Below are 134316 nucleotides of genomic sequence, written 5' to 3'. Positions count from 1 at the left end.
TGCTTGTATTCTTGATAATCGCCATTCTAATTGGGGTGAGATGAAATCTTAGGGTAGTTTTGATTTGCATTTCCCTTATTACTAGGGATGTTGAACATTTTTTCATATATCTGTTGATTACTTGTACATCTTCTTCTGTGAAGTGTCTGTTTTGAATAGTATTTTTTAAGATACATTGTTATTTGCATATATCCAGAAAGATTATAAGAATAATGAAAAATAAATATCTCTGAGAGCAAGAAGTATCCTCCCATGCTTTTAATCAATTTGAGGTTTTAAATTAAAATCATAGCACAAGGAACTTGTAGTTATACCCAGTCAGAGAGTGTCCCACATCCATTAAAAATTGGATTGGTTGACTTTGAGAAAAGCAGATTTCTCAGGAATTAACTGAGACTTGTACAACTCACCTTTTATATATACTCCTTGAGTAGCCTTCTTCCTTGAGTGGTTCCAATGGGCAGACTGGAGTTTTTTATTAGTATTATACCTCAAAACAAAATATGTTAGTAATCTTCATATTATCTAAGTAATGGTAATGTAACTGTTGTAAATTGACTAGAAGTAGCTACTAGATGAGAATTAAAATTCCAAAACAGAATGTGAACATAAAATGCTTTTGTAAAGAAAAACAAGCAAAGATTTCAGAATTAAGGCCAAACATAAATTTTATCAAAGTAGAAGTGTGAAAGAACTTATTTTTAAATTTTCATTTATTTATTCTGTGATACTGGAGATGGAACTCAAGTTCAATTATTGAGCTACATCACTAACCTTTTTTTGTTTTTTAGTTTGAAGATAGAATCTTACTAAGTTGCCTAGGCTGATCACAAGTTGCCAACTTGTGACCCTCCTGCCTCAGCCTCCCAAGTAGCTGGGATTACAGGTGTGTTACTGTGCCTGGCTGAACCTATTTTTTTAAGTCTCAGATTATATTTTTAAAATACTAGAAACAAATACCAATAGAATACTTCAGTAGATTTTTATATTAATCAGAATATATAACAACCCAAATGATGGAATTACATGTGTGCAGAAATTTATGTATACTTATGGAAAACACTGGAAGCTCTTAATACTGTTTTCTGTGCAAGAGACAACCTTGTCTACCGTATGCCAACCTCCTCTTTTAGCTTCTAGTTCCCCTACGTACAGAAAGGAGAATACTAAAAATATTAGTATCCTAGGGATACATGTTTACATGTACATACATTTGAGGGATTTTAAGTAGAAAAGTAATGTATATGTTGTTCTGCTCTTTGATTACTTTTTTAATGTTTCCCATATTTGTCATTTTCTCTCTTGCTCATGATATGTATTTCTCCCATTGGAGAGTATGCTGCAGACATCATGCCCTTTACCTTTTAATATGTACTTCGTAAGAAGCAGTCTGTGTTCATTGGTTTTTATTTTTTTGTTTTGGTGGGGGGGGGGTGTTGTTGTTTGGTCCCATGGACAACTTCTTTTTAGCTATAAAACTTAGTCCAGGATTGTATGTTGTATTGTCATGACTCTTTAGAACAGTTCCTGAGCCTTTCTCTGTCATGTAATATTGATATTTTTGAAAAATACTGAATACCTAAAGGGAAGAATATTCCTCAGTTGGGGCTTTTCTGATGTTTTCTTATGGTTAGAGTGTTTTGTAGTGTGACTGGGAATATTGTAAGTGATATCTCCCCCCATGTTTCCAATCCAGAGGCACAGAAGGTCCCTTGGCCCCTTATCTGTAATAAGTAATTTTGATCACTTGAGTAAGATGTTGTCCAGTTTCTCCACTGTATAGGTTTTCCTTTTGCAACTAAAAGGTAATTTGTGAAAAAGAACTTGAGACTGTGTTGATAATTCTATTCTTCATCATATCTATCCCTCTTAGATTTACCATACTTTGATAATTTTTACTAAAATGTTTGCAAAATTTGATTTTCCTAACTTCTCTTTCTGTACTTATTAGTAGTCATTTTGAAAAGATGTTTCCCTTTATCTGTCATCAGTTTAGAATAAGTATTTTTTTCTGAAACATTTTAATGTTTATTACAGACATAATGTCTCCTTCCCCCTAATACTTTAGAGCAAGGATGTTCTCTTTTATAATCATAGTAAAATTACAAAATTGCAGTATTAACATTAATGTAATACTTTTATCTATTCCTTATTTCACTATTGTTTCAGTAATGTCCTTTGTAAGAAAAAAACATCTGACCTGGGATCCAGTCTAGGATTATACATTACATTTAGTTGTCATGTCTCTAATTTCCTTTAATCTGGAACAGTTATTAACCAGTCTTAAAAATGGCAAGGTTAAGAAACACGTAGGCCAGTTATTTTATAGAATGTTCCTTAATCTGGGCTTTTCTGACGGTTCTTCAAAATTAGACTGAGCTTATACATTTTGGGCAGAAGTGACACTATCCTTTTTACTGCATCTTATGGTATTAGTTGTCCTGTTAAAAGGATGTTAATTTTTTAATACCTTTATTTTATTCATTTTTATTTTGACTAAAAATCAAACCCAGTGCCTTACACATGCTAGGCAAGTGCTCTACCATTGAGCCACATCCCTAGCCCAAGGATGTTAATTTTAATACTTGTTTTAGATGGAATCTACTAGATTTTTCTGTTCTAAGTTTCTGGGTTTTCTATTATATTAATAAATGTGGGGATATACTTTTAGATTATAAGTATTCTATTTCTCAACAATTTCACACAATAATTCCAGTGACATTTCTTGACTGAATTGTTATTCTAATGTTTATCAAATGATTTTCCAAATCTATCATTTTTTTCTACATTTATTAGGTGACATTCTACTGTAAGGAAAATCCTTCTATTTCTCTCACTCATTTATATTAGTATAAACTTATAGATTCCTGTGTTCAGTCTGTTATTATGATTTGTTTTGATGTCAGATTATTCCAAATTTGGCCAGTGGGAAACCTTTCAAGCAGCTCTTAGGTCTTTTTGACATGTCCTTGTTATTTTTAGAGCAACTCCTTATTTTCCAACACAGGATATTACAAGTTCATCTTGGTTTTCATTTGTTATTTTTTTCCCTCCCACCCCTGCCCCAGAATTAGTTATTTTTCCCAATATCCTTAGTTTCCTTTAACAGAGAATGGTGTTTAGAAACTAAGATCTGGGCCTCCTTGGTTGTCATTGCTTTTAGGCCCCTTAATAGAAAGAGCCAGGAAACCTACATATTAGAAATCACAAGTTTTACTGATACCTCTATTTTCATTCCAACCCCACAGGGTTCTTCCTTGCCTTTCCCTATTCCATAGTGAAAACTCTAGTTCTCAGCGTCACTAATATGATTCATTTGTAGAACTCTTAATTTTTTTATATTGGATATATATATATATATATATATATACAATTTATAATTTTATAATTAAAATTTGTAAGTTTTAAAAAGTATTTGGGCAAGCCACAGTAGGTTTCCACATGGTAATATCATTTATCAGTCTGTCACAGAAAAAAAAGCTTGGGAATTTGTGTACATATACTATTTCCCAGATAAATTTAGCAAATTGTGCTAAGTATTACTTTTTTTTTCAGTTGAGCCAACATTTATTGGACTTATTTATTCTTATCCTTAGTCAGACTGTGGTTATTGATTCCAAATTTTTTTATCATATGCAAGTACTTGATAGTCAATGCATCAAATTAATATAAAATTGTAAAAGTAATGTCTGTCAATAGGAACAAGGAAAATATTTTGAAAGAACACTAACTAAAAGGAGAGACCAATTACAAAGCAATGATAATACTTAAAAAAGAGAAATGAACAAAGTTACTTCTGGGAGAACACAAAGGGAGAGATTTGAAAGAAATTCAAAAGATTTGAAAGGACTCAAGATTAACTGGGGGAAAATGAGACCCCTGTGAGTGTCAGTCGGCCTTATTTAAATGTAGCAATACTATGTCTCTCCACCAGATGGCAATGATGCTCTGCGTTTTTAATTTGCCACCATGCTAAAAGATTTGTGGTTATAGCAATTTAAAGATTAAAATGAACTTAAGTTCTCAATAATACTGTGAATAAGATTGCCAGAGAATTTTACAATAAAAGTCCAAGAAATACATTTGAGCATATACACATAGGAAAGAAATACACATATGTACTTCAAAATATGACATTAAATGAGCAAAAGTTAGGGGTATGAAAAATGTGGAATGAGACAGACATCATTACCCTATGTACATGTATGATTACACGAATGGTATGAAAATTTAATAAATAAATGAGCAAAAGTAAAATGGTGACCCTTGGAGGCCAGAAACAGAAAGTACAAGTTTAAAGGGTAAAGTAGCAACAAATCCAGTGCTCATATTAGGAATGTCCACTAATACTTGAGGATCTAAACCTGTATTTGATTTGATTTTTATAGTACTGGAAATTAAACCCATGAGCATTCTATCACTAAGACACAACCCCAGTCCTTTTTATTTTTTTATTTTTAGACAGTACTCACTAAGTTGCCAAGGCTAGCCTTGAACTTACGATCCTCCTGCCTCAGCCTCCTGAGTAGCTAGAATTACAAGCATGGGTCTCTGCACCTGGATAAACATACATCTTAAAGGGCATCACAGATACTAACCAAAAGAAAGTAAAAAGTCCTAAGATCCTAAGGTATAAAGTGTTACTGGAGGTAAAGATCATTACATGATACAAGGTTCAAGTTTCTAAGAAAACAAAATCCTGATGATAATATAGCTTCAAAATATACAAACAAAATCATAGTGGAAGATATTCCACATTTCTTACAGTGATTGATAGAACAAGCAGTCAAAAGATAATTTAGAAAGATTTGAACAATACAAGTAACAAGTTTGATCGAATGGACACATACAAAGTATTGCCCCAATAAGTATAAGCACATTCTTCTTAAGCATACAGGGAACATATACAAAAAGTAATCATGCACCAAGCCATCAGGTCGAAATTTGATTTTAGAAAAACTAGTTTTTAACCACAAGTATTTAGGTTAGAAGTGGATAGCAGAAAGACAACTTTTAAATATTTGGAAATTTAGAACACTTTCAATAACCAATGAGTCAAAGAATCAGGAAATTGAGAGATACTTAGGATCAAATAACAATGGAAATATTTTGTCAAAATTGATAGAATTTAGAGGGAAATGTTTAGCTTTAAATACTTACATAGGAAGAATTACTGAGCTAGAAAGTAGAATTTGATAAAAATAAGAGCATATAAGAATCCCATGTAAAAATTCATTAGAGTTCAGCGAAGCAAAAATTTGGTTCTTTGACTAATACAATTCTCAAACTTTTAGCAAGACTGGTAATGTCAGGAAGGGTTAGTTTTATGAATAAATGGAACATAATTATAGGTGCAGCAAAGGTGATATGAGCTATTTTGTGTCAATATATTTGAAAATTAATCCAATGTAAAAATATACCAATTGAAACTGATGAGAATAAATTAAAATTTTGGAAATTCTGTTATCACTAAAGAACTTTTATCAGGTATTAAAGACATACCAGAATAGAGTAGTTTTGCAGGCAAATTGTACCAAAATTCAAGTAGCAGCTAATTCCCATTACACAACTTTTTCAAACAATGAAAAAAATGGGAATATTTTTCTATTCACTTATGAGCCTAATATAACCTTGTTACACAAATCAGGTAAGTACTTTAAAGAAAAGAAAATCAAAGGTGCTTATCACTCATGAGCAAAGTTGGGAAATACTAGAAAATTAATCCAGCAATGCATAATAGTTAATAATACATTTTGATATATACGTGGTTTATTTTAGGAATGCAAGCTTGGCCCACATTTTTATTTTTTATTGGTTCTTTTTATTAATACATTACAGTAGAATACAGTTTTATATAATTATACAATATGAATATATCTTATTCTAATTAGAACTCCATCCTTGTGGATGTACATAATGGTGAGATTCACTGTGGTATATTCATATATGTACATAAGAAAATTATGTTGGATTCATTCCATTGCCTTTCCTTTTCCTATCCTTCCTCCCTTCCCTTCATTCCCCTTTGTCTAATCTACTGGACTTCTGTTCTTCTCCTCCTCCCCCTTTATTGTGGGTTAGCTTCCACATATCAAAGAAAACATTCGACCTTTGGGTTTTTGGGATTGGCTTGTTTCAGTTAGCATGATAGTCTCCAGATCTATCCATTTACTAGCAAATGTCATAAAGTCATCTTAGTAGCTGAGTAATACTCTATTGTGTATATATACCACATTTTCTTTATCCATTCATCATTTGAAGGGCACCTGTGTTGGCTCCATAGCTTAGTTATTGTGAAGTGTACTGCTATAAACGTTGATGTGGCTGCATCACTGTAGTATTCTTATTTTAGATCCTTTGGATATATACCAAGGAGTGGGATAACTGGGTCAAATGATGATTCTATTCCTAGTTTTTTGAGGAACCTCCATACTGCTTTCCAGAGTGGTTGCACAATTTGCAGTCCCACCAACAATGTTTGAGTATACCTTTTCACCCTATCCTCGCCAACATTTATTGTTACTTGTATTCTTGATAATTGCCATTCTGACTAGAGTGAGAGGAAATCTCATTGTAGTTTTAATTTGCATTTCTCTAATTGCTAGAGATGTTAAACATTTTTTCTTGTCTTTTTTGACCATTTGTACTTGTACTTTTGAGAAGTCTCTGTTAAGTTCCTTTGGTCATTTATTGATTATTTATTGATTGGGTTATTTGCCTTTTTTTTTTTTTTTTTTTTTTTTTTTTTTTTGGTGTTGTTTCAAGTTCTTTGTTTATCCTGGAAATTAACGCCCTATCTGAGGTGCAGGTAGCAAAGATTTTTCTTCCATTCTGTAGGTTCCCTTTTCACACTCTTGATTATTTCCTTTGCTGTGAAGAAGCTTTTTAGTTTGATGCCATCTCATTTATTGATTTTTAAAATCTTACCTCTTGAACTTTAGAATTCTTACTAAGGAAGTCAATTCCTGAGCCAATATGTTGAAGTGTTTTGACCCACACTTTAAAAATCTGTTAAATCAACCACATTAACAAATTATAGGAAAACTATGTGACCATCCCAATAAAAGTAAAAATATTTGATAAAATTCAACCACCATAAGGAAAATTATTAGAAAACTATAATAGAAAGACATTCTTTAACCTAAAAAGGGTAATGTGAAAAAGCCTACAGCAAATACATCAAGTGCTAAATGTATTTCTTGAGGGAAAAATGTGTTGGACTTTGATCTTATGGGGAATATGTTCGGTTAAGTTTGTTCTTTTGAGGGATGTTTTACTCTAAGCATAGGTTAGTCCCATTCTGAAGGTGTGACCCTTCTAGGATCCCTACTAAATGCCCTGATAGATCAATGAGGATTCTTTTCCACTCTGTATGTTAGAATTTTAAACAGTTTTCTGTCTCATGTGAGATCTGGGCACTGTTCTGCTCCCAGTTCACCTTTTGTTCTTCCTCAGCCTTGTGGACTCATGTTACACATGCATAGCCTAGTATTCAGCAAAGATACAACAGTATTTCTTTGAAAGGTTTCTGGAACTTTTTTCTGTGTAGTTGTACCCTCTGCAAAACTCTGCCCTACATCTTCTGTCTCACACTGCCTGAAATCATCTTTTTCTTGACTTAGTAAGATTAATAGGATCTGCTTGGATATAAAATGTGCCTCTAGGACACACCCTCTTAGGAATCAGTCCTGTGCTGCCTTTTGTCTAATATCAGAAAACAGTTTTCTAAATTTTGTCCAGTTTTCCAGTTGTTTAGAGCAGGAAAGTAAATCTGATCCCTGGTATCATGGTCACAAGTGGAAGTCTATTACAAATGGACTAAGACTTATGATGGAGTACTCATCTCAATAAACCCATTATAAGTTGGATAGATTGAAAATAAAAAATGCATTTAATACACCTACCCTCCAAACATCACAGCCTGGCAACACAGTAAACTGAAATGTTGGTTGTTCATTCTTGTGATCTCATGATTGACTGGGAGCTCCAGCTTGAACTGCTGCCCCCCATCTCCAGAGAGCATCGTACTACATACCACTAACTAGCCTGGGAAAAGGTCAACATTCAAATTCAAAGTGCAGTTCTTATTGAATGTGTATGACTTTTGCACCATTTTAATAGCTGGATAAATCATAAACCATCCTAAGTCAAGAACCATCTGTATAGTTTTTTCAACTTTTCCTCCAGAGTCTTTGTCTTCCTGTTGCTTTTCTATCTGTTCAGATCTCTGTCTTGTTAAAGATTTTCCTCAGCTGTCTGATCTTTTTGTTTGTTTGTTTGTTTTGTTTTGTTTTTTGTCTGCTTACTCTTAGTAGAGTAGGGACACTGTTGGATTGTTTGGCAGCTCTACTCATACTGGTGGGCCGTTGACCATGGAATAATTTAAGGCAGAGTTTCTTTACCGTGTCACTAATGACAGTTTTGACTGGATAACTCTTTGTTGTGGGAGGCTTTCATTGTGCACTGTAGGATGTTCAGCAGCATCCTTGCCATCTATGCACTAAATGTCAGTGGCACATCCCATACCATTGGTATCCCCAGCCCCTGGGCTCGTGGCAATTCAACATGTCTCTAAAGATTGCCATAAGCCGTCAGCTGAGAATCACTGATGTAGGATGACCTGTCTGGGATGTTCTTGAGTGGATTCTTAAAGTCAGTATCTCGGTATTCCCCATTGGGTAGTCCTCTAATTTCTCTTGCCTGAAGGATAAAGTGGAAGAAGAGAGGAGGGAGTCTTGGTGTCCAAGGTAGACATTCACTGAATAATCCTGTTTTAAATACCCATGCCCAGCCTAACCTGTGCCTGGTGCTCCTTCATCTGGAAACTATCTAGTTTCCCTTCTCAGTAGCCTATACCTCTAGACTTTAGCCAGAGTGTGGGAGGGACAACCCACGGTAAGGAGTGGGACGAAAGCAGAAATCCAGGAATTTACGTGACTCTCACATATCCTTCATTTAATCAGTCTTCCTTAAGTCAACGTTCCCAATTCACTGCTCTTCCAGAGGTGCCATCAGTTCCTGAGCCTATTGAAGATTCTGGGGTGCATGTTGAATTTTTTTCCTATATTAAGGTCACTTTATGACTTGACTCTTCATGTCTGTCAACTACTACCACTTGTCTCTCTGCTTTCCACACTTCAAACTTTGGCTCTTTTTTTTTTTTAATAAAAAAATTTTAATTTAAAATAAAGGCTTTAAAAAAATTGCCTTCTCTTGTCACCTTTTAGCCTTCTTATTTACAAAGCCAGCTCCCCCTTTTGGTAATCTCAAACTATTTAATTATGCTTCTCCCCAGCACTGCTTCTGGATTAATCAGGAATCAGGCAGGGGAAATTTGGCTCTTTTGACACCGTCTTTAACTCTCTTTATCCTTAGGGTTCATGACACTTCCCTCAAAATACCTTTGATGTAGTTGTAGAAGGAAAAGTTGAAAAGGATCAAAAGTAGACATGTTTCATTCTGTTATCTTTTTCCAGAAGCTTCCGTTTCATACACATTCCTAATTTCATCACATTCCTAATGGTCACCAGTTATTTGGGAAGTTGGTTGTTCAGAGTAAAGGGACACATCTAACTCATTTTCTTCCTACCCTTTCTTGTGCCTTGCTGGAGCTAGAGCTCCATGGTAGAACACGGGTTCCCCAAGTCCTAAGGTCAATCCCCAGCATAAAAAAAGAGTTAGTTGTAGTCACCAACCAACCAAGTCATGTGGAAAAGTAAGCTATTAATATTGAGAAAAGACCCACTCAAGACAGCTCTTGAATGAGAGAAGAAACTGGGTGCAGTGGCATATGCCTATAATCCAAGCTACTCCAGAGACTGACACAGGAGGATGACAAGTTCAAGGCCAGCCTAGCCAACATAGAGGACACCATCTCAAAAACAAAATTATGAAAGAATGGGGGGGAAAGCTTTTATAAATCCAGAGTGATGACATTGGAATGTAATGATTTTTTGAAGAGCAACCAGTCCTCTTGGATTATAGAATGGGAGAGAAACTGAAATGATTTCTCTATTTTACTGTTATTTTTTCAGTAAACTTTTTTTTTTTTTTTTAGCACCCAGAATTGAACCCAGGTTTCCTTTACCACCGAGCTACATCCCCAACCCTTTTTGAGAGTGGGTCTTGCAAAGTTGCTTAGGGCCTCCTGAAGTTGCTGAGGCTGGCCTTGAACTTGCAGTCTTCCTGCCTCAGCCTCCCAAGTCACTGGGATTTCAGGTGTGCACCACTGCACCTGGCTCAGTGAACATGTCTTATACAAGGGCCATCCATAGAGCTATTCTGGCCCCTGAGTCCACATGACCCTCCTGGCTGCACTCTGCCACCAACAGTATCTTTCCTTTTCTTTCAGTTCAAATTACTGAGAAAGAATTATAGCCTAGCTCCATATTTCTAGACAGGGTGTAAATTAAACATAACCAAGTGACCAGCCCCTATAGGGGGAAGTGGTGAGGGTGGGGATGGTGCTTCCCAGCCATATACACTCAGCAGGGACTCTGAATATGACAGGAAAATGTACCTACCCAGGCTTAAATGAAACATTTGTTTTAATGAATCTGAACTAGAACAGAAGCTAGAACTTTTGGGTGTACAACCTTAACTTTTGAAGTTGGTACCGAGTGCAGATTCCCCTTGTACCTCACAAAGCCAATGTCAAGGTGAAAGTGTAAAGAGTATGGGATTGGCTTAGTGTGGTGATTCCTTTCATCTAAGTAGTTTGCACCTCAAATTAACAACTCTCCACGATTCTAGCATCAAGTGTGCTACCTGCTGAGGCATCTGGTCTCTGACAGCCCTAGTCCTCAATCTGTAATTTTTACCTAGTGTTTACAAATCTCAAAGCACATGGTCTACAAACCAGTGGTGGAGTAATGCCCCTTCACCCTCACAGAAACTAGTCTGCTATGGAGTTCTAAGGAATTCACTATTTTTCCAGAATAACATATAATGTTTCTACATCTATGTGATTGTTCAAAATTAAGGGTCAAAAAACTACAGCCTGTAGGCAAATTGCCTATTTTTTCAGATGAAGTTATATGGGAGTATAGCCACGACCAGTCATTAACATGTTGAATGAGGCTGCTTTTGTGGCAAAGCCTAAAATATTTACCACTTACCCTTTAAGAAAAATTTTGCAGACCCCCCTTCTTGTTAGTTCTAGAAATGATCATCATGTTTGGGAAAACTTTGGGTTGATGTAAAAGGTTAATAGCTGCAAAGTAGTGGTACAATGTTTTCCCAGGCTATTTTTATTGTTTCTTAATTTCTTAATCACTTTATGGATTAAATTTAGAGCCAGAAGTCACTCAGCCATCTCTAAAGATTATCTTACTGGCATAAGCTAAAGCACATATTATCGTACATTCATGGACTGAAATATTAGGTAATTTGATCTAGATGATTGTTTACAGTTTAACTCAAATGTACTTAGTCTGTTCTCGTTATTTATTCAAGCATTATATTTTCTTGCCACATTCACTCAAGAATAATAGTATGTGATCATTTCCTGTGTGATCTGGAATGTGGGGACCTCTCTCCAAATGCAGCCCTCTGATTTGTTTCCATGACATGGAGTTGGCCTTTAGGTGATGTGATTGAGGTTTCCCAAACAGGATGTTAATTTTCACTCTTCACAGCTGGTGAAATAAAATCCTTTGTATGATTTTTGTAGGCTCAAGAGCCTCTTATCCTCTTACACTCTTTAATTTATAAAGTAAATGTTAATTTAGTTTCTTTGTGCATCATTTGCAACAAACTTGTATTTTTTTAAGGAGCTCTCCCCAACTCAGGCAAGCATACTCAGTTAAGGCAGCCTATTTGGAACAAGTGAGTTTTAGCCAAGAGTTTAATGATAAAAATACATTGCTTGCAAAAGTTCTAAGCAGCGCTCTGGTGCCTCCTACACAGTTTTGCCAACAAACTCTTCTTTGCCTGAAATACAGAATCTTTAAGGCAGGGTCCACTCTCTCTCCAAGAGGGAAAAGGAAAGAAACGTTGTAGCTTTTGCAATGCAAAGGACTGACCACTGCACTGTCCTCCCCCAGGTTCCTGATTCCCACAGTACAAGTTGAAAATGGGAAAAGAATCTTCGTGCCAAGGCATGCAGCAGTTAACTCTTTTGAATGAGAAAAATGTGTGTTCATGACCACCAAACTGAGACATAGCCATCACCGCTACTGGAAATTGAGAACTGGGTCTGAGCCAGAGCAGCTGCTCTCTGTGCCTTTCCTGCTTAAGAGGAGACTAGCCTGCAGCCTGGCCTGTCATAGCTTGCCCTGCCCCAGGACCCTGGACTCCCTCTCTGAGGTTTCCACTTGTTCCTTCTTGTACCCAGGAGACCATCTCTGGCACCTCATCTTTGCTAGGTATCCTTCCTTGGTGTACCCTACAACCTGAATTTTCTCCAACATAACATTGGAATTTCTCCTTTATCTATCTTTCCCTGGCCTCTTCCCTCCCCCACCAAAATTGTAAGATAGATCCCTAAATCCAAAGACCATTTATGTTTTGTTCAACAACAAGACTCTTAAATAAGATTGCCAAAATTAAAAATCGGGGTTACTTATTCCCCAATATGTGACCCTACCAAAGGAATTTGATAGTTTTGAACGAAAGAATAAATGACCGAATGAAGGGACTTTAGACCTGAATAGGGCAAGAACAGCAGAGTTACAGGCAGCTGCATTTTCAACAGCCCCTGAAGCAGGAATTTGCAGAGTTTGAATGGAAAGAAAGCCCAGGAGGGTGACCATGACAGTGAGCCTCTGCTTCCCCTTGCTCTCTTCCCACCAAGACTCCCTCAGGCTAAGCGCTACAATGCATGACTGATGGAGATTTTGTTATTCACCCAGTTCTTAGGAAAGATCCCTTTATTTCAGCTCTGTGCCAAGAGTCCAGGCACTTAATTGCAGATGCCACTGTGTAGAACATGTTGGGAGCCTATAGAAAAATTGTACCCGTGCAGGGGACTTATTTTGATTATCCTCTAAAAGTTCATGTTTCGCTCTGTGTCTGATTTCTAGACCCTGGATTCACGAAGTCTATACTATTTCATGTATGTGGGAGAATAGTATTAGCCTATCTTTGCCGTGTTGACCCTTCTTATTCCTTCCTTCACCCAGACAGCTGGCCTAGTTTGTGCTCCTTACCTCAGGGAAGACATGCGAGAGTAAGAGGCAGAGAAAAAGTAGCTGCCCTTGAGGGAGGAAAATCAAAAAGTGAATGACATAGACAAAATACGGAAGAAAAGATAATGAGAGTAGAAAAGAGGGGAAAAATTACTGGAAAGAGGAAGTGAATCCATAGGAAAATAAAAGAGGGAAGAGATACTGTGGAGTCCTGTGCCCTGCTCCCCAGGCTCACTCAGGAAAGTCACAGTTCCAAATGTCTTTGAGGGACTTGTTCCTTAGTCCTCAGTAGAATCCCAGGAAGGTGGCAAGACCCCAGAGAAGAAATGAGTGCATGGTTCGTCCCTGCTAAAGGGAACTGAGGCAGACAGATGTGCTGTTTTCTAGCCCCTAGTAAGACCAAAGAATGCTTTCTTGTGACCAAGAGGATGACAGAAATGGAGGTACTCCTGGGCCCGAAGGGGGTCATCCAACTATGAAGGATGTCTCAGTAAAGGCCAGTGTGGAACAGTGATCTTGAGGCCCATGCTCAGTCCCTCCCCTCCTCCTCGCCGGCTGCACACCTTGCATCTCATAAGCTCATTCCAGAAAGGCTTTCTCTAGACACGACCCCAGGGAAAGGAAAGGTTGAAAGCCTCGAGTTCACTGAGGGTCGGTTTCTACCAATTGAAAGAAAATGGAGACTTGAAGTCAGAAGTAGTTATAGTTCTCACATCAGCTTGTGGAACTGCATCCCCTGCTTGCAGCTTACTTGTATTCAGGGTTGACAATTCTCATGAAAGAGTGGTGCTCAACTAGCCACTTAAATGTCTTCTCAACAGGTAGTCAGGTTCTAGAAACCAAATGATGGGTATACTATCCAACATATGCCATGAAAACAGAGCGAATGAACAGGGGAAATGTTCCCTCCTAATAGCAAGGGGTCTCGGTTCTCTGCCCCAAGAATCAAGACAAACCATTTGCCAAGTGTGGAAACTGCATTTCAACATTAAAAAATAAATAAATAAATAACCTCAAGCATGATCCTAACTTCACTTTTAGTATCAGTTGATTAAGAAAATATAACAGGAAGCTAAGAGGTATTCAGTAACATTGAGAATTTTATTTTATTCATCATAATGACATTTATGCATATTCAGAAAGTAACCAACATAGATGAGCACATTTTGCACTCAATCTACAGAGAAAACATGCACTTGGGTTTGCAGATCCCTCGCAGTAACTCTATAGCACCTAGGTGTCTGAGATCCACAAATTGGAAACTACTGGGCCAAATTATTTTAAATTGGTCTTGTGTAGAAAAGGCAGAATGTAGGATGACAATGTCTTTGCAGAAATCTCTCTTCGTATTCCAGTCTGAGGACTCTGGCAGAAGTAATAGCCTGCTGCAAAACGGATCACCCTTTTTTGTTTGCACAGTCTTCATACCAGCTGAATCACAGCTTGCTTTGCACTTCTCGTAACACCTTGCAACATCGCAAAATATTTGCTGGAGTTTGGGGAGGGCGGCTGCAGAATTAGTAAACTGAAAGGAGGCCTTCCTTCACTCCCACCCCTGTCAGCACCTTCTGTTCCAGCAGACCGAAAGGCAGCTTGAAAACCCTGATTGCTTCTCCAGAGTATGACGATTCTTGGCACTGAAGCCTGGGGCAAGGATGGAAGCAAAGGAAACATTATGGAGTTTCGCAGGTGCCAGTACAGAATATTGTCACTTTACAATTGAATGTATAAATGACTTCACAAAGGTGAGTTGCTATGGCAACTAGCATTCTCAACTTTTATATCTGGAAGTAAGGATGGTGTGGGCCATTTCTATTTAGACTACATATTCTGAGTTTAATGAGTAACTACCCATGCTCCAACTCCTAGGTAACCAGGCTCCTGCAATGCTAGACCAGGAAGGGACCTTAGCAACCATCTAGTTCCACCTTTTAGGTTTGTAGACAGAGAACTGAGATTCAGAGAAGCGACACTGCATCAGTAACATGTGTTGGCCCTGAGCCCATGTTTCCCCACTTAGTTCTGGTGCTCTGTTCTTTATACTGCACTGCCTTTCTGAATGAACTCACCCAACGTTCATGAGTAGATAAAGAGAAACGGGACCACAGGTGAATAGAAGGTCGCTGTCATTTCTCAATGGTATGTTAAATCAAGTCCTATTCAGGTCCTGGTGTCTCGAGGATCTATCTTCATTAGAGGAATCCCAAATTCCACATTCCAGGAACTTTTCCATATCCAGCATGATGGACAGCTTTGAGGAAGTAGGAGTGACTTGAGGGGACTTGATCTAGTTTTATGGTTCCAAGATCTACACAGATTAGCAGTCTGCAAAGAATTAGAATATAACCTACTTACAGTGAATTTAAGGTTAACTTTCTTTAGTGATTAAAAATATATATCCTTTAGGTTTTTTCAAGACCTACTTTCTTGAGTAATTCTCACATAAACACATGCAAAAATACTTTGTACGAAAATGTATCCAGGGCTGGGGTTGTGGCTCAGTGGCAGAGCATTTGCCTAGCATCTGTGAGGCACTGGGTTCGATCCTCAGCACCACGTGAAAATAAATAAATAAAATAAAGGTATTGTGTTCGTCTACCATTTTAAAAAAAAGTATCCAGTTAATAAATCACCAGTCCACAGAAAATTTAACTGTTAGAAGTTTCCACAGGTTCTTGTAGAGAAGAAAGGCAGACGTTTAGAGTATTTACTACCATTCTTTCAAAAGCAAATCAGAATCCAAAGTTGAAACTAAAAAAATGAAATTAAAGTGTTAATTCATTTTAAAGATACACATGAATATAAACATTTCATCCTCAAAAGTCTTTAAACATGTGAAAATCACCTGGAGATCTTACTGACCTGCAGATTCTGGTTCAGGAGGTCTGGGATAAGAGTTTGCATTTCTAATAAGCTCTTGGGTAGTGTCAGTGCCTCTGGTCCTTGGTTTATACTTTGAGTAGAAAGGGGCTAGTTTACTTGAGGTCTCCCTGGATTTGTTTTCTTTTAATGTTAACTCTGACTTTCAGATCTGTGACTACCCCAGTCACAAGAACTTTTCTGGTTATGATATACGTTATCCACATGGCACTTAGGTGCTGCTGTGTATCAACATGTCCCATAGGTGTATATCATATCCCCAATCAGATCATAACCCATCTGCGTTTGCTCAGCCCCATATATGCACATAGTTGCTGAACGAAGAACTATTGATGATTGATTGATCCACCAAAGATGATTTCCTCCTTTCTCAGAATGCTCATCCATGAACTCAACTTCAAATACAAAGAAACATTGAGTCTATTCTTGCTCTCATTTCCCTCCTTTATAAGTTGACTTTTTAGAAACCAATGACTGTGCAGAGACTACTCATTGATTCTGTAATAAAATAATGAGTTTCGAGGATTTTTAGAAGAATATATCACAACAGGAAGCACAGTTACTGGTTGTAGTAGGCCATCAGAGTGGAAGCACTAGAATACATGGGAAGCACACAGCTTGGAGGTCAACAGACCTGGATTCACAGTCTTAGTCTCTGGCCTACAAGTTGTGTACCTTAAGAATAGTTACTTAGGGCTGGGGATATGGCTCAGTTGGTAGAGTGCCTGCCTCGCATGCACAAGGCCCTGGGTTCAATCCCCAGCACCGCCAAAAAAAAAAAAAAAAAAAAAAAGAATAGTTACTTAAAATTCCTTAACTATAGGAATGAATTGTAAATTGCCTAACCTTGTGCCTCATAAAAGACAGATGTTATAATCTCAGCAGAATCTCTCCCCAGCAGATCTGAAAATTGAGTCTTCACCACCTTCCCTCTGCCTTGAGAGCCCTGGGATAGTTTACATGCAGGGCATTAGCGCCATCTTGTGGTGTATCACTGCCTTATATATGTCTTAGTACCTTTGAAAGGTCATAATTCATTCATTTCTTGCAACAGGCATTTATGAATGCTTACCATGTGCCATGCACTGATTTGACTGCTGAAGGTACAACGGTGAAAAGATAAACAATCTTTCAGGGAGTCATCAGGTGGAGAAGTTAGAAATTAAATAATTACCCAAATAAAATTTGGATTCATCTTGTGAAAAGTACTACTAAGGAGTATAGGATCCTGTGGATGTGTAATAAGGTTGCCCCAGGGAATTGAAATTGAAGGATAAAATAGAACTCGGCCAAGAGGTCACATTGGGCATGTGCCAGCAAACACCCAGTAGCATCTCAGCACAGCAACCCCCATTTAGGCTGCCAGTCCACAGGGAGCTTCAGTCTTGGTTGTGCCTTTTTCATTAGTCACTTAGTGTCTATGGCATCCCACTCTATGCAAGTCACTTTACATACATCATCACTGATTTTTTTCCATAATATTATCCTTTTGCATGGAAAGGTTAAGAAAGTTGCACAAAGACATAAAATGACATATCAGAAAGGATTCACACTCCATTGCTCTGCCTGTAAAGTCTATGCTCTTCCCTCTACTTGTGCTGTCTCCCTAATGCCAAGCCCAGCTCTCTTTTATGCTGCATGATGCTGCAGAAAGGAAACCATTAGAAGTGCTCAGGGAAAAAAGAAAATGCAGAGAAGGAGGGAAAATATGACAATATCTCAATGGGTCATGTGTGAAGGACAGAGAGCAAACTGCTGACATACCTAGTTATGCTCCTGGTGTTAGAAGAGCAAATCCAAGAGGTCTGCTCTACCAGGAAAGCAAATATCCCTAATAATGCTCCTATGCTCTTGTGCTTTGAAATGGGCTATAGCTGCTACTAAATTAAATGATGTGAGATCATTTGGAGGAAAGTAGTGATTCTCTTTAAATCTATAGGAAGATGCAAAGATTACTAAGCACCAAGAACCAAAGCGTCATTAGGTCAGAAAATACTCACAGAACTGAGAGGTTTCTTGCTACACAGGAGTTTCAACTTTAAGGTTGGGACATTCCCAGGCAAATCATGACAGTTGGTCATCCTACCAGTGGGCCAGACTGGGAGGCTCTGATGTACTTAGGGAGTTAGGCCAAGGCAGATATGAAATATGGGGTTCAGTACAAGGCTTGGTCACAGGCCATGGCAGCAAAGCTGAGACAAGGGAGGTCCAGGTCCCTCAGTAAGCACCTTGATGCTCTGTGTTTAGATTATCAGCCCAGAGCTCCAGCTCTGGGCCTTGTGGGCAGAAATGATTGACTCCAGGCTCAGGTAGAGGACAAATAGGGCAGTAGAGTCAGGCCAGTCTGTATCTCAGCTTCCTCATCTGTAAAAAAGGATGAATGGCAGCACCTAACACTAAAATAATCTGTGAATTCTATTACAACAAGCTCATATGAATATGTCTAAAGTGCTTAGCGTGGTGCCTGGTCCCTCAGAATACAGGAAATGTCACCATAGAACCCTCGGAAAGAGAAAACTAGTGGATGGCCCTGGATGGATCCCATCCTCTAAAGTTATTTTCTCCACCCACAAAAGGAAAATCAAAATCCCTGACAAAGCTTTCAGAAGAGACAAAACAGGACACAACCATCAACAAGGAGAGAAATCATGGAGAATAGTTAGGAACTTATGCTCTGGAAGCAAATGAACTGGGTCACAGCCAGCTCTGCAATTTAGATGTTCATTTATTTATTTAACAAACATTTATGAGCCAGGCACTATTCTGAACACTTAATACATAGCAGCTCACTTAATTTTCATGACACTCTTATGAATAGGAACTGTCATTCCACTTTATAGTCAAGAAGACAGAGGCACAGAGTGGTTATAACTTGTTCAACTCATGCAAGGAACCAGAACCTAGAGCAAGTTAATTAACATTTCTGTTCCCTTTGTTCCTCTTAAGAAAATAGGGATAATACTTTATGATATCTCTCTCATCGGGTTGTTATACATATTAAATGACCTAATCTATTTAAAGTACTTAGCAAAGTAAGCCCTTATACTTAGGTTAGGTAATAGTTAGTAATGAGCATTGGAATGCAAATCAATAATGTGGCAGGGTCACAAGATTTCTTTAAATTGCTTTTAAGGCTAATAAATAAGAGTAACTTACAGAAAAATAACAGGTATACTAACTCTGAGAATAAACATGCAGAAACAAAGGGAACCAATTAAGAAATATGTCACAAAAGGAAAGATCAATGGGACTCACTCCTGACAGGGTCTACTGAGGTCAATGTAGAGTTAGGATTTATGGCCAAGGTTTCCCAATGTATTTCAAAAGGGAAATTTCATTAATAGCACCGGCCCACTAAGATAAAGTCTGCCAAGTCATTGACCCTATCACTCACATTAACATAGGATTGACTTGTAGATAAAGCCCTCCCCCCGCCCCATGGGCACTGACAGTTCCAGAAAGGACCAACTAAGGTCAAAAACTCCCCCAGCCAACGTAGAGGAGTTAAACATCTGGTTTGTGAAGACTGCAGAAGGTGGACCCCAGTTCTCCTGAAAACATCAAACAGGAGTAAATTTGGAAGCAGCATTGTCTCCTTTGTCATCCTCTGCTTGGAGATGACCCACTCTCTCTCGACTGAGAGTGTTCTCTGCTTGAGCCTTACTTTACTTTCCCTCACAATAAAATTATCTTGCTTGGCTTTTTGTGTCTGACTTTAAATTTTCTTTTGTCAGGACACAAGAACGGAAGTTTGGAGCTTTAGCTTTCCCCTGTCCTGTGACACTTCAACCCCAAGTAACTTACAGTTTAATTGGAGTGATAAGATATATATTCTGTAACTATCAAATATATAACTGGCATTTAAGAAAATGGTCAAATAAGCAGTAAAAATCTGGCATGGGACAGGGAGTTTAGGAGCAGAAGGGGGACGAAAAGATCCTGTTTAAAGAATTATCAGCCTTTGAGGGGAAATAGTGAGGACTTAAAGATTGACAATTGGTTCCCAAACTCCAGCTTTAAACTCTTGCCTTAGGGAAGAAGTCCTGGCACCCAGAAAGAGAGCTGAGGCATGCCTGGAGGATTCACACCTGGGGCCAGCCCTGCGCAGGCTGGGCAGGCCCACAAAGGCAGCCCATTTTTGCCTCCTACTGCACAAAGCCCAGGCAGGGTCATGACTCCAACTCAAGGTCTGGATTTCTGCCATCACGGCCTCCTTCCTGTTTCAAAACCACTGCACTGATTGCCATTTCCTAGACTCCATCCTTCTAGAAGCATCTTTGGCTTATTAACATTGGCCTCTCCCCTCACCTGCTCTATTTTTTTATTGTGTCTCCCGGTTCCAGGCAAGACATTCCATTTACCGTATCAGCCCCAGGCTGGGGGAGCCCTGAGCAAAGAGGATAGGCCAGAGACAGGGATCATGGTGAGGGGACAGGAGTATCTCTTATCAGAGATATGACAATGCTACTCACGATTACCTCTAAAGTCCTGCCACTTACCCACAATCTTCATGAGGGAGAAGGTAAAACCACATTTTGAAAACCTAGTAATACTTGTAATTAGCAGCAGGAGAGAACAAGGCCCCTTCTCCAGAGCAAAGTGACAAGAGCAATAAGCATTGGGTAGACAGTGCTGTCCAGCCAAGCCAGGATCGCTTTTCTCCTCTCCCATCTCTTAAAAAGGGACAGGAGCTGTGCTCTTGGTTTCAGAGAATTCTTACCAACGGCACTGTTTGCCTCTGAATGGATTCTCTGTCTCCTCAGCCCTTTGGATAGATGGGTTTGCTTCTTAAAAAAAACAAACAAACAAAAAAAAAACACCAGGCTGAAATGTTAATGGCACTTGTTTTCTGTTTCTATGTATGATATAGATGAAAATATCTATTACACAAATCAAGGAGACTGCTCCCCATTGCCAAGCACCTTTGACACGGGGCCTGTAACACAGAACCATTTTTAGAATTGCTACTTTGGTGGCTGGCATAGGACTGGCAGGTCCCTCTCTACCAGGCCTGCAGGAACTTGGGTGTGTTCTTTCCTTACTTAGCTCATGCGCTGCAGGAGAGGGCGGTGTCTCTCTGGACTTCATTGTCAGGCAGCCATGCTTGGGAGGACGGAAGCTGAATGCCCTGCTTGCCTCTCCCCGGGATCTGCAACTGCTCGGTAGTCTCTGGCCTTGCTTAAGGAAACTTCCACCAATGATTCTAAGACATAACTCTTCCTGCAGCTTCTATCATCCGCTTTCTCTCAGAGTCCTCTTCTCAAATTTTTTTTTTTTTTCTTTTTTAAGCGAGGAAGAGAAGCACTTCTGACCTTCCTTGTGGGGAGACCTTTTCAATCAATTCATACACCACCCCAACCTCATACCTGGTTCCTGCCCATATCTCCTTTCATCATGCCCTTGACTTACCTGGGCTGCCTAGGATGTTCCCATTTACACTACATTTTAATGTGGGTCTGAGTTGAGCCGTTTATGAACCAACTTATTTTATTTTTGTTTATTGTGATTTTAAAGGGCAGGGAGGAAGAAATTAATACTAAGGGAAGTAAAAGGGAATGGACATTTATTGAGCCCTTAGAGTCCTTGAGATTAATGCCTCACACACATTGACTTACCCATCCTCACAATGATTTGGGGAGATGTTAATTCCCCAATTCATGGAAGAGGAAATAGAGATTAAATAATTTGCACAAAGTCTCAAAGTCGGTCAACAGAGAAGCTGATTACTAATTTGCTCCTCACTTAATGTAAAAATTAATGAAAAATTTCTGAATGTTTCAGTGTTAAAAAACAAACAAACAAACAAAACAAAACAACTTCATGAAGCAATCCATTAAATAGGCTGGGACCTGGGGCAGTCAGTGAACCTCTCTGAGCGATAGTTTGAACATCTTTAGACTCAGGAAGCTGTTCTAGAGTACCCTGGGCTTCTGATCCAGTCTTTAATTGCCCTTGCAATGAAAAAAAATTACTTCCACCAGTGCAGTCCAAATCTCTCATGAACCGAAATAGTACTACCAGGAAATAAAAAGGAGTACATCAAGAGTTGCCTCCTTGATCCCTGTGGGGCAGCAGCTCTGCTAAATCAGGATCTGCCAGTGGGCAGGAGGATGAGAAAACCGAACTAAAGGTTTTCTAATCACCACCCTCCCCCACCACACTGCTCCTCCACCCCAGCCAGTGCAGCCTGCATACCTGGCCCCTGCTCCCTGCATTGGCTCCCCTTGCAGCTTGTGTGCTCCCTGGGGCTGGCTGCCAGCACTTGGAAGAGCCAGGCCTCACTATGTATGGTCCCTTGTCTGGCCCAGCTTCAAAAAGTGGGCAGAACTTGCATGACCTCCCTTGCCCCTGCACGAGCCTTGTCCATATGAAGGAAATAGGATAATATTTATGGAAAACAATGAAATCTACAGCAGTATTGCATACCTTGAAATTCGAGAGACCATAAACTGGAAGGGCATTTTGGGGGAGGGGGTATTGAACTTAGAGGCACTTGATCACTAAGCCACATCCCCAGCCCTATGTTGTATTTTATTTAGAGACAGGGTCTCACTGACTTGCTTAGCACCTCGCTTTTGCTGAGGTTGGCTTTGAACTTGCCATCCTCCTACCCCAGCCTCCCGAGCCACTGGGATTATAGGCTTGCACCACCGTGCCCAGCTGGAAGGGCATTTTTATACAAGCTTTTGTGCTTGCCTGGCCTAGGCAGGAGGAAGATCACACACGCACTCACACATTTGCCTGTATGTGTACTGTCTCTTGGGATTTCCTAAGCCTTTCACATGAAGCCTCCACCAGCCCCAGGAAACTGTACTTATGAACTCCAATTCCACTAGAGCATGCCAGCATTTCAAAGCCAAGTCAAGACTTTTAAATAGCTATGGACTAGAGTCTGACCTCAGAGCAGAATGGACAAAGGAGAAGCCAGGGAAGCTGAGATAGCAGGGAAGCTACAGCCTACCCCTTGCACATCCATGACCTTCTCTTTTCCCCAGATCCCCTCACCCCACACGCCAAAATAGATGAGGTTTCAGAATGAGTAACTGCATATGAGAAAGACAGTGGTTGAAGCTCTTTTCATGAAAGCGTGCCTCACTCTTGATTTGGGATGACCACCAGAGGCAGTATTACAGCTTAGGTCAAGTTTTCTTTGGCACCCTGCATCTCACTGCTTATCCTCTTTGTTCCCATCCCAGCCCTCCTCAGGCACCTAGCCAAGCAGCTCTGTGCAATTCAACTAAATTTATAGGACACTACGCCACTTGGCGCCATGCTGAGGAAGACAAAATCATTCTGGTACCAGGTCTGTTGCAAGCTCTGTGACCTTGGGCTTCCCCAGAAACTGTGTTCTTGCTCCACCTTACAGAAACTGGAAAGATGCGAGAAAGAAGATGAGGAAATTAGGCTCAAATAAAAAGCCTTGGCCTCTCATGCAGAGACTGGCAAAGAAACCCATGTACGTATGCTTTCATAAGGCAGGTGGGTTTCATTTTCTTTACTTTTTTCTGAGACAGGGTCTCACTGTTGCCCTTAGTGATAGTTCTGCTCTCAACAACTTTTTCAGTTGACCACAATATAGCAGTCCCCTATATCTTTGGTTCAGCTTTCCCCTCAAATGCAGTCCAGAAATATTAAATGAAAATTCCAGAAATAAACAGGTCATAAGTTTGAAATAACTTTAATTATAGTAGATTATTATGATTGTTCTACTTACAATCATTTATTGCTGTTAATCTCTTATTGTGATTAACTTAGAAACTTTATCATAGTTATGTATGTATAGGAGAAAGCATAGCAAATATAGGGTTCAATACTATTTGTGGTTTCAGGCATACACTAAGGATCTTAGAATATATTTCCTGTGGATGAGGTGGACTACTATAGTCTCAATGGTATTCAATGACAACTTCTGTGATAATACCTTAGTTCTATTTTTATTAACAGTTAGTTTGTAAAGGTTTTGGAGACACTGTGTGCTGGGCATCCTGGAGGGGTACAGCTTGAGCCAGGCAGGTTGATGTGTGGAAGGACCAGGCTGGGGAAGGACACAGGGCATTGGCCCATGTCTAGGTGCAGGAACAAGTGGGGTAGGGTCAGGGGTCAGGAGCATCAAGCTGGTCAGACCTCAGGAACCTGTAAAGGATAAGCAACAGAATGTAGAATTGGATAGGTAGGATAGAGGAGAGGAAAATGTAATTATGAGGCACTGGTAAGTGTAGCATGTGATTCCATACTGTGCATAAATTTATTTCACCATAACGAGCACATGAGAAGGGTATTATTATCTTGATTTTCAGATGAGAACCAAGCCCCAAAAGGCTGCCAATGCAGCAGGACTTACCAAGCTGGGAGAACAGTGGATTCCCAGGCTCTGACAGGGTTCATGGAGGAAGTTAATTTATTTGCTTAATCTGAGATAGTTAACAGTAAAGCCTAGATTCCAATCCACCTTTCTGTCTTCGGTGCCAGAGATGCTCTCTTCATTTTGTCTTACCTACCTAGTTACTATTTTATCAACTTGCTAAAAAATTTTTATGAATTGGGTTATGTCTGCATATGAATATAAACAAGAAATAACTATGTATCTATGTATTATGTATAGATTCATCAATAGATAGATAGATAGGTAGGTAGATTGATAGATCTACATAGTTGAAGAAAAATAAAGCAAGCACCGGTGACTCTGCCACCCACATAGGACACAGAGTATTGCCAATGCTATTAAGCCCCCATGTTCCCCTCCCTACTGGCAACCCTAACCCTTCCCACACAGAGAGGTGACCACAATGCTGAGATGTGTACTGGTGATTCTTTTGCCCCTTATAACGTTCTCACATATATTGGCTGCATAATTTCCATTTGCCCCTCCAGATCCATTCCCCAACCTTGTCCACTCTGCCCTGTGGCCCCTAAGGCTGACAATCTACTGCATGGGGAGATCCCTTGAATCTGGGCTCCCTGATGGGTTTTGCCAAAGTGAAGCAATGAAAGGACAGGGAGAGGGAGGTCCGGGCTCTGTTGCCCTGCTCCCTCCCTGCTGGGTCCCTGGGATCCTGACAGACAGCCCTCTCTGAACAGGCCTAGACGTGGGCTCCTTCAGGCCTGTGGATTCATGATTGCTCCATGAATCCTAGGGTTCTGCACCATCCCTTGCCGTTTTCCTCAGCGTAGTGTTTTTTGGCCTTTTCTAATTCATTATCACCTCCCTAAGTGGCCTTTCAGAATTTTTTTTTCCTAATCATCTCCCTGACATAAACTTTTAATCCCACACATATGCTATTTATCTATTTATGTATTGTATATATACCTGTGCTTTATATATGAAAAGAATATTATTTTTGCCCACCACTCCCAGGAACCAATTTGCAATCCTTGGGAGTGATATTGTACTCATCGAGAATGCATGCTTTAACTCAAGCCATGTTTTTGTAGAGTCTGCTTAATAAATTCTCGATCATCCAGTTTGAGTGTGCCATCTCCATCTTGCCAGGACACTCACTAATTCATATACCAATTTGATAATCTGTGTTACCAATATGACAATATATTAAATAATATATATTTATCAATATATTGGAAACAATATATTTTAAATTTTTCCAGGCTTTGTTTTATCTTTATGTAAATGAAACAACAGCATATTTTTCTTTATCCTACTTTTCTCTCTCCATATTTGCGATTTTCAGCTACATTCATGGTGCAGTTATTGTATGTAGGATTGCTTTAAAGAACACAAAATTTATATGTTCATTTAAGGTGATGGAAATCTGGGTTTGTTATTCTGAACATGTGGCACAGAACATTCTTGTACACATCTCCTGGTTTAGATATAAATATATGTAGATACAGATTTACACACATATTCATGGACACATATAGGGTCTCTGGGGTGTATAACTTGTAGCAGAATTGCTGGTTCGTATGTCCCGCCTACTTTTCTCCTTACCAGGAAATGCCAAATTGTTTTCCTGTAACTGTAACAATGTACACTCCTAATAGGGTATGAGAGTTCTAGTTGTTCCACGTTTCCCCAGCATTTGTTATCATCAGACTTGTTAATTTTTGCCTATCTTTTAGGTATGAAAAAGTTATCTTGCTGTCGATTCACTTATTATTGGCAGGTTAGGCACTGTGTTCCTTATTTGGTGACCATTTGTGTTTCCTTTCCTGTGCATGTCTATGTCTTTTTCCATTTGCAGTTGAGATGTTTCACTTTTTGTCACTAATTCATTGGTGTCCTTCATATATCCTTGGCCGGTTACATAGGCAGCAAATATTATTCCCAGACTGCATCATGCCTTTTCAATCTCTTTATGATGAATCTTGATGAATATAAGTTTAAATTTTTAATGTAGAAAAGTATATGAATCATTTCTTTTATGGTTTGTGACTTTTGTGACTTATCTGAGACATTCTTTCCTATTCTGAGTTCTATAGTTTCTTTTAAAATGTATTTAAAAATATGCATTTTAAGCCAGACTTGGTGTGCACACCTGTAACCCCAGCGGCTTGAGAAGCTGAGACAGGAGGATTGAGAGTTCAAAGCCAGCCTCAGCAACTTAGTGAGGCCCTAAGCAATTCAGTGAGATCCTGTCTCAAGATAAAAAATAAAAAAGGGCTTGGAGATGTGGCACAGTGGTTAAGCGCCTCTCTCTGGGTTCAATCCCTGGCGCACGCATGCACACACACACACACACACACACACACACACATAAATTGTGCCTTTTACATTTAAGTTTTCATTTTTATATATGGTTGGGAATCATTTTATTTTTTCCATATATATGGAAACTAATTTTCCAGGGACACTTATTGAATGTGGCCGTCATCCCTTTTTGACTCCTCTGTCCTACATTTATACATGGATAGTCTGTTTTTCCTGTTTTCTCCTGTTCCATTGGTGTATTACTATATCCCTACACCGACAACACAGCTTGAATTTCTTTAATTTTAAAAATTTTTTAATTTTTTTTAGATTCGATAGACCTTTTATTTTATTCATTTATTTTTTTACATGTAGTACTGAGAATTGAACCCAATGCCTCACACATGCTAGGCTAGTGCTCTACCACTGAGCCACAACCCCAGCCCCAACAGCCTGAATTTCTAAAGCTTAGTAATAAGTCTTGATATCTGGTCTCTTCCTTCTCTAATGGCATCTTGCCTGTTCTTTGCTCTTGGCTCTTCCCTGGACACATTTTTAATAGTTAGTCAGATTCCAAAAAGAATGTCATAGGTCAACAGCAAAGACACCTACATGCAGAGCAATGACACTGGGGTAATGATTTTGGGGCAGAGTAGCATCCAAACCAGGACAGCTGGTGTCAGAGACCCGGGTATGTCTGAAGTCAAGGGGTCAAGGCCTCTGGGAGCCAGAACATGACCAACCTATATATAGGGAAGCTTGGGCATTGTCAAAATATGGTTTGTGCCCAGTGACCCAAGGACATCATGAAAGTACTCAACCTTTATTATAAGCATCCTTATCAAGAGGTTTATTAAGGAACTAGATTTATTTATTCTGAAGAAGGGAAAAAAGCAGAAATGACTTAATTGTTGAATACTGCTCTAGCTAGGAAGATCAGTGAAAATGGAAACAAGACCAGAGTTGGGAGTTGAGACCCATAGGGATCAGTTAGCACCATTAGGAGAAAAAGCTGGCTGAATCCATAGCAATGGCCTGTTTCCTCCCAAAGACAATGAAGGTGGTTCAAATCCAAACCCATGCCCTTTACTGGGGTATATTTTATTTGCATGTAAGATAACATTTACTATTTACTATGGGTCCAGCTCCCTAAGCCTGTAAACTGATTTATTTATTTATATATTTTTTAAATATATATATTTTAGTTGTAGGTGGACACAATACCTTTATTTTTTATTTTTATATGGTGCTGAAGATTGAACCCAGGGCCTCATGCATGCTAAGTGAGCGCACTACCACTTAGCCACAACCCCAACCCAGTATCAACTGATTTAAATGACTCTCCACCCCAAATCAACTCCAAGTATGCATCTGACTGGTGATTGATAAGTCAGTATTTTTTTTGTGAAGAATAAGTCACTGAGGAAAGTTGAAGGATTTCCTTTATGTATAGACCTTTGGCAATCACTCCTTATTCTGGACTTCTGGACATTTTCCTAGTGAATTGTGCTTATTTGACCTGCATGGAAAAATGTAAAGCCAGGAGCCAGGTTATGCCATTTAAAAACTGAAACAGGCTCCTGGTGACTACATTTTCTCTGTGGAGACAGGCAAGAGGAAGGGAGGTACAGGAAGATGGATATTCTAGACCAAAATGCCTGGAGTACCCATTATGTCCTCCACAGAGGCTGTGTGAACAAGGACACCTTGGCCTCTTGCTCCAGGCCAGGAAGTGCATGGTATCAGACGCCAAGTCTTGGCATCAAGGATTTTCCAACAAGGAAGGCAGCCGCCTAGAATCTTTTGTGGAGCAAGACAGGTTATAAATAGACCTATAAATTTTTTTTTTTTTTTTTTTTTTTTTTTTTTAAACCAGAAGGCAACAGGCTTAGCACAGCTATTCTTCCCTTTGGTTCCCCTCCCTGCTTCACTTTGCCTATCAAATCCCTGCTACCAGGCAGAGCCATCTGCCTACCAGCCAATCTGCTGCAGCAGCCTCAGGAGGGCCAGGCTGGAAACTGCTTCTTTGATGACTTCAGGTTGTGACCTTGCTTGTGGAAAAGAATAAATCTTCCTATCTTACCTCTGGCTAATTGGGCAGGAGGTAGAGGAGACAGAACTTGATTATACAATTTGCCACCTGTGACTAGATCACCAAGGTATCCCTTACAGAGGCAGGCTTTGGTTTTAGCGACAGAGCAGAAAAAGGCTCTGAGCCCTGGAACATGCAGCCCAGACCTGCTCAGGAAGGTTTTCACCTTGAAAGTAGAAGATGGGGTATTTTACTGGTCAAGTTATATGTGGCTTGTGGTTTGTGTGCATATGTGTGAGAGACAGACAGAAAGACAAAGATAGAGACAGAGAGAAAAACAGATTGATTTCATTTGCATTTTAGCATGTAAAGACTAGAAAGTCATTTAGCTTACTGCTTCTCTGTCTTTGTTGTACATCAGTATCACCTGGAGGCTTGTTAAATCACAGATTTCTGGGCTTTGCTCCCAGCACCTCAGATTCAATAAATCCAGGTCAGGACCTGAGAATCTGCATTTCTTCTGAGCCACCACGTGATGCTGATACTGCCAGTCTGAGGAGCACACTTTATAAACCACCAACTTAGTTCAACCTCCTGATATTACAAATGAGGATACTGCAGCCCAACAGTTAATGAAAATACCTGAACAAAGGTGCACAACTGGTTATTGGCTAAAACCAGACTAGACTGGAAGCTCCTAGATTCCCATTCTGGTGCTTATCCTACCACTTCAGACTGGCACATGACCAGGATGCCAGGGAGGTGCTATTCTAATAATAAACATGCTTTCCTTTATGACTGGAGATGGCCAGTCTCCATGCTGTTTCCTCTTCCTCTGCCTTCGCTAGTCCAACATAACTGGCTCTGCTGGCTCAGGACATAAATAGCCCAGCCCAACCCACTCACCCACCGTCCAGTGGAGTTGAGAATCAGATCATGTTCCCACAGCCAGGTGCCCACTCCTAAGGACCTTGTTTCTACTTTAATCCCCTAGTGTCCTTGTTGATAAATGAGCCAGGATCGGAGGCCTCTGCAGTGACCACCAGGCACGCACATTGGCCCTGGCTCTTTCTACATCCTCCATGTTCATCATCCTCCATGAAATATCAGATGTAGTGTCTGATATTTTGCTTCATTGTCCTGCCTCTTCTGAAGCTGAAACTCTCCTCTGGATAATCCCCCCATCGTGAGGCACTAGAATTTTGTTGGTTCTCACCTCTGGGCAGGAGCGTTGACCTATACTCAAACCTAATGACGGGGTCTACAGTACACAGGTAAACTTCTTCCATGGTGTCTGTCTACCTAGAGGTCTTCTGAGTTCTGACTGTCCCTTAATTCCCTGGGACTATGTTCTGGGATTAGAAAACTCAGGTTCAACCTGATATGAAATCAAAGCTGAGATTGGCTTTAAAGTACTTGTCCATCTGTCACAGGCACTTCCAGGTCAGCTTCTGCATTGGATAAGTTCCCAAGTCCCTTCCCATCCTAGCCACTCTCCTTGTTTTTATCAGGGAGATCTGGTACAAAAATGTCCCACAGAGGGCAAATGCTTCAAGTGATTTTTCCCCAGAATGGGGAAGGAACACACTGAACCCATCTACAGTAATACCTTGGAGGCCTCTTTTGATATGGAAGATTATGGTCTGGAAGAAGACAGAGTTGTCTACATTGTTCTGTACTAAGAATTGGTAGGAACTGGGGATTTCACTCAGTGACAGAGTGCTTGCCTAGATGCACCAGGCCCTGAGTTTGGTCCTGAAAAAAAAAAAAAAAATTGGTAGATATTGGAGATGATAGAGAAAATAAAAAAAAAAAGATACTGGGGAAGGTTGATATAGTTTGAGCAATACTGGTGGTTAGAACCTGGGTGAGCAAGTAACCAATGAGATAGTCCTTATGTGAAGTGACCAGAGGATTTTCCTGGCTCACTTTTTCTGCTGTGGGACAATCTGATCTCCTCCTAGCTTCAAATCTTAATAGGTTTGTACAGCTTTTGTGTGATGGCATGGGGTGAGAGAACAAGGCAGTCCACAGGTGTCATCTGCTCCAGCCCACATGTGGCTAGCAGCTCTGTATCTTGCTTCTTGGCTGTAATCTGCTAGAACATCAGAGGAGTGAATGGTGGGCAATTGTGAGACTAGAAGAAGTAGGAAAGAATGCTTGACACAACTGCCAGGTGGGGGCTGGCATGAGAGGGATATGAAACATACCCTCTGTTTGCTGATGGCACTGGAAACTTCTAAGGCTACTTTGAAATGCTGGTGATGGGTCATTCTGATGTTCATCATCACTCTAGACATTTGAGAGAACTAGACCGATGAGCAACACAGTGGACTCTAATGGAGATCCAACTAAGTTGGAATCTGCTCCCTCGGTAAGTAATTTAGGGGAGATGATTCTCCCCACCCCCTGACTGTGAAAAAACAAATCAGGAGTAGAAACAAGGTGGCAGGAAGAATATTTAGACTTTGTAAAGGAATAATTTGTTACTAAAAAAGTTTACCAACCTAAAAAATAATTTGCAATAAAGTCATTCATAATTTGAAGGGACTTGTGGTTTTAAAGAAGAAATTTTTAAACCCTCAATCCTTTTTCGAAATCTGGTTTGAGGATAGTTCCAAACCTCTTCCCAGCCCCTCATTCCCCTCTAGATTTAATCTCCTTAATTCTCCCAAGCAGGCCTTGCACAGTGGGGAGATGATATGGAAAGGCGGGTTGCCATTTCTAAAAGGCTCCCCAAAGCATCCTGGAATGGGATACATTTTCTTTCTCTTTTCCAAATAAGTGTCAATCATCAGGGCTGGAGTGGAGGGTTGGGATACTGCAGTAGGAATAAAGGGAGGTGGGGAGAGAGTTCTTGCTGAAAGCATTCCCCTTCTTTATTTGTTCCCAGACCAAGGGCTGCTGGAAAGTGTCTCTCAGTGCACCTTGGTCCTTTTCCTGAGAAAGCCAAACTTGGAAGTGACTAGCAGGTCTAATTGTGCCTCTGTGGAATCCAAATTCTGGAAGGAGTCAAAGAGAAGTCTGGAGGCCTCTGTCTGGAGAGAGCCTAATGGATTAAATCCAAGCCTTGCTCAGACCCAAAAAGCTGTCAGGGTGCCTGGGCAGTGCGGAGCCGATCTGGACGATGCATTCCAGATGGTTCGCCCACTTTCCTTGAGTTTGGGGCCAGTTGGAGCTCCCGGGCGGTCTCCCAAGGTAGCCCCCCAGAGGGCTCTGGGCAACTGTCCAGATGGGAGGGACCAGGCTAAGGATCACTGTGGCAGGCTCAGAGTTAAAGGGACGGGCCCCCTCCTTTGTGTTGAGCATCTGGATATCATTTCTCAAGCTATTAAAAACACTAACTCTGCTAAATACAGCCAATTCATTAAAAAAAAAAAAAAAAGGCACTTGGGGGATAATTCCAGGCCAAGCAGTTGCCCCCAAATGGACCCAAATAATTTGGGGGTATATGATAAGCTGAAGCTCAGAGAAGGGGCTCCAAAACTCTAATGGGCATCCAGTGGCTACCCCACCCCCCACCTCCCAGCTTCATCAACCAGTGATGCCACCAAGTGCAGAGACCCCAGGGCAATGCCAGGACTTTGTGATTTATTTTACTGGTTTTTTGTTTTTTGGTTTTTCTTTTTTTTAGCTTGTACAAAATATACAAGACAGATGTGGAAGATTTTCTTCCACGTTCAAGGCTTTCAGACTAGGTTACAGAAAATAAGCACAGAGAAGGGACAGGAAAAGTATGTGAGAGAGCAGAGAGAAGGAACAGATCAACATGCTACTTGAAATTCCCAGTGGACTCCATGGTCTGTGAATCCTCTCCAGCCATGATAAAATTCTTTCTTGTAAAAAGCAGGTCATTGCCTGTGGTCCTGTTGCAGCCACTTGACTGGATGGTAACCTGAATCCAGTCAGCTAAGAGCCTCTTCTCTAAGGGACCTGGGAGGCAGGAGGAGACTCTGCCCCATGAGTATTCATAGTTAAATGGGAGAAAAATCTCCTCTGCCCTTAGAAAATTTTGGCCTATCAGGCAGTTCCCAGTGCTAGGGAGTATATTCACAGTACCTGCTAAAAAAATTCCAAGGGAAAGGAGTCCACAAACATCAAAGGCATACAGTATGAAGGAGTGTGTGAAGCAGGTTGGGATCATTTGGAAGGAAAATTGTTGCTAAGAGAGAAAATCCTTTCCAACCCAATAGTTGTATGTAAAAGAAGTCCAGGCCCTGCCTAACCACTCCAATTTCTATTCTGTTGCTTTTGAACTGCACTTTAGTGAAACAATATTGGACCCATATCTAGAAGGTACATATCAGAGAATTAATATCTCATATATTCTATTAATTCCCGAAGCTGCCTTGCTTAAAGAGTAGACATGTCATGTATATATATATATGTATATATATATATACAGTAGTCCTCCCTTAAACAAGGTTTTGCTTTTCATGGTTTCAGTTACCTATAGTCAACCAAAGTCTGAAAATATTAAATAGAAAATTCCAGAAATAAACAATGTACAAGTTTTAAATTCTGCATTATTCTGAGTAATGTGATAAAATTTAGCACTATTCAACTCCGTCCCTTCCAGGATTTGAATCATCTCTGTTCAGTGTATCTACACTGTCTGCTACCTGCCCATTAGTCACTTAGCAGCTGTCTCAGATATCAGATTGACTATTGCACTATTGCTCAGTGCTTGTATACAGGGTTTGGTATTATCCTTGGTTTCAGGCATCCATGGGGGGTCTTGGAACATATTCTGTAAATATAAGGGGGAATCTACGGTATATCTCCCAACTCTACAAACCACCAATGATTGTGAAAAGCATGTCATGTTTCCTGAAATTTTTATCCTAATTCACATTGGGAGAAAATAATGACATTTAGTACATCAATGTCTATTGCGAATATATCAATATGCAAAAGCAAGTAAAATACATAGATCTATATACTGCAAATGTAGTGATATAACCTTATGTGACATATCCACACATTCCTAACTGCTTAATCCAAGTCCTCATAAGTCATATGAGAGCATTGTTACCCCCATTATTCAAAGACCTAATTTGACCCTGGATTACCTGGAGACCTCAGCATGCAAATCTATAATCTCAAGTTCAGATCCTTGGCAAGAACTTTTCTAGTTTCCCCAACAATTCCTTCAACTCTCTGCTGTACACCAGGATTTTATTGATCAATGTGAATCCCACTCATGCTTTGCTGTGAAATACCAGTCCTGTTAATAGTTTGGTGTTGGAGTCTATTCTTGTCACCTTGGAGTCAGAATTCAGACCTAAACTCTCTCTCCTTTTACTATACTGGAAAATTGATAGGCTCTCAAATACCACAAACAATGCTTCTCTGAAACTCATCCCCCTCATGGCAGCAGAAATATATCATAAGCATCTCCCAATCCTTCTGAAATAATATTGTTGTAAGTGACAGACACACAAGGAAATGACAAGTATTTCTTACCTCGGATTTAAAGGAGGGTATTTTGATATTGTTTTCCAGATGGGAAAACTTACATGATGGAGAATTTCCTTAGACTGGTTGTTCCTTTTTCTTTCTTAGCTGAATTTTTCAAGGGGTCCAGATAAGCATTGTTTTGCTGTAGTTCTTTACATGACCTTGTCTTGCACATCCCCGGTAAATGGCAGCATCGCTCTTCTGCAGATACTAGGTACTTTCCCACTCTGGCTGTGTTACTGGCAGTGGTTCTGGGAATCTGGGGGTCATGTTGTGTTTCTCAGCTCTTATGTTCTTGCATAAGAATATTTTAAGTAACATAGTGAAAGTACATAGAGGTTTATTAGAAGAGAAAGGAGAAGACATGCTCCAGGGAGAGAATGGGACCTCTCAGAGAGGAAAGAGATGTGGTGTCCCTTTGTTTCTTAGTTTTATTGGGGGTTTTAGGAAAGTTTCTAAAGAGTATTATCCAATTACCACCTCTCAACTTTTGACTGACAGTAGGATTGCATCAGAGTTTTAAGTCCCAACTGTGCATGAATTTATCCGCAGGTACCCTAATAAAATCCATGGATCCACGGGATGTGTTGGGGGGGAGGGTGGATTTTACTATTATAATTTCATGCTAAATTTAAAGGCAACTTTCAGTCACATTGGCCCACACTGACCCATCCCAACTGGAGTTTGTTTGCTGTTATTTTGTCTTTTACAGATTTTATGTTGGGTGGGCTTTATTTTTAATTATTCTGTTTTCCTGGGTCTTGGAATCTACAGTATAAAGGTCACAAAAGTCCCTCCTTCAGGGTGATTTGTGTTCTTATTGGCAGGGAGGAGTCTTAAATTCTTCCAGGAGAGAACTTACATTCCTTGAACCAGAGGGTATCTCCAAGAGTAACAGGTTGTTTGTCAAAGAATGTAACATCCTATTGACTTAAGCTAGAGCAGGGCCAGAGTGGCCTTAGGTAAATTTCTTTTTAAAAGAAAGCATGGTGGCTGGCCAGCAGGTAGGCCCGACTATGGAATTATCCCCTTAATTTCATGCTCCTACTCCTTATATCTATCTGCTACCTATCAGCCCGACTTCTCCCGTGTAACTCTTGCTTCTCCATAAGATGGTCCACATTAGATGGAAGAGCACAGGATCTCCCAGAGACACATGACTTTGGCCCCAAATCACCTTGCATAGGGAACAGAGCTAGGTGGCTATAGTGTAGAGAAAGATACATCTCTGCCCAACTCCAAATTCCCTGGGCCCCCCATGTTCATTTTCTTTTTTGAAACTGTCTGTGAGCTCTACCTAAGATGGAGATTCCAGTGTTTGCTTAGAAATCAGATGCCTAGGGAGCTACACCACAACGGACACAGGAGTCCTTGAGGGTTTGCCTCACAGAGGTTTGGCCTGGATTTTCTAGGACAACTCACTGCGCTGGGGGAAATAAGCTCATCTGGTCACTGATGGTGACAGATGGCAGGGACTCTGATTAAGAATGTCAAGAAAGGCTCCCCAGAAGATTGCTGCTCCTTCCTGTGGCTTTCGTGGCAGTGCCACATTGATGGGTCTATCCACCTGGTAGTCTTCTCATACTCACAGAGTGTAGACATCAAAAGAATATGGAATGTCTCAGCAGACAGCTGACCCAGTTTGAGTCAGCAGAGGAGAATCTGTCAAGCTAAATCTTGTTTGGAAAATGTGGGACTCTTCTGGTGGAATCCATCCTAGAACCTAAGAGCTGAAGAAATTTGACTAAAAAGAGCAACACTCATCCAAGAAGCTGTCATGGAAGCACACATCATCCTGCTCTGGTGGCTGGAAGCCAGAGTAGATGGGTTCCAGGTAAGTCACTGGCAAAGAAGAGTACTTCTTCCTACTTTGCATCAGAACCTGTGGCCTAGGTCACGAGCTGCTGGAGCAAGGTATGGTGTAGATTTGGAAGAACATCAGGAGGTTTTTACTGTCTGATGGTATTACTGGTACTCACTGAATTTCGTTCATCCAGTCTCCAACTTCCAGGAGGCTTCCTCCCCAGCTTCTCTCTGGGTGTCATGGGGTCTTTCATTTGATATTGAACAGCTATTTCCACATGGTCACTGTTCATGCCTCCATCTGAGACATTGTCATATTCTTGGTTGACCCAGGTAATCACAATCTGGGCTTTTTTCCCAGCTTCTCTTGCCTGTTACTGAGGAATTAGATTAGATTAGATTAGATTAGATTAGATTAGATTAGATTAGATTAGATTAGATTACCTTGCAATAAATACTCTAGAAAGAAGGTATTCACATCTGTTTTTACCAAGAGTACTCAACTTAATTATTATTAAAATATTTTTTAATTGTAGATTGACACAATACCTTTATTTTTGTTTATTTATTTACATGTGGTGCTGAGGATCAAACCCAGTGCCTCACACATGCTAGGCAATCGCTCTACCACTGAGCCACATCCCTGGCCCCCCTAACTTAACTTTAATTGGTAGCAACTCCTGCTAGGACACAAGGCACAGCAGTTTTTCTATTCTGAGACTTTTTCTTCTCATTGTTCATTTTGTTCTTGTAACTCTTAGGATCACATAGGGACTAGTCAAATTTCCTCCATTTGATAGCTGAGGACAATGTAGCCCCTGATGACATGTCCAAGGGATCCTGAAGAATCAGTGACAAAGGTGACTTCTGGGTTCCTGATTTCCATTCTGGGTTTTTTTTTTTTTTTTTAAACCAATCATTTTATTTCACTTACCCAATGCAGAAACTAAAATTTAAAAAGCCTACTACATGCCATGGGAAAAATCAGGCTTCTAGTCTTATCTCCCACAGTCCGCCCACATGAACCATCTGTCCAACCATACCAAAATAGCATTGTGTTTTCCAGCTCTGCACCTTTGCTCCTGCCCTCCTACTTGCTTAAACTGTTGAACTGCCCTCCCCAATTCTCTGCTTAATGAAATTTAATCATTCTTTAATCCCAAGCTCAACTGTCCTCTCTTGTATATTGCCTTCCTGATTATTGCAGCAGGCAGTAATTTCTCTTACTCAGAATGTAATTTAAAAAAAAAAAAAAAAAAAAAGCAACTGTGGCACCCTCATGCTCTGCCTTGGATAGTAGTGTTTTCCAGGTGACTTTCATCTCAAGTAAACTGTGAGCCCAAAGAAGGCAGAAGCTATTTCATGCACCTTACATATTATATAAGTTTAATATTATTGAATCAGCAAATAAGATATGGGGAGGGAAAACGACTTTCCCACAGTTTCATGCTGTTGAGATTTGAATTCAGAACTCCAAAATCAAATCTCCATGTTCTTTCCACCAAACCATGCTGAGAGCAATGCAGTTTCCACTATGATTATCCTCTCTAGAGGCCAAACATAACTGATAATAGGCTATTTCATATGGTGCAATCTAATCCAATGCAGGTTGAGCTGTCAGAAAGAATAAGAGTAGTTTGAATGATTGGGCTTGAAAAACTGACTTCCTGTGCCTTTGGCTAGCCTGAAACAAATAGCCCCTCTCAAGGATGCCTCCTCTTTTCATAAACTCTAGTTGATTCTCAACATGAGGAACGTTAAGAATTAAAGTATAGAGGTCATAATGTGTCTTTAAGGACCAAACCAAGAAAATGGGGGAGTGACCCAGTGTTATCTTTCTTTGAATCATTTTCATAAGCATTGTTTGTCCAAACTGAGCTAGTCATTGTGGATACAGAAATGACACAAAATCTCTACCTTCATGGAGTGCCAACCTACTGACCATCCATGACCACTGAAAATAATTTAAGTAAAAATCTTAAATGTCCAGAAGAATTTTTCTCACTCTTGATTTTAACTGAAGAGTTGAATTAAGGGTGGGACTCCATATATTACTCTGTAAATGAAATGTACACTGAATCTGTATATTATATATTAATTCAATATGTATACTGAATTAAAATAAAATAGAGCTAAGTTGTACCCCTTAGGAACCTCTCAGGAAGTTACTCGGGTTGGTAGTGGGAGGCTGAGGCTCCCGAGGAGCTGCTCAAGTAACAGCAGATGTTCATTCACCTGCCTTCAAAGAGGCTGCAGAGATCTTGTTCTGCTGAGCAGAGGGTACATGTTTGAGTCAGTGCTAAAGTGTTAAAGCCTATCTGTTGAACTATTAAAGATCCTATCTCCTTTCCCTCATGCTTGTTGGGCTATCTTTAAATAAATCATAAGCACATATTTAAAGAAGATAGGTCAAAGCAATACCAAATTTTCCTATTAAGACTGTTGTCCGTCTTGGTCTAGACTTGTTTATCTGTGTTGATTTACTTATCAAAGGGAATGAACCATTCCTTGGGCAGTAGCAGAAGCCACAGTGCAACCCAAGAGTCTTAACCCAGTCTTGCATCCTGTACATTAATATCCCATTGCTAATAGCAATTCATTCCATATATTTATTTATTAATGATAATTATCTGCACAGCTAAAATAGCTTCCTCATCCAAATTAAGTATTAGTATGTTAGGTTAGCAATGTCAGTTTTTGGAAGGTGATACTTCTCTGAAGTATATAAAGGAGATTCAACAAATTAAACAAAGACCAAAATCTACTTCCCACCAGGCACTGTGCTAGGGTGTCACTGTATAAGACTTTGTATAGTTCATTCAGAAGATTACTCTGAAAGACAAACCAAGAAATGTCTGGGGGAAGGATAAAAATAATCTTCATTACATCAGCTTTACTAAGTATGGACATATGCAAAACAGCCTTTACTCCCTTTAACAACTCATTGTGAGTACTTTATTCATGCAGCCATCAAAATCCCTACAGCTTTATTTTGTTCATGTCTCTAGTACTTCTTGGTATTTATAACTCAAGAGTAAAATAGTATATCCTTTTTTATGTTTAAAATTACTGCTTTCAAAGATCAAGGGCTTCTACTTAAGTTTTAACAGTGAACCATTCCTGATTGTATATTATATAAACTTCATATTTTCATAAAATTGAATCATGTTCCTTCAGTCTTTCTTCCACAGTGCTTTACCCTCTGCAGTAAGTCCTTGACCCCTAAGTTATTTCTGAGAACTTCATGGAACTTTTCTAGTTATTTATGTTTTTATTGATGCACCTGGTTGTCAGAAGAATAGGCAAAGAAGTGCAGGAGGTAAGCTACTGTGATTCTATATATATATCCAGATTGATGTCTATGTAATTTTTTAATAATAAATAATTCAGCATTTCACACAACCATTTATCATTAATTCAGGTTTTCAATTCAGACATTTCCTTGCTGTTTGACATTTCTTATTGCAAAAACAAATAAACCAGCCCTACTGCAGCAAATAGCCTCTATCATATTCCTTTAAAAACTCTTTATTGCCACATTCTCTTCCCTTATTTGGGTTTTCTATGTACTATAAATTGGTTACTCATTTATGTGCTCAATGGCACACACCTGTAATCCTGGCATCTCAGGAAACTGAGGCAGGAGGATCTCGATTCAAAGCCAGCCTTAACAACAGGCACTAAGCAAGTCAGTGAGACCCTGTCTCTAAATAAAATACAAAATACGGCTGGGGATGTGGCTCAGTGGTTGAGTGCTCCTGGGTACCAGCCCCCTATCCCCCATAAAAAAGCAAACAACACAAGAAGTAAATGTAACATTTCGTCCTGTAAAGCAACACATAGCAAACTCTCTTCTTATTCCCTACACATCCCCATTTTCTCTTTAATGTACATTAACTCCATTTTTTTTCTTTTGGCTGGTAGGGGTTCTTGCTCATCTTTTCTTCACATGCTACATATTAAAAATATAACAAGAAGAAAATACCTCCCCTTCCCCAGTTGAAGTATAGTTAATGCAAAGAGGAGTAAATAGTTCTCGTAAAGTCAAATAAATTTTAGCAATTAATAGTATCTTATGTGGAGGGAACTTAAAAATAGAGCTTTTGACATTTCACACTTTGCAATGCCAATTGCAAAATTTGCATTTAGGTAATAATTAACTACTTTAAAACTAGACTCTATAATGTTAGAGATGATTTATTGTGGTGCTTTGGGCATAGGAAACACCTAGTAAATACTCAATGGATCTTTACTCTGATAACCATATAAGAAATGCCCCACCATCCTGTAGGTTGTACTTCTTAATACAGGTGTCCGGTGAGCATTCTGTTAGTTCTATAAATGTTTTTGATGGAAGGATGAATGGATAGAAGGAAGGAAGGAAGGATGGAAGGAAGGAAGGAAGGAAGCTGGGGTAGACTGGTAAGGAATGAGATGGAGTGTATGGGTTTTAAGTTTTTAGGAGGTAACTGTCCTTTGGGACTATCTAAATGGTCTATGGGATAGTAATCTGTAGAATTCATATGAATCTGACAGAAAGATACATTTAATTAAATTAATGAGTTCTACAATGAAGCTTTTTGTTGTTTCATTGGTGTATCTTTGAAAATGGCAGCACTGAACTCTTTCACTTAGGTGAAGCTGATTTTTAAAAAAAGGATGAAAATTGATAGTAGTGGGTACTCAAGAGTATTCACTTTTACTGAACTGATCAATGGTAAGTACATTTAATGTAGTCTAGAGAATCAACACTGGTCTAGAACTCCTCCAAAAAAAGTCTCTACTGAGTTTTCATCCTGAGTTTCTAGTGACAGTTTCAAGGCCAGCAGAACCGCAGAGATGTAGGTGGGAACCTCACCTCTACATAATCAGGCCACTGAGTAGGTGGCATCACATTTCAGTGAGTTGAGAGTGAACACAACATTCCCAGAGACAAATGTTGACCCAAGCATAAGCAAGGAGATGGCCAAATCTAACATTCTGAAATAAATAGTCAGTCAATGACCATGAACCCATCTACACATCAGTCTGGAAGTCAAACACAGAATGTTTCCTTCTTTTACCTTAAACATCTGAATTAGTTGACCAGTCAGTACTATTTCAGTTGCTAGTTTTAGAGGCCTTAGATTTATTTTTACAGTATACACATAAACCAAACATGAGGTTCAAAAAACTAGTTCTTTTTTGAGAACATAACTAAAAATTCCTGTCAGAAGCTGCTTGTTGTTAATAAGAAGTCTGTTGAAATACAGGAATAAATAAAAACCAACTGTCCTTCCCAGCTGACTTATGTTTTGTAAAAAGCTGAGGAAACACAGACATGTGACCTGTGGTTTGAGAAATGCTTGAATAAACTTCTCCAACATATTTGGATCCAAACTTGGTCCTACAGAGATCTGTAGTTTCTACTTCAAAGATGCTATGGCTTATAGAAGAATTCATATCTGCCTCCTGATTGGGTCTCTAAAAGTCAGCATGCTCCCTGTCCTTCACCTGCATTAATCATCTCAGAGCAGCCCACAAGGGTTCTGCAAAGATTCTAAAGACTTTAAAATCCCACTAGCCCTTATTTACAAAATTCTTTTGACTTTTGATTCAGAATGAGAATACCTAGGATGTATAGCCTCTTACATGGATGTTCCAATGTTTTCCTTTTACTGTTTAGAATAGGAAGTCCTTATCAATTTCAAGCAAATGTTCACATGAAGCATGTCCTTCTCTAGGAAATCAGTATTATTTATCTAATTTTAAAATGAGAAGGAGAATTCCAGAATGATGGCAGAGAAGGAAGCACCTTTTAAAATTTCCCTGAATCCCTTCATAAAAAGATGAACCAGACAGAAAAGTCAAAAGTTCTTGGAAATATTTATGATAAAGCTAGGTGACTAAGCATCTTTATAAACTTCGAAACATTAGCAAAAGGGGATAGCAAGTGACCTGCATGCGATCAACACCAATCATAAAGGAGAGGGAAGAATGTATCTAAACAGATATAGGTACAGCAAAGCCCCCAAATAGCCAACATCTCCAATGGAAAGTGTAGCAGGCCAACATGGCGGCAGCAGTTGACTCCGGAGGAATTTTGACCTTGTCGATAGTGGATGAGTGCATGCAGCCCCACAGTGAGAAGATCTTGAGGGACTGAAAGTCTCTCCTCTCTGAACTCTTGAGACTGAGGCATCTTTTCAGGACAGGGACTTACACTAAGGATAAATTTTTAAAGATAGAACCAAAAGTAAGCTGAATTAGAGGAATAGAGACAAAGAAAGAGAAATATCAGATCAAAAGAAGAGAAACAGAACCAGGAAATCCCAGAAAGCTATTTTGTTGTTGTTGTTATTGTTGTTATTTAAGTTACAAAATGGGGACCTCTGTGAAGTTAGCTTTTCTGACTTTTAAACCATGCCCCTTTCTGAAAGTCCAGGAAAACTTATTTTACATAGAAATAAACAACCAAAAAGTATCAAGCTCAAATCCCATACAAACATTATTTGATAAAAGAGAATAAAGAGCTGAATAAGGCAAATTCTCAAACAAGATCAAAACTATAACCTACCATTGGAAAGTGAAATAAAAGGCATTAGAAAAATATAGCATAAATTAAAAGTAGAAATGAGGAGACAGAATTTAGAAAAGAATCTGAAATTTTTAAAAAATTAGTTTAGAAATGTAAACAAGGAATGCAAGAGCAAATAAATATGACAAACAAATACATATACAGTAAATGGAGTATAATCTTTAAAATAGATGTCAAATGAAGAATTTAAAAATTTCAAGAGAAAGTTACAGATAAGGATGGTAGGCAAAGAAGATCCAACATACAATAATAGGAGTCCCTGAATGAGAGACTTAATGTAAGGGAACAGCACAAATATTTCTATAAAAATGCTAATAGAACTCTTGAAATTAAAAAAAGATAGGTATAGAACTATTCAGAAAAGAACACATTGTGTACCTGGATATTGCCTTAGAAATACACTAAACCATTTTCTAATAAAATGACTACATTTTAAGGAAAATAAAAAGTTCTTTGAGTATACAACTTTAAAAGATGGCGGCTTTTAAGGGAAAGAAAAATAGCATCTGATGTTTCAACTCTTATATCTGAAGGAAATGAAGCAACATATTTAAGATTCATAAGAGAATATGAACTGCATTTTACATGCAGAAAAATGCACCTTAGGCAGAATTATTACAGACTATCATGGATAAGTAAGAACTCAGAGAAATTTGTTCCTATGAACCCTTTCTGTGCATCTGTTAAAAACAAGTTTCAGAATGACCAGACACATCAACATGAAGACTAGTGGTAAGGATGAAATACCTAGCTACTTATAGAAGTAGGATTAAGTGAGGAATAAAAGGTAGCATGTTTTCTATGGTTGTATACGCTGACAATATAGATAGTAAAAATTACTTATAAAAAATAGCAGTAAATGTGGAGAACAAATTTTTAAAATGTAACTCTTAGTAATCTTATTGGTTGTAGTACTACTAGTATTACTCTGAGCCTTTTGCAATTATAAAAAACTAATAGTATTAAACTTGAGCTGGAATATCAAAATGAACTCATGAAGTCTTTTCTCTTTAAAAATAGGTATTTTTTAGCTCTGCTCACTGAAAATGCCTATAAGTCATGACCAACACAGTAGTGATAAACATACCGTGTGGCTAGATTTTGGTTTTGAAAATACCATTTCCCACTAAAAGAAACCATGGCTTGCTGGAAAAATGGCAGATTCCAGATCTGGGACATCAGATGTACAATGAGAGCCTAGAATATTTGGTCATATCATATAATAAGGAAGTGATCAAGTATGTTAAGTCATATCAAAAGGATTCAAGTGCTAATAGAAGAGGTTTCCAATGACCAAAGATGGAAAAGATTGAGCTGCCATAAAGAAAATGACTGCAGTGACTCAAAACAATAAAATATGTTGAGTACATGTATGAATACTTGCATACATGAATTCACTATAACCAATATAAAGTTGCTTTTGTAGGATGATAGGAAACATTATCTTGAAAACTGCTACATAAATGAGAAGAGTCAATTACTTTGCCTTTCCTATCTTATACCACTGATTAAAAAATAAATAGATGAAGGCAAGTATCTTTTATAGAACTATTCTAACCAGTAAATGAGAAATTAGAATATTCTGCAGAATGAAATGAGAATTAGAGTATTCTGCAGCCTGTAATAAATTAACAGATCTAGGCATTAACCATCAATATCTGCTAAAGTCAGAAAGAGAGACAACCAGACATCACATGCATCTTGAGGTACTTCCCAATCGTCATTGTCTTGCCAAAGGGATTGAACGGGAGTCTCATCAAGTCTCCTTTCCTGTTGCTGGTTTGCAGGAAATACGAAGGGCAGAGGAATGTGCTGAGTCCTATCAGGAACCAGCAATTAACACAATCCAGGAAACATTAGGTCAAACGTTCCAGGTTCTTTGACATTATCAATTGTACAGGAAATTTTGGAGGGGGAAACTGTAGGTTTAAGGAGATTTAAAAGACATATCAGAGTTCTAAAAATGGACAAAACTAAACTACAGTGTTTAAGGATCCTATTTTGGGTAGTAAAGTCACAAAAACCATAGAAGGAATTCAGTACTGTGGTTACTTTCAATGGAAGGGAGACAGTGGTGATTGTGAGAGAGCATGCAGAGGGTTTCTAATACGGCTGACACATGTTCTGTCTCTTGACCTGGCTGATGCTTAAAACAGCACTGCCTCAGAACAACTCTTTAAGCCCTGTATTCTTTGTCTTATTTCCTATATTTGTATTATATTTTAAAATAAAAAGAAGTTTTTAAAAGATTTGAAATGCGCATATCCTTTGGCATAACAATTCTACCACTAGGAATTTGTCTATAAGATTAACTCAATCAAATCCACAAAGATGGGTGTGTCCACTGCAGCATTATTTATAATAGCCAAAGAACTGGGGTGGTGGTAGTGGTGAAAATAAATGTTAGTCAAGGACTCTTGAATAAATCGTGGTACAGCATATGATAGAATATTATGTAGCCAAAAATTTAACATAGGTCTACAATGATTCCCAAACATATTATTAAATGAAAAAAAAGAATAAGGGGTAGAACATTATTATGATACCATATGTGAAAATAAAAAATACATGTTATATTTGCACTGAAAATATCTGGAAGGCTACCTAAGAAACTGTTAAATTCATTACTTTTCAAGGTGAATGGGACTGGGACTGGGGTCAAAGGATAAGAATTTATTGGTAATTTTCTATGCTTTCATATTTGAAAAATATATTTGTATTTTGTTTTAGTTTTTTTTTTATTTTTAGTTGTAGATGGACACAATACCTTTATTTATTGAACCCAGTGCCTTGCACATGCGAGGCAAGTACTCCACCACTGAGCTACAACCCCAGTCTATGTATAGTTTTTAAAACCAGGATTGATTTTTTAAAAAATCGTGGTCATTTCAGATAATGGATAATATGCCACCAAAACTAAGATTGATTGAAGGAAAAAAATCCATTTTCCATTTATGAAAAAATGGAGTTAGGGCATTTTTTATTAGAAAACCTGGGTTGTTACAAAGTTGGTAACTGGCTGGGACTGTCTTTGGAAACCCCAAGTCATAACAATCTCTTCCCTCTCCTCTTGGATACAAATCCAAGTATTTCTGATGCTCAGTTTCTAAGAGAGTATAGTACAGTCATGACACATGACATCATAGTAGACTACGATAAATAGAGTTAAAGTAATTCATTTAACCACATCTACTAGTGTCAAACCCTATGGTAGGCACTGGGGATACAACAGAAAACATGACCGATAAAAGTCCCTGCCTTCACAGAGCTGGATTCCAATTAAACATGTGACTGAATATTTCCTTCACTGATTAAAATGGCTTGCCCTCTGACTAAGAAGATCTGGACCTCTCAGTGGCACATGAATCATTTAAGTAAACAGAACCATTTACTGGTGAAAGCAAGAGACATGAATCATATAGATTTGGGGAGCATTTTTCTCCAAAGAAAATATTTTTGCTCTTGAGATGGCAGTGTATTATTTATATGCTATACGATTAAGGTTGATGTGGTAGGCAGCTTTGAAGGTGGTTCCCAATGATCCTGCTTCTCGGACTTCACATCCTAAGATTCCCTTCCCTTGAGTGTGTGCTGGTCCTAGTAAATTCTAATGAAGAGAACACTGAAAATGTGATGGAAGAACAATTCTGAGATTAGGTTACAAAAGATTATGACTTCCATCTTCCTGGCTCACTCTTTTGGCTTACTCTCTCACATTTGCTTGGAGAGAAGCTGAATGCAATGCACTGGGAGCTGGGAGAGGACTTCATAGCATATGGCATAGAATTGTGGCAGCCTCTGGCCAACAACCAGGGAAGGAGTGAGGTCCTCAGACAATACCCCATGGGGGATTGAAAGCCTGGGTGAGGTGGGAAATGGATCCTTTCAGCTAACTGGCTAAGCAACTGGCTGATGCCTTGATTACAATCTCAGGAGAGATGCTCAGCGCTCAGCAGGAGGAACCAGCTAAGCCACACCTAGAGATTCCTGCCAGAAAGGAACAAGGATGTGTTGTTTTAAACTTTAGGTTTTGGGATATTTGTTACACAGCAATATATAACTAATAGGGTTAACTAAACAATCATTCCTCTTTAGAAAGAGACCACATAAAGCAAGATATTTGCCTTTGGAAGCACCCTGTGGCACATGGGGCAGATGCGGCAAAGTCATAATGTAACATATTCATCTGAGTCACTTTGCTTCATTTCAGCTTCTTCCAACGAGCTGACCTTGTCTCAGAAGGCTCTTAGTTCAAGATGGGCTTTAATGAAAAAGAAAAAGAAAAATAGATTTTGTTTCATTACCTTTTCTGGCAATGAGTTTTTTCAATCTCATGCTTTATTTAAAAACTTCAGTTTGAAAGAGATTTCATTAAGAATCATCCCAGACTCTTGATTTATTACCTTATGTATTTATAATTGCATTCTGTACTCCTCTGCTTTACTCTGTTTAGAGCTTTTCTTCATTCTTCAGCTTTTGGTTAGAGCATAAGGATCTACTTGAGTAAGATTTCATATTGTTTCCATCTTCAACATTTTCTTTCTTTTTTTTTTTTAACTTTCTTTTCTTTTTGTTTTTGGATACAACTACATTTCTTTATATTATAGTCTTTCTCTGAAAATTTTGTATGACTTCCTGTTATTTCTCATTGAATGAAGAAAGGAAAAAATAAATTTGAGAATTTTAAGTAGTTTCTACTGGGAAAAGACAATTTGCATTATTTCTTTGTAGAAATTTTAGATCCTTGAATGACAGAGGTTAACCTGATTTAGGAGGTCTTGAATTACAGGGAGGCTTTTGCTCCCCCAGTATAATGATGCTTTGGCTAAACGGGAGATCTTAGAAGGATAAGAGAGAGAAAAGGGAAGATGTGGGTAGTATTTTACGTTGTTTTCCAAATTCTGAGAAAGACTATTTGGCATGAAACACAAAATGATACAAACATTATTTTGACTGAATCAAGAACATAAGCTCTCTAAATTAAAAAAAGAAGAATAACAAAACAAACATTACTTTTTCTCCTAAAATATTTAATATGAGAAGCATATTAAGGAAAATAACCTTAAAAGAACATAGCAATTATTTATGTCTTCTCAAGAAAGAGACAGAGAGAGAGAGAGAGAGAGACAGAGAGAGAGAGACAGAGAGAGAGACAGAGAGAGAGAGAAAGATAATGTCAAATAAATGCTTTCAGAGATCAAAAAAGCTGGCAGTGCCTGTGCTAGGCTTTTCCTTGCATGAAGTATTTTGCCCCTTTCCAGCTGCAACACAGTCTTGGAACTACAATATGCCCATCACCATCAAACCACAGCAGCAACAACAATTTTTTTAAAAATTGCACAAGAGATTTTTTAAATTGTGTTTTATCAGCAACTCCAAGAAGACACGTAGCCCCAGAGAATGAGAGGACCAAAGACCTCTGGTTATGTGGTGTGACTCTTAAGTTGCTCTTCTGACATGAGGTATATGTTATTTGGCATGAAAGATACTCCTTTTCAACTTGGAAGAAAATGTTCAGGGACTTGAGAAAGGACACCTGACGTTTTTCAAGGTGTTACCAGCCTTTCTCAATAAAACACCCCCATGGGAAACACAGGGCCCAGAGAGGGCTGGTGTGGGAAAAACATGACATGGATGGCTCACAAATGCCAACCCTTGATGAACTGAGTCTGAAGAAAGCATATCTTCTATAGTGTGCAAGATTTGTTTAGGCTTGGTTTCAATACATAATGAAGAGACACAAATTAATCAAACTAATGGTCATTTCACCACGTGACTCTTTTAAGATCTTTAGAGTATGGTAATTCGATTTCCCTGCTGGATGACAGGAAATTGAATTTGGTTCATTCCTGGAGTATCTTTGTATTCTCACTGAGGACTGTGGCCCTCTTAAGAAGAACTGGAACATCTGGTGGCTCTTCCCCATTAGTCCATATGGGCAAGTTCCAATCTGCAGGATCCCTTTGGATTTACCCATCTGCTATTTTCTAGATAAGAGGATTGTAGTAAAGACCTAGCCTCCTGGAGTCATATATAGCAAGGGATACTGCCAAGAAGTAGGAGGACGTGTCCTTGCTGTTTCTGGAATCATAGACCTTTCTAGTTTAGGGAAATATGACTCTTCTCAAACCCTATTCTTCTCTGTAGATATATTCAGAAGCAAAGCATGCCTCTTGAAGCAGACACACAGAGCCATCTAGAATGGAAAGAGACAGGACATAAGGTTTTTTCAGAATTTTTTAAATGAAATTCCTTTTATTGTAGTGCTCATTTTAGAGTTGAGACACTGAGACATGAGCATAATGACCAAAGGTACACAAGTAGTTACTGATAGGACTAGCTCTTTCTACTGCATTATATAGCACCGCTTCATTTTCTAATTTCCAACTTCTGTTTTGGTCTAAATCTGCTGTGTTAATTGAGACTTAAGTCTCTGCATGTAGAGTTTTAGACATATTTGGAATTGCCTTTTAAACATGTTGATCCACTCAAGACTGACTTATTTGTGATAGCAAGAACCACTCTACCCTGGGGCATATCCAACAGGATGAAGATGCAGAAGTAAATCACATTGTGTTCCATTTTTCCTGGCTTTCTCAATATTTTCACACTAGAGAAATCCAGTTTCTCAGGATACACAAACTCCAAATGGCCACCATACAAGTGGAAGGCACTTGGAAGGCACAAGTGGAAGTCTAGTCCCCCTCCATAGATACCCTAGAATGACCTTTGGGGACCTGATTCTTTCTGTGCCAATGATGCACTTGGTCTGGGTGTTTTGGAAAAGGCATGTTAATGAATTATTTGCGTGTGGTTGTTTTTGGTCTGTTAGTATTAGCTGGCAAGGGCATGTCCTCCTCCTATCGTCTTCGAGTGTCACTGTTCAGCAGAATGTAAACAAGGAACAGTGTTGTGTCTAATTTTGAGAATAGGCATTAGTGTAGCAGGGTGCAATGACACATATCAATGACCAGTGCAGGAGCACTCTGGGTTGTACAGTTGTCTATATATTATAGGCAGAGTTCAACACTTTCTCAAATTCTTTATTCTAATAATGAACTGCAAGATAACAGGTGTACCATTGTGTTTTATAATGCAGGCAGACAATACAGGTATTGGCTAACTTGGTTTGACATGATCAGCTGCATATTTTTTTTTTTTACCCCAGTCAATCTGGCAGAAAACAGTTGGACCACTGTGTCAGTTTCATGAGTCTTTCCAACACTTTTCTGTCCAGCCCATTAATCAGCAGCAGAATAGCCAAGGGACCATGTTACTTCCCTGTATCACAAACAGGTCCCTGGTTGTGAGTGGGAACAAAGTCCTATCATTCCAATTCTAATTGATTAGTGCTGAAGTCATTGCTAAATAATGATTACCAGTCCCCAAATCCACAAATGACTCAGTGGTGAATAAAACCTAAATCAAGCAAACCTGGCTCTGAGAACACAGATTTTTTTTCTTGCAACATGGGGCAAGAGGCGTGGCAGTGGTAGGGAAGGAGGACAAATACAAGATCTGGCTGAAGAACTGAAGAGAAGTCTTGGGTACTGCCCTTCCTACTGCTTCCGCCAGCTTTCTGCATTTGCCAGCTCTCTGCAAACAGATTGCCTCCCAGTGTTGCCACCACAGTCCCTCTCTTCTATCACAGGTTCCCCTGTCTTCTCATGTAACTTCTGACACCCCTGCATCGTCCCCAAGGTTTTCCTGTCCCAGATTTCTAAATCCCCTCAATTCTTCCCATTTACTTGCTCATTCCATATCATTCCCTTTGCCCCCTTTTCTCTGGATCCCTTTTTGTATGGCTCCCGTGTCCAGGTGTGCTGATGTGTGTAAGTGAGAATGTGAGGTTAGATTAGTGTATTTCTACTAAATCCTGGACATAGATATAGAGGTAGGTTTTTAGAGTTGTAAGAATGTTTGGAGAATATCAAATTTAAATACTGCTTTGCTGTTTGTGGTTCTTTGAGACATATCCAAATAACTAATGGAAAAGATTTTTTTTTTTTTTTTAAGTTTTAAATAAGCTCTGTTTGCTCTACTGTCAGCAACGTTTAAGGCTGCTTCTTGCCAGCTTTCCACTTGGTAGAAGATGCTTCCTAAAGATGCACTTTTGTGAAGCTGCTGCAGAACCAGAATAGACAGGACCAAATCATGATTAAAATTCTTGCTGTCTTCTCCTTTTGCCAGTGTATCCCTGTGTTTCCACTTGGTGGAAATATATCTCCCTGTCACTGTTTTAGGATGCACGCCAGCAACTTTTTGATATTACAAACTCACAGTGTCCCACTTCAAAAATGCCAGCATTCATAATTTTCAAGTCTCAAATTTTCATGAAATGAAAGTCATTGAATTTCACCACATTTTAAAGTTGAAATGTTAATATTACACAGCTAGAAATTTCTAAAAAGTAGGATTGGCAATAACATTGTTTAGACTAAAAATGGGTCCTTCTAAATCCATGACTATGTACCCGTCCCAAGTTGTTTCTGACATTCTTTAATTTTTAGCCACTTTGGTTTTTGTCCCAGAAATTCTGAATGACTGAGAAGATACAGAAATTTACAGAAGTTACAATTGAAACAAAATGTTTCAAAACTCAGGTAGACATAAATTATGTTTATTACTGTGAGGAAAATACTCCTAGTTGCAACATCTCTTACTGGAAAGTTTTTGAATTTTCTAGATATGACTAATAAAGATTTATGAGGTACAATTTCACAAGGAAAAAAGCGTTTTAAAGGTAAAATAGAAAATCACAACAGGAACAAATGAACTTCTATAAAAATCATCTACTTACTTGAGCAAACGAAATTCATTAAACTTTTGAAATGCAAACATGCATGTTTATTATTTTGTTTCTGGTATTGAGTTCTTTTTATTTTCCTACAGAGTCGCTTGTAGAATCTATTATTTTGAAACCTGCTATTAGAACATGGACTGTCAATAACTTGATCCTGGTAATAAGGAAGAGAAGATACTGAGTTAGGAACCAGATGGCTTGGTTTTTATTATCATGCTGCTACATAACCTGATTTATTACTATAATGATTTCTCTTTAACACTTTGGACCTTCATTTTCTCATCTGGTCAATGGGAATAATAAGTACCTAATTTCCTGGTCTTTTAATATTGTTGTAAGGATCAAATAGGGTCCTACTTGATAAATCACTTTGAAACTATAAAGTGCTACACAATACACGGCATTCTGTTCATTATTACCTCAGAATTCCTCTCAGATTACATTGCCTCAGATGCATTATTTAGGAAAAGCACAAACTTGAATGCCATATGGAGTCCTTGTTGACACTGCAGATGTTGGTTAATTTTAGATTCTAAAAGAACAAAAGAACAGAAGCACTACCAGGCAAATTAGCCTCTCTTTAGCTTTTTCTTCGAAGTCTCCTATTATCCAAATACTAAACTAAAAATGGCAGGCTAAGTATTATAGAAAATTACATCATTTGAAGCATTGAAATTCTGTATATCCAAGCCCTTTTGTAGAACACCAGTTTATTCCCTCCAAAGCATATTGCCAATGAATTTAATGCTATAAGATTATTATTATTATTATTATTATTATTATTATTATTGCAGACCACGTAAAAGGATTAAATCTTAAACTTTAAATAATACAGAGCCAGGGGGAACATTAAAGTCTCAGAAGAACCACAAAAATATATGCGATCCATTAAGGTGGCCATAGTCTCTCTTAAACTAATGGAAAACTGAACTAAGCTCAGTGAACCTTGGGATCTGATTCTGAAGATCTGTTCATATTTATAAGAGGGAATTTGTTTGTAGGAGAACAGGTGTGATAGATGCACACATGCTCAGGACACTTGTTTTATAGGCCCATCGAGTTTAGAAGACCTGTCCTGTTCCCATGTGCCACCTGTATAAGACATTTATTTTCATCCTATCCAATTCTCTGCTTACACATGCATAAGAAAGAAGTGTTTTTGTAAAATATATAGATGGCATCTGTCACTCTATCTTTTGTTTGCATACCATCCATTCACAAAAAGTATCCCAGAACAAGCTGTTTTGTAAGTGCCTTGAAATTTTGAAAAATTATAGAAGCAGTGAAATAAAGCATACTTCATATTAAAGGATATCCATCCAGATTACTTGATGCAGTTTAAAAATGGTCCAGTTGATGTCTGAGCCTACATTAAAAAAAATTTTTTTTAGTTGTAGATGAACACATACCTTTATTGTATTTATTTATTTTTATGTGGTGCTGAGGATCGAACCCAGTGCTTCACACGTTAGGCAAGCAAGCGTTCCACCACTAAGCCACAACTGCAGCCCCTGAGCCTACATTTTGATGTCATTTTCCAGAGATTAATTCACCCCAAAACTGTTTACTTAAGCCCTAGTGCCTTAAAGCATTATTAGACTAACTCTAATTAGAACTAATATTAGAGGCCATAAATATTTTGCCTATAAAAATGTTCCTCTAAAAGAAGCAACATTGCAAAAGATATTTTAACCTGTATTTTAGTAACTTGATACTATATATTCAAAGAATGCTCTTATGTGAATAAGAAATATTAAGAGTAAGTCCAAAGGATAGGCTTTTGATACTGCTCATTTGGATATAGTCTACACTAGCTTTTATTATTAAGAATATTATTAATCTACCTACATGGGATAGAAACAAAGAAAAATTCTATGTGAAGAGTTAATTTTATTTTTTTAATAATGACAGAACTGTGGCTGGGTTTTTTTGTTTGTTTGTTTGTTTGTTTTTTGTTGTTTTGTTTTGTCTTGTTTTGTTTTGGTACTGGGGGTTGAACCCAGGGATGGTTTACCACTGAGCTAGCTACAACTCAGCCTTTTTTATTTTTTATTTTGTGACCAGGTCTTGCTAAGTTGCCTAGGCTGAACTTGAACGTGTGATTCTCCTGCCTCAGTCTCCAGAGCTGGGATTTCAGTTGTGCCCTACTCTGCTTAAGTTACCTTAAGAAGGTAACTTCTTAAGAGGTACAGAATTGTTAAAGAGGCAGCCCTCACTGCTGTATCACCGGTATATATTTCTGCATTTGTATATGTTCTCCCATAGATCTCATGTAACTTAAGTACCCTAGAATTCTTCCATTCAGGTCTCATATATCTGGAATCTAGTAAATAAGAAAAAATCTTTAGTGGTGGGGAAAAAATAGTGTAAAGATAGAACATTTACTCTTCATGACCCAGGTATAAGGTGCATTTACAAAAATCTACCCACTTCATCAAAACCTTAAACCTATTTTCCAAAAGCAACTATGAGAAAATAAAGAATTATTAAGGGAAATAAAAAGGGAAACTAGTAAAAAATGGTGAAAGGGTAACTGACTCTGGTATGAGGGCAGTACTAGAACTTTCTGGGTCTGGGTTCATCTTACAAGCTCTCAACTCCAAATCCAACATCTCTGAGACTTCATTCCAGAGATACTTTTGTATGATGGATTAAGAAAATTCAGGTATTTTCTAGTGCTTGCAATTCATTAACATATTTTTATTCTCTCTTGGGTCTTTACCTTCTCCTTCTTCTTCTTCTTTAAAAGCATCGCTCCAACTATTGTTGATTTCAGGAGATTCTGATTGAATATAAAAATGTTTCCTTATTGGAAAAAAATACAAAGATGTAATTTACAGGCCAAGAATGAGGAACTACTCTTAATGGAATGTGAAAGTTAATCCTTGGAAAGCTGAGGCTCTAATTTGGAAACCTAGTCACACCATCTTAGAACATTCCTTGGAAGGTTTTATTAAAGTTTATTATAAAGTTTGGGAGACTTCTGGGAATTTATTCTAAGGATATTCTTGCTTACATACACACTAGGTTATTCATTACAGCATTGTTCATAATAAACAGCAAAGAGTAGAAACAACCCAAGTGTTCATCAATGGGGGAATGGTTATATAAACCATGGCATATCTTGCAGTGCAATCTATGCAGCTGTTTAAAAGAATGAGGAAGCTTTGCTAGTACTGATAGGAAAAAACTCTAAGATACATTGCTAGAGGAAAAAGCAAGATGCAGATCAGGGGATACAATATGCTACCTCTTATGTAAGAAGGGGGAAGAGAAAAAAATAAAAACATTGTTTATATTTTCTTGAAGAAACATTGGAAGGATACACAGAAACCAATCTTAATAGTTGCCTCTACCTATGAGGGTCAATGAGAACCGAGCAGGAAAGGCAGGATGAGAGAGACACTTCACTCTGTACCTTATTTTCTTTTCTTGATTTGTGAAAAATGTGAGTATATTGGTTGGTCAAATATAAATACATACTAAAAAGAAAAAAGCTTGAGAAAAGTCATTCAGAAGTCATATGGTAATTTCATAAAATTTTTAGTTCCTATTACTCAAAAACAAAAACAAAACCTGAATCAATGCTCAACCAAAGGCCACCATTGGTAGGGCTCAAGGGGCAACTGCAGAAGTCTACACCATACTGATTCCCATTCTCCTTAACTGACAACCTTGCTTCTGCCCAGTATTTTTGATGTCCTTGCTATTTTTCAATATCTTTTTTCCTCTTCAATAGATAAATAAATTGAAGACCCAAGAAGGTGTTGCTAAGGAGGATCGTATTTATTGACTCCTAAAACATTATATTAAAGGTTTATCTAGGATGTAGATTGCTGCACATATTTATAAATGCCAAGAAAGTTAACTAGTTCTCCTTCCAAGAAGGTAGACTTCACTTAGCTGAACTGGACTAGGTGTTCCTTCTGATACTCTCCTTGTAATCTGTGCATAACTTTATTGTTGTGCTTAACATTCCATTGAAATTACTAGGCTACGAGACAATGTTTCCCATCTTTTTTTTTTTTTTACCAAGAAATCTTATTCTTTGAGCTCTGTATTCTTAGCGCCTAGCACAGTGACTGCCATGGAAGTGGAAATCTATAAACCAAACTTTCATCTACCTAATTGCTCATCTCCCATTGTTTGCACCTTTTAACTATACAGATTAGAATCTTAGTTGGTTTGTGTTTATTGTTCACCACTAAATATTTTATGAGAGCTACAGTTCATCTCCACATGCCCAAGTGCCTAGAACAGGGCATTGTTATGGCTTTCAAAAGTTTTTGTTCAGTAAATAAAGGCCTCTAAAATGTATCATGAATAAAATATTTATTTTATCCCTTCAGAGACCTTCTTGTGTGACCATTTAATTATAAAGGAAATAAACAATTATACAAAGAAATGAAGATGTCATGATTGACTTTTGAAGAGACATTACAGAAAGTAGGCTAAGAGAATAAATTGAGGAAATAATTGGGAGAATACAATTCTACAAAAAAAAAATGGTAATATCTATCATAAAACAACCTATGGAACAGGCAGACACAGGCACTATGTTTAGAAAGAATAGAAAGATGACCAGATGTTGGTTTTGCTCTCAATGTGCTCAGAACCCATAGGGACACAGCTTTGTAATTATAGTTGTTTTATTACAGTCCTGTAAGTGAAATAACTGAGGCCCAGAGAGGTTTTGTGACTTGCATGGTGCATGACCAATGAGATTTTCTGTCTTCTAACTCAGCTCCCCAGTTCTATTTCACCATCGAGTCTATTCAGTGTGATAAATGTGTGGTGCAACATGCCAGGAGAGGCTAATTGTTACAGGGAGGAGGACTATTTTTATGGTAGAGGACTGGAAAGGCATCACTAAGGAAAAGTCATTTACACAGGCCTGTGAAAAATGAAAAGGAGAGTTTATGTGGAGTAGGAGGTGGCACAATGCAGGTAAAGAATGGATGAAAAACACAGAAAGATGAAAATGAATAGAGGACTCCCTGTAGTGAGGAGCACAGGAGTCCAGAATGGAGGTAAAAGATTTTCAATGCCATCTTGCATGAAGTTGTGCAGGCTACGAAAGCAGGGGATTGAAACGGTCATACAGATCTAGGTTTCCAAAAGAAAATCAGAGTGGCAGATTGGTGTGTGAACTGGAGCATAAAGAGAGGAGTTTGGAGTTTTTTGCAATCATGCAACTGAGATGAGTGTCTGAATGAAGACGGTGGAAATGGGAAGGATCTATTTTAAAAAATGTGTGTATCCATTATAATCATGTATTGACTTTAGGAGCTGGAAGAGAGGAAGAAGAAAAGATTCTTTTGAAAAACTTCTAGAGTATATGACTTGGTAGATGAATACCCTCAAATAAACTGGGGAATTAAAAAAAAACAGCTTGGGAAAGAAATGGCAGGTGGGAGGTGGGAGTTCTGTTGTAGTTAAAGCATTTGCCATTAGTCCTGTTTGGTTTGAGATACCTGTTTTTAACATCCTTGTTGACAAGTGAAGTGAGTAGCTGAAAACGGGGATCTAGATGTTGAAAGCAAGGTCAAGGCTGTAAATCAAGCTTTTGGAGTCATCTAAATACAAAGTGAGGGCTAGGTGTCCCTTAGTGGTAGAGTATTTGCCTAGCATGTGCAAGTCTGAGGGTATGATCCCCAACGCTACCACACATACATAAAAAGTTGAATTAAAAATCCTATTGCGACAGGGCACAGGAACCATTTGGGGGAATGATAGAAATGTTCTATTCCTTGATTATGGTGGTGGTTTCAAAAAGACATATGTCTCAAAACAGATCAAATAGGTACACTTAAAATCAGTGTATTTTATTGAATCTTAATTCTTTAAAAAAAAAAAAAAACACCAAAATAGCAACATGAATTGTCTTGTGTGACATAGTAAGTACTAAATAAACTAAAAATTGTTCACTGATTTATATTTAAAAAGAAGAGAACAGCACCTATCAGTTAAAAAAAAGTGATTAGCAGCAGGGAGTCTGTCACAGTTTTAGTTGTTTCAGAAGCTAATGCTAGATGTGCCAGTTTATTGGCATTTGGGGAGTTCTGCAATCAAAATATTCCCTCCTTGGTCTACCCTTCCTCAGCCCCTGCCTCCCAACCAGAACCACATGGGTTGATTTCCTCATTTGGAGTAGCTGAGACAATAAAGGTACTTGAAGAATATAATATGACTCATCTCCAAACAAGAAATCTCCCTTATTGATTGATTTCAGGTTTATGGCCAATTTGGCCTCCTTCTTTGGCACCATTCCCTCAGAATCACTTCCGAATTGTCCTTCCAGTGCTCAGTTTAAGTTCTACTTTGTGCAAGCAACCATTTTTAATCTGACAGAAAGAGGTGAAATCTGAATACAAATTCAGCTACCAGTATGGACAAATCTGCTATGAGTATGCAATCACCAAATCTCTGTGTTTATGTTGGACTCTGAGTTCTGTCATTTACTGCCTTTATGACCTTGAAGAAAATGGGGATAATGAAACCTCCCTTGCAGAGTGGTGTGGGTTAAGTCAGATAAAACAGGTGAAAATGCCATATGGCACTGCGTAGTTGTTCAGTAAGTGGCAGGTTTCCTGTCAAACCTGACTATGCTTTCTGAGTTATTTAGTTTATACAATAAGTTTCTTGAAAGTAAAAGCACTCCTTCTTGGGTTTTGTATTCTCACCCTAATTCAGTGTCCTTTAACCTCAGCAGACATTGTAGAATGATGTTGAGAAAGGAGCAGGTCAAGGATAAAGTTGAAAAAAAGTTTCTGTAATAAATATGTAGATGAGAATGGCTGTTAATTCAATTCAGAAGTGGTGGCAAAGGTCTTTCTTTACATTTCCTCTTTCCATTCATTTAAAATTTTATCTTGCCAAAAAGAGGGGACAGAAGGTCTCATCTTGATGAATGTGAAGCTGTAAAACTATGTGCCAATACACCTGGTATTGATTCATGCCAGCTGGGAGAGGAGCTTGGCTTCTCAGTGTTTTACTACTGTGGTTTCCTGGGCTGGGCAGCTGGGTGCCTAATAATGAGAAAAACCATAATACTTCATAATTATGTACTGCCCTTTGCCAGAACTAGGATTTAATTACAATGACTATGACGGAACTGGCAACATCCCGTTCCCTGTTGGGGTGCAGTACCCAAGGGCCTGGAAATACAAAGTGAAGTAGCAACTGCAACCTTCCCCTGCAGGGCCTAACCTGGCAAAGCACCCAGAGTTCTCTGGGTTTGAAACTCATCATCTGAGACAATGAATACTTATAAATTGCTCCACGTACTTTACAGTCTCAAGTAAACTAGTATTTATTAGGTAACTAGTGCAATATATGAGGCACAGTATTGTAGAATCCCAGGCCTGGAAGGTATCAAAACACGTGATCTCATCATAATCCTGTCCCCTGCTTCCAGGTATCATTCCCATTCTATCAAATTGATGAATTCATGGATCTTCCCATTCGGATATGGGCTGGAGATGCTTTTGTAGTATCCTGATTCGGGTGTCAGGGGACTCACCAATTCATTTAATACTCATTCATGAGCACTGTAGGGATACAAAGATGCATAAGATATGATCTCTGATCTCAAATGGCTTATCATCTACTAGAGAGATTTGCTGTTTGGGTGGTTATAACATAACAACATAAACACCAGAAAGTCCTGGTAGATGAAAGGGAATGAAATCAAGACTCCAGGTGAAAGGATCAGGACAAAGGATCTTTGAAAGAAGAAGAATGAGAAGGAAGAGGGGCAGGGAAACTGCATTGAAGAACTGGGCAAGGACTTTGAGGTTCTGATAGGTTTCCCCATTTTATTGTCTTCATAACACTTATCAGCCTTGACTTGTTTTCTTTAGTTATTAATTTATCCATATACCACTTGTCTCACCCCATTCAGCAATACTGTCAGTTTTGTTCACTACTATATCCTGAGCATCTCAAACAATGCCTGGCACATACTAAGTAAATACTGGCTTAATGAATAAATGACAGTGGAAACGGACAGGAGAGGGCATTTAAAAAACATAATCAACATAAGAAAGTGTCATGTGTTGACCTGCTTTCCACCACTCTAATACCTGAGATGATCAACTAATAAAAAAAAAAATGCTCTCTACATGTAGAGAGATTTGGAAGCAGTGAGGAAAAGGATGGAGGATTACTCCCAGGTTCTAGACTTGGGAAAGTGAGTGGATGTTAATATTATCAAAGAAGAAAAGGAATAGAGGAGAATGAGGGGATTTTGTGGACTTCAGAAGGCATAGTAGGTCCAATTTGGAAATGGTGTTGGTAGGCAAGTGAGCTGTCCCAAAGGCACATATGCAGATCTGGATCTCACTAAATGTGTATATTCAGCTGTTGCAACCATGAGAACGGTTGGATGGCTTAGTGTGTAGAAGAAGTATGAGCCGCCTAATACTGAAGGTCATATTCTGGGTTTTTAAGGATTCAAGAGACTGAGAAAAATTACCCGAAGAGAAAGATAAATGGGGCAAGGGGTACGAGGGCAAGACAAAAATCTTCAAGAAGGATGCAGTCCACCTAAGCCACTGCAAGAGATTACGTGAGATAAAGTCTAAAATGTGAGCCTTGAACTAGATCATATGATGTCACTGCGGTGGCCTTAGGAGGCTCACTCTCCGGTGGACTAGTAGGTAGACTAATTCAGACTTACTGAGGCACAAACTGAAATAAAGGATGAGAACTTGCCAAGGTGTCACAGGCAAGTTTTTTAGTTTATTGGAGACTTTGGCATGCAACCATGGATATGTGACTCTGTGAATGACGATCAGGTTTCTAAAAGGCCAGATGGAGAGTCCTGTGGGCGTCACAATTCCTCAACTGTGCTTCTCTTCCTCTACCCTTTCGGCCATTTATAGGGCGGGGGCCTTTCGCATACAGTACAGGCAAAAAGAGGGAGACAGACCCCCCCTCCCTCCGATTTGTGAGTCATCTTTGTGGCGGCTGAGAGTGGGAATGGGACTACTTCAATTAAATGAATGCCCGGTTTCCCGTGGATCCTGAAATTTTGTGACTGAGTGGCTCCATGCTGGAGGGAGGTAGGGAGGCTCATTCACATTTTCCTACACAGCACTCACACCCTCCATTCAGTATTTTCCTCTTCTCTCTAACGAGGGTTGAAAACCGGGACAAAGCCTTCTCCCGGCTCCCACCTCAGTTTGACCTTCCACCCCCAAAACCCACCACTAGCCCCTTCTGCATCCACGTGACTCTCAGCCCCGGTGACTCTCTGCCACCCACCCCTCCCCTCCCGCAGCAGTCCGCTTTACCCCGCCCCTCAAGCCCACGTGACCGCTTCTCTCTCACCTGACTGGCTCCTCCCTTTCCCCGGCCGGACCCGGCCGCCGTCGCAGCTGCCCGACTTCAAAATGGAGGCCGCGCACAGCGCGCACCCGAGCGGCCGGACCTCCCAGGCTCCCGGGCCGCCCCCTTTTCGTTCCCTGCCTCCCTCCTTCGGCCTTCACCTACACGCCTCCGGATTGGCCGCTGGGAATCCCGCCCCACCAAAGCCCCGCCTGCTATTGGTCACGGTAGGCTGCCCTTCAGAGAGGCGTGCCCCCGCCCGCCCCCCGCCCCGGGAGGTATTTTCCATTCCGGTGGGGGTGGGGGAATGGGGGAGGGGAAGAGGGTGAAGAGGGGGAGGTGGCTGGGGAAGGGGGTGGGGGCCAGGCGGGGGCATCCGGCGGAGCTGGGGTCCCCGGGCTCCGTCCGGAGGAAGCGAGGCGGCGCTGGCTGGGCAGTCGGAGGGGACGGGACGCACCGGCGGGCGAGCGGACTCGCCCTCTCGGTGACTGCGCCGTCCAGGCCCGTCCTGCCTGGCCGCAGGTGCCCTGGATGAGGCCGCCCCGTGCGCCCCGGCCGGTGAGTGTCCCCGTGGTAGTCCAGCCGGCCGCCTGCCCCCGTTCCTGCGCCGCCGTTAGTGGCCGCCTCTCCTTGCCCCGGTGCCCGCGCCCGGCGCAGTCCGCCTCTGGCCGGCGCCTCCGCACCCTGCGGAGGTGGCGCGGGCCCTGGGGCCGGGATGGGTCGGCCAGGAAGAGGACCGCAAGCCCGGGCCGCGAGCAGATGCAAACCGCGCGGCGCGTAGTGGGAGCTTGCGCTTAGTAGGCTCTCAATGCATTTCTGAAGAATTCCTTTTCAGTTTGGAGGAAGGTAGGGCACCTAAAGGGAAGGGGGTCGTCCCGGGTATTAGGAGGGTGTTCGTGATCTGGGTCGCGGGGAGGCCACCGGGCGCCGGCTGAAGGGAAGGGGGCACCGGCCAAGTCATTTTGGGCTCTTCTGCTTGGATCTGGGGGTCCTCAAGGTCGACGAGGAAAGGTCCACTGAAGGATGAAGGATGAAACCAGCGAGTGTGGATGGGAGAAGTGACTGGAGCACCTCTGGCGGTTTAACCCGAGGTGGTTAGGAAAGGATGCGGAGGCGGGCTCTGGGAAGACCCTGCTGCTGCTCTTTGGGCTCCTAAGATTCTTTGGTGCTGGGGTTTTGGGCATTGGAGTAGCGGAAGCGAAGTGTCTTTGTGGAGAGGGAGTTGCGTTTAAAGGATGCTGAGAAGCACTGTAAGTACATCTTGGTTTGGTTCCGAACTTTCAAGGGCTTGGGGGATCAGAATCACGAGTAGGTTTTGACATTTTCTTTTGGCATTCCAACCGAAAGGTGGCTTGCCGCTGGACTTTGTCAGTGATCCTTTATTTTAAATTGTATATGTTTGATGGTATTTTGTCAGTTACTAGTTTTGCTGGACATTCTTGTAACTACACCATAAAATTCTTGTAGCAGCCACTCTGTACTGGTGACTTACTTCCCTATTTAGTGTTTAGTCTGAACTGGATTATTTTAATTTATCACTGACTTTTATTCTAAAAGATTAACCTTTGCTTTTTTCTTACTTTTGTTTCTTTACAAGGTCATGCAAAATTGAACTACATATTTCATAGAAGTTTTTAAGTATTTTCATTTTAAGTGTTGAATTGGGAAGATGTTGGTAAGCTAGCAGCTCTTGAGAGGTATACTAAAAAATCAACGTGAGTTGTAACAGTTAGGAATCTTATGTCAAATGCACAGTTTAATTTTAATGATCTGACATTTACATAACTCTTGAGAATGGACTGGGAACAGAGACAAGGCATACCAAGACTAGGCAGTGGCTGTTCACAGTGGCAGTCTAAGAATGTTCTTCATTTCACTAACAAGAGTAAGCTAATAATTGCCCTGCCAGATCTTTAAATCTTTTTTTTCCCCTTTCTTTCTTCTAATGTGTGTGTGTGTGTGTGTGTGTGTGTGTGTGTGTACTGAGAATTGAAACTAGGGTCACTTTACCACTGAGCTCCATCTCCAGCCCTTTTTGTTTTTTATTTTGCTGGGTTTGGCAAAGTTACCCAGATGGGCCTCCAACTTGCCATCCTCCTGCCACAGCCTCCCAAATTGCTGGGATTACAAGTGTTAGCCACTGCACCTGGGTTTAATTTTATATTTTCTTAATCACCAGTATTACTAATTCTTTATATTTGTTGCATACTCTACAGTTTACATAATGGAAGCTCATTGATTAGGGAGTACTTAAAATTTTTAAGAATTTCTAGATCATACTTTGCCCTTTAATTCATTAGAGAAAACATTTCTGCAGTAAGGTGCTGTAATGTTTTTGGTTGGCCTTCTTAGTTCTTGAATAACTAATGAATAATCATGTATTTTTTTATCCCTGTTGTCCTTGAATTTTATTATTTGTCCTTAGGGAGAATGTACTGGCATACAAAACAGTAGCCTAAAATATTGAAACCTAACACCTTTTAACATATGTCTCCTCCATTATTCACCTTAAGAATTGTCTATGGCAAACCAGTTGTTGGGAAGACTCCCTTCTCACCTTGATTAAATTGGTCTGTTTTCTCCTGTTGTAGAACTAAAGAATAATAATGCTTACTGGCTGCGAAGTAATGGTAATAACTAAACAGAATGAGAATGCAAAGCTTGGAAAAGATATATGTGTATGAGTCACATTTTTTTAGAGTTGGAAGATTAGACCATGGAGATGATTGTTTAGCAGATCAGGAAACTAAGACCTAGAACATTTGAAGGGACTAAATTGCTAGTTAGTACTGGATACAGTATTGTTGGGCAGGGTCTCTGGACCCTAGTCCAGAGTTTTTTCTACTTTATCACATTCACACTGTTCATTTCTAAAGCATTCTAGTGCCAACTGTAAATAGTTTTTGGGTTATTTGTGATGATGTTCCCTTCTAAGTTTGGGAGAAGTTTGGTTGAATACTTTTCCATGTGAAATGATGTAAAGTTGGATTAGCTTTTATTTCGAAGTTTAAAATAATTTGCTGTGTTGTTAGTGGAAATGCTGATGGTTTTCTCATTGGAAAGAGACAAACTGTCATGTAGATTAAAATATTAGATGAGCATCTCAGAGTAGGCTAGCATTCTGTAATTTTTATGCCAAAACTAATTGCTTAAAATTTTAGAATTCAAAAGGCTTTTATATTTTTAAAGTGAATTATATGAAAATTATTATTTGCAGTAAGTGTTGCGGTTTTGTTATGGTAGAGTTTGGTACCTTTAAAGAGAATAGTAGTAGAGTTATAGTTATGAAAGCATAATTTTTATCATTAATTATAGAGAAAGAATTTGTATCTCAGCCACTTAACATGACTCTCAGGCAAGTGATTTAACTACTGTGTGCCTAGATTTCCTCAAATGTAAAGTGTGATTATTGAAAGTACATGCCTCATAGCATACTAGTGAAGATTAACTATGCCTAGCAATAGTAAGGGCACGGCAAATACTAGATATTCCTTTCTGTGGTTCATTAGGTATAAGTAGGTATTGTACATTCATTTGTTTCTTTGCTGTTAACTCAGTCACTTTTAGGCTACAAAAATATTGCCATGCAAATATATGGTCAAATAATTAAGGGGCACTTAGTGCAAATGATGTTCTCTTGGTTTTTTTGTTATTGTTGTTCTCCTTCCTCTGCTAACCTTGGACCTTAATTAGAGCTGCATATCAAATTAGAGTTAATGTGTCTGTTTTTCTGAATGTTGGGCAAGATTAAAATATGCCACCAAAGTGTGCTTCTTTGGCATATTTCCAGATGGCTCTTCAGAGTGGCTGGAGACACAGGAATAGCTCTGAAAATTGTCCCTTTGTCAGGGAGAGTTGCATCTGTAGAGGAAACCTACATTAGTGAAATAAACAACTCTGCAAACAGACTTTCTGTGAGGTCCCCTTATCTGCCTGATATGGATCTTGGAAAGATCATAGGACCACTTCCTACTCCAAGACCCTGATATTTCCACAGAATTTCACATATTCTTTTGAGGCTCTTACCTGAGACACTAACTGTATGGGGCAGCATCTTTGTTCCCAGTGCATTTCTTCTCTTCACCTAGAGATAACCTGTTGTTACTATTGCCACTTCTTCCAGCCCCCCACCCCCCAATATTCCCAAGCTCCTATTCCTTTCTGTAGCTCAGAATGCTATTTGAACTTCAACCATAAGGCCCCTTTAAAAAATTTTTGTGGTGCCAGGCATTGAATCCAGGGCCTTGTGCTTGCTAGCCAAGTGTTCTGCCATGAAGTTATACCCCCAGCTCTGGCCTTTTTCTGAGTTTCATCTTTTGTGTGGTGCTCTAATAATAATTATATTATTGCACATAAATAATTATGCATGTCATTTCTCATAATGCCAATTTATTATCAGTTTATTTTATAGACTTGAATATCAAACTATGGAAGGGGGAATTTCATTCTTTTCTACATGTTTTTGGGAAACCTTGCTTCAGTTCATTAATCTAGAGTGAAAATGTTGTTGATTTGCAGATATTCTAGTTAAAATGCAGCCAGTTTTAGATGCCTAGCTGGTAAGCTTAAGTAAGGAAGTCAGGAATTTGTAAGGTCTGTTATTGATTGCACCTCTTTTCTGCCAGTGGAACCTTAAAAAAATACCATTGAATCTTTTTTTTTTTTTAAATATCTTTTAGTTGTCAATGGATCTTTAATTTAATTAATTTATTTTTATATGGTGCTGAGAATCGAACCCAGGGCCTCACACATGCCAGGCAAGCACTCTACCACTGAGCCACAATTCCAGTCCCTGAATCTTGTTTTACGTGAATGTTTTGATTATTCATTAAATTGTTAGGTTTAAATGATAATTTGTGTAACTCCAATTTTATAATATAGTTCTTATTACTTTGCTGTAATCCAGGTCCAACTAATGTAAGGACCTTGTGGTTCTGATGGTGACAGTTTGAGTCATTAGCTATCTCAGAACTCTAATGGTGTGCCACCTAAAGTATGGTGGATTTCTTCTTGGTATTCTTTGGTTCTGCCTTCTCAGATTCTTCTGTTGCTTTTATAGCACTCTTTTTCCATTTGTGGGCCTCTTAACTTTGATTTTCTTTCACTTTTACAGTTTTTTTTCCTTCTGATAATATCTTTGCCTCCTGTCATAACATGTATCTTATCGGTGACACACGTGCTTAATTTTTAATGGCTTTTCGAAAATTAATTTCAATTAATTTTTAAATGTATCTCACTTTATTTTAATTTCCCTTATTTTTAGTGATTCATTGAAGTGAGTTCATTTTACATTTGAGGGATAAAAATCAGAAAATAAGTTATAGCCCAGAAGTAACTTGGTTATGCTAGCAGTAGAGTCACACTGATGTCAAGCAGGCATACCATTGGTGGATCACTTTAGTCCTAGGCGATGCTAACAGAGCTAAGAGAGTTGTTACATGTAGCTTTCAAAAGTTTCTAGGCAGGTAGCTCAGTGGTATGGCATTTGCCTCACATGCACGAGATCCTGGATTTGGTCTCTGTACTGCTCAATAAGTAAGTAAATAAATAAATGGTTTCTGTGGTCATATTTTTCTTCCACTGAAAAGTGACCAGTTCCTGATCTTATTTTATTATAAAAATTAGAGATTATCATGATTTATTGGATACTTTTTTGGATTCATGGCTTACATTTAGAGACTTTGAAGAACTAAGCCATGGCAGATACTTTCTTCAGGTCTATTACATATTCTAATTATATGAATACATTATTTAGATAAATATGAATTTAGAAGACATCAGAAATACCATGCCATGTTAAAATATAACGCCCGCTCATTTTCTCATTAGGTTGGTGTTTTCTCTGTATATTAAAAATAATTATGGCATTGTGAAAAGTTATTTTTCAGGGTACTTGGACTGAGTATATATAGACTGTGCAGATTACATTTTTAGTTTTGGTGTGGTCCTAGATAGGGAAAATAGGAAGTATTCACCTTGTCCAGTTTAATTCTTCATCTGCATTAGCCAACTATTCTACTTTTAAGGAGGACAACTTCTTTTGAATTTAGAGCAGAATAATCTTGAAAGTGTAGTTAATGTTGAATAAATTTGCATTTGAGTAGTTTAAGTGAAAATTAGTTGCTTGCCTTTACATATAGATGAAAAGTTCTACATGATGATTTTAGAGAGGTTATAATGATACTGTTAAGAAACATAGTATAGTAAGAATATATCCACAGGTTCTTATATGCTGTTCAACACTGTGAAAATCAAAATATGCCACTTCTAATATATATTTGGCATATTTTGAGGTGGTTATTTAGAGAAACTGCAAACACTGAAATAGTTCTGAAGAGCTGTCCTTTGTAAAAGAAAATTTACATCTATAAAGGAAATCTGCACTAGTAAACAGTGGCTTAGGCTTTCTCTGAGGTCCCCTTATCTGCCCAAGAAGATTCTAGGAAAGATCATATCACCGGAAAAGAGATTAGAGGTCTACACCTCACACTGACAGAGTTTGCCACAGGCCCTAACCTTTTCTTTTAAGGGTAGCTCATACTACCCGAGAGACTTTATTGGCACAACAAGACAACCCGTTATTAATTGTGCATTGCTCCTTCCCATGACTTGTTGCCACCTATCCTCAAGAAACCCCAAACCCCTGTTTTTCCAGTGCATGTGCATGTACTGTCAACCCTCCTTGTGCACAGGTTCTTCATCTGTGTATTCCACCAATCTCACATCGAAAATATTCAGAGGCCTGCATGGTGGCACATGCCTATAATCCCCCCTACACAGGAGGCTGAGGCAGGAGGACCAAGTTCAAGGCCAGCCTCAGAAATTTAGCAAGACCCTGGCCCAGAATAAAATATAAAAAAGGCTGGAAATGTAGATCAGTGGTAATATCCTGACCTAAATCTCCAGTACTGCCAAAGAAAAGAAGATTTGGAAAATTACATCTATCTATACTGAACACGTATACACCCTTTTTGTCATTGTTTCATAAACAAGACCATATAACAACTATTTACATAGAATTTATATTTTATTAGATATTACAGAGGTGATTTTAAAGTACACGTGAGGATATGCATAGGTTATGTTTGCACATATTATGCCATTTTATATAAAGGACCTGAGCATCTTCAGTGTTTGGTATCCTGGGGGTGGAGAGTGTCCCAATTCCACTCTAATAGCAAGGATGCCTGCAGATTCTAAAGCTAAAGAATTAACTCATTAAACATTAAATATAATCTGTTAGGAGATGTCCAAGTAGCTTCTTAAGGGTGAAAGTATGTGTGTAGCCAAATGGGGAGCTGACTTATTTGGTTATTTACTTTGACTTTGGCTATTTACACGAGACAGCAGTCTAACCCCATTACCCTTCAGGTGACCAGTGCTAGGACCAGTTTTATTAAACGCTTAAAAAATGATTTAAAAGACACACTGGCAGTGAAAGTTGCCAGATTTGTAGCTAACTCCATGTGCTGTTCCAGGTAGTTAAAAGCCAAGCCAACAAGGAGAAGCTACAGGAACATCCTTTGATGAGTGACACAGAACAAGATAATGCATTTAGGAGAAGATATTCCAAATTATATTTATAGGTTCTGAGTTGTGACCCAGGAAGGGGATCCAGAAGGTTTGTAGATGGCTTCCTTGAAGGCATTTATTGTAGTTATTGCTGGGCCAGGAAGTCTAAGAATCCGTTGAGGGTGGTTGGGCATGGTTCTGAAAGCACAAATGATGTACACAGAAATAATTATGAAGAGGATTATCCTTCTGAATTATTTGTTATGTTTCAGGCTAAGTGATTTATAGTCTTCCATTTAATTCTCTTAACAATTCTGAAAAGTAGGTAGCTTATCCCATAAAAGAAGAGGAAATTTGACTAAGGGACAAGTGACTTTCCCAAGTGAACCATTATGTGGTGGATTTGGGACTAGGACTCTAGGCTTTTGATTGTTAATCCTAAACAACTCTCAAGATGTTAGGAGGCATCTCTTAAAACTTCTAATACTTTAATTTAGAACTTCTGAAGTGCTCCTTAACTCCTTGCTATGTTCAGCTTTGGATGTCAGTTACCACAAAGATAGTGTCTAGATACTTGGAGAGGATTTAGAGACCTTCTTTAAATTCTTCCTTTTAAAGGAAAGCTGGGAATATTTTGGTGTAGTTTTACCCCTTGTAATTGGCACACCATTTCTGGCTACCCATAAAACATTTCTCCCCCTATGTATAAAATGATGGATTATTAATATTCATTAATAAAGATAACCTTAATTAACAAGGAAAATATTGTTTAGTAGAAAAAGTCATCAGGGTAATTTAGAGACTTGGATTCTTCTACTGGATAAAATAATGAGGTAAAAAGCATTAGAACACAGGTATAACATTCTTGTTCTTTTTTTTTTTTTTGTTTAGTTGTGGATGAACTTTTTAAAAAATTTATTACTTATTCTTTTTAATTTTTATGTGGTGCTGAGAATTGAACCCAGTACCTCACACGAGCTAGGCAAGTTCTCTACCACTGAGCCACAACCCCAACCCAACATTCTTGTTCTTGGAGTAGAGAAATGCTTGAGCCATGTCTTGAGAGGCAAGCAGATGACAGAGTTAGAGTTGTAGGCAGAGGTTATAGCTACATATTTTGTAATTCCATAAAATGAGTTTTTAAGGACCAAGTGAATAGGTATGTATGAAAATCCTTTGTAAATTTTATATGCTGTTCAAATGAGAGTGATAGAGGAATCCTGATGTTTTGTGAAGGCTGGACAATGAGGATGCAATGAAAACAGATGACAGGAAAGAAAGTAGAAGAGGAGAAACAAGTGCAGAAGGGAGATAGTACACAAATGGTATGCCTTTACGCCATGTACAAACAGAGAAACAACATGTATCCCATTTGTTTACAATAAAAAAAAAAAAAAGAAGGGAGATAGTAAAGATGAGAGAGGAAAAAGACGGAAGTAAAATAGTTTGCTTTGTGTTTGTCATATTTAATAAGTCTGTAAGTAAAGAATTATCATAATTTACTGTAAGGAAGAAACTCAGCAGGTAGTTTAAACATTTTATTCACTTTTCCTTTTAGGCTACATTGACCATGTTAATAAGGCCATGAAAATAGACTAATTGAGATTTGGCTGTATTATCTGATTGTTTCTTCACTCATTATTTCTGTACAGGTTTAGTTAATGGCTTTAAATAGTATAAGTGTGCTTATAAAAATTAAAAAACTGGACTGAGTTACTGTTTATTCTGGATTATTAAAAATGAAAGGACATAGTGTGTTTAAGGAAAAGAGAGAAGTCTGATCTTTCTAAATGAGTGCAAAAGAAAATTAGGAAATTATATTAGGACCAGGTAAAATGGGAACAAATTGTGAAGAGTCTTTTATGTTCATATTAGGGGTTTGGATTTTAATTTAGTTTTATGAAACAGTTTTGTGTTTTAGAAAATCAGTCATAGCCATACTAAAGAGATTTGGCTGGAGGAAAATATATTGGAGACATTTACTCACCTAATAATTATTGGACAAAGAATACATACCACAAGTCTTGTGAATAAGGTGAATTCTCTCTGGCTTCTGGTAGGTAGATCTCACCTGTTAAGGATGCCATTTAAGGCTCTGTCCTATTTCAGGAAAAGAGATTATGTGATGATCTGAATTAAGAAATTTATAGTGCAGATAGAAACAAGACCTCTTATTTCAGAAAACCTTAGAATATTTAAGTCTGCAGACTTGGTTAGTATTGGAGGTAATAGAAATTGAGGATGGGTCTACGGTCCCTCACCTGGCAGTAGGATAAGATGGACAAGTCTGTCAGAAGGGGAATACTGAATTTGAATTTGCATTTAGATAAGTAATAATATGACCAAGATATCATTGGACGTTTAGTTCTAGATCAGGAGTCTGGTCAGTTTTATAGATATGATTTAGAAGATATATATTTATAGTTGAAAATCATGAAATTGTACAAATAATGACCATAATTTCTAAACGATAATGCGTTCAGAACAAAAAGTAACTGGCATTACTGACAGTTCAAGAATGTAAACATTTTAAAAAGTATTTACCTGTTATCAGAAAACCTGAAATAGTTTAGTGTCTGTGAAACAGTGAATCAGTTGGGGTTTTCCTTCCTCTGGTGGCCTGTGTAGCTATCCAGTTTACAGTACAGGGAATGCTCAGATCAGTATACCTCCTTATTCCTTACTGGAGTTTCTTTTTGGAATCCCCATTTGCTTTCTGGGGCTGGTAAGGTAATCTGTACAGAGACTGAAACTCAGAGACTTTTTTTTATCTTCTTGAAAATCTATTCCAGATCATCCCTAAGCTGCCAGTTTTTTGCCTCTTTCCCTCTTGTCCTTCCAGTACTTAAGAGTGTAAGACCCTGGCAACCCCAACAAGGAAAAGTAAAGATAGCTGAGAGAAAGAACCATGAAGAATGTTGTGACTTTGCAGTTCTCCCCTAAAAGTTCTGTATGGGATGGAGTTCACGAGTCATTAAGACGAGATGTCCAATTTCAGTTTCATCTGTTAAGGATAAGTTTTTCAAGTGCTGAAGGGTATGTGAGAAGAATCTAACTTAGGTGATTGAGCACTTAGTGGAAAACATAGGAGTTTTTGGTTCAATTTTAAAGGAGGTAGAAAGACAAGGCTGAACCGTGAAAAGTAGTGGGGGAAACAGTACTAAGAAAGTAGAACATTAAGGAAAAAAGTAAAGAAACTGGTGGACAGAATTCCATATCTAAAATGCATAGTTTTAAGTTGGGATTAATAAAAAATTAGATAATTGAAGGCTGTGTTTTCATTACTATAATGAAATATCTGAGACAATCAACTTGTAAAGAGAAAGGTTTCTTCTGGAGCACAGTTTTAGAGGTTTCAGCCCATGATTGGTTGGCCCCAGTGCTTTGGGCCTGTAGTAAGGTAGTACATCATGGCAGGAGCATGTGGCATAACAAAACTACTTGTCTCATTACCAGGAAGCAAAAAAGAAAGAGGAAGAGATTAGTGTCCCACAGTTCCCCTTGAGGTCATGCCCTCAGTGACCTAAGGACCTCCACAGAAGATCCCACCTCTTAAAGTTTCTACCACCTCCCAATAGTGCCACAGGGACCAAGTCTTTTGATACCTGTGCCTTGAGGGATAGTCAGGATCCAAACTAGCAGTTTGAATTGAAATTAATAAGAAATAAGAGTAGTTAGATGATTGAAGACCAAAGTTGAAATTGAAACTCCTTTAAGTACATGAGTAGAAAATTAAACTGAACAGGGTGGTAATATAACTTAAACAGCAATTTAGCACTTAAATGACTTTATAGTTCATAAAGTATACAGTACTTATTACTTAATTTTTATCTGAATCCCTTGTGTTTTCATGTGTGTTGTGTATATAAAAAAGCAAATGTTTTTAATTTGATGAAGTCTTATTTTAAGCAATATTTTATGCTAGTGTTTTCTGGGTCCTGAGTTACCCCACAGTTGTGAAGATAGTCTGTGTTTCCTTCCAGATGCTTTATAGTGATAGCTTTTATTTTCAGGTATATAAACTGTCTTGGATTATGTAGTGGGGTTGAAGTATTGGTTGAGGTTAAATGTTTTCCTCCTTATAGATAGCCAGTTATTTCAGAAAATTTATTCAAAAGGCTTTCCTTTCCCCATTAGTTGCTTTAGTCAAAGATCAGTTGACACAATAACTGTGGATTGGTTTCTACACTGTGTTCAGTTTGTCTATTTTTCTATCTTCTTGCCAATATGCCATTGTCTTGATTATCATATCTTTTTGTCTTGAAAGAAAGTAATGTAAGTCCTCCAATTTTTTTTTTTCCTTAAGATTCTTTAGGCTTTTCTAGGTGCTGTGCATATTCACATAAATTTTAAAATCAACTTATCAGCATCTACCAAAAACAAAACCTGCTGAAATTTTTATTATAGGGGCGCTGAACCTATGAAATTAGAACTGACATTTTAGCAGTATTTTTTTTTTCAATCCATGAGCAGAGTGTATCTGTTTATTTTCTTGAGCAATGTAATGTATTTTACTGTGGATATATTATTTTCATCAAATTTGTGAAATTCTTATCTTCAATTTTTTTGTTTTTCAAGTATCTTTTTTTTCTCTTCAGACCCTAGTCCCACATATGAGAAGCCACTTAATATTAACTGATAGGTTACTGAGATTCTGTCCATTTTTCTTGTAGTTTTTTTCTTTTTCATTCAGTTTAGAAATTTTCTGTTGCCCTCTCTTCAAGTTCACTGATTTTTTTAAACTTCTCCTTTGTCTAATTTGCCGTAATGCCTGTCAAAGTTAATGTTTTATATTAGATATTCTTTTCACTTCAGAATTTGTGTGGTTCCTTTTTCATATGTACAGTTCCCACTCTGGAGACTTTTTGTTGTTGCTCATTATGTTGATGTTTTTCTTTAAGTCTTTGAACTGTTTTCTAATTAAGATCTGTGTATTCATTTTAATCTTTTTATGTTATTATTTTTGTTATTATTTTAATCAATATTTTAAGTTAGTGTTTTCTGGGTCCTGAGTTACCCCCCAGTTGTGAAGAGAGTCTGTGTTTCCTTCCAGATGCTCTGTAGTGATAACGTTTATTTTTATATCTATGAACTTGTCTTAGATTTTGTAGTGGGGGCCTGCCATTTCTGGGTCCTAATTATAGGTTATAAATGCTTTTTCTTGTGTTTGATTAATTTTCATAGATTTTATGATATCTTTTTTTAGGTGATCTTTCTTGATTGCTGTGTTGTTCTGTCAGGCTGCTTATGTATAGATCAACTTGATTTTCAAGTTTTGTTTTCAGGGTTTTTGGCTTTAAGAAGTTTTGTTTGTTTTAGGCAGTTCTACAACAACTTTTAGTTTAGGACTAGTTTTGTGACCATAACTTAGACATGCCCTTTCTTGTATCTCCTTTGATTGCCCCCATGTATTCATCAAGGTTTGTTTGCCTTACCTGGTAGGGGCTGAGTGATCCTAGCTATGTTTGAACTCTGTGAGTTCTTGAATGAGATCTTCCCAGTATTTGTTATTTTCTTGGGCATTTTTTTTCTGTCTAGGCTTGTGGAGTTACACACCACACAGACATAGATTGGTATTTGGCCAGAAACTCAAGAAGGCCTCTTTTGTAGATTCTTAAAACGTTTTCTTTCTTCCTTTGTGGTACTCTGCCCTGCAGATTCTTGCTGCTTTAGGGTGCTCCAAAGTCTTTTCTGGCACCTCAACTCAGTCAGACTCTTTTTGGTTAGTTTGTTCCTTCCTACCTACCCTCCCCTCCCCTTCCCTTCATCTTTCCATCATTTCATCCATGTTGTGGTTCTAGGCAGAAAACTGGAAAATCATAGGACTTGCATCATTTATTTTCCTTTTTTCAGGGATTGTTTCCATTCTGCCTATTATCTGATCTAAAAACTATTGTTTGGTAGTTTGTCTAATTTTCTGCTTGCTTGTAGCAGGAGGGCAATTCTGGACCTTTTTATTGCCTCATGACCAGAAGGTAAAGTCTTTTGCCTCATTCCAATATAAACTCATTATAAATTGAAAATATGGTTGTCAAAAATGCATGTAATACACTTCACCTATTGATTATGATAGCTTAGCAACACAGTACACTGTGAAGTTACTGGTTGTTCACCCTTGGGAGTTGAGGCTCGCTGTCACTGTCCAGCTTTAAAAGGGTATTGTACTATATTCCACTAGCTTAGGAAAAGATCAAGTCAAAGTATGTATTTTACTTAATGTGAAACCTTATCTTTCACACCATTGTTAAAAAAAAAAAAAAAAAACCCTTAAGTTGAACCATCATAAATTGGGGACCATCTGAACTGCCCACATTTATTGTTTATAGTAGCAGGTCTAGCCCAGAACCAGTTACTCCATCATAACTAGACATGGAAATATAGAATTTACTTTTTCTTAAAAACTTTATAATTTTTGGTATCTTGCACTTTTTAGAGTATGACTTGAGTTTTAAAATATAATAGCCTGTCTTGATTTTCAACCGATATAGAGAGGTACAAAGGAGGAAAAAATCTTTTGAAAAAGGAAAAATAACTAAATATTAAAAAAACCCAGAGTTTATAATAGTTATCTGAACATCATTTCATACATCTTTTATTGAAAATAATGTATACATAGAAGATTAATTTTGTTTAAAACTTTTTTTTTTTTTTTTTTTTTTTTTGGTGGTGCTGGGAATTGAACTCAGAACCTTTTGCTTGTGAGGCAAGCACTCTACCAACTGAGCTATAGCCCCAGCTTGTTTAAAACTTTAAAAAGAGAGACTTGTCCTCTTTTTATTAAAAATATTTAAGTTTAATTAACAAAGGTAAAATGTTAAATGGAAACAATATTGGAAAAATTGCTCAACCACAGATAAGTGTTTATTTACTAAAAGAACTATCACTTCCTATGGAGGAAGGAGAGACTGTATAGAGGGAAAAGAGGGGTGGGAGTGTAGGGGTAAAAAATAACAGAATGAATCAAACAACATTACCATATGTAAATGTATGATTACACAAATGGTATGCCTTTACTCCATGTATAGACAGAGAATCAACATGTATCCCATTTGTTTACAATAAAAAAAAAAAAAAGAACTATCACTTCCTAAAAGATCTTCTTCTAAGCTTAAGAAATAAGTTTCCAGAAAAAGTCTAAAAGGCTAGAGTCATTATGTCATTAACTGCATGCTCCGGTAGATCTCTCACATAAAAAAGAGTCAAGTGTTGGCATATATTGGTACAACTTTCTAAATGGCAATTTGGCAATATTCAGAATCCTTTACAACTTTTATACTCTTTGCCCAAAAGTTCCATTTTCAGGAATTGATTCTAAGGAAATAAAAGATGCACAAATGTGTACGTGTTATTTACTCATCATGATGACACTTATAATGTTAAAAAATTAGAAATTTAATCTTAAATGATTAAATTATGCTGTGACAGTACAACCAAATACCATTAAACCATTATAAATGATGTTCCTTAAAATTTTTGTTTATTGTGCTGATTATACTAATTGGCAGGAGATTAAAAAATTATGAGTGTTAGGATGTTTAATGGTAGAAGAAAGTATTCACAATTGCAGTGAATGAAAAAGGTAGGATGATACTTTTGGAATCCTTAAAAGGAAACATTTACTTTTAAAAATAGTATATAAACTTTGAATAGATTTTTTTTGATCATCTTGTCCTATTTAATATTTTTGACTTTTTCTACAGTAAGCATATACTGTGTTCATAATCATCCAAAATACATAGTTTAATTTTAAAATTCATATAAAATTGGTGTTTGGGAGGGTAAGGAAAGAATTTAAGTGAATTTAGTTTTTTATTATCTTGATGCCTTTTTTCCATTTTTGCAGATAGTTTAGCTTAAACTATTTTTTGAGATTTAATGAGACTTTTATTCTTACATGTCTAATATATATCCTAAATTTTTCCCAAAGTAAGATAATTTCCTGTGTTTCGTAGTGTAATATTGAATTTCCATCAAACACTTCATTATGCACTTGAAGAAATATAATATTGCTTGCTTTCTTTGCTTTTTTTCTCCCCAAGAGCTGTTTTGAAGAAGTTTTGGTCTTGCTTTCTTGGCCACTGTTAGTGCCTACCTTGTTGCAGGTATTGATGTCCTTATGTTAAAGAAAGAATGGAAGTCAAAGTCTGTAGTAGTATTCTAAATAGTATACCATATTTGGTGGCTGTCCCTTTGACTTAAGCATATGGACCTACTGCTCTGCAGGAAGTCAGTGTAGTGACTCAGCTTCATATATTTTGCTGTATATAGAACCTGTTAGAAATCCAGAGAAGAGCTGGGCACAGTGGTGCATGCCTGTAATCCCAGTGACTCAGGAGGCTAAGACAGGAGATCGAGGGTTCAAAGCCAGCCTCAGTAAAGCAAGGTGCTAACCAAGTCAGTGAGACCCTGTCTCTAAATAAAATATAGAATACGACTGGGAAAGTGGCTCAGTGGTCAGTGGTCAAGTGTCCCTGAGTTCAATCCCTGGTAACCCCACCACCACCAAAAAAAAAAAGGAAGAAAGCAAGCCAGAGAAGAAAGTTAATGAACCAAGAATTTGACTCAACAGCTACTTTTTAAATTTATATTAAGATTAAACACGCCATGAGTTAAATATCAAGCCACGATAGTCTGGTGGTTTACATCTTTATTTTAAGACTGTTCTCCCAAAAAGATTTGAGTGATCCAGTGATCAGCGCTTACTGATGTTTTCCTGAAGGCTTGTGACAGTGGTTTATTCTTCCATTTTATTTTAGGCTTTGTGAAGGGCTCTGAAGTTGTGGACAAATTACTAAACCTCTTGAGCCTCAATTAATCATAATATCGAGTAATAACTAGCTACCTCATAGGATTGTTGAGAATTAAAGCAATTATGTAAAATGACTAGTACAGTGCCTAGCAGATTCTCTCTATTGTTCAGGTTATTTGATTTCTTCTACTTCTAGATCTGAAGTCTGGAATTTAAGAAAGTGTACTTGATCTTTTCTTGTTCCCTGCAGATGTTGCTGGGAACTCTACTGTTTTGGTATTACAGAGGTACTAATATCACTTCATTTACAAGAGTATCATTGTTTGGAATAGAAATTTTAACTCAAACTAGTGAAGAATTATGATGAATTTTTGCATAGATTATGTTTCACTGTGAAAGCTACCTCTTAATAAGATTCTTGATAAGAATCTTTGTTTTAAGAAATTCACTTGTGCTTCTTTTTTTCAATTTGACATTTCCAAAACAACTGATGTTTCTTATAAAACAAAGAAGTATAAATCCAGATAGCAAATTTAATAAGCTGTTTTTACTTATAACTGACAAATTTGTTAGGTTTTTGTTCTACAATTAGTATTTTTAATTCACATTTGTAGATTATGATGTAAGAGATCTGGTTCAATTCCCTGGGCTTATAAAGACAGACAGAACCAGAGTGAAGGAAACTAAGCCAGACAGCTGATATATCCTAGGGGGTCCTTGGGACTGTGAGGTGCCAGTGCAGCTGGGCCTAGGACAGGGAGGTCCTTGATATAAGTGTTTGTCTCTGGAGGAAGCAAGGAGAACAGCTAGCTTTTCCTTTTGGGTGTTAGTATCTTTTCTTTCACATCTTTGTGAGAAGGTAGTATTGAATTTAAGTAGCAAGATTGCTGTCCCAAGGTGCAAACATCCTGAGGAAGACTCTCCAAGAAGAAACCCCTGCCTGCCCTCCTTTCTTCCTTAGTCAAATCCAAGTCAGAGGTGAAATAACAAATATCCATTTTGGGTCAGTGTCATGTCTACGACCTGGGCACTGAAGAGCATTTGAACTCGGTTTGATGATGGCAGAGCTGAGATAGGTGTCTGGACTTAAGTCTCTCACAATTACCTCCCTGCTTCAGATGAATTTATTTTCAATGGGAAGAAATATATTTTTTAAGGAGAAATAGATTAATGAAAAATGTTTTGACATCTATTTAGATGCTATTTGCTAATTGTACTGTATATTACTTTATTATATACGGTTTGGTACTTAATTATCTTAACAGGTCTTTGTTACCTCCTTGGCAAAGTCCCTGAGGACCAGTATCATTTTGATCTCTCCTTTATATGACCTTTAGGGTGTGGAATATTTTAAGCATTCAGTGATTAACTTGTTGATTAGTGGGTAAATATTTGTGACAGTTTTTTTGTTTGTATCCAGTTTCACATTTGAACATAATAGAACACATATATAGACAAAGCCAGATTTGTTACTTCAGGCCCACATCCTTGGAAGATTTAAGTTACACAGGCATTGTTGTTAATTGAAAAGAACCTAGTGCTTAAACCTAATGCATTTAACTTGTTAAGAATTAGGGAATGTTAGGTACAATATGATAGTTCACTGTAGGGTGTGCCAGGCTAGCGCAGGTAAGAGCCGACTGAGTCAAAATCCAGACCCCAGGAGTTGGGTAAAAGCAGGCTTGTGGCAAGCAACCTGCAGACTCATTTATTGTAGGAAAAACCATACATTTTATAAACTTTCTGCCCAATCACAATGTGCCACGGGGGATCAGATCACCAGGCCCCTATAGAGGTTCCCTTGGTAACACTAGGTCAATTTGGGGGCAGTTGTTTACTTTCCTAGGTGGTCAGAGCAGAATGCTCCTTTCTGCAAGTTTACACACTTGAGACATTAACTGCTGCGAGTCAAGAACTAGGATTTCTCCCAACAGTTCACTTATTTAAATAAATGACTTAGTGATCTAGTTGTGTGTATGTATTTTAAATCACAGTCTAAGAGAAGCTACTAACTTTTAATGTACTGATTTGCTGTGTGTTTGTTTACTTAGGGAAGAAGGAAATATTTCATGCCTTCTTAGACTGGTTTACAAAGTAGTGCAACTGTGGTCAGTTTTACTTGATCCTAGTCAGCATTCTTCAAAAGTCCATGTTTTGGGTGTCAAGAGGAATTAGATGAACCCATCCTGGCAAGTGGCATCACTGATAGAGAAGAGCTATAGGAACCAGGAAGTTTCATACATGTCCCCAAGAATGATCTCTGAGGAATCTCAGCTGACTCTTAAGAATAAATAGGAACAAGGTCAGTTTTGACCAACTTGGTCTTAAACATCTAGCAGGAGAATATAGCCTGAGCACAGTCCTACATGGACATTTTAAAGGAAAAACAATGGTTTATTTAAGTGGAACTTAAATGTACACTTGTGTCAGCCCTACCGAAAGTAAGTAAAGCTGGAGGCTATGAAGAAAGGGTTTTTGTGTGAGAGTGCCTAATAATAATGATCACAAGAGTCACAAATTTGTCCTGAGTTAATTTGAGTCTGATTTCATAGACCTACAATATTCCTAACCTTCTACATTGATGAACTTGATCTGTTTTTCACTGATAAGATTATGAGTTACTGTCCTCATGGTTTTCAGAGCCTGGCTGAAATACTAATTGTTTTTGTGCTAATAATTTACAAAAAAGTAATGCTTTGCTATCTTTCTTGTTGTCTTAGCATGATCCCTGCCCTCTGTTTATCTTGTCCAGTCACCTGCCATCTGCCACTATGGACCTCTGGATTGCTCTGATGCTAAATGCCCTTAACTGTCCATGCCCCATCTGATAGAGAACAAGAACTGTGTTGCTTCCCCCAACATTGCCCCCTTTCATGTGAAAGAAGTTTGGAGATGTTGTTGCCCATTTTTCATAGAAATGGAATGTCAAAATTTGACAGTGGGGAAATGTAACAGTAGTCCACTTTATGCTTTATAGCCCTTCCTGCTCTCCACTGCAACTTTTTTTTTTAATCCAGTTCTTTTTTTTTTTTTTTTCCTTCCGGTGTACTTTATTTTTTTTCACATTTTTTATCTAAAAAATTTTTTGTGCATGTACATAGTAATATAATATCCTTCCCATTCCTACTCCCCCACCTCTTCCTCACTCCCCTCTGTACAATCTGAAGTTCCTTCATTCTTCCCTACCCATCCCCCACTATGGATCAGCATGTGCTTATCAGAGAACATTCAGCCTTTAGGTTTTTGAGATTGGCTTATTTCACTTAGCATGATATTCTCTAACTCCATCCATTTACCTGCAAATGCTATGATTTCATTCTTCTTTAAGTCTAATATTCCATTGTGTATATGTACCACATTTGCTTTTTCCATTCATCTGTTGAAGGGCATTTAGATTGGTTCCATAGTTTTACTGTTGTGAATTGAGCTGCTATAAACATTGATGTGGCTGAGTCACTATAGTATCCTGATTTTAAGTCCTTTGGGTATAAACTGAAGAATGGGATAGCTGGGTCAGATGGTGGTTCCATTCTGAGTTTTCTTAAGAATCTCCATACTGCTTTCCAAAGTGGTTGCACCAATATGTAGTCCTACCAACAATGTATGAGTGTACCTTTTCCCCCACATCCTTGCCAATTTTTATTATTGCTTGTATTTTTGATAAGAGCCATTCTGACTGGAATGAGATGAAATCTTAGAGCAGTTTCGATTTGCATTTCTCTAATTGCAAGGGATGATGAGTATTTTTTCATGTGTTTTTTGATCAGTTTGTGTTTCTTCTGTGGAGTGTCTGTGCAGTTCCTTAGCCCATTTATTGATTGGGTTATTTGGTTTTTTGGTATTAAGTTTTTTGAATTCTTTATGTATCTTGGAGATCAGTGCTCTCTGAGGTGTGTGGTAAAGATTTTTTCTCATTCTATAGACTCTTCAAATTATTAATTGTTTCCTTTGCTGAGAAGAAGCTTTTTCGTTTGAATCCATCCCATTTATTGTTTCTTTATTTTACTACTTCTGCTTTAGGAGTCTTGTTAAGGAATTCAGGTCCTAAACCAACGTGATGAAGATTTGGGCCTACTTTTTATTCTGTTAGGTGCAGTGTCTCTGTTTTACTGCCTAAGTCTTTGATTCACTTTGAGTTTGTTTTTGTGAAGGGTGAGAGATAGAGGTTTAATTTCACTTTTTTACATATGGATTTCCAGTTTTCCCAGCACCATTTGTTAAATAGGCTATCTTTTCTCCAATGTATATTTTTGGTACCTTTGTCCAGTCTGAGATAACTGTATTTATGTGGGTTTGTTTCTGTGTTTTTTATTTTGTATCATTGGTCAACATGTTTTGGTGCCAATATCATGCCTTTTTTGTTGCTCTGTAGTGTACTATTACTCTGTAGTATAGTTTAAGATCTGGTAGTGTGATGCCTCCTGCTTCACTCTTCTTGCTAAGGATTGTCTTGGCTTATTTTTCCAAATGAATTTCATGATTGATTTTTCTATTTCTATGAAGAATGTCATTGAAATTTTAATAGAAATTGTATTGAATCTGTATAACACTTTTGGTAGTATGTTCATTTTGATGATATTAATTCTGCCTATCCAAGAACATGGGAGATTTTTCCATCTTCCTAAGGTCCTCTTCAATTTCTTTCTTTTAGTGTTCCGTAGTTTTCATTGTAGAGGTCTTTCACCTCTTTTGTTGATTGATTCCCAAGTATTTTATTTTTGTTGAGGCTATTGTGAATGGGGTAGTTTTCCTAATATCTCTTGCAGTGGATTTGTTGCGTATGTTTAGAAGTGCATTTGATTTATGGGTATCGATTTTATATCCTGCTACTTTACTGAATTCATTTATGAGTTCTAGAAGTTTTCTGGTGTAATTTTTTTGGAGCTTCTAAATATAGAATCATGTCTTCAGCAAAGAGTGATAGTTTGAATTCTTTTCCTGTTTGTATCCAATTTCTTTAGTCTGTTTGATTGCTCTGTCTAGGGTTTCAAGGATGATGTTGAATAGAAGTGGTAAAAGAGGGCACCCCTGTCTTGTTTCAGTTTTTAGGGGGAATGCCTTCAATTTTTCTCCATTTAGAATGATGTTTGCCATGAGCTTAGCATAGATAGCTTTTACAATGTTGAGGTATGTTCCTACTACCCCTAGTTTTTCTAGTATTTTGAACATGAAGAAGTGCTGTAATTTGTCAAATGCTTTCTCTGCATCTATTGAGATAATCATGTGATTCTTGTCTTTAGGTCTGTTGATGTGATGTATTATGTTTATTGATTTCTGAATGTTGAACCAACTTTGCATTCCAGGGATGAACCCCACTTGATCGTGGTGCACTATCTTTTTAATGTATTTTTGTATGCAATTTGCCAGAATTTTATTGAGAATTTTCAGATAGTGGTCTGAAGTTTTCTTTCCTTGATGTGTCATTGTCTGGATTTTGGTATAAGGGTGATACTAGCCTCATAGAATGAGTTTGGAAGTGTTCCCTCCTTTTCTGTTTCATGGAATAATTTGAGGAGTATTGGTGTGAATTCTTCTTTGAAAGTCTTGTAGAACTTGACTGAGAATCTGTCTGGTCATGGGCTTTACTTGATAGGCTTTTGATGGTTTCTTCTATTTCATTGCTTGAAATTGATCTGTTTAAATTGTGTATATCCTTCTGCATCAGTTTGGGTAGATCATATGTCTCTAGAAATTTGTTGAGGTCTTTGAGTCTTTCTACTTTATTTGAGTATAAATTTTCAAAATAGTTTCCATATCTTCTGTAATTCAGTAGTATCTCTCATAATATTTCCATTTTTATCACGAATTTTAGTAATTTGAGTTTTCTCTCTCTTTGTTAATGTAGCTAAGGATTTATCAATTTTATTTAGTTTTTCAAAGAACCAACTTTTTGTTTTGTCAATTTTTTGAATTGTTTCTTTTGTTTCAGTTTCATTGGTTTCAGCTCTGATTTTAATTATTTCCTGTCTTCTGCTGCTTTTGATGTTGATTTCTTCTTTTACTAGGGCTTTAAGATATAATATTAGGTCATTTATTTGTTGACTTTTTATTCTTTAATTGTATGAGCTCAGTGCAATGAATTTTCCTCTTAGCACTGTCCTCACAGTGTCCCAGAGATTTTGATATGTTGTATTGGTGTTTTCATTTACCTCTAAGTATTTTTTTATTTCTGCCTTGATTTCTTTTGTCAATTCATCATTCAGTAGCATGCTATTTAGTCTCCAGGTGTTGGAGTAGCTTCTATTTTTTATTTTATCATTGATTTCTAGTTTCATTCCATTATGATCTGATAGAACACAGAGTAGTATCTCTCTTTTTTGTATTTGCTGAGAGTTGCTTTAGGCATAACATATGGTCTATTTTTTTTTTTTTTTTTTTTTTTTTTTTTTTGCGGTGCTGGGGATCGAACCCAGGGCCTTGTGCTTGCAAGGCAAGCATTCTACCGACTGAGCTATCTCCCCAGCCCCCATATGGTCTGTTTTAGAGAAGGATCCATATGCTGCTGAGAAGGAATTGTATTTGCTGAATGATGGATGAAATACTCTATGTATGTCTGTTAAGTCTAAATCATTGATTGTATCACTTAATTCTAAATTTTCTTTGCTTAGTTTTTGTTTGGAAGATCTATCCAGTGGTGAGAGAGGTGTGTTAAAGTCACCCAGTATTATTGTGTTGTTGTCTATTTGACTCTTGAAATTGAGAAGGGTTTGTTGATATACATAGATGCTCCATTATTTGGAGCATATGTTTTTACAATTGTTATGTCTTGTTGGTGTATGATTCCCTTAAGCACTGTGAAATGTCCTTCTTTATCCTTTCTGACTAACTTTGGTTTGAAGTCTACTTTGTCTGATATGAGGAAGAAAACCCCTGCTTGTTTATGCAGTCCATGTAAGTGATATGTTTTTTCTCAGCCTTTCACCTTCAGTCTGGATGTCTTAGGAGGTGGTCTCTTGAAGGCAGCATATTGTTGGGTTCTTTTTTTTTTTTAATCTGATCTGCCAGTCTATGCCTTTTGATTGATGAATTTAGGCCATTAACATTCAGGGTTATTGTTGAGATATGATTTGTATTCCCAGTCATTTTGGTTTATTTTTGGTTTTTAACTTGACTTGGATTCTCCTTTGATTGACCTTTATTTTAGTGTAGTTTCTTCCTTTGCTGATTTTCATTGTTTTTTCATTTCCTCCTCATGGAATAGTTTGCTGAAAATGTTCTGTAGTACAGGCTTTCTAGTTCTGAATTCTTTTAACTTTTGTTTATCATGGAAGGTTTTTGTTTCATCTTCAAATCTGAAGCTTAATTTTGCTGAATATAAAATTTTCAGTTGGCATCCATTTTCTTTCAGCACTTGATATATGTTATTCTAGAACCTCCAGGCATTGAGAGTCTGGGTTGAGAGATCAGCTGAGATCCAAATTGGTTTCCCCCTACATGTAATTTGATGTTTTCCTCTCATAGCCTTTAAAATTCTATCCTTATTCTGTATATTAGTCATTCTCATTATAATGTGCCTTGGTGTGGGTCTGCTGTAGTTTTGTACATTTGTGGTTCTGTAAGCCTCTTGTAGTTGATTTTCCATTTCATTTTTTAGATTTGGGAAGTTTTCTGACATCATATCATTGCAAAGATTGTGCATTCCTTTGGTTTGTATCTCCACACCTTCATCTATTTTGATAAATCTTAAATTTGGTCTTTTCATGTTATCCCATAGTTCTTGGAAGTTCTGTTCATGGTTTCTTACCATCTTCTCTGTATGGTCAACTTTATTTTCAAGAGTATATGTTTTGTTTTCATTGTCTGAGATTCTGTCTTCCAAGTGGTCTAGTCTGTTGTTGATACTTTCCATTGAATTTTTAATTTGGTTTATTGTTTCCTTCATTTGGGGAATTTCTGCTTGATTCCCTTTTATAATCTCTGCCACTTTATTGAAGAGATTTTTTTTACTTCCTGTATTTTTTCTCTAATACCATCCTTTATTTTGAAGATCAATCTAACCATGTATTTTCCAAACTCCATCTGTGACATTTCTTCTACTGTGTTGTCTATGGATTCTGTTGTTGGGATATCTTGGTTTGTTTGAAGCACTTTGTTCTCTTGTTGTTTGTGTGTCTTCTCACCTAGCGGTATGGAGCTGAGGCAGTAGAGATTCTACCCTGTAGGTTTTTAGCATCCCTGAAGGCTTCCAGTACCTCACCTTTAAGGGGTGGACCAATATTAACAGCACCCAATGCAAACAATATACCACCTTAAACCAAATGACTCCTATTAAGGCGTTTACATTTTTGTCACAATAGACAGAAATGAAGTGTTCAATTATTGTCTACAGTATAAACAGTAAGTTTGCTAAAAGGGTTTGTTGTTTCAAATGAAGGACAATGAGTGAGCAGAAGTAGTGTAAGGCGTGATGTTTATGAGGGAGAAGGAGAGAAGATAGAGGTAAAAATTTATAGTAAGAGCAAGGGGAGGAATTAATAGAGGTTGGCTGGTAGTATGAGAGAATTGAGAAAGAGAATACGGAGACAGGTAGGTGAGAGAAAAAAATAAGTACTGATTTTTTTTTTTAAAGTAAAAATACAGGAATACGTAACAAAACTGTCATATGCTGTTCAGTCATCCCATACTCAATAAATTGATGCATAAAAAATATTTGGATTCAAAGATAGTACAGGTGTGAGAGCAAGGGCTAAAAAAGAAAAGAAAAAAAGGAGGGAAGTCTCAAAGGAAAATTGAACGATTGCTTCCATTGACTTTCAAAATTTTTCTCAGCTTCCCTTCTCCACCAATAGGTGGGGTTGTCTGAAGTTAGACGTTAGTTTCAGTCTAATGAGTGCCAGACCAGTAGGGTGGGTGGGATGATAGCAAGATGTCCTCACACCCTCTTACAGTCTACCCACCCATTGTAGCTGGCTCCTTCCATCCCTGCACACTTTAGGACTCACTGAACTGGAGAGAGCCCAGTTTTCTCCAGTTTCTTCAACCTGTGCTCTTCCCAGGGAACTGCCCCCAGTCTCTAGCTTTCCTCAGGCTTGCCAGACCAGACTGGCCCACACAAACCCAGCTACAATCTGATGACCAGAGCTTCAGCTTCCCCAGGCCCTGTCTTGCTGCAGTACCAAGACCTCAATGCCCTTTCAGTTTGCAGAGATACCACCAGGGATGTCCTCCCACAAGGGAGCGACCCTGCAAAGAGGCAGCCAGATGGCAGCCACTACCACACCAAGGAGAAAGACCTCAGGTGCAACCAGACCTGCAGGCACCCCAGTATATCTCCAGGCCCTGTCCTGAGTCCCCAGACTGAGGTGACCATGCCCAGAGATGGCAGTGGCCTCAGTGGCAAACTTGTAGACCCTGGCTATTGTCCCAAAATGGTGGCAGCCACGGGTAATGAAACCTGCTAGTACTGTGACAATGGACTTCCAGGCAACAGCAGACAGCCGGCAATCTGCTGTTGGTCTGCAGGTGGTCTGCCAACTAATGGTGGGCGATCAGTGGGTGGATGTCAGGTGGTGGGCCACGGGTAGGTGAAAGCCGGGCGATGAGCAGGCAAGAGGTGGGCAAACAGGCAAATGGCAGATGATAGGTGGCAGTGGGCGATCCACACACAAAAAGCAGGTGATAATATGGCAGACAGCAGGTGATCACAGTGAACTAATGGGATAAACAGCAGGAGATCTGTGGGCAGTGATGATTGCCTCACAGAGAAACAGTGTTTCCTCTGCTTGAGTCCCAAGTTACAAGTTAGGGAACCAAGGAATGCAGCCTTCCTCTAGTCGGTGGTCTTGGATCTCATGCAACTTATTTTTAAAGTGGACATTTTTTTTCTTTTCCTTTCTCCCTGCTCCTCCCTAATCTCTCCCCCCATCCCCAATCTTAGAAGAAAGAGGATTACCTCTCTTCCCCAACCTAGACAGAATTATCTGTCCTTGAGTACGCATACCACCATAGGAAAGAAGTAGTCCAGGCTTAGGGGATGGTAGCAGAAGATCTCAGAAGTGACTGTCTCCCAAATTAATAAGTGAATTATGACTCCCAACAGAGAACACGTGGAATGTAGTTTTGAATCACCTCTTCAAAAGTCCCTTGTTCTGCTAATGGGCAGAATCACTGCTTTTGGGATAGGAGTTCCCTGTGTTTCTCCTTTGCCAGAAAAGCAATAAACTTTCTCTTTCCTTTTTCTCAAAAAGAAAAAAAGGAAAGAATTATGGATAAATTAGTATAAAACTGAAACTGCTATTGAAAAAAACAAGATAGTATTAATGATAAGGGATAGTATTGTCATTTCTATTCCAAGAATTCAATTATTATATAGTATGAATGTGAAATATTCAAATTTATATTTGTGCATATCATATTTGTATCATCTCAAATTATCTTTTTATGTGGTATTATTTAAATATTTGGTTTTGATATTAGGTGTTAATAACCTCTGTTTGTTGAGACATTGTATTAGCTTTCAATTACTATAACAAAATATCTGAAATTGTCAACTTTAAAAGAGGTTTATTTTGGAGACTTTAGTCCATGACCAATTAATTATTCCTCTTGCTTTGTCCTATATGCCTTTAGTGGCATATAATTGTGGGACACCCTGTTTGCTTCATGACAGGGAACAAAACAGAGGAAGAGATCAGGGTCCTTCAGATCCTTTCAAGGACAGGCCCTCAGTGCTTTGAAACTTCCCACTAGGCCCCATATTCCAATAATACCAAACTAAGAACCAAGCCCCTTAAAACATGGCCTTTTCCAAACCGAGTCTCAAATTACTTTAAAAAATTTTAGTCTACTCAACTGCCTCTTCATTCTCCCATTTTACTGATGCACACATACTCAGAACATTTACTTTTGAGATGATTTATGAGGAATTAGAAAGTCTAAGATAATTTATACTATGTACTTTTAAAAATCCTTGAATCTTTAAAATTAACATACAGCAAAATTGATTATTTAGTGTATAGCTCTATAAATTTTAACTGGTACATAAATGCACAAAACTACCACTATAGGCAAGATAAAGAAACCCTCTACACCCCCCAAAACTACCTGGTACTCTTTTGTATCACATTCCTAGCCTCTGGCTTTCCTGCCATAACTCCTGATAACCACTGATGTCTTGTAAATTGAAGCACTCAGAGTGTTTGTTACCTTTTAAGACTGGCTGCTTTTACTTAGCATGACTTTGAAATTCATCCAAATTGTTGCTTATATGAATGAATGATTCTGTTTCTTGCTTAATAGTGTTCCATTATATGGCTGTACTACATTTTATCTCTTCACCTGTTGAAAGATATTTGAATCATTGCCAGTTTGGGATGATTATGAATAGAACTGTTATAAACATTTATGTACAGGTTTTTGGGTGAACATAAATTTTTATTTCTCTAGGATAAATACTAATTGTTGGGATTGTTAAGTCACATGTTAAGTGTATGTTTGACTTAAGAAATTGCTAACTGTTTTCAAGAGTGTCTGTCCCATTTTGCATCCCCACCAGAACCTAGGAGAGTTCTACTTGCTCAGCATCTCCGCCAGCATTCAGTATGTAAAGTATTTTTTATTTTATCTGTTATTAATTTATTTTGGCTTAATTAGGATTTCCTCAATTAAATGGATAACAATGTTGAAAATATCTTTTTGTGTAGTCAGCTGCTTTTCATCTACCCTTCTTAGTGAATGAACTCTCTGTTCAAGTCTTTTGCTCATTTTGTATTTTCTTGCTGCTGAGTTTTGAGCATTCTTTACGTGTTCAGGATACAAATTCTGTGTCAGATATGCCATTTGCCAATAGTTTCTCCCAGTTTGTAGTTTGTTCTTCATTCTCTTGACAGTGTCTTTGATAGAACAAAAAAATTTATGTGTCTGTCCCTCCCCCAATACCATATTGTCTTAATTCCTGTAGCTTTTTAAGTTTTAAAATCAGATAGTGTAATTCTTTAATTTTATTGAAAATTGTTTGACTATTCTAGTTTGTTTTTGCTTTTTAGAATTAGTTTGCATCTACAAAATATATCTGGAGGTAGGGGTTGATTGGAATCATATTACATCTGTAGATCAAATGGGAAGAATAGACATCTTTATGTTAAGTCTTCAAATCTTCAAATGTGATGCATGTTTATTTACATCTTTGATTTCTTTTATAGTGTTGTAGTTTTCAGCATACAGCTCTTGTACATGTTTTGTCAGATTTATGTCTTAGTATTTCAGTTTTTCGGAGCTATTGAAAATGGTATTTTAAAATTTCAGTTTCTAATTGTTCATTGTCAGTTTATAAAAATAGGATTGACTTGTGTGTTTACCTGTATCCGACAACCTTGTAACCTTACTGATTATTTCTAGGGTTATTTTTGGTGGGCGGGGGTGGGGGGAGGGTTCTTTGGAATTTCTATATAGACAAATATGTCTGTAAATGTAGCTACTTTTATTTCTTCTAATCTGTGTGCTTCCTCCCTGTACACTTTCTTGCACAAGGTAAGACTTCATATATAGTATTGAATACAAGTGGCGAAAGTAAATATCATTAATTTGTTTGCAATCACAGAGGAAAGCATTCAGTCTTTCATGATTAAGTTTGAGGTTAACTGTAGGAATGTCCTTCCTTCTACTTGATTTGGGTTTATTTACTCTTCTAGCTTTTTGAAGTGGACACTAATAGTTTTGAGAATTTTTTGGGGGGGTCAATATGAGCATTTAACACTATAACTTTTTTCTGAGCATTGCTTAACTGCATCAAATAATTGTTGATGTATTTTTATTTTCTACTTGCCCTTGACACTTCCTCTTTGACCTGTGGATTAGTTAAAAGCACATTCATTGTTTAATTTCCAAATTTTTAGAGGTTTTTCTGTTATTTCTAATATAGATTCACTATAGTCAGAGAACTATGTTACTATGAACTGAACTATGTTACTTCAGTTCTTTTAAATTTGTTAAAATTTGTCTTATGACCTTTGAGATGTGTTCATATTGGTGAACATTCAATGTGTACTAGAAAACAAAAAATACTTTGCTGCTATTGGGTTGAATGTTCTATAATTGTCAGTTAGATCGAGTTGGTAGTAGTGTTGAATTTTATATTCTTGTTGATTTTTTTGTGTGTGTGTGTTACATTTTTGTTACTTAGATTGCTGAGAGAAAGAGAGTGAGAGCATAGAAATCTCCAACTGTGATTATAAATACCTGTTTCTCCTTGAAGTTCTATCAGTTGTTCCTTCTGTTAATACATTGAGGATTATGTTGTTTGTGGTGAGTTGGCCCTTTATCATTGTGTTAAGAGTCCTTTTTATGCCTGCTTATTTTCTTTGCTTTGAAATTTATTTTGATAATAGCATAGCCACTTCAACTTTTTTTAATTTTTAATTTTTTTAGTTGTTGATGAACCTTTCATTTATTTATATGTGGTGCTGAGAATCAAGCCCAGTGCCTCACGCATGCTAGGTAAGAGCTCGACCACTGAGCCACCACCCCAGCCCTCCATCCTCTCACTTCTAATCTACCTATTTCCTCATATTTGAAATGAATAGGTAGCATAGAATTGGGTCATCCTTTTTAAAAACAAAAAACAAAAAAAAACTAATCTTTAGTTTTTTTGTTTTATTTTGTGTGTGGTGCTGGGAATTGAACCCAGGACCTTGTGGCAAGCGCGCTTTACCATTGAGCTATGCCCCCAGCCCTTTTTATTTTTCTTTTGGGACAGGGTCTCACTAAGTTGCTGAGTCTGGCCTTAAACTTGCACTTCTCTTGTCTCAGCTTCCCAAGTCACAGGGATTACAGGTGTACACTACTGCTCTGACTTTGCCTTGGTGTTTGTATATCATTTACATTTAACACATTTAGTCATATGCTTTAAATTTAGCTCTACTGTTTTGTTGTTTGCTTTCTTTTTTTTTTTTTTTTTTCTCTTTGTATATTGTTCTTTTTTCCGTTCTGCCTCCTTTTGGATTATTTCACATTTTTAGTATTCCATTTTTTATCTGTTGTAGGTTTTTAAAAATTGTAATTCATTATAGTGTGAGAGTAACTGTTAGTGTGTGTAGTTGCTCTAAGGGTCATATTATACATGTTTAAAATTTTATAGTCTACTTAGAATAAGTATTTTTCCACTCATGTGGGATGTAGAAATTGTAACACCTTCTTTACCCGCCCCCCCTTAAGTGTATTGTCTTCTATATTACATACAAGCATGGAAAGCCATACTAGACAATTATGTAGTTTTTGCCTTCAGCTGGCAAATATATTTTGAAGAATTCAAAAGCAGAATAATGTATTATATTACTCAGATGGCTACCTTTTTAAAAATTATTTCTTACTAATATTCCAATTTTCTCTTTATATCATTTCCAGTATGTTCTTTACTAATTCTTGTAGAGCAGATCTTTTGGCAATAAATCCTTTTCGTTTTACCTTCACCTGAGAGTATTTTTATTTCACCTTCATTCCTAATGGAAATTTTCATCAGGTATAGAAATTTTGAATTGCTAGTTCTTTTCTTTGAGCCCTTTAAAAATGCGCCCTGCCCTTCTGGACTCCATGGTTTCTAGTGAGAAGTTTAATCATTCAGATTGCTATTCTCTTATAAGCAATTAATCACCTTTTTTTTTTTTTGCTTTCAAAATTTTTTCTTTAGTTTTCACTATTTGGACTACAGTGTGCCTGGGAATGGGTTTCTTTTGTTTGATTTCTCTGAGTTTCTAGAATCTTATATACTTGTGCTTTTTACCAGGTTTGTTCAGTTTTCAGTCATTGTTTGCTCAGATACTTTTCTCCATTGTATTCTTTCACTCCCTTTTTAGGGTACTGGTTAGACCTTTGATATACCAAAGGTTCTTGAGTTCTGTTCATTTTTTTTTTTTCCAGACTAGATCATTTTCATCAGTCTGTCTTCAAGTTCACTGACTTTCTTGTGTTATCTCCATTGTACTTAATAACTGATTAATTTTAGTTGTTCAGTTTTTCAATTCTAAAATTTCCATTTGGTTCTACAGTAGTCCTCCCTTCTCCATGGTTTCAGTTACCCAAGGTCAACAATAGTCTGAAAATATTAAATGGAAAATGCCAGAAATAAAACATTCATAAATTTTAACTTGGGTGCACCCTGAATAGTGTGATGAAATCTTATGTGAAATCTTGTGTTAATATTCATTCATTAGTCAGTTACGTAGTAGCTGTCTTTTATTGGATTGACTGTCTCTCAGTGCTTGTATGTGGAATTCGGTACTACCACAATTTCAGGCATCAACTACAAGTCTTAGAATGTATCCCTGCAGATAAGGTGTGACTACTGTATTTCATAGTTTCTGTTTCTTTTCTGAAACTTTGTTTATTTCACAAATGTTGGCACAATCTGTGGCCCTACCTTAGATTTACTGAATCAAATTCTGGGAGTGGGGTCTAGTAATTTGTTTTGAAAAGCCCTCTGCTAGACTGATACATGCTGAATTTGAGAATTATTCCTCAATGTCATATGACTTCAAAAGCACTCAGTATGGCTTAGTTTCTTAGCAAAATTTTAATTCAAGAAGGTAAAATTATTTTTCTCCATTGTTTGAGACATGCTAGTATGCTCAGATCTAATTTATTGCCAAGATCTCTAACATATAGATTGAAATTCACTCTTTTCTTTATTACCTAAGACAACATTAAATAAATTATAAACATCATGACTTAAAATTGTTGAATACATATATGTAAAGAAATTAAACTTAGGTGTAATTTTTGGTCAATAAATCACTTAGTCTCTGATAATTACTATGCTATAAAATGTCCTGTATTTCAGATTTCAGGATGCTAGTATTGTTTGCTCTAGATTTCAGGATAACTTTTAGATTTAGGTTAGGTTGAGTAAAGTGGCCTGTATTTGGTGGATGGGTCTTATTCTGTATAACTTCTTCTTTTTTTTTTTTTTCCCATAAAAGATTATGTATATGCTTGTTAGGCATTATATGTAAATTCACCATTCAGGAGAAAAATGTCAGTCTTATCTCAAGAATCTGTTTTTTAATTAATCTATAATTCATATAGACCTTGAGGGTGTATTTAGTTTAGTGGATTAGATTTGTAGGTCTATGAGGATATGTAGGTAGTAATGATGCATTGTTTCTCTTGTGATAAACTTTGTGATCAGAAACACTTGTGTTCAATTCCCAGATCTTTTATAATGGGGTTGATGGGGTTGGGGAAATCAAATATTATTAATTTTCTATTATAGAAATAAATATTATTGCCTATTAATGTTTGTGTTAGATTTCAAATCCATTACCTCATGGTTTCTGCATTAGCAAGAGACCTCCTGTCTGCTGAATACTATTCAAGAAATATCAGTGTTAAGGAAAAAGGGATTGCTGTATACGGAATCTTTTATCTTCCCTAAATTCATGTGTTGAAATCTAATACCCAGTGTGGTTGTATTAGAAAGTAGAGCCTGTGGGAGGGGACTAGGTCATGAGAATGGAACCTATATGAGTGGGATTAGTGCCTTCATAAGAGGCCAAGGAGATGAGAGTTCTCCCACCATGTGAGGTTTCAGTGAGAAAATGACTCTCTGTGAATCAGAAAGTGGTCCTTCCCAGACACCAAATCTGCTGGAGCTTTGATTTTAGACTTCCAGCCTCCAGACTGTGAGAAATAAATTTCTATTTTGTACAAGCCACCCAGTTTTTGGTATTTTTGTTTTAACAGCTATAGAAGACTAAGACAAGGGCCCTGTCCTCAAGAATCTTACTGTCTATTGGAATAAACAGGAAAACAGTTTATTATGCAAAAGAAATGATTGTTATGATGAAGGTAAGTGCACAGTACTGTGGGTGAGGCATATTGGAGCCAGGTCTGATCCTGAGAGCTAAGCTGTTTGTAGTTTGAAATCAACTGGTAGTGTATACACCATAGAAACCCACAAACGTACATAGGAACATTTCATTCCTAAAAGTCACCAAATATAAGGAAAAATGGGATTAGGGCCTAACCTAATAAAAATGAGAGCTTAGTTTTTCATGTTAAAATGGTTAAGAAAAAGGAATATTACAGTAAACATGGTGTTTCACATTGAAAAAGACCTGAAGTTGGCTTGTGGAAGTAGGCATGGGAAAATTGCCTCTTGTGGTTATTGTGAAATGGTAGAAGTTTGTCAGAAATTCAATATAAAGTTAATACCAGATGTGGATGGGTGTCACTGATAACACAGGTGAACTGAGGTAGCTGCAAGGTGTTTGGGGTGTGTGTTATGTGCTGTATATTCCTCTCAGAAGAGAGCCCTGGGCTACAATTGGGTACAGTTTTCTGCATTCATCTGGTGTTCAATGACACATGAGCAAATGGGATTTGTATTGTTGTCATATTTTTCCCCAAGGTAACATGCACATTGAGTCAACTTGGAGTTTTCAAAACCAGTGTTGCAGCAGAACTTAGTGTGTCGGCATCCTGCCCATTCTGAGAGCTGCTTTATAACATGCCACGGGATGGGACTTTAAAGAGACTTGAGAAATGAGTATAGTATTTTGTCAGGTATTGTAAATGGAGGGGGAGAGCATTCCAGAGAGAGGGAACAGAAGTGTGTGGAAAGCATACAGAAGTAAGCTTATTGCATTCAGGAAACTTATGTGGTTAGAACTTGGAAGGAAGGAAAAAGAAACTCTGTTAATAAAACTTAATGATTAGTCAGGGGACAAATTCACAATGACCAAATATGCTACTTACAAGAATTTACATTTTTATCTCTCAAGGATTAGAGACCAGGGAATTTTGAACAGGGAATTGTATTTTCTAATACTATTTATTTGACAGTCTCTGGTGACATTATGGAATATAGTTTGAAGAAGACCCCACTGGAGAGGTCAGAAGAAATAAGTGTGTGTCTTTCATAGGCTTGACCTCATTGAAAATATTTTAAGAGCTATAAATGCTTACTGACAACAGTGTCCTTTCTTTGTTCCTAGTACTCATTATTATTGTAATTCTGTTTCTTGATTTTAAGAGCTGGGGCCATGAGCAGGTGAATTTATAGCCAGCTTTACAATAGCTATTTTCACTGTTAGCTACTGTTACAATGTTTAAAAATGGTGTGGTGAATCATCATTTGAAGAAGTTTTAACATCTTAATGTGCATTCATTGAAAAATAATTATATGGTCAAAATTCTTTTTGCTCACTGGATTCCTTTCTTTTGGGGGGTAGGCAGGACTGGGAATTTAACCTGGAGGCAATTAACCACTGAGCTACATCCCCAGACCTTTTTTGAACTGGCCTTGAACTTAAGGTCCTCCTGTCTTAGCTTCCCGACAGGTGTGCACCACTGTGTCTCGCTAGATGCCTATATTTTCCCACACCATTTTATAAGAGATGAAGAAATAGCAGGTGAAAAAACTCAGGGTTTTTTTTTTAAGCTATTACTATATTCTTTCAAGTGAAAGTTACATTTAGATGCAAATGATTTGAGTAACAAGTCTAAATTAAGAAAAACTTTTATTGTACCCTTTATAAAATTGTTTTCTCACGTACCTGCACCAGTGTTTTGATGTTTGTTACAGAGTAGGGTACTTATAATCTGGTGGAAGATACCAAAAGCACACTAAAACCATTTGAAAACAGGAATATAAGCTTAAAACATAAAACCGTGCTTATAGCTTCCAGGTACTTAATTCACATGTCTCATACTGTATTGAGGGTATGGTTATTATTCAACAAATATTTGTTAAAAGGCTAAAATGCAGTACTTAAATTTAGGGATGTTTAGAGAAAAGCAGTGGAAACATTGCAAAGCTTTTTTTTTAAAGAATTTTTTGATTTGAAACTTTGAAGAGTATAATTAATAAGTTATGGATTCACTGAAGCCATATACTATTGAGTTATTTGTCTAATATTTCTGAGGCAATAGTTGCTGCTGTTTTATTTTGTTTTCATAATTGGACATTGATGGAATTTTTTATTTTTACAAGATTTAAAAGTTATAAAAATTACACATGATCATCACAGAACAATAAAGTATACTACTTGCTTAAATAAAAATTAAAGTTCCTCATATGCTTCAAGAGTGCTGATTTTTTGTTGTTGTTGTTGTTGTTCCTTGCCTACAACCCTTAGATAGGGATCAGATCATCAAATACCAAGTTCCTACTATAGATAAGATAATGTTCAGCTAAGACTTACTAATCTATGACAACCATTTGTGAAAAGGAACCGTGAATGTGGGCATATAAAAATGAAATTTATTATCAGTAGGTGATTATGGTTACAACATAATTAATTTACCTGTTTACTTTAAAGGCAGAGATATTCCAATCCTTACTTAATCTATGTAAGAGCCCAGAAACCACTCCGGACATGAGAACTCACATAAGAGGGTTTCTTAAGCAAACAGAGTGTCTCCCTGCAGGGTAAGAGAGAAAATGAGAGGAAAAGAGAGAGTGCACGCGAGGAGAGAGAGAAATGGCAGCGAGCTATCCTTAAGCAGTCAAATTCCGCTGGTTAACGGGACCAATAACGGAGAATACTTGCAAGCTGACTGATGAACCAAGAGCTAGCTAGGATGTTCACAGATTGACAAGAAGTTGGGAAGCGGGGAAATGACTACAGCGGAAAGGGCGGAGAGCAGCTTTATCCTATAATCTAGACATTTCCAAATTATATGTATTGTCCATATTCCTCTACCTTAATTTTCTCAGACGTTTTAATGTTTTCTTTTGTACCAGTATTTTTTCTAGTCCTTTGCATTTACTAAAACAGTAATGTACCTTTCTATCATGAAGTAAGTTTTTTCTTTCTAGTCCCTGTCCTCATCATACATTGGTTCATACTGCTTTGTTTTCTGACTGATCTGTTTGGCTTTTCTAAAACATGCAGTGAATTATCTATGGACTCATAATCACTTGTAAGACAAAGTCAAAGAATAAAAGCACTTTGCTTAGCATGACATGTAACACCCTTTAGTCTCTCTCTTCTCTGCCTTTCAGTTTGCTTTTTCTTTCACTGTACCACATCTGCCCTGTACTTCAGCCATTGGAATCCCTCTCTGCTTCTGGGAAAGGCAGGTCTGAGTCTGTGCCTTTGCAGTGTCTCTGTCTGAAATGCACCTTTCTACCTGATGAGTAGTCATTCTTTAAAACCTAACTCTAGGTCCTCTTGTCTATGAAGCCTGCCTGTTCCCTGTGAATGTTAGACTTAGGTGCATGTAGCAAGAAACAGAAACCCTTCCAAAATCCCACCAGCTACAGACAGCATTAATTTCAGTAGGAGTTCAGAGTTCCTAATGTAGGGCTGAAATGACAGCTCTGCTCCGTAAAGTCATTTTTAGCTCATGCCTTCAGAATGTCCCAGATTTGACCCTAGCCCTCATAGTCCAAAACTGGGGACTTTATTTTAAACAGCAGGATACAGGAAGGAAAAAAAAAGAAAGAAGGAAAGAAAAGAAGGAAGGAAGGGCCTGTGCCAGCTTAAGAAAGCTTTCCAGGCCTTCGTTCTCTCTGATATGCAGATGCTCACACGCGATAAGCGGGGCAGGGAGAATGGAAGTTCATGGGATTAGACAAAGGGGAATGAAGGGAAGGGAGGAGGGATGGGAATAGGAAAGACAGTGGAACATATCGGACATAACTTTTCTCTGTTTTTGACACGACCAGTGAAACTGCACATCGTGTTCAACCATAACAATGGGATCCTAATTAGAACATAAGTTATACTCCATGTATATATAATATATCATAATACACTCTACTATCATGTATATCTAAAAAAAAAAAAAAAATTAAAAAAGAAAGAAAGCTTTCCTAAAGCTTCCACCATACATATGTGCTTCATTTCACTGGCTCGAACTTCGTTCATGGCTATGAAGGTGGTTGAGAAATATAATCTTTATTCTGGGTAGCGCTATACCAGTTAATTATATTATTATGGAAGAAAAGGAGAACAGGCTTGGGGACAGCTAGCAGTCTGCCGCACTCCCTCAACTGGAGGTAGTTGCTTTGTGCTTTGCATTCCCATGGCACTCTTAATTCACACTTAAATTGTATTATAATTTGTTTCCCTTCTCTACTGAATTGTATACTTCTCAGAGACTGTTTTTCATCTTTTTATCTCCAGCACCTTATATGAAGTTTACCACATGGTCCATGGCCCATGTTGAATTAATGAATAAAGATTTTCAGGAAAAGTACAGCAAAAATACCAGAGACACATGCAGATAGCATTATTTAAATACCCATGTAAACAAGGGTAATTGCTTAGGTAGACATTAGTGTCTACTTCTTATACTTAAATTTTGTTTTTCTTTTCTTCATTACATGAAGAGTAGATACTGCCAGTTGTAAAGGGCTTGGTTTATCCTTTTAAATATCTCAAGATGGACTCATCATATAGAACATGAAGTTATTTAAAAGGTCGCATAGTTCTTCTGTGATACTTTTTTTATTGGACTAAAATGTGCATAAAATTTGCCATTTTTAAGTTTACAGTTCTGTAGCATTAAGTGCCTTCACATTGTCATATAACCATCATCACCTGTCACCAAAATTTTTTCATCCTCCCCAACAGAAACTCTCTACCCATTATACACTATTATCTCCTTCCTCTCCCAACCTCTGGAAACCACCTTTCTCCCTTGTGATTCTATGAATGTGACTACTCAGGGGACTTCATGTGAGGGGAGACATACATATTTGTTCTTTTGTGACTGGCATATTTTATTTAGCATGAAGTCTTGGAGGTTCATCCATGTTGTACCATGTATTAGAATTTCTTTCCTTTTTAAGGTTGAATAATGTTCTATTTGTACAAGTTTTTGTTTATCTGGCCATCTGTCAGTGGACACTTCGGTTGCTGTGTTACATTGTTTTTCGGAAGGCTTTTGTTTTCCCACAAGTATTCTAAACATTCAGGTAGTGTCTTGATCTGTTGTAATTCTATCATCACTACCCCCAATCACAAACCACACACTTAACTTCTGTTTTTTAAAGGAAATGTAAAACAAGTGCAAATAAGATAGAAACAGTCTATTCTTCAGAGGTTCAAGAATGGAATGAGAAGCAAATACAGTAACATTTCATGAGAAAAAAACTAGACTTTAATATTCTCTTAATTACATGGTAAAAGACACAGGAGAATCCAAACTTTTGAAGTACAAAGGTTCTTAATGATTGGACAATAAGAAGAAATAGTGTAACTGCAGCTTCATGGTTTTGCTCACTAATTTTCTGTAGCATTGATGAGAAAAGAGTTCTCACTGGGTGGAGTAAGAAAAATTAAGTCCATTCCTCCTACTTGACCTCCTTTGTTAACAGAAATGAAGATGTAGTGATAGTAATCGTTAAATATTTGATTGCCAGTAATTTTTTAGACTACATATCCAGTAGTTTAAACAGGATCTCATAGAAGCCTTCCCATTGAAGCTAATTGTTTGATCAGTTTGGCAAAATGGTGAGCCATGCTTTAACTAACCAACTCACAGACCTGCTGTTGATATACTCAGTTACCTGAGCCAAGACCAAAACACCAGAACAAAATAGAGTACCTTGATTCTATAGCTTTTTGTCTTTTTCTTTAAAAATCTGAATGTTAATTTTTATCCCTTTCTTAGGTACTTGGGTTATAAGAAGCAATATAAAACCATTCTTTGTCTTTTGAATCTTCTGGTACATTTGTAGAGATAAAACTGACACATGCCTGAAAGTGATCTGAAAAAAAAAAAAAATTGTGGGGTTAACTGTAAACCCTTTTAGAGAAAGCAACAGGTATATATTAGAACTTGATGTAGATGTTAAAAATAGAATGGAGGAGGTGCTTCAGAGTAGGAAGAATTGTTTGGATAAAGTGGAGCCTAATTATAGATGGCAGTGAGTGAACATCAGGCACCCGATGCTGTAACTATTAAATGTTACAGAAAGGAAATAACTCTGGCAGAGCTATGAGTCTAGGAAGACAGGAGAGACTAAGGTGTTGTAGACATGGAAGAATGTGGCAAAAGAAATCTGGACAAGGTTACTGGCAGTGAAAATAGAAAAGGTACATTTGAGAGACTTTTTTTAAAAAGCTGATGAACGAAGCAGTATTAAATATGATGATGTTAAGGGAAGGAGGAGTAAAATACTCCTAAATATTTTCTAGCAGTTCAGTAGAAACATGGTATGACATCCCAGTTTGGGGAGAAATGTTAATTTTTATGATACAGTAAATTTGACGTACATTGGAGAACATCCAAAGTGGGCCAGACTTTGAGGCTGTTAATGGACTGAGGAATGTCATACAATTAAATAAGGGAGCCAAGTTCAAATTGCTTTATGTGGCTAGTAAGGTGCAAAATGAACAAGAACTCAGATTCTTTAATAAAGAATAACATCTTAGAATTAATAGATAATTGTAGCAGAATAATTTGTCAAGGAGAATTACAATATATTAAAAATATTCTTATTGAAAGTTGTTGAATTAACTATTTACTATATAATTTAATTTTATAATGTTTGAAGTAATTACCAATGTATAATTGAATGTTCTATGTTTTCCTTTAGTGGAACCTTCAATTGAATTGGCTGTGCCAAATATTTGTGGCTTTCTCAGAATGGCAAAACATATATAACCATATTGAAGTCAAGTAGAGAAAAATTTGGCAAAAGACAATTTCCATGATTATTGGATTAGAGATTGTCCTAAGATATAATATCTTATAGTAATGATAACAGTTATATAATTAGAGAAATAATAGTCCATTGTGGGGCTGAACCATTATTTGGGTTTCACTGAACACGCCAGGTGATCGTTGGTAGCACTTTGCTGTTGCCTACAACAAATAACTGCTTTCTTTGCTCTCTCATGTATGCTTTTTATTTTTTTTGCTCTTTATTTCCCTTTTTTATGATAAAATGTGATATATATTTCTCCATATGTATACACACAGATAGAGAACAGTGAATACAAGATAGCTTAATGAGCAGTTATAAGGCATATTTACTGCCCAGATTAAGTAATAGAATATTGGGAATATACCAGGAGGCTTGCTGTATTGTCCCCTTCCAGTTGAACACTACCTGTTGCCACTCTACCCCAGCCCTCAGAAGTAAGCATTTTTATAGTTTGGCAAATAACCTTCTCTGTAAAGGTTACCATCTATTTGTATCCCTACATGATATAGTTTTTAATTTTGTTTTTATTTTTGTCTTACTTTGTTTTGGTACTGATTGAACTTCTGGTCATTTTACCACAGAGCTTCAGTCCCAGGTGGTTTTTGAGACAGATTCTTGCCAAGTTGCTGAGGCTGGTCTTGAACTTATATGAACATGCCACAATATATGTATTCTTCATTCTGTTTCATGATTCTGAAATATGTAGCTATGACTATTCTAGTATATATTTGTTGGTGCACATAGGCACCAGTATCTTAAGTTTGTACTTAGGAGTAGAATTGCTGCGTCGTAGAAAATTTCATATCTTCACATTCTCTGGACAATACCAAACTATTTTTCAAAGCAGTTATTATGCTAATTTATATTCACCCCAACAGGTAATATTCCTATTGTTCTACATTCTTGCTGGCTCATAGTATTGATAAAATGAAAGTCTTTGGGGCAGAAGAACTGTATCTTTGTGGTTTTTATTAAGAAGGATGAGCCTCTTTTCATATTCAGATTTCTTCTTGGGAAGTATCTGTGAAAATCTTTCACCCATTTTCCCATCTTGTGATCTTTTCTTACTAATTTTTGTAGGAGTTCTTTATATTTTCTGAATGTCTTTTAGTCTTTTATCAATATTTATTAAAAATATTTCCTACTTGGTGGATTTTTGGGGTTTTTTTGTTTTGTTTTCTTGTACCAGGGGTTGAACCCAGGTGCACTTAACCACTGAGCTACATCCCTGGTATTATTTTGAGAGTTGCTTTGGGCCTTGCTAAGTTGCTGGGGCTGGCTTTGATTCTCCTGCCTCAGCCTCTTGAGCCGCTGGGAATACAGGCATGTGCCTGATCCTACTGGGTATTTTTGACGGACAGAAATCTTTCATTTTAGTGTCACATAATTTATCATTACAAATAATGCTTTTTTCCTGCAAAAATTTGCAGATCTTAGGTATATCCTAGGTATTTCATACCACTGAGGCCATTGTAAAAGATATATACTTTTACATTTCATTTTGTTACAAACATGTGGGAATAAAATGCATACTTTATATATCTATTGGAGCCTGCTATCCTTTCCAAATTCCTACTAATTCTTAAAATTTATTCGTTGATCATTTTGAATTTTTGGAATATGTAATTATAGCATACAAACATAATGATATTTTTGTGTCTAGGGATAAAATTAATCAGTGTCTTTTGTTTCTTTTCTTAAGCTGGTTAGTATCTTCATCACAATGTAGATAGGGCATCATTATTTTGAAGAAACACTTAAATCTCAGTGGTTTCACTCAGTGCTTCATCAAGGATATGATGACATCTGTTTTTTGGAAATTCTTTATCGGGTTAAGTAAAGTTTATTTTTCAGTCTAGTTTGCTTAAAAGTTTTTATCACAAATGGATGCCAAATCTTACAAAGTTTTTTTTCTATATCTAATGAGATTAGCATATGCTTTTTTTTCTTTATCATTGTGATAATTTCCATTAGTTGATTTTCTAATGTTAATCCAACCTTGCATTCTGAGGCTGTATCTAACTTGATCATGTTTATATATTGCTGGGTTTAACTTATTTTTGTTTAAAAAATAACATGGAAGACTTGTATCTGTATTCATGCCTGAGGTTATTCTGTATTTTTTCTTCTCATAGTGTACTTGTTGGTCTTTGATATTAGGTTATGCTAGACTAATAAAATAATATGGGGAATATTTAGAAAAAAACTTTTTTTTTTTTTTCAAATGATAGAATTCACCAATAAAAGCATCTAGACTTAGAGTTTTCCTTTGGGAAAAGAATTTGACTGCAGATACTTTTATTTGGTTCTTTGCATATCTTCCATACTAATTTTTGTCAGGTTTTACTTTTATTTAGTATGGTTGGTAAGCATTTTAGCATTAAACTCTGAATCTGGTCATTCTGATAACCCACAGTAACTGTGGAACTATCCATTCTTGTGTATACTTATTCTTATCCTTGATGATTTGGTTCGTGTATGCTAGATTTGATTCTGTTGCTTATTTTTCTTAAAGTTACTTGTGGGTATTCTTTGAGACCTAGAATGATGTCTTCCTTCAAAGAGGGTTTATGTTTGCTTTTGCTAAAATGTGTTTGTACCACAAGCCCAGGAATATTTTAAAAGAATTTCACAGATGGAAGTTACCTGGATTATAATATAACTCCATGCAAACCCAGACTGCAAATCCTTGTTCCATTCTTATTTCTCTTGATTCTTTTGGGACTTAAACAACCTTCCCTGAAGTCTCTTAGGGGGTGGCATTGGATTTAGGTTTAATTGTAGTTTACCCTCACCTGAGGTCATAGCCCTTTGAGATTTCTAGTGTGGGGAAGGAGTTCTGTTATGGTTTGATTCTTAAATGTCCTGAGAGTTCCTGTTTTGAAGACTTGGTCCCCAATGCAGCCGGTTTGGAGGATGGGGTCTTTGGGAGGTGACTGGATCATAAGGGCTCTGAACTCATGATCATGGATTAATCCAATGATGGATTCATATCTTCATGGGTTTCAGGAGACAGACTTCCTTGCAAAAGTAACCTCTCCCTTTGTTTCCTGGCTGCCACAAGGTGAGCAGCTTTGCTTCACCTTGTGACCCTTGTCATGATGTTGCCTCATCATAGGCCTGGAAAAATGGAGCCAGCCACACATGGATGGAAGTTTCTGAAACTGTGATCCAAAATCTGTACCTTGACAGAAATGACATTTTTGAGAAATCTGTACCTTGACATTTTAAAATTTATCATCTGAGGCCATTGAAAACACTTAATTTGAAATACACGTACAAATGTGTATCAGGGCCAGGGTCTGGTGGGATGGTGGCTGTTCCATGACCTCTTTGTGTTCCTACTTGTTATCATTTAGTTTGGCATTTTCCACTATCTTGTCAACTTCTTATTTTGAGGTTTTTAAAAAAAAAAAATTAATTTTTGTATGTAGGATCTTTAGTTTTTTTCAACAAGAGGGTTGCTAAGTTGCTACCAGAAATAGTAGTCCTTTTGTTTTTATTTTTCCATTTAGTCCTTTATTTCCCATTTTCCCTTCAGCATTGATATTAATGACTTAGTTTCATGAACATTTGTATATTGAGCATCTAATATATACCAAATATGGCACAAAACAAAGACCCTACTTTCTTGAAACTTAAATTGGTTTCTGGACTGTGGAGATGTTTGTAGTACTGTAGGACAGCATTTTTCAAATTGCTTCACAGAGTGTTAGTCCTGTGAGATCTTAATAAGGTTGCCATTGTCAAATTTGAGAAATAATACCCAGGAGGATATTTTCTCTGAAAACTGATGCATTAACTTACTCAAACTGAAACCTTTATTTGTAGAACACCTCTTAATATCCTGTAGTATACCGGAGTTCCAAGGGAAACGATATGTGAAATGCTAAAGTACGACCTCAGGTATCAAAACATTTCTATGTTATTATATGTTGTCACTAAGTAATTTCATTTGCTGTGGTTCCACAGTTATGTGTAAGGGGAACACTTGCCAAGGGAGAAAGCCAGGTGTCCATACTGTCTTATCTCACTTGGCCATGGGTGGTTGGACTGGTGAGAGTACCTAAATTAAAGATGGCAGTCATGGTTCAGCCACCAGCCCCAACTGGGTGCACAGGCAAAGAAAGTTTTGTCCAGATGGGAATGAGCTTCACCGGTCTTGTTTCTCACAGGCCTTATGATTGACTAAAATATAACTCTTGCTTTTAATTTAAATTTTTTATGGATATACTCAGGGTAGACAAGTGGTGGTTCCTATAAGTATACACATAATGATGTGTATCATAAAACTCACAAAAAGAAACAGAGCTCGGTAGTTAAGTAGTAGGAGCAGAATTTAAAAAGTCAAGAGAAGGAGATAAGAGGGGCCTCACCCAATAGTTAGTGAGAAGTATAAGAAAGTGGCACCTGTGAAATAGAAAAAGAAAACAGAACCTGAAAACAGAGATACCAGCTGGTGACTGAAGGCAAATCAGATTCCAAAAGCTGATACCCAGGGAGTTACCTAATCCCAATAATGACCAGAGCTCTTGAATGAGGATCCACCAGCCCCTGTGGCTCCTGCTGTCAGTTCCTAGGGCAGTCCTGGTGGAATTAAGCCAGGTTCTCAAGTCCAGTATCCGTAAGGGCCAGGCCCACTTGTGTTACTTATTTTGTTGTTGGATTTCTGTGACAATTCCTGTTTCCCTTATTATTAAATTCATGCTTATCAGCATCCTCTCCCACCGCACACACACACGCACACCTTTGTTGATCTACTGAGTGTCAGAACCTTGCAACCAGAAGAGACTGATAAATGAGTAAAGTTGGGTTCATAAGTGATTGACATGTTAGCAGTTGAATTCATATCAGAATGCTACTGACACAAAAAGCATTTTTAAAACAATGGAATACACACCATTCCTCCAACTGCTTTTTCTCTCCTTCTTTTTATTACATTTTGGAAATTGTCACCTAAGCTCAGCTGTACTAGTTAATATTATGCATCACATAGTCTGTTTCTGTTGGTTGACCTATAAATAGTATCTCTGTATACAAAGGAATGCACATTACTTCCTACTGGCACTCTCTTGGAAAGTGTATTTCCTATGTGTCAATCCATGTTACCACTAATCCCCAGTACTGTTTGAGAGTCAGCCAAAAACCTGAATTTGTTATTCTTTTCCTATTAATTGTGTTTTTCCCCTGCCCCAACCCTCATTTCTCATCTTTCCTCACTGTTCCATGTTTTCCTTAAAAAGTTTATTTACTCTGCATTTTACATATAACTTTGGATTTATAATATGAAAGTAAGCCTTTTTCAAGATCCACTTCCTTTTTTGAAAATACAAAAAAGGAAAAAAATAAAATTAAAATAATCAAAAGCTGACTGGAGATGACTGTATTGGTATTCACTACCCATAATCTTTGTGCACACATTATGATTATACATATTAGTGGGGTTCATTGTGACATATTTATACATGCTCATAACATAATTTGGTTAACCCCATTATATCCCCTTGCCCTTTCCTCCTCCCTCCCTGATTTCCTTCTTCAACTTTACTGGTCTCCCTTATATTTTCATGAAATCTTTTTTTATTTTTTATTTTTTCCTCTCTAGCTTCCATCTATGAGAAAGAACATGAAACTCTTGACTTTCTGAGTCTGGCTTATTTTGTTCAACATAATGCTGTCAGTTCCATCTATTTTCCTGCAGATGATATAATTTCATTTTTCTTTATGGCTAAAAAAATCTCTGTTGTGTATATATACTCCCTTTTCTTTATCCATTCAATAAAAGCTGGTTCCATACTTTGCCATTATGATATGTGCTGCTATAATTATGCCTACCCATACTCTTTTTAAAAATATTTGTATGTATGTGTGTATATGTTGAGCTCAGTTTAGATGTGCTATTTTATAATGTTAGTATTCTATTTTAATTGAAAAGTAGTATGATTGGAATTAGAGTTGTCACTGTTGTACTGTTAGATCTTAAAGAGTCTATTTATGGAATGCTATGTTTTTAAAATTCTAATATTAAAAAAAGAATCACAGATCTTTGAGGTTAGCTAATATTCAGTTTACCTGTAGAGGAAGGACTACCTCAGCTGGCTAAGAGCATTGCTTATCTACTTTAACATCTCCCGTGAAAGATTCTTCACAAATCTCTTTTGGTTGTTCATTTACATTTTTAACATTTGAAATATTAATTTTTTCCTGAAAGGTTTTGTGTGTGTGTGTTTTCAGAAGGATTCAAGAGTAGCCAGTAAGAATTCTTTTAGAGGAAGTTTTTTTTTTTTTTTTTTTTTTTTTTATAATAAACAACCATTTGATCACTTTCATTTTCCAGGTGATTTAATTTCAACAATATTATCCTCATATTCTTATAGTACTCTTAGTTGGGGTTTTACTCCTTTTGTGCACAGTTCTTAAAATGTAGAGGAAGCAACCAGACTCAGACTCCCTTGATTTTTTAAAATTTTATTTTATATTTTAAAATTTTTATTCTTCGATGCTTGAAATCCTAGGATCAATATTCTGGAAGACACTCCAGAGGGAAGTGAGAGTGGAGGAAGGTAGACTATACAGGCAACTGTTGCAGTTAGTCCATGATGAAGACTGGACCTGGGAGAGAGACAGTGGAGGAAGAGGATGGACCTGTGTGGCTGAGGAGTAGGTTGTAGACCCACGTTCTCAGAGTTCACCACTCCCCAGGAGAGCGTAAAGGCAGTGGTGACTCTAGGGCAGCTAGCATAGTTTTCCCCTGCCATTTGGATTCATCCTTTAGGGGCATAGAGAAGTTAGAACTCTTGCTAAAGGAAATGTCCTATCAGCCTTTCTCTTTATCCTTGCATTTCTTTTAGTTTCCGTTTCTGTGTTTGTTACTGGTATGTAGTTTTTGTGATTGATTTTCGTGTGTTGATCTCATTTACAATTCAGTTCAGGGATTTTGGCTTTTGGTTTTTCTTTTTAAACAATTCTTTAGGCGTTTCTATGTGGATGATCATGTCATTTGAAAATAAAAAGTTTTTTATTTTTTCCAATTTGTATGCCTTTCTTATTCTTGCCTTATTGAACTGGCTATTATGCCACCTTTGACCTCTTGCCCTGGTCATTTATTAATTAGAAGTCAGAATTGTTAGACAAATTGACTTCTTCTGCCCAGAATACCTGCCAGGGTTAATGTGTTCCTTGTGCAAAGATTTTTAATTACTCCTTCAAAGTCTTTAAAGGTTATGGTCTATTAACACCACCCCTATCTATCCCCTATGCTGCAGCTTGAACCCAGGGCCTCGCACATGCTAGGCCAGTACTCTGCCACTAAGCTACATCTCCAGCCCCGTCTATTGATTTATTTCTTATCAAGTCAACTTTGGTAATTTGTGTTTTTCTGAAAAATCTAGCCATTTAAAAAATTGTAACTTCCTGACTTATAGCTGTTCATAATGTTCTGTCTTAAATCTTTATATCTCCATGTGTTCCCTTTTTCATGTCCTACAGTGTGTATATGTGTACTTTGTGTCCCTAGCCTACTGTACTTATGGTTTCTTTGGTCTTTGCTTGCTCTGGTCATTGTACTTGCATGTACCACTTTTGTCCAGCCACACTCCACCCTTTCTAATTTTCAGTTTCTAAGTTGCTACACAGTTGGTGTCCAGAGAATAAAGTTTGCTTAAATTATGGGCCGATTTAGAGTAAATATGCATAGAGCGAGGGTTTTGAGTATTCTCATGTGAGAACTTGAACTTTATCATAATGTTTTCCACATGTGGTACTCCCCAAATGTTAAAATGAATATTTTAAAAAATCTCTTCAGTTTACTTATTTTCTGCATTTGATAGGTGAGGTTTTATTTCAGTTCTGTTAACTAGCTAAGGGTTTTTGATTGTCCTATTTTAAAATAAACTAGTATGTTACATGATGCATAGAACAAAATTGAGGTATATTACTTGTTTCTATTCTGTAATTTTTGGCCAACCTAATTCTCTTTACATTCATTTTCTTAAATGATTTTAAAACACCATTCTCAGATACCTCCCTAAAGAACAGACTAATTTTGAGATGTTAATTTTTTTCTTATGGTGGTAGAAAAGCTACCTCAGAAAAAGAGAAGTTGTCCTGATTGTTTACTTGCCATTTGTTTCATTCTTTCCTTCCTTTTTTGATTCATTACAAGCTGTCAAATTGTTTGAAGCCAGTTAGTTTTTTTCAGACCTAAAATTTGTTCTAGAAGAAAGTAGGTATCCTAAAGTTTGTAAATGAATAATAAATGTATGCAGTTTTAGATAAAATGTATAAGGAAAATGTTATCATAATTTATTTTATTTTAGTCCTTAGAGTCTTTGCATTTTTGTGATACTTTATTTAAATTGCTGTGGTTATAAAATGGTTATCCTTCCTAGAGAAGGAAATGGTCCAGAATATATTCCACTCACTGTTTTCCTTGTAAATTATTAGCCAGGTCACAATGAGCTCACTGTTAAGCATTTCCCCAAATCGGAAAGACTTTTCCAGATTTAAGCTGCCCACTAAGTTCCTCCACTGAGAGTTGTTGGGGTTTTCTTGTTTGTTTTTAACTGCCTTTTGGTGCGAAGGGAGGACTTTGATGCCCTTTGAGAAGCATGACCTATAGAGGCAGTACTAAACACATAGTTCTAATGCTCAGTACATTTACTTGATGTGCCTCCCTGGAGGTGGGAGATGAAGGCAAGACTAACTAACCCATAATCTCCCTCCCTACCCCTGACATAACAACAGCCTTGCTTTTTGCTGTTATCACTGAAATGTACCATCCCTTTCTTGGATTGGTTATATATCAGAAGTTACCAATTTTGAGCTCCTATTATATACTCAGCTGTACTTATATTACCATTATGGTTGTAAGAGGTGGTAATTGTTCCTATTTTTAGATAGAAAGGCTAAGACCTAGATCTCATACTGCTAGTCAGTGCATGAATGTGATTTTAGGTCCTGCTAAATCTAAAGCATATGTTATTTGTATCGTACCCCATAGTTTGCCAGTCGTGCTGGCCAGATAAGAAACATTTCAGTGAATGGTATATTCGTTAGTATATTACATAAGATATTTTCTCTATGGAAAATGAAGCATAACTTTAATGGGATTTTATGCTTTTCTAGTATAGAGTAAAATGTTAAATTGTGGCAGTGTTTTATAGACTTAAAAGGAATTTTGAAGCCAAAAACAAATGAATAAGTACTATGTTCCTAGACCTTGCCCATTACTATACAGATTAGCTATCCTTAGTTTATATAGTAAATTAGCTGCCACTTGAACTGCTAAGAACATGGAAATCCCCATAGTGTTTCCAAGGAGTAATATAGATATTTAATGATCAGTAGAACTTTTGTCAGGCAGATACTATACATAGGAAGATGTTGACATTTGTGGTATGACCCACAAGAACTGAAAGGGAGAATTATTTTTTTAAAAAAATAAAAAAGCTAAAGATGCTAGCTAGTACTGGTAACATTTTTAAAGCCTCTGATATTTTAGTGTCTTCTGGGGGCCAGTATATATTATTTCTAATCATCATATCCAATCCATAAGTGGATACTCCAGGAAACAAATTCATGTTCAGAAATGTAAAGGAATGCATTCAAGTTCATAGCATTCTGAAATGGTAAAGCTAAAATCAACTCCCCTTCAGCCCTCAAGTGTTAGACTAGTTCATGTCTGTGCCCTTTTCGTTCTACTTCCCTAAGCAAAGTACAGGCAATGTCCCTACATTGGGCTTGGGCCAAAGAATAGGGTGTAAGCTGGACCTAGAGCACCTCCTACATGATACTGCAAGTCAGAATTGTCTGGGTAAAATTTAAGACATGAAAATACAAATTTAAATATTTATGTTTTAATTAGGAAAAATAGCCCTTAAATTATCCCTTTTTTTGGGGGGGGGGTGTTATTATGGAATCTTTTATCACTGTTACTATGCCTTCTTTTTAAAAATGTCTCTATTTCCCTTAATGTGGAGAGGGAAATATAAGAACTTTTAAAACCTCATTCCTTGAAATTAGGTTGTTACAAACATATTCTTAACTAACCATATGGTTAAAAGTAATAAATTCTTGAAAAGCAGTAAAACTTAGATCCATTAGTCACAACAGTACCAGAACATTCTGAGAGGTATACAGTCCTACATTAAGGATTATGGGTTTTATAATAGATAGGCATGGAGTGTAAAAATCAAAACACTTTAAGTAGGCCTGTGAATATACCTTTTACTCTGAATTCTTTTAGCCAAAATATCATTTCATTAAAATTAAATAGGCCAGTAATTTTTTTTTGTGCTACCTTTGTCATATTTTAATATTAGAGGTTCTGTTGGTGGGTTTGTGTACTAATTCCAGACAAATTTAATTGAAAAGATATAGAAATGATGGGTTCTTTGAGGTTTTAAAGAACATGTTAATGACATTGCTAGGACTTAAAGTTGTTCATAAAACAGTTCAAAAAATGATTCAAGAAGAGGTGGAAAACCCAGAATTGACTAAAAATAGTGGAAGAAACAGAATTTAGGGTTTGTTATTAATCTCTTGGGTCTATTAGCTTCTTCATCTATAAAATTGAGATGGTTATTTACTTGTAATTTATTGGAAGAAGGAAAATGCATTTATCAGTGCATGGCACAAGCTTAGCACCCAGGAATGTAAATGTCACTGAAGCCGTTGCCATCATCTTCATCATTCCTTTTTGTCAAAATTAAGTTTTCAGAGGTTTACTGTTTTATGCCTCACATTAGGGACTCTTGGATTTATCATTTTAAAAAAATGTAAGTGCCAGAAGTGTTTCTCTTTTAAGTTGTCTAATGACATCTCTGACAAAGCTAACCAAAAAATAAAAAAGTATTTTACAGAAAATAAAAAAGAGACTAGATGACTAGATAGACATGAAGATGTTTAGCTGTAAGAGAAGATTGTGTATAGCTTTTTGCATAAAAGACCATCTGAATAGTCCCAAAGTATTATCAGTGATTATCTCTGGATAGTGGAATTTCGAGGATAGGATTAGATTTTTTTGCATGTTTCTATGGTGTTTTAATTCTTCTCTAATGTGCATTTTATTTTTTCACAAGAAACAGTTTTCAGTTTTTTCACTGTTTTGCTCTAGTAACCATCCATGTACCTTTATCTTTATGCACTTTTTAAGATGAACTTAGAACATGGGTCCCCAAACTGTTCTATAGAGTGATTGTAGTCAATAAACTATGACCTACCTCTTGTTTTTGTATAGCCCATAAGTTAATGGATTTTATATTTTTAAATTGTTAAAAATAATAACATTTTGTGACAAGTGAAAGTTATATGAAATTCAAATGTCACTTAAAAATAAAGTTCACTGACATGTAGCCATACTTAGTTATTTATATATTGTCTGTGACTGTATTCATTGCTACAGTGATAGAATTCACTAGTTGCCACAGAGACCATATGGCCAACAAAGCCTAAAATATTTCCTATCTGGTCTTTTACAAAAGAGAGAGAGAGAGAGAACAGGAGAGAGAGAGAGAGAACGAAGGAAGGAAAGAAAGAAAGGGAGGGGAAGGGGAAGGAAAAAAGAAAAATTTTGCTGAGCCCTGTACTATATTCAGGGAACTTTTTTGTGGGGGGCGAGTACTGGGGATTGAACCCAGGGGTGCTTAACCACTGAACCACATCCCCAGCCCTTTCTGTTTTTTATTTTGAGACAGCAACTTAAGTCTAAGTTGCTTAAGACTTCACTTAGTTGCTGAGGCTGGCTTTGAATTTTCAATCTTCCTGCCTCAACCTCCTAAATCACTGGGATTATAGGCATGCACCACCATGCCCAACTTACTTTTGGTGTTTTTTTGTTTTGTTTTTTAGCATTGCTGTCTTTACAGTAACCATCTAAAGTATGTAATAGCCAAGTTAAACAGTAAGAACATTTTAACTGTCATAAATTTGCCTTTTAGAAAAATAAACCCATATTATTAATGTGCTATTTTCTAAATAGCTTTTTACTTTTAGTTTTACCCTTTTACCTAAGAGTTAAGAGAGCATTTTGTTTGCCTTAGTTTTTTTTTTTTTTTTTTTTTTTTAATTATTCAGTATTTGGTTATTCCATTGTGGTGAAAGCATGGCCTGTGTAATTGTAAAAATTTTATTATGCAGTGTGTCATACATAGGAAAGAGTGGATAAAATCATCAGGGGTAGTTTAAGGAATATTTAATAGGCAAAAACCTTGAGCCTACTACCCAGGCTAAAGAATAGAAAACTTCTAGTTTTAGAAGCCTCTTGTGCTTCTCCTAATTCTGTATTCCTCTTTCCAATAAGCAGCCATTATTGTTTGCTGACTCTTGACATTCTTTTGCTTTTTATATTTATTAGGTGTGTATATATATTTAAACATACATACATAATATGTATGTTTATGAGTTTTGCTTGTTTAAAAAGATTTGTTCATCATGAATGTGTTCATCTTTCTCTAAGCATTTTGTTTTTGAAGTTCATATGCATTGATGCAATAGCTATAGTTTGTCATGCTTGCTATTTCGTATTCCATTACACAAATATATACCAGTAGACTAACGAGTATTCACTTAGATGTCCCCACAACTGCATCATTTCAAAAATTAAATTCATTAACACTCCAAATCCCCACTTGCCAACACTCTTCTGAAATAGCATCTCTGTCCATGCATGTGCCTATTATTTTTGACACATCCCTCTTTCTCATTCTGCATTTCCAGTTTCAACCCTGTAGATTTGTACTTCTAAACATCTATATCCATTTCTACTGTCACCACCCTAATTGAGTTCATACTTGGACCCCTCTGCATTAGTCTTCAGTGCAGAGTCAACTAATATCCATTCTTGTTCTCTTATGTCATCTTGGTACTCTTCCCCTTCCTGTTGTCTGTGCCCTGAACTTTCCTGCTTTAGAACATTTGCAGATTCTGTTCTGTGCCTACAGAACTCTGTCCTAATTCATTTCACTCATTCTTCTGAACAGAATTTTGAAATATCACCTCCTCAGAGAATTCCTTGTTCACCAACCCCAAACTAGGTCATGTCTTCCTGTTATCATGAGGACATTATGCTCATCTATCTTGGCAACAAATTTTAATTTTAATTAAATAATTGTTGAGGAAAGCCTCTTACCTTATACAACCTGGACCAATTATCTAAAAAGTTTAATAACAAGAAACCATGAAAAGGGATGCATACCTTAAATATTTTACTCTACCTTTATGTTCATTTGTCAGTCTCCTCATCCCCCAAACATCAGATTGAAGCCAGGGGCATTTAACCACTGAACCACATCCCCAGCCCTTTTTATTTTTTATTTTGAGACAGGGTCTTGCTAAATTGCTGAGATTGGCTTTGAACTTGGAATCTTCCTGCCTCGACCTCCCTAGCCACTGGGACCATAGGGGTGTGCCACCAACCCAGCTCATTTGTCAGTCCTGATTAAGGAACCAAGATCTAGAGTAGATCTAGTTGCAGATTCATATTTTCAGTCTTGCAGAAACTATACCCATAATGTATCACATAAGATTCCACTTTGGGTTTTTTAAGTAGACCAAGAACTTAAACTCTTCCAATGCTTTCTGAGTTTAGAATCCTTATAGACTCTTTGTCGTATTCTTCTCAGTTCTATTTTCATTATTTCAAAGTCATTCAACTTAGTCAAACTTCCAACCCCCTCATTTTCTACTATGTTCATTAGCATTTAATTAAATCATGTAATTATTATAATACAAATAGCATGAACAGGTTTGGAGCCTAACATAACTAACTCATTAAATGTAAAAGTCAATCAGTGGGAATAGGAATATCTGGGCATGTTATGATCGAAGGGTTCCACATTTTTTCTGAGTGTACATATACATGGTCTACTGTATTACTATGTTATGCACACTGCATTAGTGTAACTCTCAGCGATTTTATGTGGTTCACCCTAATATTAAATAATAGTGTTAAGGCAGATAACTGTCTAGCTGGATAATACAGACCAAACCCCAATTCAGTGTATAAAGAATTAACAATAAATAGTTTTAAAAAGCAGATGGTTTTCAGATTCTTTTAAGGAGCTATAGCTATGACAGCCAAGCATCCCAAGAAATATTAAGTCAGTCTTAATATTACTAGTACTGTGTTGTCTTTTTCCAAACACTATTGAAATCCACCAAAATATCAGTAAAACCTTTAGTCTTCTAAACTGCCTCGTGTACCTGAATTCAACATAGAAATACTTTAATCAGTCCACATGTTTCAATTTTTGTTACTGTGATTGAAGAACTTTGTATTAGAAAAATATTATCATGGTTAAGCAATTGAGGTGGACTGAACAGTAGAGGAAGGATTTGAATTGGGTCATAGTCTTCCTTTTTACCCACAGTGGCATGCAATGCTATCTTAAAACTTGTTGAATTTAATTTATTCCTCATAAAGCTTGCATTATATTTCATTAAAATGAAGTCCTGGGAACTATTTCAATTATTTCGTTTTGTGGAAATTTTGTAATAGATACTGCTTGGCATTGAGGGGACCATTGACTAACTGCACTTTTAAATTTTTTGTATAAGTAAGCTTTTGTAGTAATGGAATTTGACCTAATTTTCTTTAATTCTGATTTATAGCTTATCCTGTTAAATACAATTTTTCAACAAAAGTTCATGTAACTTAGAAAAGCATTATAAAACCAGTTTCAAATTATGATTCCTTGGGGGAAAGTATAACTTTTAGAAATTTGCTTTGGATAGCTTTAAGGATAGCTAAGCATGTATAGAAATATGGAAGATCATAATGGTTGATGAATTATCATTGTAGAGTCAATACAATTGAAATTTAACACTCTTTTTTAGCCCAGTATACCTTATGTAAAAAAAAATAAGGTAATAGAGTTGTAAAGTAATAAAGTTATAATTTAGACCTCAAAGGATTTCAGCTCTGTCCTAAAATGCATATCTGAAAATTTAACCAAAAAAACTCAAATCTGACATTGTAAATATTAAAGTGGCTGAAATACCTTGTTTCTTAAGTGACTTGTTCTATGAATCACTGTTAGTATGTTTTATTTCCCATTAATACAACTGCCCACACAGCATTCCCATGTCAAGAAAAATCCACTTTCTTTCCCCAAGGAGTATGGAAGCATATTAGCCTTTCTTTAAATGAGAAGATGTCACAGTGCATTCTGTTAACAATCTTCAGATTAGGAATAGAGAAATAACTGTCATGCTCTATGAACCTGAACCAAAGGTTGAGTGTTAGAGAAACTGCCTTCACTGCCCTGGCAAGTACAGCTGTTTTCTGCCTATAAACAGCTGTATAATATGAATGGTTTTTAATTTGGTCATTTTCTAAAACAGTCATTTTTCAGGTTTAATTTGCTCATCAGAAAAATTATTTTTGGAGAGCTACCAAATTTATAAACATGAAGAAGAGGGTTAGACTTCTGGGTTTCCTGAGTATGACTCTACTAGTGTCTAGAGTAGTAGTATTAGTTTATTATCTCACATATGTACTCTACACTATTGCCAGTAAACTTTTTCTGAAAAGGGCAAGATAGAAAATATTTCAGGCTTTTGCAAGCTACATGTGGTCTCCGTCATATGTTCTTTATGGGTTTTCTTATTTGGGTTTTTTTTTTTTTTTTTTTAAGTCCTTAAAAAATGTAAAAACCCATTCTTATCTTTGGTTCACACAAAAACTGGATATGGACCAGATTTGTCCCTCAGCCCTATTTAGGAGACTCCAGCCCTAAAGCAGTATTCTCCAGTAGATATATAATACTAACTATAAATGTAATTTATATTTTTCTAGTAGCTCCAATGAAAAAAGTAATAAGAACAAGGTAAAATTAATTTTAGCAATATGTTTAACAAATTACAATCCAGACTATTATAGTTTCATTATGTGGACCAAACCACAGTTCAGGGATCAGTAGCCACATAGATTGGACAGCACAGCTCTAAACCATAACTACTTAAAACATGGTCTATGAACTGATGCCAGTTTCTCCAAAGATAAGGTCAGGGAAGGCTGAAAATCTATATGTATGAGGCTCCCACATACCTTTTACTCCGTTACACTCAACAGCCAAGAGACTGATCTTCCTTTATTTTGGGTAAAACTAAAGATTTATAGCTTGGCAAATTTAATCTAAGATATTCAGTCATAGCTAAGGTTGGGGTATCTTTTGAAAATAAGCATAACTTTTGAAAAAAACAGATTTCAGTGCAAGTCTGAATATTGAGGATAAATATTGAGGCTCCTATTTCCCTGTTCTTATAACATAGTGATCAGGTGCTATGACCTATACAGGAGATCAGAGGATTTCTCTCTTGAGATAATTTGCGAGCTAACAGTTCCTTTTGGGGGTCTCCTAATATAAAAACCAGCTCGTTGCTTCATCACACCTTTGTAGTGAAGCCAACAGTTGAGAAGTCCCACCCATGCAGACAGAGCTTCTATAATGCAGCCCAGCCAGAGAGCTTCAGACCCTTGTCAGAAGCCTCTAAAATGAAAAACAGATCTAAAAATTCAAGGGGAAAAATGGTGTTAAGAAGAAATGGGAAATAGATAAGGTATTAAAAGGAAAAACAAGAAAATATTATAGAAGTGTGCATCTTCAGAGAAATGAGATATTATATCCAAGAAACCAAATAAGATGCTATTAAAATAAATGTTTAGAGAACAAGAAAATGCTCTTAGAAATTAAAGTCATCTTAGGAAGAAGTATAATAACTATAATAGAATTGTTGGAAATTGAAGTGAAAGAAATCTACCGGAATGTAGAAAAGGAAAATAAATGCAAAATAGAAAAGAATATAGAAGATAATCAAAAGACTATCAAAGAGGTGTAGTGTCTAAGGAAAGGACTTTGAAAAGGGAAGGAGGAGGAGCAACAGCTACAAATATTCAGAAAATAAGCAGAAGAGTGGAAATTGGTGTAGTCTGAGACCTTTTGACAGCAACACTAGAGACTAGAAAATAGCGGGGTGATGCCCTCAAAATTCTGAGGGTAAATTGTTTCTAACCTAGTTTTTTCCCGAAAGAATAAAAAACACGAGGATGAAGTAGACCATTTTCATGAGAAGAAAAAGGAGTCGCTAGAATAATGGCTAAGGAAGGTCATAGGATAAGCACTGTGTAGGCAGTGTTTAACCTTACTGAGAGTTGTTTTACAATTCTGTTAAAGAATTTGAGAAAGAATGCAATAGATACAGAGAAAACCAAGCAAACCAAAAAGAGGCTGCTATTCTAGGAAAAACAAATGATTATATAAGAAAAGAAAGTGGCTTAACTACAATATTCATATGGTCACAATAAATATTAATTTAACCAAAAGATATTTTAACTGTTTTAGGGAGGAGTAAAGACAAAAGTATATTAATACTATGATTAAAAGCAATCTAAAATCATTATTTTCCGTATTATGAAGTTAATAGATATTGTTGAAAACTGAAAAAACAACAAATACTAGTATGAATATGTATCTAGAAATGATGAGAAAAATACCAGCAGAAACAGCTAAAAGAATTTAAAGTAATTTTCTTGAATCCTAGAGAATGAGAATCAAGGATGGGAAGATTATTGCAAGTGATGCTAATTTTTTGTTTGAAGCCTTATAGTAGGATTTGATCTTGAAACTATATGAATTGGGTAAAAATGAAAAACATCGTTAAAATAAACAAGAAAAAAGAAACTGGGTTAGAAAGGGAGGGGCTAAGGATATTGGAAGAGCATAGCTACAAAGATAATGGAGTCACCGAAAAGGTGGCCGGAATGTGGCTGTACATAACACAACTGCGGGCAAGGAACTGAAATCTTAATTTAACAAGCCTTGAGGCTTACAAAAGATTTTTTGCAAGGGGATGGATGCAGATATTCTAAGAGTTTAATGAGATTTTATAGTTCCATCTAATAGATTTTGTTAGAACAGACGTGCCAGCTTCCATGTGAACTTCTTGCATTCCTAACCATATGCTTTACCTTTTATAGCAACATAAATTCTCTGTTGGTATTGCTGTTAGTTTCAGATTTCTGTAAGAAAGCAATGAGACAATATAGAATTCATTTTAAGAAAGTTTATTCCTATTGTTTTCTTCATTCTAATTAGCTTCTTGAAAATGCAAGTATTTAGGAGAGAAAATTAATCAAAATTATGGAAACATCAGCTCTGATGACTCACCACTGTAAAAAAAAACATATTCAAGTTGTTTTGCAATACTGATGCTAACCTGTGAAGTGTAGTGCAGTAAGAAGATAAATATAAATCAAAAAACTGAAAAAAGTTGTGCGTTATTTATCAAATGACAAATTAGACACCCTTTTTACAAAGCTCTCTGCTGTTACGATATGACAAAACAGTTGATCCATGTTTAATCCGTATATGTTTTGATTTTTCCATTTCTTCTAAAAATGTCAACTTTCCAATTACTGAATGAGATATAGTATGTGCCTCTCTTAAAAACATTTTTTAAAGTAACATAAACTGCCCACCCCTAGAGAAGCAAGAATATAGACTGTAAATTGCATAGGTTTTGCTTATTTTTTGCTAATTACTACAACATCATAACATATTTTTTCTATTACTCTTTTAGTTTTGCTCTTCCAGGATTAATAGTTGAGAAGCTCAGGGATACCTGTTTAAGCCTGAATATTCTCTTTTCTCCTAGTTCACTTTCTATTCAAACTGCTTCTTTAATTGTGGATAAAATGTGATACATTATTGAATGGAAAGGGAAGATATGGGGTTATAATAAGTGATTAACCTGTTAACCCCAGGGAAGGATTTAATGAGTGAAATTGGGGAAATTCCTACTTAAAGGGTTTTGATTTTTTTTTTTTTTTTGACCCTGGGAATTGAAACCAGGTCACTTCACCAGTGAGCTGCATCCCCAGCCCTTTTGATTTTTTTATTTTTAGACAGGGTTTCACTAAGTTGCTTAGGGCCAAACTAATTTGCTGAGACTGGCCTAAACTTGCAGTCTTCCTACCTCAGCATCCCAAGCCACTAGAATAATTACAGGTGTGCGCCATTGCACCTGATTGAACTAATTTTAATATGTTGGCACAGATGTGGTCCTGATTATTATAACTTTTGAAAAGTTAAATACAAATGTGTTTCAATGACATTTTCCCTTTGATGTATTTGAGACAATATTCAAGTTACTCAAAGTAAAGAGACAAAAATCAGTGTGATAATCAAATTAGGTTGAGGCCTAGGAAAAAGAAACCAGATTTTAATTGAGAGGAGTTGTTTCCTTTCATCTGAGTTCTGAGTGTTCTATCCAAAAGGAAATGAAAACTGATGACTGGCTGAAGTCATGGCCATTGCCTCTGAAGGACCTGGGAGGCTTACTACCACCACACAGAAAGTTTGTATCATCACTTTAGTGGGCAGTATAAGGCAAATTCTTGACTGCATCACTGACATGCCCAGTTTGAAGGGGCATAGAGTACTTACTGCCTTACCTCTTTTCACATGCCACTTTGGTTAATTTGTTTTTCTCCTTTTCCTGTTTTGTCTTTAGGTGTTATAATCAATGGATAAAGTGGGGAAAATGTGGAATAATTTCAAATACAGGTGTCAGAATCTCTTCAGTCATGAGGGAGGAAGCCGCAGTGAAAGTGTAGACATGAATTCCAACAGATGTTTGTCTGTCAAAGAGAAAAACATCAGTCTGGGAGACTCAGCTCCTCAGCAGCAAAGCAGTCCTTTGAGAGAAAACATTGCCTTACAACTGGGCTTAAGCCCATCCAAGAATTCTTCAAGGAGAAACCAAAATTGTGCCACTGAAATTCCTCAAATTGTTGAAATAAGCATTGAGAAAGATAATGATTCATGTGTCACCCCTGGAGCAAGAATTGCACGAAGAGATTCCTACTCTCGGCATGCCCCGTGGGGAGGGAAGAAAAAACATTCCTGTTCCACAAAGACCCAGAGCTCATTGGACACTGATAAAAAGTTTGGTAGAACTCGCAGTGGTCTTCAAAGGCGAGAGCGGCGCTATGGGGTGAGCTCTGCACACGACATGGACAGCGTTCCCAGCAGAACTGTGGGGAGCCGCTCTCTGAGACAGAGGCTGCAGGATACTGTGGGCTTATGTTTTCCCATGAGAACTTACAGCAAGCAGTCAAAGCCCCTCTTCTCCAATAAGAGAAAAATACATCTTTCAGAATTAATGCTTGAGAAATGTCCTTTTCCTGCTGGCTCAGATCTAGCTCAAAAATGGCATTTGATTAAACAGCATACAGCTCCTGTGAGCCCACATTCAACATTTTTTGATACATTTGATCCATCTTTGGTTTCTACAGAAGATGAAGAAGATAGGCTTAGAGAAAGAAGACGGCTTAGTATTGAAGAAGGAGTGGACCCCCCTCCCAATGCACAAATACATACATTTGAAGCCACTGCACAGGTTAATCCATTATATAAACTGGGACCAAAGTTAGCTCCTGGAATGACGGAAATAAGTGGGGATAGTTCTGCAGTTCCACAAACTAATTGTGACTCGGAAGAGGACACAACCACCCTGTGTTTGCAGTCACGGAGGCAGAAGCAGCGTCAGGTATCTGGAGACAGCCATGCCCATGTTAGCAGACAGGGAGCTTGGAAAGTTCACACACAGATTGATTACATACACTGCCTCGTGCCAGATTTGCTTCAGATTACGGGGAATCCTTGTTACTGGGGAGTGATGGACCGTTATGAAGCAGAAGCCCTACTTGAAGGGAAACCTGAAGGCACATTTTTGCTCAGGGACTCTGCACAAGAGGACTACCTCTTCTCTGTGAGCTTCCGCCGCTACAACAGATCGCTGCATGCCCGAATTGAACAGTGGAACCACAACTTCAGTTTCGATGCCCATGACCCATGTGTGTTTCACTCCTCCACTGTAACAGGACTTCTAGAACATTATAAAGATCCCAGTTCATGCATGTTTTTTGAACCATTGCTTACAATATCGCTGAACAGGACTTTTCCTTTCAGCCTGCAGTATATCTGCCGTGCAGTGATCTGCAGGTGCACTACATATGATGGAATTGATGGTCTCCCTCTCCCATCAATGTTACAGGATTTCTTAAAAGAGTATCATTATAAACAAAAAGTTAGGGTTCGCTGGTTAGAACGAGAACCAGTCAAGGCAAAGTAAACTCTTCTGTCCCCTAGGACATTAACTCGGTCTGCTTTCATGTGCATCAGACAGTACACATACAGGAAGCACAGTGTCAGTGCTTGGTTTTTCATACAGTGTGTAAGCTTAGTTATTAGTCTCCGTCAGATGCAGTCTACTGTTAACTCACTCAGACAAATGTGGTGCCTATTGAAACAACAGGATAGAGCTGCAGGTGTTCAGTAAGGCTACGAAAACATTTGCCCGTTTAGCTAAGTTTGGTTTTTAATGGCTATAGTAACTAATTAAGGCAACTCTGGGGCATTTGCTATGAAGAGTTCTATTTCTTATTAAAGAACAAATTAATAGTAGATGAGTATTTCAGCAGTTGACTAATGTTTGAAATTATTTTTTCTAAGAATTTTTTATAACCTTCCAAAAGTAGTGATGTTTGTAGTTACTGTAAGTCAAGCTTTGGAAGTCCAAAATAAATAAATAAATAAAAAGACTGCCTTCCTTTTTAGGGGAAAAAAAAAATGCAATTTTCTGGCCACAAGGGCATAGTGCAGTTCACTTAAGTGTTGACGTAGTTTATAGTCAGTCTCCTTTTCTCTTCTGCAGAAGGTACTGTTAAGTAAACCAGGTTTTCTAAATAGTTCTTAAAATTTCAGACTTATAAAGTTAGTAGTAGAGTTTTATTTAAAGGCCTTAGTTATTCATTTTTTAAATGAGTGGCTGCTGCAGTTGTAGTCCTGTGTGTGATTTTTTTGAGTTGACATGTTCAGTCTAAACATTGTTCCATTAAAGTTGGATCTTTTCCTGTGCCCAGGATGAGTTTGTGAACTATGAAGAAAATGAGAATAGAAGATGCCCAAACAAGTCAGATAATAGTAACTACAGTGGTTGCTGGTGTTGAGATTGTTAAACCATAATTAATAATTTGGATGGCAGTATTTATCTTTGTTGTAAACTCTCACAGCTGAATCACTTAAGTATAATTTAATAGGATTTCAGTGCAGTTAATTCTTAATGGGAAAATCTGAAATCTAAATTGCAGATTTAAAAGGTACTGTACAACCATTGTATCTGTAAATAACTTTACTTAGCACCTTTTTGTCACTTAGAATAGTATGTAATACAACTTGAGTGAGTGCTTTGGGAAGTATTATCAAGTCTAGTGGTTGCTTCTTAGTGTTGAACTGAATTTTCAATTCTGTCCTAGACATTTTGCACTACAGTAGCCAAATCCATTCTCATGTCTTTTTGTTAATGTGCTCTGTGCTGCTGGGGAGTGCTCCTTAGTTACCTTACCAGCTGCTACAGAAGGTTATTTTACATCCCTATAGCCATTTCCAAGGCTACAAAAGAGAAAAGCTATATTTGTATGCAACACTAACCCTTTGACTGCTAATGTATGTTTCTGCTTGCTGTGCCTTGTTATGGCTGCTTTTTTGTGCTAATAAAGTATGTTTGGTGTTCTCCTTGTATATCTGCTGTTTCATACATTTGCAACAGTTTCTCTTGTATGTGGAATGGTTTGGGGTTTTTAAATAAGTATTATCTGGCAACCTGCTATAGTTAATGCAGATTTACCTAGTCTAATATTGACTTATCAGAATAAGCTAACTCTTAATTTAATGCTTTACATCTTTCTAACCATAATCACATATACTGTGGAACAGTATCTATAGTTACTGGAAATTACTGTACAGTTTAGGTTACAACAGAAAATTTACAGAGAAATGATAAACCTATTGACTTCTCTGCTTGTAAGTGAAAGATTGAAACTCAATGACTTAGTATACTAAATGAATATTTATAGCCTCCAGCTGCATCAGAAACAGGTTAAATGAAGTCTTGTAGAGTAATAATACATCAGCACCATTTATTGGTTTGGGGACCATTTTAATTGATAATAAATACCCAAAATGTAGAACTTTAACCAAAGACTTGTCCATTTTTAATGTAAAATGGGGATTGAAGGGACTTGTAATTTCTGTTATTTCTAATAAGTCCCCGAAGAACATATACCAAAGTGTCTGAGAACTTCATCCAAACCTACTTTAAAGCATTATGTGCAATTAAATTGTTAAGAAATACTTATATTGCATAATTGTTAGGTCCATTTTCTTGAGCTTATAATGTACCTGGAAAATAAACCTCTTGAAAAAAAAAAGTCCAAACTGATTTTTGGAGAAGGACTATATATGCAAGTAAGATGGTGTTGTGAAGAGGTAACTTGAAACTCCAAGAAAGCACTTGATGTTTTTATATGCTTGTAGCAAATTGATGTTCTAATTGTAGTTTTATAGAAAGTATTAATACTTTTATGTATTTTAGAACTTTCATATGTTAAATGGACATTGTTTTAAATGTGTAACTATGAGTTTATGTAAGCATGTATACACTGTGCAAAAAGTCACTTATGTTTCAGTTTGTGTATAATATTAATATGCAACTTTTGGTTTAAATTTTTTTTCTTAAAATATTAGTGGCTTACATTTTAAAAAAGAAAAATCACCAGCATGAAAGTGCACCTAAGTCTATATTCACTGTGTCTTTTTCTGAATCCCATTGTAGCCTGTCAACTAAATTTTGTGTTTTTATGGTCTTTTTGAAGTGCATTTTATTATAAACCAGGAAATGCTTCAGAAGTTGGGGCACACCTTCTTAGTGAAATAATTTACCCAAGAAAGGGTGGAAGAGGTGCTTTGATTCATATCCTTTCTCATCCTTTGATTATTATTTCCCTTTCCCTACATACATGAGCGTGCACACACACACACACACACACTCCTTTCTCCTCTTACCCTCCCTCTCTCCATCTCTCCATAAATAGATATACATAATGTATGTGTAATTTATGTATGTATATATACATATACATTTATGGTATTAATATTATTTTAGACAGTAACATTGTCATCTGATAAAAAATCATCTAGAGGCCTTGTTCTATAGATACTACCTGAGAAATATTCTTTTTTTGTGTGTGTATGCGTGTGTGTGTGTGTGGTTCTGTAGATTGAACCCAGGGCCTTGCACATACTAGGCAATCATTCTACCACTGAGCTATATGAGAAATATTCTCATATCATTCAAGTTTTATTATATGCTCCTGAAGTATATCCTTGCCACTGTAGTAGTATTTGTAATATAGTCATCTCACAGAGAGAAACAAATTCATTGGTATTTTCTTTTCTGACTAAACAGTTAAAAAAATTGAAGAAGAAATAGCTTGTTGTAAATATAGTTATTAAGAGTCATAATTAAATTTATATTTCTTAGACAAGAGTTGATCCCAAATCATTCTTAACAAACCAGTCTACATTCTTAAAGTCTTTTAGAAAGTTTATATAAGATTTGTAATGGCTCAAACCGTAAAAACTGATACTTGAATACCAAACTTCATTTTGACAAAATCCAAAGTTTATGAACTTTTTTATTTGACGTTTTGATCCTGGTTGCTATTCATTTTCATCCCAAAGCTTCCTTTGCTCCCTGGCACTAAACACTAATCTGGTAAGTTTTATTGAGACTGGCTTTAAACCTTATTTTTATAGCAAATAACAAAAATTGCTTTTTGGTAAAGGCGAAGAGCCCATGAGTGAGTCAGAATCCTAAGTAAAGGAGCCAAATCCATCTCTGAGAGTATGTTATCAATAAGGGCGAATCATACCTGCTTGTTCACTTACTTACCAACACATGCTGTTGTACTTAGATGGAATTTGATAAAAATTGCACACAGAACTGACTTAAAGGTGGGAAAAGTTTCAAAAGGGACGATGCTACTTGGTATATGTGCATTACAAAACTGAGTATGTAAGAGGTGCACCTAGGTGGTTTCATGTTTTTTTGCAGTAGCTGATAGGGAATTTAGACTTTCATTTAATAGCATGTGCCTAGGAGTTTGAAGTGGAATTTTTGTGGGAGGTGGGGTTTTTTTGTTTGTTTGTTTGTTTGTTTTTTGTGGTTTGGGGATGAGTTGTTTTCATATTTGAGAGTCTTGATTGAATATTTAGAGTTTTTAGTTATTCATTCAACAAAGGTTTATTGAAGTCCCATGCACCAGTCATGTTTTAGATAATGAGTGTACATAGGGGTACAAGACAAAGGCTACTACCTTCTGGAGCTTGTTACATTTTAGTAGTTAAGACAGCAATGACATACAAATGAAATCTCAGAAACTGAATAAAATAAGTCAAAATATGGTGATCAGGGCATAATTTTATAGGCTCACCAAGAAATAATAACCTTGAATGATGAGAGAAAATTCACACCCGTGTCAGAACAGAGTATGCTGGATGAAGAGAATAACAAAGCCAAAATCCCCAAAACAGGAGTAAGTTTTTATGCTGAGAAAGAAAATGCCAGGAAGATGAGTCTAGTGAGCAGGGTGGGGAGTGGTAGGTGATGAGGTTCTTGAGATCGGTTAGGTCTTGATCATGTAGGGCTGTAAACCCACAGTAAGGAATTCAGATTTTCTTCAAGTGTGATAAGAAACCATTGAAGGGTTTTAAACAAAGGAGCAACAGTGGTCTGCTTTATATTTCTCTGGTAGGTGAAGGATAGATTGTAGTGAGGCAAAATAAAGATCATTGCAGTCATCCAGGTGGTGTCCCCATCACCTGGATGGAGACAGTAGTCCCTGGGCTGGGGCAGTAGTCATGGGGACAAGTCAGTTCAGGGTATATTTTAGTGGTAAAGTGCCCAGTATTTGGTGGTGAATTAGATATGAAAAAAGAGGAGAAAGAAAAAAAATGACTGCAGTATTTGGTATGAGCAAGGATGCTGATAACATTAGCTGAGATTTTGGAAAACCAGTGTAAATTGAACCTGCCTTGAATATGCTGAGTTCTGAATATGCTCAATGGAGACATTGAGCAGGGAGTTGGATGTCTTTTGAGTATAGTTCAGGGGAGAAAACAAAATACAGGGAGACAGGAATAGTATTTAAGACCATAGGAGAGGATGTCAACAGCTAGGGATTTTGCAAAAGATTTAAGTGTTTGGGGGAGGTAATTGTAGTAACATTTAATTTGTCAGTTTAGAGTTCTGTATTGTTAGGTTTGGTTTTTTTCCTTAAAACCATCTTTTTTCAATACAGGATTTGTCATTCAAAATGTTTAAAATGCTGAAATATCAAACCGCACCAAATTCTAAAACTTTATTCACATCAAATTAGCTTAGTGTGTATCTTAGTATGAATTTTATAGGATAAATACAAGTTTATTATGAAACTAAGGATGACAGTCACCACCAGAAAAGTGCACAATATCAGTTTCTCTACCACCATAGCCCTGCCCCTGCACCTCCCAAGGCTCGTTTTATAATTTGGGGGAGCTAATCACTCTATAAACATTTGTTACATTCCCTTCCACTGTTTTCTCAAGTAATTTTATCAGTTAAAAGACCAAATTTAGATAGGAAAGAATTGTAAAATACAAAGACATATAGATAGGAAAAGAATGTATGTATGTGTACACACACGCGCACACACACACACACACACACACACACAGAGAGAGAGAGCAAGGGAAGGAGGCCTTGGTGACCTTCCCAGAGCTGTGCTTAGATATGCTCCAAATTAGGCTTTCGGTGTAGGAGTGTGGACCTGGGTTTCTTAAGTCATGCCAGTCAGTTAGACTAAATGAGATGAAAGTCCTGCTTACTGAGGTTTTCTTGAAAGAAAATTTCAGCGGAACTTATTTGAGTTTATAAGCTGGTGGGGCACAGCCAAATATATACATGTATATTGATGAGAATATATGGAAGATGAAGTAAACAGTAATTTAAAAAATTTTGTGATGAGGAAAAACAAGTGACCAGAGTGGAATCAAGAATGCCTGAGAGTTTGGTTTAGCTGAAGATGGGGGACAGGACAGGACAGGTGTTCAGTGGAGGGACAGGAAAGTGACAAAGGGCAGAGTTGAGGTGGGAGAGTTGCCCCAGACAGTAGCATTGGCCTCTGCTAGACTGATTAGGTTCTTAAGGAAGAATTAGAAATTATGCTAGCAGCTATAAGACACAAAACCATCAGGAAAAAGTGAGGAATTTCTGTGAAATTCTAGACTGGACTGGTAACTGGTAGCGCTGGATTTAAACTGATCTCAAAGAAGTTACCAAAAAAAAAAAAAAAAAAAAAGCAGTTTTGGTAAGGAAAAGCAAGCAGTTTGCCCAGGATATTTCTAATTAGATATGTCAGTTTCTCCAAATTCAAGCAAATCATAAGAAAGCCAAGCTGTTTTTCCCATTTAATATAAATGATATATCCTTTAAAAAATAAAGTCACTTAATATAAATAGTATATACAGTTTTAAATAAAATATGGATAATATGTATTTGAAAAACATTTTAAGGCAAAAAAATTAATATTTGGTTGAATAAGGAAAACTTCATTCCTAGTCATACTTAGGTAGAGAAAATAGGAAAATTAGGTCAAATCTAAAGTAACAAAAAATGTATTTGACAGAAATGCTGAGGAAAGGTAGTGAAATAAGATTTAAGAAGGCGTTGTTGAACTTAATGTCCCAAATGCTAATATGATTGATGTAGTATTTCTCAATTTCAGGAAGTGTGAAAGCTTTGAAATTCTATTGTTTAGTGCTAGATTACATTTAGAAAGACATTATCTCAAAACATTTCTCTATGCTTACTAAATATCCCTTTCTAACCAAAACACCGAGATTTTAGGGTTTTTTGGGTTTTTTTTAACAATGTAAATCTATTTACTGAATGGTTAAATCTTTTCTCGTCTAAAAGTACATCTAATTATGGACTTCCTTTTTATTTGCTTCTACTTTTTAGAGGATATATTATTTTAAATTTATTATTGTACCTTTGTTAAATAAACCCTTTAAGTCATTTTTAAAAATGAAACTAGAATACTTTAAAGCTTTGTCACCTAATTTTATAAACATTTTTAGGTGCCCTTAGGTGTAAATAAGACAGGATTGAATTTTAATAACATTAAGAGAATAGAAATATTTTGGTATAGTAGTTCCAACCCCATGAGTGATACAAATTTGCAAAATTTTAAATATCATCTTAACTGTTAGCAATATCTTTCCTAATGATGATAATAGAACTAAAAAGTTAGAATTTATTTTCTAGAATTTACTATGCTAAATTTCTTAATCCTTTGAGCAGTCAGGTAATCTGAAAGACAGTATAATTTATTGATGATGTAAGCAAAAAATAAATGTAAGGGCCTATGTTTGGTCTATAAACAAATAATTTTGTCAGAGACTGGACAGTGTACTTAAAATAAGCCTGGGGGAAAGCTGCCAGAATAGTTTCCTGGTCCAGCAAGTAAGCCATACATAACCTGATGCAGCAGGCAGATTATTATGTAATATGCAAGGTTTGCCTGAGCTGTGCCTGTCTAATCTTCTGCTTGTCTTTGATACCTAGCTAAGACGGGTTAGGTAAGTTGCCCAAGGTCATAGAGAAAGTGTCAGAGCTAGATTTCAACATGCGACTGAGGCCAGAACATGAGCTCTTATCTGCTAGACTACGCTTTTGAGATCCCAATTTTGTCAGCCAAATTAATATTTCTTCCTTTCATTCTCTTTTATTGAATGCCATTAAAATGGTGACAGTAGCTTTTTTTAAGTGATAAAAAGAGATTGTAAACCATTGATAAAGGTGTCAAAAGCACAGGCCACTAGAATCTTCCTTAATTCATATTGTCCCTTGTGTTGTCTAGGGAGTGCCCCTGCCATTTCCCCAGGCTTATCCAGTACTACTCTCAGTCTTGCTCACACCTGGCCGTCTTTCAAACATTTCAGTACTCCAGTATCTTTCCAACCTTGGGACTGTGCCTGAGCGGCCCCTCCGGAAATTGTCATCTTCCCAGTCTTCCTCTTAGCAAGATAGAGGATTCTCATGGTTTATTCCTACAATTAAGTGTCAAGTGTCAGCTCCTCAAAGAGACCTGATCTTACCAGTTTAAGCCTTCCCCCCGACCCCATTATTCCCTGCCTAGCTTTGTATTACCCCTAATCTTTAACTTTTGCTAATATTTTATTGGGCTTTTCAGTGTTGACTGTCCCTCTTGAGAACCTCTGAGAATAGAAACCATTTCTCTCTTGTTTTGCTATTTTTTCCTCAGTGCCTAGGATAGTGCTTTATACACAGGAAGCATTTGTTAAATGAGTAAATCAATTAAAAATCTAACTTGGCATAATGACCACACCTGGAATCCCCGCCACTTGAGAGGCTGAGGCAGGAGGGTGGCAAGTTCGAGGTCAGACTTAGCAGCTTAGTAAGACACTCAGCAATTCAGGAAGATCCTGTCTTAAAATAAAAAATAAAAGGGTCTATGGATGTAGCTCAGTGGTAGAGCACCCCGATACCAAAAATCAAATCAATACCCAGTACCAAAAAAAAAAAAAAAACTTCTCTATTGCACCCAAAGTCATGAAAGCCTTTCATCTCCCTGTAAAATCTAGATTGCACTACATATTTTCATAATCTCTCATTTAACTGTTTTGTTCTTGGAAATAAGGTCAGGTTAATCTAACATAAATTATTCTGGTGACCCCATACTGGTTTCTGAAAATTACTACTTTATTTTCTAAATTAGTTATCTAGAAAGTTCCCCAGGATTATGTTACACTTTGGGGTTGGCAGTTTGTGGAACCACCAACTCCACTTATTTAAAGATGGGCATCATTTCTCTGGTCTTCCAGCATGTCTTTTATTTTCCTCAACTCCCCTGTTAATTGAGCTTTCAGAGGTCTAATTTGGAGAGTCTTTATTCTTGGGTCAGGGGGATAATCCAGACAGGATACTTGAACATATTTATAGTAACTTATTTTCTGATTCTTCATCAATTCAGATCATTGATTCCTTCTTAACAGCATCTATTCTTTTTCTGAAAAGATACAAGTGTTCTTTAGTCCTTGTCTCTATATCTCAAACATAACTAAAACTGTGTATGTGTGTATGTGTATTAAGTTGAAATACTTTCCTGGTAGTAAGATATCTTTGTTAGTGCATTTGGATCATCCTCTTGACAAGTGCCACATCTGTCTAGCAAAGACAGGCAACTCTAAAGAATTCCTTTTGAAAAGGCTGCACTTTAAGATAAAATACACTGTTGTAGGTACTAAAAGTACAACTAGATATTTAAAATAATACAGAGTAAAATTTTTCATTAAAATCAGAAAATTGGAAATATCCCATAGCTGAAACTTTAAAAAGTTTTTAGGAGTCCGTTTCAGATGAAAAACACAGATTTGTGTTTTCTACCCGAATATCCAGAATGAGGGGCTCTGTGAATGATAAAATCAAATGGGCACATCTCTGCTGTTTTCTCTCTGTATCTGTTTCCCCAATCTTGCTTTCAAACTTAGTACCCAAATAATTTTCCTCCTTTTTATGTTAAAAGATATTTTTTTAAGTATGCATGTTTTTTTTTTTTCTCCAAAGTTCTTCAGGTAGTTTCTTGTCATTTCTGAGTGAATGTGTGTGTGTGTGTGTGTGTGTGTGTGTGTGTGTGTGTGATTAAAAAAAAGTAATTTATACCAACTGCTTAGAACTTCAGAACAAACGTGAAAGAATGCTGCTTGGAAATGAAGAAGTACTCGGAGGACAACACGATGTTATATGTGGTTTGCACTTATAGTTTCTATTTATTGAACTTGACTTCTGGTGGACAGGTGTAGGATTACTCATTCTTCATTTCTAATTAAATGAGTAAGGACTCACAGGGCCCCATAGGCTCATGTTAAGTGGATGCGGGTAGGTGCTGTGCTCTCTTGCAGCATGGGCACAAAGCTGTTCACCCAAGTAATTTTTAAAAAGGGATAAGTTGATCAGTAACATGGTGGCTTTCCTCTGGCAAATAGAGAGACCTTGGACAGTACACACAATGAGTGAATGGTGGAAAACATTAAGGTGGAGTCTCATGTGGTGGGAGGTAACTATTAACTATGAAACTACAACCCTAAATTATCTGGTACTGAATGTTATCTTTTTAATGAAAAACAATGACCTTCAAGAGACATCAACTGAGATTCTAGGGACTTGGGGAAGGATTAAAGACTGGGGCTCAGGTTTGAGGCCTGTCACTCATTGTCATGTTGGTCAAATCACAATTTCTCTTGACCCTTATTTTTTTCCTAAAGAAAATAATGCCTGCCTATCTCACAGAATCATATTTTGGAAATCATCTCAAATGAAAAATGACAAAACGCCAATCATTTATTTTCAGAACTCCATGGCATTTGGAAAAAGACTTTTGTAATTTGTGTCTAAATTGGTGTAAAACAGCAGATTAACTGAAAGTGTTGGATTATTATTATTATTATTATTATTATTATTATTATTGCAGTACTGGAGATCAAACCCAGGCCCTTGTGTATGCTAGGCAAGCACTCTGCCACTGAGTTACACTCTCAATCCTCAAAATAATTTTTAAGCTAAGAAAGAAGCTGCTCTTCATATAACATTTTTTCTGAAGCACTCAAATTTATTTCACAGATGCGTAACCATTGTCAGACTGCCTAGGTGGTAATTCAGCTCAGCTGCCGAGTAACTGGTTGGTTTCCAACTCTTCTCAGGCTTGCTTTCTTCATCACCTATTTTGTTGGGATGTGGAAATATGAAATTGAATAATCTTCAGTAAGTGCACAGCACAGTGCTTGGCACATAGTTAATGCCTAATACATGTAACTTTCTTTCTTTATACCCGTCTATGTATAGTAGACCATTACTAGAATTACTATCCTGGAATCCAGAGTTCCTGACCAAAACCACTGTCTTTCTGCTGAACGCTTGACCAAAATGTAAATTCCACTCAATCCCACTGGTAGTTCTCTTCTGTGTTGTTTGCTTAATGTGGAGTTTTATAGAAGTACATAGTCAAAATGTTGAAACATCTCTACCTTCTTGGGGAAAATATTCTACAAAACTTCTTTTCAGAAAATGACTGGGAAGCAGATAAAAAGTCAACCATAATTCTATTCAAATTTTTATTTCAGTGTTCCTAACACGTTTTAGTTTTCCATCAAGTTAAAGAATTTACCTGTGGAGACAATACAAGCATAGTTATTATAAATTTAGTTCATGTTTTTACATCCTGGTCTGTATGTGACAAAACAACATAGAAATCTTTCATTGTTTTTCTCCATTCTACCTTATAACCTTGGCGTTGAGTAGAGGACCAGGAAACATACCCAGCACAAGACATGCCAAAATAGCTATAAGAGCAGTGCAGCCATCTTGCCCCACCACTTGCGAATCTTCACAAGTGGGTCATCTGTGGGAAATCTACACTGTCATCCACTGCTTCATGAGACTTTGGAAAGCAGTGTGGTTTTCTTTCATGATTTCTAGAAAGGTTCTGTAGTGCCCCTTTTCATCTAATTTCTGTTTGTCCCTTCCCCATTTACATACATATAACATTTTTTCTGAAGCACTCAAATTTATTTCACAGATGCGTAACCATTGTCAGACTGCCTAGGTGGTAATTCAGCTCAGTTGCTCAATTGCCAGTTGCTGAAGGGCAGGGACCTTGCCATTCTGGTGCTTTTTACCGTTAAAATCCTGCCCATTGCTTGGCTTATGGTAGGCCCTCAGTAAATACTGGTTGAAAGAATAAAACATTTGAGTATCTGCACATATTTAAAGAGCATAAAAATGGTCTTTTGCCCTAAAACTTAAATCTCTTCTATTTGAAAGAATTAAAGAACATCGCTCATTTTCTCTGCTTATGTCAAAAACTAATAAAGTCATCTTTATTCCTTTATTCTAACCTTTTGACTTAATTACCTGACTACCTTATACTTAAAAATCTCTTCTGACCTTGTTAATTTTGCAACTTGGACTCAACCTTTTTAGACCTTGTTACATTATTCTGCTAGTTAGGTACCCCCTTTTAAGCATTCACAACTTTGGATTCTAGAACTGCTAGAGGTTTAGAAGATGCTGGATTTTTCTTTGAAGTCGAAGGCCTAGTCTTTGTTCAGAAGAGGGACCCAGTGGACCTGAAGTGTATCGCTACACAGAGGTAAGTATTTATACCTATTAACATAAGGTTTTCCCCAAAAAAGTGACAGGTCAAGTGGGACCTAGGTAAAAGGCCACATGACTGTCACCCCTTAACACTTCTATTTACAGCAGATGGATACCAGAGTGGTGCTTCTGTTCTCCAAGGCAAAGTGTTTAGGGTCTTGTCTGTGGGACCTGCACTGAAGAAATCCTAAGACAATGTTTTGAAAATTTTGTTATACCTGCAAGGAATGTCTCTGACCAAGCAGAAGATGTAGCACTTTGATTTCCAGAGTTTCTGAGTTCTGGTGCTGCGCATGCTGCCCTTGCTGCCCTCAGGCCCCACTAGGTAAGAAGGTACATGATGTTTCGTGCAGGAACACATATTTCTCCCTGGGCTGTCAGTTCTGGAAGGAAGGTCCAGGTGAATGGAGAGAACTCCAAACCACACCTCTCTGGCCCTATCCTTAGAGGGGAAGTTCAATCCTACCTTAAACCATTCATCCTGGTTTCAGTTCAAGAAACCTAATACTATGTTGATTTATGTAACTAAACCAGAAAAGTTTTGAGGAAAGGTGTAAAAACTTCAATCCTGTTTTTATCACTGATCTGTTCTTTAGGTGATTACAGTTCTTTTAGGCCTAGTGTTTTTTAATCCTATGTTATCTTATTCGGCTGTGGAATGAAAGGATAAAATCTAATGGCCCCA

At 37.2% G+C, this 134316-nt stretch overlaps 1 protein-coding gene and 1 long non-coding RNA gene across 6 annotated transcripts; one reads left to right on the top strand and one right to left on the bottom strand.

Moving 5' to 3' along the window:
- Positions 1 to 14245: 14245 nt before the first annotated feature.
- On the bottom strand, positions 14246 to 60863 carry LOC124962746 (uncharacterized). The gene is made up of 4 exons (XR_007104574.1): positions 60661 to 60863; positions 34151 to 36324; positions 15197 to 15452; positions 14246 to 14771 (listed from the first exon to the last, which is right to left on the bottom strand). It is a non-coding gene; the product is annotated as an uncharacterized LOC124962746 (long non-coding RNA).
- A 165-nt stretch (positions 60864 to 61028) lies between these two features.
- On the top strand, positions 61029 to 124221 carry Socs5 (suppressor of cytokine signaling 5). Of its 5 annotated transcripts, none has more exons than XM_047523175.1 (3): positions 61029 to 61215; positions 93593 to 93697; positions 120027 to 124221. In XM_047523175.1, the coding sequence occupies exon 3, from the start codon at positions 120039 to 120041 to the stop codon at positions 121647 to 121649; it is 1611 nt and encodes a 536-aa protein (XP_047379131.1). In that variant the 5' UTR covers positions 61029 to 61215; positions 93593 to 93697; positions 120027 to 120038; the 3' UTR covers positions 121650 to 124221. The 5 variants fall into 5 exon arrangements, with proteins under 5 accessions (XP_047379131.1, XP_047379129.1, XP_047379130.1 ...); XM_047523173.1 differs by having other exon boundaries at positions 61029 to 61503; XM_047523174.1 differs by lacking the exon at positions 93593 to 93697.
- Positions 124222 to 134316: the final 10095 nt, after the last annotated feature.

The sequence above is a fragment of the Sciurus carolinensis genome, chromosome 13, assembly GCF_902686445.1.
Source record: "Sciurus carolinensis chromosome 13, mSciCar1.2, whole genome shotgun sequence".
Lineage (NCBI taxonomy): Eukaryota > Metazoa > Chordata > Mammalia > Rodentia > Sciuridae > Sciurus > Sciurus carolinensis.
The sequence above is the reverse complement of the archived record's forward strand: the minus strand, read 5'-3'. Positions and strand labels throughout refer to the sequence as shown.

Excerpts from the sequence above, each read along its gene's own strand:
- Socs5 (XM_047523174.1), top strand. The coding sequence starts at position 120,039 with ATGGATAAAGTGGGGAAAATGTGGAATAATTTCAAATACAGGTGTCAG.